General features: G+C 32.5%; 1 protein-coding gene across 1 annotated transcript; it reads left to right on the top strand.

The window, feature by feature from the left end:
* The first annotated feature begins 699 nt into the window (after positions 1-699).
* On the top strand, positions 700-109580 carry LOC134699083 (inositol 1,4,5-trisphosphate receptor type 1-like). Its single transcript, XM_063560770.1, has 70 exons — positions 700-1089; positions 35601-35680; positions 44225-44334; positions 45656-45729; positions 46733-46866; positions 48843-48929; positions 49403-49480; positions 50919-50999; positions 51897-51994; positions 52996-53083; positions 53939-54026; positions 55538-55645; positions 56037-56182; positions 56807-56885; positions 57299-57378; positions 58450-58575; positions 59177-59227; positions 59983-60063; positions 60340-60525; positions 61301-61423; positions 63114-63218; positions 63593-63700; positions 64863-64934; positions 65568-65700; positions 67387-67493; positions 68609-68725; positions 69067-69202; positions 69469-69568; positions 70222-70276; positions 70748-70854; positions 71353-71452; positions 71832-71939; positions 72272-72408; positions 73761-73828; positions 74184-74239; positions 74916-75077; positions 75886-76124; positions 76590-76677; positions 79132-79319; positions 79665-79778; positions 80105-80189; positions 80735-80821; positions 82919-83023; positions 83978-84049; positions 85169-85298; positions 85683-85821; positions 86273-86431; positions 88023-88179; positions 89338-89435; positions 89772-89868; positions 90205-90255; positions 90651-90785; positions 91401-91529; positions 91813-91962; positions 92314-92415; positions 92935-93018; positions 93471-93656; positions 94203-94305; positions 94953-95071; positions 98568-98737; positions 98969-99109; positions 99827-99988; positions 101471-101576; positions 102203-102326; positions 102568-102743; positions 104816-104971; positions 105687-105764; positions 106179-106298; positions 107128-107265; positions 107865-109580. The coding sequence occupies exons 1-70, from the start codon at positions 1059-1061 to the stop codon at positions 108177-108179; spliced, it is 8103 nt and encodes a 2700-aa protein (XP_063416840.1). The 5' UTR covers positions 700-1058; the 3' UTR covers positions 108180-109580.
* The last annotated feature ends 434 nt before the right edge of the window (positions 109581-110014 follow it).

Below are 110014 nucleotides of genomic sequence, written 5' to 3'. Positions count from 1 at the left end.
AATGTTTGGTTTATCAACCCATTTAACAAATCTTTTTAAATACTTTCGTTCAACGACGGTTTAATTCGGGTACACGGGGACTCAACTTGATCTATTTAGATGAATTTATCATTGTAAATTCGTGGTTGCGATCTATTGATGGGTAAAATAAACACGTTTATTGCATTTGAGCAAACAAGAAGCTACACCAACGTTTAAAAAGATAAATATCTTCGAATTAATTGTTTTGGACCTCATATATGATATGATTAATTGATTGGTGTTTGCTTAATGACAGATGACAGCTACTTTACACTTGAATTGTAAATTGTAAAAAAAGGCGAACAGAAGAACTGCGTCGTAGGCAAACGGAGTGTACATAAACCCCAATCAATTGAAGGAAATAAACAAGTATGAATCTTTATGAAATTATGGTTTTGATATCCAACAGTCTTATCATTTTGATCAATTGCTAATAAAAAATCAATTATAAATCAAGATAACTTTTAGAATCTAGTATTGCAGCTGATAAAATTTGCAAAAGACTCGACAGACAATATGTAGTTGGTAATAGTTTTATTCTATTGTATAATATGTATACTCCAATAATATTAGTACAACCTAAAATGCCTATCCCTGGCATTGAGTCAGGAGTTAATTGGATAACAACAATTAAGGTAAATGATGGTAATTCGAGATAATACAAATTATATATTCATCTATTTGTAACCTGAAGTTCTAAATTATTTGTTAATCAGCTAAATTGAAAACACAATGCATACAAGTTCTATTGCATGCAATTGGGATTAGAGAACTAATGGAAGCTATTTACATTCTACAACAAAGATCGATCTTAGTGTCATGCTGTTTGTAAATTTCTATACTTTATAGGTTTTATTTGACAAATATAGAGCATGTTTATAGACAATTCGTTGTTAACATGTTTTCTTCTAAATGAATGAGCAAAATTTGACAATGGAGCGCACATAGTACTACACACCATTAAACTGTCAATACATTAATTGGATTTAAGTAAATAATTTCTTCTGTGAGTGGTAAGACAAAGGAAACCAAAGAAAATGGGATTACTTATGAGGAAAAGAAAAAAAGGTAAATGCTGTTTATTAAATATAGAGAAAGTAAAGTACAAGTGAAAGGCTGTTGCAATGTAGTAGTATATATATGATGATTTTATATTGAAAAGGACATCAGGGAATTCTGTACACGGTGTTTTTTTCATGTTCATTTCTACCTTGTGATTGTTTTTGTTGTGTTTTCGTTTGTGTAAGGACGGATCGAAATTCCTTCTTGGGAGAATGATAATGCGAATTGTTCACTTTGGAATCCAACTGTTGGTCTCCTCAGTATTGTGACGCAGTTTTAGCCTTCTCATAAATGACGTATTGACCAATCGAAAAGTCAATTACAGTGACCAATTCTTATTTCATAAAATTGAGAAAGGAAATGGTGAATATGTCAAAGCGACAACCACCCGACCATAGAGCAAACAACAGCCGAAGGCAACCAATGGGTCTTCAATGTAGCGAGAATTCCCGCACCCGTAGGTGTCCTTCAGCTGGCCCCTAAAATATGCATAATAGTACAGTGATAATGGACGTCATACTAAACTCCGAATTATACACAAGGAACTTAAATTTAAAATCATACAAGACAATCAAAGGCCGCATTACAGAATACCAGTATTATTTCTAAGCATACATGAATGCAAGAGGTCGCTCTATTCTACGGCACTGGAGATATATTTGTACGTCTAATATGATGCAAAAACCTAAAAGAGATAAATTAATATATATAATATTAAACTAGTGTATTTCAAACCTAATCCAACGTGAAGAAATGTGGCCTTTGGTATACAAGTCCGAAGATCATTATCTGAAGTACAAATTTCAATCTAAAGTAGGGGACATGAAAGGCTGGGAAAATGCATTGTCAAAATTTTGGAACTACATCTAGGTTGAAACCGGCTGCATGTCTTTTTCCATCTTTGGTGAGTTTTGACTATCAGAAGCGGATCTTTTGTCACATGAACGCATCGTAACACTTCACATTTCTTCAAACATGACATGGTAATAAAATTCTTTATAATAACGCATGTCAATAAATACGTACATGTATCATTGCAGTCTTGGAGCCATTGAAATCGTTAAATAGACGTTTTTTTTCACGAATGGTTATCACTTCAACGGTTTTGATTTTGCATGTTTATCTTTTACACTATTGATACAATTGAGTCTAGTTGAATGACTTGAATAACACTGTCTTGTTTAATTTGAAACAAATTGTATCATGACCTAAATAAACAATGAATACCTCATTCTCACTTCACACATTTTGTCTCCCAGTTATTTCGTTGCATGTCCACTTAATTTTTAATCAGTCACCATTTTTTTCGTAAAGTAGTATACGAACATTTTTTTTTTTACTTTTAAGGTGTAAAAAATGTAGAGTAACAGTATGAAGTATTTATCTCATATAATGAAACCAGTAATTCTTAAATGAACGAATTTTGATAAAAAAAAAAAAAAATTCATGTACTTGTCGGCATCGAAGTTAACATTTATATGATTACATGACAAGTAAACCTTTTTTCAGATAAGAATAACTCCAAAGTCAACTAAACTTGAATAACTTAACTCCTTGGTCGATCAGTGTGATCAAATTAGCGTCTGGAATATTTGGGTTTATCGAAGCGCAATTTGAAGCGTAAAAAAACATCACTATAGAAGATCATATTTCTCAACCGATATTACTCATGCACAACAAGGAATTGTATATTTAAATATACAATAAATACTTCTATCATATTTCTAGATATAAAACAAAAATAAATTAACATTCTTTTTTCTAATTATATATGTGGACTTTTGTCTCATGCTGATATAATTTAGCCAAAATCATTATATTTCACAAATGTTGCTTCTACGAAACATAATCCATCTTGGTTCTTTCCAAGCCCTACTATTAAGATTCCCTAACATAAAAGGGAAAACATTCCAACACAATGTTCAGGTAAAAGACAACTTGATCCGTAGACAATCGGTCGTTTGTGGAGACAACTCTGACATTCTTTTGAGACATTCAGAACCGTCCGGCAACTCTTGTTTGCATTATCATTTGATAGTATTACGGAATAAATTGATTCATTTATTGGTGATCGTTAACGCAGCATTTCCACAAAAGGCTATACCTATCTGTACCTAGTGTCTTTTTGTTGTTGAGATGTACAAGTACTGGACCACATCAAATTGTATTTTTGTCCATCTGATGAGTTAAGCCTTTTTCAACTGATTTTTAAAGTTCGTTCTAATGTTGTACTGTTACACCACTGTGTCAGGTTAGGTGAGGGTTGGGATCCCGCTGATATGTTTAAACCCGACACACTATGTATGTAAGTACCTATACCAAGTCAGTAGCCTGTAATTCAGTGGTTGTCGTTTGTTTATGTGTTACATATTTGTTTTTCGTTTGTTTTTACATAAATCAGGCCGCTAGTTTTCTCGTATCAATTGTTTTACATTGTCACTTCGGAGCCTTTTATAGCTTTATAGCTGACTATGCGGTATGGGCTTTGCTCATTGTTGATGACCATACTGTGACCTATAGTTGTTAAATTCTGTGCCATTTTTGTCTATTGTGTAGAGTTGTCTCATTGTCAATCATACCACATCTTTTCTTTTTTTTTTAAATATACTGAGACCATGAAACAAATTGAAGACAATTGTACCTTTGTTAACTACTGCACCGTCAATAGAAAAAAAAACTCGGTCCGTAAGGCCTTTTACAATTGCCAAAAAAAACCGTATATCTTAAACTATAAAAGTCCCCACATTTGTAATTTGTTTCTAAACTCATAATACCCTTCCTATAACCTTCGGACAGTGGTGTTACAGTAAAACAGAAGAATACAATTTAAAATCAGTTGAAAAGGGCTTGAGTTCGTCGATCGACAGCAAAAGACATGAAGAATCTGAGTATACTCGCAGTTACTGAAAGCTAAATCAAAGCACTTTTCATATATATCATGTATTCCCAAATTAAAACAAGCATACGCTAGTTGTCGTGCTAACCATACAACTTACTCATAATTCAAAGTATCTGAAAACAGAAAGTAGCACTAGGTGTTAAATACAAATGTTCAGACGACACAATTTGACCGTGTTCTCGACAAAGGGTCAAATGATAAATATGAAGCAACATACATTGTTTGGTTGAAAGCATATATTCGTGTCCGGGTATACAATTTAATTGTACAATATACTAGTATCGGATAGTTTTAGCACAGATAAGTTTTCATATGAGCAACTACTCACATTGTAAATTAATATGTGAATTTCGGAGCGTATTTTATACAGATGGATAGACTGTATTTATTGTAATATTATACATGTACATAAAGTTCAAATTAATTTTCATATCTTCAAAACATATGCTTTTTATTTGCTTTGTGTGGCCATTTTTTTTACCGATTTATTACCTGTAAGTGCAAAAAGGTTTCACTGGAATTTTACTCTTTGGTCGTTCTACAATCGAGTAATTGTATGGTTTTGCATGATTTCAAATTGTATTTTTCAAGCGTTTCTCAAACGCAATCTTTAATTGATTGTAATTTGAAATCAATTCACTCCTGACCATTATGTTTCCTGGCGCAGTGATACAATAAATGTTGTTTGTGTCCCCATCAGTAGTTACGTTGATAACTGAAAACAATTGATCAGAATCAGTACAAGAATGTTCTATTAACATGACATTACTATTGATCCCTGCACCAACATGTTATGAAATTATTTAGATCAATTAGTACATGAGAATTTTCAGTGAGGGATTAGGTTTAGTTTAAACACATTTCATTTGCTAAAACCAAAACGGATCACGCAGACACACGAAAGCAAAACATACTTATAAAGTATGAAGTATCATGTATAACAATACAAATTGTATGTGAGCATGTAACTATGATCATGTATAAATTATATACTGAAACACCATAAATTTTACTAAACTATACAGAAAAATGAAATGGGGACGAAGAAGGAAAGCCATAGATTAGGATGATGATCATGTGTTTCATACAGTTTATTGGCCTCAACCCCTATGGAATTTATCCACCCTCTATTGATTCGTAGGGGTCCACCCTCTATTGATTCGTAGGAGGTAAGTGGTTAACCGTGTAACGAATTTATTGCACGCTGGACCTTTTATGCTGCATTTTGTTGAAAAATGGTCTAAATTCCTTCTTGGGAGAATGTTAACGCGAATTGATCATTCCGGAATCAAACTGTTGGTCTCCTCTGTCTTGTGAAGCAGTTTTAGCCTTCTCGTAAATGACGTATTGACCAATCGAAAAGTCCATTACAGTGACCTATTCTGATTTCATGCATTAATGAATACCAGTACTATTTCTAGGAATACATGATTGTAAGAGGTCTATGGAGCTGGGGTATATTTGTACGTCTAATATGATGTATATGAACATCAGTAAAAGAGATAAATGAATATATTTAATAGATATATATTTCAAAAATGACTCAATGTGAAAAAATGTGGGCTTTAGTATAAAAGTCCGTGAGACGAACATTATCTGAAATACGAAATTAAATCTGAACTAGGGGACTTGAAAGGCTTGAAAATGTATCGTTAAAATTTTGGGATGAGTTTGAAACTGCATGTCTTTTAAGTGTCTTTGTTGAGTTTGGTCTATCAGCAGTGGATCTTTTGTCACATGAACGCATCGTAACACTTCACGTTTCTAATTAAATTAACTTTTTTTTTCAAATTGTTTTTGATTCAACAATTTCTTTTGGTGCATATTTATCTTTCATACTATTGAGTCAATTAAGTCAAGCTGAATAACACTGTATTGTTTAATTTAAAACAAATTGTATCATTTCCTGAATCAATAAATACCTCATTCCCACTTCACAGATTTTGTCTCCAATTTATTTAGTTGCATGTCCAATTAATTTTAAATCAGTGTTTTTCTATAAAATAGTTTTACGATGCGTTTCTTTTTTTTTTTTAAACTTTAACCCTAAAATAATGTAGAGTAGCAGTATGCAGAATTCTTTTAAAATAATGAAATAAGTAAGAAATGAACGATTTTTGAGAGAGAGAAAACGAAAAATTAATGTACTTGTCAGCATTGAAGTTAACATTTAATTACATTTAACGGTTTCTTAGTAGATTCAAAATTCAATAGCTATTACCTTTATTTCATGTACTTAATTTCCGTAGCGAGAAATGAGTGATAAATATTATTTTAAAATTGAAAATGGAAATATGGAATATATCAAAGTGTCAAAAACCCGATTAAAGAGCAAATAACATCCGAAAGCCACCAATGGGTCTTCAACGCAGCGAATACGGATGAACATGAATAAGAATTTTTTTGCAGTTCCTTTTCACGTTGATAATAATTTGTGGAATGCAACACACATGGCACATTGAAATTATATGAAATTTGATGACACAAACTAACAATTCTTCGGCAATCGACCATGACCATTGAGTCTAAGATTATAAATAAAGACTGGAGGTTTCTCTATAATTGGGAATTATGAATGAAATAGGACTTACGATACAATATTTATTTCGGCCACAGTATCTGCCTTTTAACGCTTTGACGCTTTGTTTATTTGGTCACTGTAAGCTATGATTTATTTGTCTTCTTAAACAATGCCAACACTATAGTTTTGTAGTATTACAATGATGTTTATTCGACGATGTATTTACTGATTGTATACGTACAGACTATGTAAATTCTGATAGTTCTTAATCAGCTGGAATACTTTTTTTTAATGCATATTCAAATTATTGTCATTTATTTTATAAATCTATTATAATAGTGCTTTATGTGACCGGGCTGAAGTACGTCCATTATTCATAGTTCATTATTCATTATTCAATAATGAATAATGAAATAGTTCATTATTCTCTATTCAATATTGAAAAATGAATAATGAATAATGAAATGGTTTATGTTTCATTATTCAAATTGAAGCGGTGAATAGTGAAAAAAATATAAAAAAAATTTGACCGTGACACTATAGCTATATTTTGATTCGCAATGACCATAAGAGGGTTTACGGACGAACAAAATGCCACAATATGCATAAAAATGAGGAAATAAAAAAGAAGATGTGGTATTATTGTCAATGAGACAAACATCCAAAAAAGACCAAAATGACACAGACATCAACAACTATAGCTCACCGTACAGCCTACAACAATGAGCAAAGCCCATACCGCATAGTCAGCTATAAAAGGCCCCAATAAGACAATGTAAAACAATTTAAACAAGACAACTAACGGCCTTATTTATTTTAAAAAATGAACGAAAAACAAATATGTAACACATAGACAAACGACAACCGCTAAATTACAGACTCCTGACTTGGGACAGACACATACATAAATAATTCGATGGGGTTAAAAATGTTAGCCAATTTTGAATAATGAAATGGATATTTTGAATAATGGAATGGACTGCTGCGACCCTTTAGCCCCTTATTATAGATAAACTTTATACCTAATTCGAAAGCTTATAACGAGAGGAACAAAATGTATATAGTCAACATGTTCCGCAACGCATATTAGAGGACTGAAATGTGGAAATACGCGTGAAAATTAAGAAATAGCCAATTTTGAATAATGAAATGGATATTTTGAATAATGGAATGGACTGCCGCGAACTTTTAGCCCCTCATTAAAGATTAACTTTATACCTCATTCGAAAGCTTATAACAAGAGGAACAAAATGTATCTAATCAACATGTTCTGCAACGCATATTACAGGACTTGAATGTCGAAAAACGCGTGAAAATTAAGAAATAGCCAATTTTGAATAATGAAATGGATATTTTGAATAATGGAATGGACTGCCGCGACCTTTTAGCCCCTAATTATAGATAAACTTTATACCTCATTCGAAAGCTTATAACAAGAGGAACAAAATGTATATAGTCAACATGTTCCGCAACGCATATTGCAGGACTTAAATGTCGAAATACGCGTGAAAATTAAGAAATAGCCAATTTTGAATAATGAAATGGATATTTTGAATAATGAAATGGACTGCTGCGACCCTTTCATTCCTAATTATAGACAAACCTTATACCTCATTCGAAAGTTTAATACGAGAGGAACAAAATATATAGAGTCAACATGTTCCGCAACGCATATTAGAGGACTTAAATGTCGAAATACGCGTAAAAATTACGAAATAGCTAATTTTGAATAATGAAATAGATATTTTGAATAATGGAATGGACTGCTGCGACCCTTTAGCCCCTGATTATAGATAAACTTTATACCTAATTCGAAAGCTCATAACGAGAGGAACAAAATGTATATAGTCAACATGTTCCGCTACGCATATTACAGGACTAAAATGTCGAAATACGCGAGAAAGTTAAGAAATAGCCAATTTTGAATAATGAAATGGATATTTTGAATAATGGAATGGACTGCTGCGACCCTATAACCCCTAATTATAGACAAATCTTATTCCTCATTCGAAAGCTTATTACGAGATAAACAAAATGTCTATAGTCAACATGTTCCGCAACGCATATTAGGGGACTTAAATGTCGAAATACGCGTAAAAATTACGAAATAGCCAATTTTGAATAATGAAATGGATATTTTGAATAATGAAATGGACTGCTGCGACCCTATAACCCCTAATTATAGACAAACCTTATTCCTTATTCGAAAGCTTATTACGAGATAAAAAAATGTATATAGTCAACATGTTCCGCAACGCATATTACAGGACTTAAATGTCGAAATACGCGTAAAAATTACGAAATAGCCAATTTTGAATAATGAAATGGATAATTTAAATAATGAAATGGACTGCTGCGACCCTTTAACCCCTAATTATAGACAAACCTTCTACCTCACTCGAAAGCTTATTACGAGAGGAACAAAATGTATATAGTCAACATGTTCCACTACGCATATTAGAGGACTTAAATGTCGAAATACGCGTAAATATTACGAAATAGCCAATTTTGAATAATGAAATGGATATTTTGAATAATGGAATGGACTGCTGCGACCCTATAACCCCTAATTATAAACAAACCTTATACCTTATTCGAAAGCTTATTACGAGAGGAACAAAATGTATATAGTCAACATGTTCCGCAACGCATATTAGAGGACTTAAATGTAGAAATACGCGTGAAAGTTAAGAAATAGCCAATTTTGAATAATGAAATGGAAATTTTGAATAATGGAATGGACTGCTGCGACCCTTTAGCCCCTTATTATAGATACACCTTATAACTCATTCGAAAGCTTATAACGAGAGGAACAAAATGTTTATAGTCAACATGTTCCGCAACGCATATTAGAGGACTTAAATGTCGAAATACGCGTTAAAATTAAGAAATAGCCAATTTTGAATAATGAAATGGAAATTTTGAATAATGGAATGGACTGTTGCGACCCTTTAGCCCCTAATTATAGATAAACTTTATACCTCATTCGAAAGCTTATAACAAGAGGAACAAAATGTATATAGTCAACATGTTCCACAACGCATATTAGAGGACTTAAATGTCGAAATACGCATTAAAGTTAAGAAATAGCCAATTTTGAATAATGAAATGGATATTTTGAATAATGAAATGGACTGCTGCGACCTTTTAGCCCCTAATTAAAGATACACTTTATACCTCATTCGAAAGCTTATAACAAGAGGAACAAAATGTCTATAGTCAACATGTTCCGCAATGCATATTAGAGGACTTAAATGTCGAAATACGCGTAAAGGTTAAGAAATAGCCAATTTTGAATAATGAAATGGATATTTTGAATAATGGAATGGACTGCTGCGACCCTTAAGCCCCTGATTATAGATAAAATTTATACCTAATTCGAAAGCTTATAACGAGAGGATTAAAATGTATATAGTCAACATATTCCGCAACGCATATTAGAGGACTTAAATGTCGAAATACGCGTGAAAGTTAAGAAATAGCCAATTTTGAATAATGAAATGGATATTTTGAATAATGGAATGGACTGCTGCGACCCTTTAGCCCCTAATTATAGATACACTTTATACCTCATTCGAAAGCTTATAACAAGAGGAACAAAATGTATATAGTCAACATGTTCCGCAACGCATATTAGAGGACTTAAATGTCGAAATACGCGTTAAAATTAAGAAATAGCCAATTTTGAATAATGAAATGGAAATTTTGAATAATGGAATGGACTGCTGCGACCTTTTAGCCCCTAATTATAGATAAACTTTATACCTCATTCGAAAGCTTATAACAAGAGGAACAAAATGTATATAGTCAACATGTTCCACAACGCATATTAGAGGACTTAAATGTCGAAATACGCGTGAAAGTTAAGAAATAGCCAATTTTGAATAATGAAATGGATATTTTGAATAATGGAATGGACTGCTGCGACCCTATAACCCCTAATTATAGACAAATCTTATTCCTCATTCGAAAGCTTATTACGAGATAAACAAAATGTCTATAGTCAACATGTTCCACAACGCATATTAGAGGACTTAAATGTCGAAATACGCGTTAAAATTAAGAAATAGCCAATTTTGAATAATGAAATGGAAATTTTGAATAATGGAATGGACTGCTGCGACCTTTTAGCCCCTAATTATAGATAAACTTTATACCTCATTCGAAAGCTTATAACAAGAGGAACAAAATGTATATAGTCAACATGTTCCACAACGCATATTAGAGGACTTAAATGTCGAAATACGCATTAAAGTTAAGAAATAGCCAATTTTGAATAATGAAATGGATATTTTGAATAATGAAATGGACTGCTGCGACCTTTTAGCCCCTAATTAAAGATACACTTTATACCTCATTCGAAAGCTTATAACAAGAGGAACAAAATGTATATAGTCAACATGTTCCGCAATGCATATTAGAGGACTTAAATGTCGAAATACGCGTAAAGGTTAAGAAATAGCCAATTTTGAATAATGAAATGGATATTTTGAATAATGGAATGGACTGCTGCGACCCTTAAGCCCCTGATTATAGATAAAATTTTTACCTAATTCGAAAGCTTATAACGAGAGGATTAAAATGTATATAGTCAACATATTCCGCAACGCATATTAGAGGACTTAAATGTCGAAATACGCGTGAAAGTTAAGAAATAGCCAATTTTGAATAATGAAATGGATATTTTGAATAATGGAATGGACTGCTGCGACCCTTTAGCCCCTAATTATAGATACACTTTATACCTCATTCGAAAGCTTATAACAAGAGGAACAAAATGTATATAGTCAACATGTTCCGCAACGCATATTAGAGGACTTAAATGTCGAAATACGCGTTAAAATTAAGAAATAGCCAATTTTGAATAATGAAATGGATATTTTGAATAATGGAATGGACTGCCGCGACCTTTTAGCCCCTAATTATAGATAAACCTTATACCTAATTCGAAAGCTTATAATGACCGTAACAACATGTATATAGTCAACATGTTCCGCCACGCATATTAGAGGACTTAAATGTCGAAATACGCGTGAAAGTTAAGAAATAGCCAATTTTGAATAATAAAATGGATATTTTGAATAATGGAATGGACTGCTGCGACCCTTTAGCCCCTAATTATAGATACACTTTATACCTCATTCGAAAGCTTATAACAAGAGGAACAAAATGTATATAGTCAACATGTTCCGCAACGCATATTAGAGGACTTAAATGTCGAAATACGCGTGAAAGTTAAGAAATAGCCAATTTTGAATAATGAAATGGATATTTTGAATAATGGAATGGACTGTTGCGACCCTTTAGCCCCTAATTATAGATAAACTTTATACCTCATTCGAAAGCTTATAACGAGAGGAACAAAATTTTCATAGTCAACAAGTTCCGCAACGCATATTAGAGAAGTAATGAACGACCTAAATATCGAAATACGCTTGAACATTAAGAAATAGCTTATTTTGAATAATGGAATAGACAGCTGCGACCTTTTAGCCCCTATTCATAGATAAACCTTATACCTGATTCGAAAGTTTATTACGAGAGGAACACAATGTTTATAGTCAACCTGTTCTGCAACGCATATTAGAGGACTTCAATGTCAAAATACGCGTGGAAATTAAGAAACAGCCAATTTTGATTAATGAAATGGATATTTTGAATAATGGTATGGACTGCTGTGACCCTTTAGCCTCTAATTATAGATAGACTTCGTAGCTCATTCGAAAGCATATTTCGAGAGGAACAAAATGTTTATAGTCATCAAGTTCCGCAACGCATATTAGAGAAGTAACGAACGACCTAAATATCGAAAAACGCTTGAACATTAAGAAATAGCTTATTTTGATTAATGGAATGGACTACTACAGCCCTTCAGTCCCTAACAAAGGCAAATTTTATTCACCAAATTAAAGCGTTTTGATAGAGGAATAACTTGAGTATAAATGATATGTACCGCAATGACCATTAGAGGGGTTACGGAGGACCTAAATGCCAAAATATGCATGAAAATAAAAAAATAGCCAATTTTGAATAATGAAATGCATATTTTGAATTACAGAACACTTGTCCTACAGAATGGACAATTGTGAGCCGTTGACCCCAGGCCCTTATTACCTTATACCTCAATTGAAGGCTTATTAAGAGATGAACAGTAGCATGATTATGAGAGTTCTGCCACACACCCATTTTTATGTTGGAGTCGAGGGAAACGTTTTCTTTGTGGATGAAATAAACACACACACACAAAAATAGAAATTCACAGATATAATAAACACAATGGACTTTAAGATTGCAAATATGTCTGGTCAGAGATAGTATACGGCACAAGAGGTAGAAATTCTGAAAAAAAACTGGCCGCTGTAAAGGCCAATCGAGAACAGCGCTGCAATGATGAGGAAATTATCAAATTGCGAACAGTAGGGCAGGACTCAACCTTGATTGTCAAAGACATTAAATACTTCGACACGAAGTAAAGGCCTGCAAAATAATAACCTTGTGCTGGAAAGCGGAAACTATTCGCACATGGGGATATGAGAGATTAAATAAGCAACTGACTACCGTCTTGGCAAATAGAGAACCGATGGAGCTGTGCAAATTGTGAGCTATGGGATGAAAAATCATGACGCACCGCGTACGTTTCTCGACTTTCTTATTTTTTATAAGGATTGTAGGATCGAGAGTGTTCGAATATATATGTTTTGTAGGCCCGAAAACTGGGTCTAAAAACAGTAAATTGGGAATGGTGGTTTTGGGGTGACCTAAATTGATTTTTTTGTTATGATGAATACATTGATCCAATTGAACATGGAGTTAGTAGTTGAAAACGTCAAATATAGCCAAAATGAACCACCTTCGAGGGTAATCCCGGTTGAGAAAATATCAGTTGGTTGAGAGTTGATAGAAACGAAGACAAATCTTAAAATTCATCGTCGTCCCAAACCCTACACGAGGAGGTTGTCACCCAGGCAAAACAACTTTGGTCGAAAGGGGTTAGCAGGCTGATCGACTGCTAAAGAAGGTACAGGAACAGATTTTAGAAGATAGGAAAGCCATTGCGGATACAATTGAGGTACATTCGCCGAGAAAAAACGTTTAAAGATTTATTTACTACCTGGAATATGACCCCGCGTATTGGCATGGACGTGCATACCACCCTTAGGGTCTCTCTGATGTCACGGATGTAAGTTAAAGGCGATTGGGCGTTTTAAGAGGCAAAACAATGTAATCATGCACTGTATGTACCTTTGTAAATATTAATCCAACAGGTAATGCGGATGATGAGAACGGGGGATACTTTCACTCGGGAAACTAGATTTTCACCTCGGCCACGGACTTTGTTGAAACCCTTGAGGAGATGGATAAAAAGATCGTAGGAGGCCGATTGGACATATGACAAAACTAGGGAAATGGTGAATACTTCCTCGGTCCAGCGGGGGTGTATCCCTTCTCGAAAGTATCTTTCTGTTTCGGAAATTCGCGGTGTTTGAATGGGAGAGAAAGGTTCCAATACAAATTGTTTTTCATGCTCTTTATGACTTACGACAACAGGGGCCATCTTGATAGCGGTGTTTGTTGGTATTGTACTGGCGAACAAGATCGTCCAGGACATCGATATAGGTGCGTGTAGAGTTGGCTGAAAAGTTTCGAACGTTTGACAATACTCGAATTGTCTTCGTTCCCGCTGGAGTAGATATCGATACCTTGCTTTTGAAGCAGCTGATTTACGTGTTTGTTGTAAAATTTTTGCCTTTGTCTGTCGATAGCTTCTTGGGCACACCGCTTGGAATGCATTCCGCAATGTCACCCTTCTTTTTCTTGAGTGGTATAATCCAGCCATATTTGGAAAATACATCGATAATGCTCAGGATAAATTCATTTCCCTTGTCCCTGGAAAAGTCACTCATATCAAAAGGTCAGGTCTCATCCACACCACCCACCGCTACACAGCGTTTATGAAACTAGCGTCGAACTGGTTTGCGAACCCCTCAGCTAGCTCATCGGTCCAGCGAACATTTTTTTTTAACACCCAGAACGAATCCAACTTTGGTACTGATGATGGGTCCGACGATGCTGCAGTCCAAGTGTTAAGCGAGGCTACATTGTAGCATAGCTTCGTGAACGATGGAGTTGTGTGCGGATGAATCATTGTACTGGGCATAACAAAGATCGTGGTGATATGCTGCCTCGTCAACTTGATTAATGGGTTTTGACCAAGCCTTCAGGGCGTCGTTGGGAAGTTGTCGCTTTCTAAGTTAAGTCCCTGGCCTGGTGAAGTTGTGTCCGGGTAGATGCATTTCCATGGGTAATCGGTTGATTAGATTGTTCATGAACCATGGACCGGTTGTAGAAACAAACTTAGACATCTTGGCATCGCACACCTTGTAGTTGCCAACCTTTCACCGTCGCCCGTTGCTGGTCATTACCTCGCTGGTGTTACCTGTGTCCATCTTCCTACGACTTTCACACAGAAAATCATCGCTATTTTATTTTAACAAATGAACATTAAGGACATTTCATAGAGTGCTAACGCCCACACGAGGAGTAATCGATAAAACGGTCGATCATTGGGACTGTGGTAAGACGACGCAGCTAAACAACCTATTCCTGTGCGATGGATGGCTCCGATTACACCCAATTGTTCGTCTTCGGATAATCCATTCACCAACCTATCTACCAGCTGTTGGAGCAAGCGCTGGAATAAAGCTTCCCCAAAGAAGATATCCGAGACCTCCTACAGTGCAGGGCAAGTCACCCTTCTCGTTGATCGATGTGGTCAACACCTTACTACCACCACGACACCCGAGTATCGACACTTTTTTCTTCGAGCAAGGAAGTGATGTACTAGACCCCCGAGTACTTGATCACAGCCGCAAGAACCTCATGGTGAACCTCATGGTGTTCTACGATGTTGAGAAAACAGAACACGTGTGAAGACAATGACGACTGTTTCTACCTGTGCCAGAACTACTTCACACTGCCCATCCAGTCGATCCCGGAGAATGCCTACTTCTCCTGCATCTCCCAGCAGAACGCTGAGAAAATCGACCACATCCGACGCAATCACTGCAACGATCTCACCAAGAAACAGTTTGACATTCTGTGTAAGCATTGCTGGTCCAAGGCAAATGGAAAATATCGATGTAAACTAAATGAGTGCTATGCGGTATAAGATAAAGAATGGATCAGCTTGAATATTTCTTTAGGTATAAAGAATATCTGGACACAGTTCGAATGGCCCTGCAAATACAATTTTGAGTGGATTCCAGTCGATATGAGGAGCATATGTTGAAAATGCGGTTGCGTGATTCTTCACCCGATCTAAAGGTGATTTCAACGCAAGGACTCCCACCATTATGGTAAGGTGGAGCAATATTCCTAATCCCAATGCCCTGCCAAGACGATTTGAGGCCATTAGTTCACATACCCATGACACGTGAATCTATCGAAGAAAAGGGATCCGTATCAGCTGTGTAATACCTTCATGTGCAACTCATAAATTAGGGCGTTCACACAAACGCTTAGGGTCGTGCAACAGCATTCGATCTATTAGATAAATGACGTAAGTTGCAAGACACCAAACGGAAGATTCAAGCCAGTTATATGCAGCATCGTCTCGACAAGTATGAACTTAGCTGGGACCTTTAAAAGGTGATCACGCCTGTGGTTGAGGCTCAGCGAGAGGCAGCTTCACAGATCATCGAAAATATGGCAGACCTTCCTGCAACAGTGCCAGCCAGCCATCCCTTCACCACCGCCATAGTTTGCCGACCCACTACTCATTACACGACATACAGACACCGTCCTCTGAGCTCGAGCACAGCAGCATTTGCAGCTCAGTATGCCGACGTTGGTATCTTCATCGGAAGCTCACTAGTTACTTTTGACGGCGATAATGTTTTTATGGACAGAGTGAAGTAAAAAGGAACCCTTGGCTTCTGGGAAGTCATGGTAAAATAGAAACCATAATCGTTCGAGCTCGACGACCCTGACGACTACGCAGAGAGCCTTAAAAGTTCCGATACTATGTATAAAGGAAATTCCATCCTTGCAAGAACCCCGAAGGCGAATAAGAAGTACATGTGGAAGGGAATCGTGTCCCACATCTACCAGAAGTATTAGTTTGGCATTGAGCTGCAAACCATGCTTTTTTTCCACTTCAAGCAACTTCTCGATCGCTTGGAACTGTGTGCTGCAGCTTACCGAGCAGGAAATAATGGTGTGCGCAACGAAATTGTATCGATTTTCCATGCTATGAAAAAAGGTAGACATATCATGAAGAATATATGGCGCTTCATCATAGCATCCTATAAGTAAAGGTTGCAAATCAAGAAAGGTTACGCCTGAAAGTACGCATACGGTGGTAGAGGTCTGTTTGAAACAATTGCCACTTTGGCTGCACACATGTTTACTTCATCTGCCACCAAAACCACAGGAAGTAAGGCCGTGAGTGCAAACACCAATGCAGCATTTAAAGATGTTGCAGAAGGGGCCCCAAAGCCGTCGACTACGTGGTTGATAAAGTTACCCGCCCCCGAAACCGCAGAATGTCCACTCAACAGTCCAGTGTTCAACGCAGCAAACCGCAGCAAACCGCAGCAAACCAAGTTGAACAACCTGATCTCCGGTTCTGGCATTGGTACCATCCACGACTTCGTGCAGCGCTTTAAATAAATACATAATGTCCAACATCCTTATTACCACCGAAGGGTTGGTCTTCGACGAAAGTCTCCAAGAATATCAGGTTCACGAATACGAACCTCAAGCTGGTGCCAACCTGAATAATCCAGTTGAGATCCGAATCAACATCGAAACCCAAGACTTGTTCCTCCATCCCGCTGAAAATTATCTCTTGGTAGAGGGGTGACTGTACAATAACGACGGTAGTGCATCTGCTTATGCAGATCTAGTGCCTCTCATTCTTAATGGGATCATGTATCTCTTTAAGACCATCAGTTACAATAAATGCAAGCTCTCAAGCTAGCTGATCGAACATCCCAGTCGTTGCCATCATCATGCTGGGAATGTTGATTTGTCCCAACAATTTCTCCAAATTCCAAGGATTCAACTAGCTGTGGTACAAAGAACCATCTACCGAAGCCGAGGCCGAAAACATAGGGTTTGCAGCAGGACATGGGTATATTATCAACAAGCCCGCAAACAAAGGATCGTTTTCATTCACCATACATCCGAGACACATTTTCGGCTTTGCAGACGATAACAACAAGATTGTGCATGGATCAAGCACGAATTGTCACTCGTACGCGACTCGGACGACAATGCTATCCTGCTACTGCCGTCAACGACGTGGCGAAAATCAACCTGTGGACGTGGCGAAAATCAACCTGAGTCAGATCTCTTGGTTTGTTCTCATGTCCTTCCTTCCTTCCGATGAAAACAAAACTGCGGTTGTACAAGACCATCCAGAGAAAGAGTAAGATCGATTGTGGTTTCCGAATACGACAGTGTGATTCTACAAGTGTTACCCCAAACTTACAGTTCCACTGGAGTTTGTCTGCCAAGAGCGGTCGGGAAAAACCGAGATACATCATCGTAGTACGATCAGACTCAAAATGCAATCGTGTTCGACCACTGCCAGTTGCGAACTATCTACGTCACTCTCATCGCAGAACGCTACCCGGCGCTAGACTTCAATGCGAGTTTCATCCTCAGAGCAACGATGACTCTCGCCAAACTCTATCAACGTTGTCAATAGCATCAGCACGTCTTGGGATTCAAAGGGCAGATTTACACGTTCGGTTTGATCACAAACGGCTATACAAGACGGGGAGCCCATTGTAAATATCATCAGAATCAACAGCATTCTTGGGAATAGTTATATTAGTGCGGCGGCTACACATATATTTGAGACGATTTGTAAACATCCTGCTACAAGCATGGCATTTGGCATAGACCTTCCTCAACTATTACTCTTTCATTTCAGAAACAGAGACATCTGCAAAAAATGTCTCACTTCCGGTAAAATCAAGGTTATCATACTTAAATCCGCCCTTTATCGAAGGCTAATATGTGAAAAGGTATTATTATCATGCTACTAACATAATATTAGGTACCAATCTTTGTTATCTACTACCTTTGGCTATATGATAGAGATTAATTATCTTCAAAAACCCTACTTCTGGTATAGTCCAACATGGCGCACATACTACTAGAATAAGCTTATTTTTAGGGAGGGTAAATAAAATGTGTTTTAATGTATTGCTACTATCATTACATTGTGCAGCAAACCTTTCTTTTGTGTCTCTCGTGGATACAATGTATAAGACATATCTCTTTAAAAACATTACTTCCGGTAATATCCAAAATTGCGGACATAGAAATATCTATTTTCTATTTCAACATTCTACTTTTTTCAAAATAAAAAGAAAACGCTCTTGTTGTGGGTTTTGTTGCTTGTCATTAAACTTTGTTTTCTAGTTTTCCACTAAATTATTCTGATCTAAATTTTTAAATAACACTTCCGGTAAAAAAAAACATATGGCGTAGATTTAAGAAATGAGTCCCCAAACCACATCTTTGATTTAAAGTTTTAGATAGATTGATTAAAACTTAAATTACTATAACACTAAAAAAAAATCAAATTACTACTTTTTGGCTAAAAAAACCATATTCATTCATTGTCACCACCACATGAAAACAAAGCAGTGCAGGGGAGACCCGATTTTTCACATTAACAACGACCGCGATATCCTCTGTATTTGTATCAGTATATAAAATTGAGAATTGAAATGGAGAATGTGTCAAAGAGACAACAAACCGACCGAAAAAACAACAGCAGAAGGTCACCAACAAGTCTCCAATGTAGCGAGAAATTCCCGCACCCGGAGGCGTCCTTCAGCTGGCCCCTAAACTAGTACTAGTTCAGTGATCATTAACGCCATACTCATTTCCAAATTGTACACAAGAAACTAAAATTGAAATAATACAAGCCTAACAAAGGCCAGAGGCTCCTGCCTTGGGACAAGCGCAAAAAGGCGGCTGGGTTAAATATGTTTGTGAGATCCCAACCCTCCACCTATACCTCGAGCTAATGTAGAGTAAACGCATAACAATACGCACATTTAAATTCAGTTCAAGAGAAATTCGAGTCTGATATCAGAAGATGTAACCAAAGAAAATGAACAAAATGACAATAATACATAAATAACAACAGACTACTAGCAGTTAACTGACATGCCAGCTCCAGACTTCAATTAAACTGACTGAAAGATTATGATTTCATAGTATGAACATCAGGCACAATCCTTCCCGTTAGGGTTTTAGTATCATACCATCATAACATAAATGAGAAGAACATAACCCGTGTCATGCCAACAACTGTTTTTTGATAAATGTGTTTAGTTCCGATGCAAAGACCCTATAAGTGAATCAATATTAACGCCAAAATATGCAATCTTTAATGACCTGACAACAGTATCGTAACTATATCCCTTCTTCATAAGTCTATTCAAGGGTTTTGTTTGTTTTGAGGTGAATACTGACACCTTTGTGCTTTATAAAGAATACTTCCATAAAAAATGAATACATTGTCGATACCAATTCTGGATTTAATATAACGGTGTGAGAGAGCCCGCAGATATATTGACGAGCATTAAGAGCAGATTTGACGCTCTCTACACTTGATGCAAACACTTAGTCTACAGTGTTGTGTAGCTGATTCGACGCGATCACTGTCTTTTCAAAGAGTGAGTTTGAGTATTGTGGTGTTTTGCTTAGTGGAATGTCAAAACACTTAGAGTGATTCTAACTTATAGCTCAACATGCAGACTTTTTATACGTTCAGGTATTTCACATCCATTTTTTTATGGAAATATTCTTTATAAAGCACAAAGGTGTCAGTATTCACCTCAGAAACTTACAAAACCTTTAAATAGACTGATTAAGAAGGGATATAATTACGATACTGTTGTCAAGTCATTAAAGATTGCATATTTTGGCGTTAACATTTAGTCACTGATAAGGTCTTTGCGTCGGAACTAAAGACATTTATTCTAAAAACAGTTGTTGGCATGACACGGGTTTAATTGAAGTCTGGAGCTGGCATGTCAGTTTACTGCTAGTAGTCTGTTGTTATTTATGTAGTATTGTCATTTTGTTTATTTTCTTTGGTTACATCTTCTGACATCAGACTCGGACTTCTCTTGAACTGAATTTTAATGTGCGTATTGTTATGCGTTTATTTTTCTACATTGGTTAGAGGTATAGGGGGAGGGTTGAGATCTCACAAACATGTTTAACCCCGCCGCATTTTTGCGCCTGTCCCAAGTCAGGAGCCTCTGGCCTTTGTTAGTCTTGTATTATTTTTATATTAGTTTCTTGTGTACAATTTGGAAATTAGTATTGCGTTCATTATCACTGAACTAGTATATATTTGTTTAGGGGCCAGCTGAAGGACGCCTCCGGGTGCGGGAATTGCTCGCTACATTGAAGACCTGTTGGTGACCTTCTGCTGTTGTTTTTTATTTTGTCGGGTTGTTGTCTCTTTGACACATTCCCCATTTCCATTCTCAATTTTATTGTTTTCCACAATATTTGTTGCGTGGTAATCTTCGAACTTCTTGGCAGTTATGTTTCTCTTAGGACGTGCTTTTGTATAAATTCGTCTGGTTCAATAACGGGAATCAGCCCCTGAGACCACTTTGTACATAAACATCAACTTCTAACTTGTTCGTCTTGCAATTGTAAAGAGGTCTTGTAGTTCCAGTTTGGCAATCATATTGGAGACACAACCGTCCTCTCTTGACTTGTAATAGATGGTGATGAATCTTGCCGCTTGCCGTTGTATCCTTTCTAGCTTATTTGTGTTTGTTACCGTGTATTGGTCCCATACTATGGCTCCATATTCCATCGTTGATCTGACGAGCGAAATGTTTAATTTGTTGGTGGTCCATTTGAGGTCTTCCGAAATATTTAGGACTAGGAACGGGTCATGCTTGACTTGTTGAAGTATGTGTCCACTTAAACTGTAGATTGTATTGCTTTTGTTTCTGATGCTTAGGATGTAGAATCTTTTGCATTGAACCGCATTCCCCAGTACATCCACAATGTACAAGCTTCTGCCAAAATGATGAGGCATTAGAAAGAGTTATTAATAAGTGATCATATTTGTCCCTTCGCCATCCATTAGCGCCTGAACTGGGTAGCATAATAGCCAATTCCAAGCTCGTCCCCTCTAAACACCTGCCTTAGTATATTGCACGTTTTACATGCTGGAAAAGTCTAGACCAAGTTGAGGGAATACCCTCAAATAGTCTTCCCTATTGCGTAAATAGTTAGTTTCTTGAATCGTTAATCATGTTTGTGTGATCTTACAGTTAAACCTCGATGATTTATACTGATCAATCATCATTCTTTACCTTAGATTCACATCTTCAAATTGCCATCAATGTAGCCCACATTTTTTTCCTTTTCAAGCAATCAGAAAACTATATCACAACCGGTAAATACATGGATCACAATAAGTGTTTGTAATCACTCATTGCCAGGTGCATTTGAAAGGTAATTGATATACTAGTATATTTATAAAAAACCTTTTGCCCTCCAAACCACAACCCATAGTTCGTCTACCCCTGTCACAGAATAGCGAAACAGTAATGACAGCATCATCAGTAACGACTATTCGAATCATGACTCGTGCAAGTTCGTGTTTCATCACATTAGACACATGCAACATGATTCAATCGCAGCCTCTTAATGTGAGCATGGTTATTAACTTGAAATACATCACGAGGTAGATAAGATATAATATCAGGAGCATTTTTATAAGAAGCAAGAGCTACATTTAGGGAAAGGGGAATACACAGACGAACCTAGAGTCCAAACAAAATCCTCAAAATTGGCAAAGTGTTCTGAAAGATGACGACAATAAGTAAGAACTTTTAAGTTTTCATTCGCAACAGATTGCTCAAACTATTTTGAGGAAAAGGTAGTTGTAGCAACACTTACTCATGATGTTTTGTGTTATCCACAACATGATAATGTTTCAAGCATAGCACCATGTTCACACGAAGAGGCTGCCACTTGAATCAAGATGCATGTGTCTGATGCAGTGAAACACAGACTTCAACTGAGTAATGGCTCGAACAGTCGATACTGATGTTGCTGTCATGGATGTCTCGCTATTCAGTGAAATAGGGGCAGACGAACTTTGGCTTGAATTTGGAAGTGAGAAAGCCAAAAATTTAGTGACCAGCTAAAAAAACATTTTCTTTACATTGGGAAAAAAAAATATTAAAATGAAATACAATATTTCTATGTCCATATTGGATATATCCGGAAGTATGGTTTTAAAGAAATATGTCTTATACATTGTATCCATGACAAGCAGCAAAGAAAGGTTCCTGCTCAATATATTGAAAGTAGCAATAGTTTAAAATACATTTCAAATACCCTCCCTAAAAGTAAGCTTATTTTAGTACAATGTCCACCATGTCGGCTTTTACGGGAAGTAGGGTTTTTGAAGACGTCTAATCTATAGCATATATCTAAAGGAGTACATAACAAAGGTTTGTACCAAATTCCATGATAGTAGCATGTTCATAACGTCTATTCACATACTAGCCTTCGGTATTGGGCTAATTAAAGAATGGTGTCCGCCATTTTGAATTTTACCGGAAATGAGACATTTTTTTCAAATGCCTCACTATCTGAAATAAAAGGGAAATAGTTTAGGAAGGTCTGTGCCAAACTTCATGTTTGTAGCAGGATGTGCCCAATTTTTCACACAAAGCCGCCATACTATATCAACCATATAAGTTATGTAAATGGTATTACAGCAGTCTTCCATCTACAGCTTTTTCCCCGCAGACGGTCCTGGTATAAGAATCATTCAAAAACCCAAAAAACTAGTATACTTACCAGTGATCTTGCAAACCAGCAATCGCATGCAAACATATCTCAACGACTAAGACGGTAGGCAAATCAATCGAGAGGTATGAATAAATGACTTATCACGAATCAGAATTAAGAAACCGAATGGGTCCATCAATGCCCATGCAACGTCAATCTTCAAAGACCCAAATGTTGCTAAACACCTATCCGACCTCCATGAAAAATATGTTGTTGTCCCCGCAGACAAAGCCCCAAATATCATCGTTTTTGTCTGTAAAAGTCATTACATTAAATGCTTGATAAACGAATTAGGTATACACTATTCACTTGGAAACCCAACATATACCCTCACGACACTTTTCAAAGAGGAAATCCTGGATAAGCATAGGTCTGTTCTTTGTTCCTTTAGTATTTCAACCAAAGATGAAGAACTGGATCTTCCATCACTGTATTGGATACCTAAACTACATAAGTGTCCTTACAAACAACGGTATATTGCTGGGTCTTCCATGTGCTCCGCGAAACCCCTTTCTAAATTATTAACATCTATTTTATCAGCAGTCAAATACGGGCTTCAAAGTTATTGTGAACCTGCCTATTCTAGATGTGGCGTGAATCAGATGTCGATACTTTAAATTCCAAAGATCTTTTAGAGTACATACAATCTAACCCTCTTTCATCTTGTAACAGTATTAAAACATTTGACCTTTCTACTCTTTACACAAGTATTCCACATGCCAAACTAAAAGACAAATGAAAAGAGTTGGTATTACTTTGCTTCATAAAAAAAGAATGGCCAACGTAGATACAAGTATCTTGTCTTAGGGAGGGATAATTCCTACTTTGTAAAGAATCACTCTGATTCAAACAAAAAATTCTCCGAAACCGATATTACCAAGATGCTTGATTTTTTGATTGACAACATATTTGTTACGTTCGGAGGACGAGTTTTTCAACAGACTGTCGGCATCCCAATGGAAACAAACTGTGCCCCTTTACTTGCTGACTTGTTTCTTTATTATTATGAGGCTGACTTCATGCAGGAACTTCTTAGGAAGAAAGATAAGAAGTTAGCAATATCCTTTAACTGTACTTTCCTCTATATAGATGACGTTCTTTCACTTAACAATTCAAAATTTGGTGACTATGTGGAACGCATCTATCCCATCGAATTGGAGATAAAGGATACTACAGATACAGTTGAGTCGGCTTCATATCTTGACTTACATCTGGAGGGTCGGTTGAAGACAAAACTTTACGACAAAAGAGATGATTTTAGCTTTCCAATTGTGAAGTTTCCATTTCTAAGTAGCAACATTCCAGCAGCACCTGCATACGGGGTATATATCTCCCAAAAATTGATACGATATTCCTGTGCTTGCATTTCCTATCATGATTTTCTTGATAGAGGGTTACTGCTTACAAGGAAGCTATTAAACCAAGAGTTCCAAATAGTGAAGTTGAAATCATCCCTTCGAAAATTTACGGACGCCATCACGAGTTGGTTGACCGTTATGGAATAACCGTTTCACAAATGATATCGGATATGTTCCTTACGTCATAACTACAATCCCCTTCCATTTCATGAATTTGACCTACCGAATTAGACTATTTACCGGATTTGTTATCACATAAGCAACACGACGGGTGCCGCATGTGGAGCACGATCTACTTACCCTTCCGGAGCACCTGAGATTACCCCTAGTTTTTGGTGGGGTTCGTGTTGTTAATTCTTTATTTTTCTATGTTGTGTCATGTGTACTATTGTTTTTCTGTTTGTCTTTTTCATTTTTAGCCATGGCGTTGTCAGTTTGTTCTAGATGTATGAGTTTGACTGTCCCTTTGGTATTTTCGTCCCTCTTTTCTTCTACAACGGACTGTCAAGTCTGCATTCGTTTGTCCCATGCAAAGCTGGCTCACCTCTCTAAAGGTTCAAAAGATTACCAAGCCTCTCCCCAAAAGGTACTGGTGGAATGAATCGGAAGCTGAGTATCACCCAAATGAAGGTAAACGCAACAAGTAGGTGGATATCTACCCATGCTGGCAGAGCTGGGAATAAGGGCACTCCCCATGATAGCAAAAGACCATTCTACCAGCCTTGGGTGTTGGAGCCTTGAGCGGTTTGGGTGGTGAAGCCGTCAAGAAGGCCTTAAGGTCTGGATTGTACATGTAGCGTGGTGGATGCGTTTTCGCAGTGAAACCAAGTGTCAACGGTCTCTACCTCAAATCCTCAAACGCCCGGATTACCTATGGGATTGGACTTTACTTGAAGTGTGGTCAGCAATTCCACGACGGAGCTGGTCTGATCTTATATTTGGATGCTAACAGCCTCTTCAAAAACATTCCCCTCCTCGGTATGCTCCTATAAAATAGATGAACGATTTAGATTCTGGGTACCGGCGACTATAGTCGAATGTGTGTAGAATCAACTCGATACAAAAATTGAAGGTATCAAACTACATTTAACGCCTATGTACGTCTGGACAAAGCTGTATCTGTAACACTGTGTGCTTGTTCTGTGGGTAGTTTGGTGATAACCAGCAGTAACCTGGGTTCAGCTTTGACCGGCACAGGTGTTAAAGCCACCCTTCCTCTGGGATTTCTATCTTGCTTGGATGCTATCACCGTAATGGATCTCACACTATTTTCTAGGCATGTAACCAAAAAGAAAAAGAAACACCACGATACTTTGCGATTGGCCCAGTCCAAAAAGTCCTTGGTTGAACAATGTGTCAGATCGGCTTTAGCTGATGATGACCAGATCGATGATGAAGAGTTTGACTCAAAAACTACTACGACCTTAAAGATCAGATGCAGCAACCCATGTCAAGTTTCAGCGAGGATCTGTGAAAATGCTTCTTTTAGGTTTTTCCTACCCAATTCAATGGTTTGAACCCCATTTTCAGACCTAAACAACATATTCTCACACTTCCAATCATACCATTTTATTAAAAATATAAAAGTCGTGGTAGTCATACCCTGTGCGCCTGTTGTTAGCTCACCTGAGTGAGTTTTTCTCACCATTTCGCGTCCGTCGTCCGTCGTCCGTCGTCGTCGTCGTTAACTTTTAACATTTTGAACTTCTTCAGGAGAACCACTTAATGGAATAAAACAAAACATGGCATGAATGTTCCTTGTGAGGTTTTGACCAAGTGTTGTTACTTTGTAGCCGATTCATCATCCAAGATAGCCGCCAGCGGGGGACTTAGTTTAACATAGGACCCTATGGGAAATGCATACAAATTACTTCTTTTAGAGAACCACTGAATGGAATGAAACCTAACATGGCATGAATGTTCCTTATGAGGTGATGACCAAGTGTTGTTACTTTGTAGCCGATCCATTATCCAAGATGGCCACCAGTGGGGGACTCTGTTTAACATAGGACCCTACGGGAAATGCATACACATTTTTTCAAAATAGACTGTTTCTTATTTTTCACGCGTATTTTGACATTTACGTCCCCAATAACCCCTCTAATCGTCATTGCAGAACATATCGTTTATACTCAGTCTATTTCTCTATAAATAAGCTTTTATTTGGTGTATCAATTTTGCCTTTATTAGGGACTGTACGGTTGTAGAAGTCAATCCTATTATTCAACATAAGCTATTTCTTATTGTTCAAGCGTATTTCGATATTTAGGTCGTTCGTTACTTCTCTTATATGCGTTGCGGAACTTGTTGACTATATACATTTTGTTTCTCTCGTTATAAGCTTTCCAATGAGGTATAAAATTTATATATAATTAGGGGCTAAAAGGTTGCAGCAGTCCATTCCATTATTCAAAATATCCATTTCATTATTCAAAATTGGCTATTTCTTAACTTTCACGCGTATTTCGACATTTAAGTCCTCTAATATGCGTTGCGGAATATGTTGACTATAAACATTTTAATCCTCTCGTTATAAGCTTTCGAATTAGGTATAAGTTTTATCTATAATCAGGGGCTTAAGGGTCGCAGCAGTCCATTCCATTATTCAAAATATCCATTTCATTATTCAAAATTGGCTATTTCTTAACCTTTACGCGTATTTCGACATTTAAGTCCTCTAATATGCGTTGCGGAACATGTTGACTATATACATTTTGTTCCTCTTGTTATAAGCTTTCGAATGAGGTATAAAGTGTATCTTTAATTAGGGGCTAAAGGGTCGCAGCAGTCCATTCCATTATTCAAAATATCCATTTCATTATTCAAAATTGGCTATTTCTTAACCTTTACGCGTATTTCGACATTTAAGTCCTCTAATATGCATTGCGGAACATGTTGACTATATACATTTTGTTCCTCTTGCTATAAGCTTTCGAATGAGGTATAAAGTTTATCTATAATTAGGGGATAAAAGGTCGCAGTAGTCCAATTCATTATTCAAAATTTCCATTTCATTATTCAAAATTGGCTATTTCTTAATTTTAACGCGTATTTCGATATTTAAGTCCTCTAATATACGTTGCGGAACATGTTGACTATATACATTTTGTTCCTCTTGTTATAAGCTTTCGAATGAGGTATAAAGTGTATCTTTAATTAGGGGCTAAAGGGTCGCAGCAGTCCATTCCATTATTCAAAATATCCATTTCATTATTCAAAATTGGCTATTTCTTAACTTTCACGCGTATTTCGACATTTTAGTCCTCTAATATGCGTTGCGGAACATGGTGACTATATACATTTTGTTCCTTTCGTTATAAGCTTTCGAATGAGGTATAAGCTTTATCTTTAATTAGGGGTTAAAGGGTCGCAGCAGTCCATTCCATTATTCAAAATTTCCATTTCATTATTCAAAATTGGCTATTTCTTAATTTTAACGCGTATTTCGACATTTAAGTCCTCTAATATGCGTTGCGGAACATGTTGGCTATAAACATTTTGTTCCTCTCGTTATAAGCTTTCGAATGAGGTATAAAGTGTATCTATAATTAGGGGCTAAAGGGTCGCAGCAGTCCATTCCATTATTCAAAATTTCCATTTCATTATTCAAAATTGGCTATTTCTTAACTTTCACGCGTATTTCGACATTTAAGTCCTCTAATATGCGTTGCGGAATATGTTGACTATAAACATTTTAATCCTCTCGTTATAAGCTTTCGAATTAGGTATAAGTTTTATCTATAATCAGGGGCTTAAGGGTCGCAGCAGTCCATTCCATTATTCAAAATATCCATTTCATTATTCAAAATTGGCTATTTCTTAACCTTTACGCGTATTTCGACATTTAAGTCCTCTAATATGCATTGTGGAACATGTTGACTATATACATTTTGTTCCTCTTGTTATAAGCTTTCGAATGAGGTATAAAGTTTATCTATAATTAGGGGCTAAAAGGTCGCAGCAGTCCATTCCATTATTCAAAATATCCATTTCATTATTCAAAATTGGCTATTTCTTAACCTTTACGCGTATTTCGACATTTAAGTCCTCTAATATGCATTGCGGAACATGTTGACTATATACATTTTGTTCCTCTTGCTATAAGCTTTCGAATGAGGTATAAAGTTTATCTATAATTAGGGGATAAAAGGTCGCAGTAGTCCAATTCATTATTCAAAATTTCCATTTCATTATTCAAAATTGGCTATTTCTTAATTTTAACGCGTATTTCGATATTTAAGTCCTCTAATATACGTTGATGAACATGTTGACTATATACATTTTGTTCCTCTTGTTATAAGCTTTCGAATGAGGTATAAAGTGTATCTTTAATTAGGGGCTAAAGGGTCGCAGCAGTCCATTCCATTATTCAAAATATCCATTTCATTATTCAAAATTGGCTATTTCTTAACTTTCACGCGTATTTCGACATTTTAGTCCTCTAATATGCGTTGCGGAACATGGTGACTATATACATTTTGTTCCTTTCGTTATAAGCTTTCGAATGAGGTATAAGCTTTATCTTTAATTAGGGGTTAAAGGGTCGCAGCAGTCCATTCCATTATTCAAAATTTCCATTTCATTATTCAAAATTGGCTATTTCTTAATTTTAACGCGTATTTCGACATTTAAGTCCTCTAATATGCGTTGCGGAACATGTTGGCTATAAACATTTTGTTCCTCTCGTTATAAGCTTTCGAATGAGGTATAAAGTGTATCTATAATTAGGGGCTAAAGGGTCGCAGCAGTCCATTCCATTATTCAAAATTTCCATTTCATTATTCAAAATTGGCTATTTCTTAACTTTCACGCGTATTTCGACATTTAAGTCCTCTAATATGCGTTGCGGAACATGTTGACTATATACATTTTGTTCCTCTTGTTATAAGCTTTCGAATGAGGTATAAAGTTTATCTATAATTAGGGACTGAATGGTCGCAGCAGTCCATTCCATTATTCAAAATTTCCATTTCATTATTCAAAATTGGCTATTTCTTAATTTTAACGCGTATTTCGACATTTAAGTCCTCTAATATGCGTTGCGGAACATGTTGGCTATAAACATTTTGTTCCTCTCGTTATAAGCTTTCGAATGAGGTATAAAGTTTATCTATAATTAGGGGCTAAAAGGTCGCAGCAGTCCATTCCATTATTCAAAATTTCCATTTTATTATTCAAAATTGGCTATTTCTTAATTTTAACGCGTATTTCGACATTTAAGTCCTCTAATATGCGTTGCGGAACATGTTGGCTATATACATTTTGTTCCTCTCGTTATAAGCTTTCGAATGAGGTATAAAGTGTATCTATAATTAGGGGCTAAAGTGTCGCAGCAGTCCATTCCATTATTCAAAATATCCATTTCATTATTCAAAATTGGCTATTTCTTAACTTTCACGCGTATTTCGACATTTAAGTCCTCTAATATGCGTTGCGGAATATGTTGACTATAAACATTTTAATCCTCTCGTTATAAGCTTTCGAATTAGGTATAAGTTTTATCTATAATCAGGGGCTTAAGGGTCGCAGCAGTCCATTCCATTATTCAAAATATCCATTTCATTATTCAAAATTGGCTATTTCTTAACCTTTACGCGTATTTCGACATTTAAGTCCTCTAATATGCATTGTGGAACATGTTGACTATATACATTTTGTTCCTCTTGTTATAAGCTTTCGAATGAGGTATAAAGTTTATCTATAATTAGGGGCTAAAAGGTCGCAGCAGTCCATTTCATTATTCAAAATTTCCATTTCATTATTCAAAATTGGCTATTTCTTAATTTTAACGCGTATTTCGACATTTAAGTCCTCTAATATACGTTGCGGAACATGTTGACTATATACATTTTGTTCCTCTTGTTATAAGCTTTCGAATGAGGTATAAAGTGTATCTTTAATTAGGGGCTAAAAGGTCGCAGCAGTCCATTCCATTATTCAAAATATCCATTTCATTATTCAAAATTGGCTTTTTCTTAACTTTCACGCGTATTTCGACATTTAAGTCCTCTAATATGCGTTGCGGAACATGGTGACTATATACATTTTGTTCCTTTCGTTATAAGCTTTCGAATGAGGTATAAGCTTTATCTATAATTAGGGGTTAAAGAGTCGCAGCAGTCCATTCCATTATTCAAAATATCCATTTCATTATTCAAAATTGGCTATTTCTTAATTTTAACGCGTATTTCGACATTTAAGTCCTCTAATATGCGTTGCGGAACATGTTGGCTATAAACATTTTGTTCCTCTCGTTATAACCTTTCGAATGAGGTATAAAGTGTATCTATAATTAGGGGCTAAAGGGTCGCAGCAGTCCATTCCATTATTCAAAATATCCATTTCATTATTCAAAATTGGCTATTTCTTAACTTTCACGCGTATTTCGACATTTAAGTCCTCTAATATGCGTTGCGGAACATGTTGACTATATACATTTTGTTCCTCTTGTTATAAGCTTTCGAATGAGGTATAAAGTTTATCTATAATTAGGGGCTAATAGGTCGCAGCAGTCCATTTCATTATTCAAAATTTCCATTTCATTATTCAAAATTGGCTATTTCTTAATTTTAACGCGTATTTCGACATTTAAGTCCTCTAATATGCGTTGCGGAACATGTTGACTATATACATTTTGTTCCTCTTGTTATAAGCTTTCGAATGAGGTATAAAGTTTATCTATAATTAGGGGCTAATAGGTCGCAGCAGTCCATTTCATTATTCAAAATTTCCATTTCATTATTCAAAATTGGCTATTTCTTAATTTTAACGCGTATTTCGACATTTAAGTCCTCTAATATGCGTTGCGGAACATGTTGACTATATACATTTTGTTCCTCTTGTTATAAGCTTTCGAATGAGGTATAAAGTGTATCTTTAATTAGGGGCTAAAGGGTCGCAGCAGTCCATTCCATTATTCAAAATATCCATTTCATTATTCAAAATTGGCTATTTCTTAATTTTAACGCGTATTTCGACATTTTAGTCCTCTAATATGCGTTGCGGAACATTTTGACTATATACATTTTGTTCCTTTCGTTATAAGCTTTCGAATGAGGTATAAGCTTTATCTATAATTAGGGGTTAAAGGGTCGCAGCAGTCCATTCCATTATTCAAAATATCCATTTCATTATTCAAAATTGGCTAACATGTTTAACCCCGTTGAATTATTTATGTATGTGTCTGTCCCAATTCAGGAGTCTGTAATTTAGTGGTTGTCATTTGTGTATGTGTTACATATTAGTTTTTCGTTCATTTTGTAAAATAGATAAGGCCGTTAGTTGTTTACATTGTCTTATTGGGGCCTTTTATACCTGACTATATGCTCATTGTTGTAGGCTGTATGGTGAGCTATAGTTGTTGATGTCTGTGTCATTTTGGTCTTTTGTGGATGTTTTTCTCATTGACAATAATACCACATCTTCTTTTTTTTATATTTCCTCATTTTTATGCATATTGTTGCATTTAGGTCGTCCGTAAACCCACTTATGGTCATTGCAAATCAAAATGTAGCTATAGTGTCACGGTTAAATTTTTTTATATTTTTTTCACTATTCACCGGTTCAATTTGAATAATGAAACATAAACCATTTCATTATTCATTATTCATTTTTCAATATTGAATAGTGAATAATGAACTATTTCATTATTCATTATTGAATAATGAATAATGAACTATGAATAATGGACGTACTTCAGCCCGGTCTTTATGTGAGACCATGCAGATTTTACTTCTTAAAATTGACCGCTCAAGTCGGTTAAGAAGTAACAAATGTCAGCAATATGCATGATATTTAAATGAGTCAAACAAACAAATAAAGCACACAAAAATGAAGAAAAAATAACAAATGCCAAAGATGCAACAAATAGAACAGTAAAAATATAATTACAGAACAATAATTAATGGCGTGTGTCTAGTAATCAGCTTCACATGTCCAGCACGAATACTTTGTTACATTTGTTTTCATAAGAAATTAGCGTTCTCGTTGTTTTGCACAATTATTTGGGATGTCGTTGTATGTAACGTCCCTAGTGAAACAAAACCTGTACAATACATTATTCCTCTATGACATTTTGTTTTTTATGTAATGCCTTAGCATTGTTACATAACACTTGATACCAAAGGAAATAAGCAACACTTGTGATGATCTAAAGGGATTTGTTTTAACGCGTTTAGTTGTGTTATTAATTAAGGAGTTATATTCTGAATTATAGTAAGTATGGAATATTTGCATGATTGTGAATTCCGCTATACTTCGTAAAACAAAGTATGTTTTCAGTAAAGTATAATATAATTATTTGATCGATGTTTGTAATCCGCGGTTATACAGTATTAACGTAAGGATTGATTTATATCGGAGAATATATTTTGAATTAGAAAATTTAAATTACACTACATATTCCGTTAGCGTTTTTTAAAACTTGACCAAACTTAACTCTAATAATTCAAGCCATTACCGTCTCCACGACTGGATAATTCGGGTAAGACCAAGCTAGATATAAAAACCCCGCACAATAACGATAATTTGGCTATATAAACTTGGCTACAACCGGACCTCACATAATACAGTAAAAACCCTACCATGATGTAAATTAATTTTCTTAGCAACTCTTTTAGTGTAGATTTAGGTACATATGTACTTCACTCTATCGAAAGACAATTAAATATTACTCTTTGATGCTCTATATGTCCAAATTGCCTGACTTTCATCTGAGGTAACCCACATTTTAGAACTTATGTTTTATAGTATTCGCGTCCTAAGAGTGCATTTAATATTTACCACTGAACATTTAAAAGAAAGAAACAATCAAACCCCCGAAGACGTCTAATGCTATATACAGTGATGTTTTCTCTTTTCTTCTCCAGTAGGTATACATGTTGTTGACATGGCCGGAGAAACACATCTATAATAAACTAACACAGGTATCTTAAGTAAAAACATCTATGTGTAACCCTTTCTAAATATAACCGTAATTGTCAGTGCTGCTGTGGCGCAAAGGGTCGACTAGGGTATAGAAATATTGTCAACATTACAAAAAACCCATGCTTAATCTATACAGGATGTATAGCTATATATACGTGGTCACGTCTGGTGATATTGAGAACTTTAGATACTATACAACGGTAGAAAGCAACGCTCTCTACGCGTTGATGGAACCTTACAACAGCCATTTAGGGATCCGTAGCTGGTATGTTATAAGGACAAATGTCTGCCCTCTTCACGACTACCCTAACTATCTCGTGACAGTCGAAATTATGACATGTTATCCCAGTAGATCCCCATTACAGAATCTCCTATATAGATTTGATTTTGTTTTTAATTTATGGTCCTTATATACATGAAATATTTCTTACTGGACGTTAATTAGTCAATTATTACATATGAAAACTCTATGTTTATCAAAATACAACTGCTATTTAATCAATTAATGAGCCCAATTTTATAGAGAAGCTCCTATATAGATTGCATTTGTTGTTGTTTCCTCTAGTCTTTAATACGTATATGAAATATTTCTCACTGAACGTTAGCAATAAGTCGAATATTAGATATGATACCTCTATGAACCTTCAAAATACAAATGCTATTTAATCACCCAATGAGCCTAATTTGATAGATAATTGGCCGTACAGGTCGATCGATCGTTATATATGAACCACTATATCTGACGCCAAAAGAAACAAACCTGGAATATGATTCTGTCAGACAATCAGAAAGACAAACAAACTCATCATTCATATATACTTTATCTGCCGTAAGTACAAACGTAACATAGATCGATTGAAGACGTTTTAGTGGTGTAACTCTTTCAGATAAAAACAAGGCTAATTGTTTTATTAGATGATAAATCATTAGTTTGGAATTATACCTGTTGGGTAAAACTCAATGCACTTTTTATTATGTCAGTTATGACTTTTTGTTTTAGCAGCAATCATTTTAGTCGAGAATGAAAAATGGTTGGAAGTCTAATGAGCTTGTAATAATTGTGCACTCTTAACTTTGATATAAGAATACACAGACATGCTAGTTGTTATTTGTTTAATTCTGTTGCTGTTGGTATAATTTTTAAAAAGTTAATGCATTTGCTGTTTCATAATTGCATTTTTCTTACTGGTTGTATCATGTATCATGGACACATACTGTTCTGTACAAGCCTTTAAAATATAACAATATAAACCAATGGACTCTACGAAAGCGAACCTCTCATCCGGCAATCACCAAATGTAATACGTATAATATTCTAATATTATAATGATTTTTATCATAGTTTTGATACAAAGTCAATTTTGACATTATGCATTTTTGAAAAATGCAAAAAAATATACTTGAATTACTTTTCGAAATATTTCAATTTGAAATTTGCATATTTCATTTCAAAACACAAAATTTAATTTTAAATATACTTTTAGAAAAAATAACACAAGTTACAAACGGAAAAAGTTAGTTACAACCGGTGTTTTGGCAGGTATTCCGAAATTTTTCTTAAACCAAGTGTTACTGGATAGATAATTTGTGAAGTCCTAGAAGTATCGATAATAAAAGCTGAAGACAATGTTCTTGCTTATACAAATGCATATAGAATAAAATTCTAGCGCACGTTTTTTTCTTGGAATTCCGATATAACCTTCTTGAAGACAGAAGTAGTACATATTTAATTGCATCGTTCTTTCTCAGTTAGGGTTGAATTAGAGAAATGATCAACACACTTTATTATTATAAGCATCAACTGAAAAGATTATCTAAGTACAGTTTTGTTTTACCTTCGGGGTTATCATTCTCCTTCCATTCGTAAATATAAAATCTGTTAGGTGAGAGATAAGTACAATACATGAATGGATATCAAAACAACTTTAATGTATTTTTCTTTTTTCAGTGGAAAAACCTGTTACAATTAAAAGGGGTGGATTCAACGGCAATGTTGAACAAGCGTTTAAAAATATAACGAAAGAAATGGTAAGTATTCATTTTTCATTTTTCCAACACAATATTTTTAAAATAAAGCTCGAGACTTCTATTTTAATTACCATAAATCGTCAATTATAATTTACAGTTGAACAGCTTTCTCCCCCACATAACTCATATCTTTCAAAGCCACGACGCCATACCGAGTGCAATCCGTGGGATAGAAACTGACCCAAGTATCTCTGTCTGAGCATGGAAGTAAAATTTAAATTTAAATAATACTTCCATGGTCTGAGGATGTCCGTTTGGTTGTGCAGATGAACAGATGCATGCACATCACAACTAGTAGGCATAGAAATATTAAATCTGATGCCTCGTGTCATGCTTTTTGCACTTACACGAACCCTTGCAACAGCGCGTTGATGGCCTGTTGCAAACCATTTCGACGCTATTCAACATATCAATCCCGTTATGTAGCCCGTTATAACATCGATTTCACCATACAGTGTGAGTCACCTTACGGTATGGGTTTTGATCTTGTCTACGACTTACCGCATCTCGTTCTCGATAAAGTATTTATCATATTGATTGATTTTTTTTTTTAACGCCACTTTCAGAATTATTGCTATGTATATCATGGCAGTCCGTTTTTATCTGATGAAGATGCCGGCTTATATTTATATCAACTGAGTTAGGGTTGTGAAATTACATGCATTGATGTCATTGATATTGTTATGACTATCAATCATAAGAATAAATTAAAATTGATGGTGTTTAATGCGTTACCATTCATTATAAAAAGGGATGAAAAGTTTATATGGTTATAAAATATTATGTATTATGAAATATATTTTAATCTTTCCTGATGCACATCGTACATTAACAGTGAACCTGGGAATTAGTAAGGGGAGACAATTCTGTTCTATTACATGAAAAGTCACATTCGTGAAACGAGTTCAATTACTGCACACGTAATTGTTGTGCCGCTTATTGAAATTGGAATAAAAGAAAAGCATTTGCATCTTGTATCCGCAACTCCTCCTTAAAACGCTGACAATTTTCATGAAGTTTTCTTCACATAATGCCAGTTTACATCAATCATTTTTATTTTAAATCAGAATGGTATCATGTATAATTCATTGATATTACAACTTTATATAAAGGCGGCAGCGGAGAGGGTTCTATAAACCCTTGCATTTAGAACTTCTACACATGAATATATATTCTATGTTATATTCAAATTAAATTAAAATTGAAACAATATTGTGAAAAGTGGATTTTGATTAAAAACCATTTTCATTTTCTAGAAAGCAACCATCTAAGCTAAAAAACCATTTTGAAAGTTGTTTTGTATTTAAACTGAAAAATGACAACACATTTGTTCTGGATAACAGACGTTATGAAACTTCTCCGTCGATAAAATTGAAACCGGTTAGATTTGCAGCTTTTAATAGATATTTTAACAATTCTAAATTATTAGACCATGCCATATAATCATGAATTAATAGAATATAATTATAAAAGATAATAATGTAAAAGATAAAAGAAAAAATAAACGACCCACTTATCTAAAATTTTGATTATTATAGTTAATTTTAAAATTAGTAAGTTATTTCACGCTGCCTTTGATGTCTAGATGTAAAAATAATACCAAGTTAATTGTATATGTAAAAGTGCAGCAAATTATGTTGTTTTTATGTAATGTTGTGATTATTTTACCTGATTATTTTTATGTGATAGAGTAATGCAAGGGGGTCTGGATTGGTAACTTTTTCTGTTACACGTTAAAAAACATTTAGGGCATAGTTTGCCCGTTTCACACATTAGAAGTACCTGTTCTGTATACTTTCAAACTCCCTGTACCCAGTATGCTTATATATTCTATTTAAAAGTTTGCTTAATTTTTAGTACATGCCAGAATTATATGATATAATAGTTCACTTTATTCTGACGGAAGTCAAAAGACTTATGAATAATTGAAATTGCAGAACTAACCACGGAAAGCAACGAGAAAGGATTAAAAGTTTTATTCTTCGCGCAAAAGTAAGAAAATGTCTGACTTTAAAAAAAAAATGAATATAAATACGTATGTTTAATTCTAAGTTTTAGAGTACTAATGAATTGCAAGGGATAATGTTTGAAAAAATCTAAAATTCGAAATTATAAGAAATCAGCATAGTCTTAACTATTTTTCAGGAAGTCCGATTTATTCTTGGAATAAGTCGATAGAATGCATTGATATTGACTCATAATAAACCTGTTTAAACCGAGAAAACAAAGATTAAAATATAGATAATTGACTTTTTCTCAATTAAAAGATTATTGGCATCGTAAGTAGCTCTTTGGCTTTACTATGCACTAATAATGGTGTGCCAGAATAAGCATGGGTTTTTATAGAGACGTTTCTATAAAGACGGTTAGAATAGTGCAAACAAGTTGAACACATAGCCTACCTAATTATTTTAAAAACTCTAAGAATAGTAACATTATAAAAAGCTTTGATTGGATAAATGTATATATTACATTTGTGTAATACCCTATTTTGGATAAAATAACGTAAGCATGAACTAATACATGTTTGAACATGAGTCATTTGACAAAGAATAAATATATCATGTTTACAATATTGCAATGAATTTTTGATAAAAAAAAACCAAACAAGTAAGGGAATTTGAACATCAAACATTTGAGATAATATACTTAATAATAATAATATATATAAGATTTAGAGCAATTTTACGCTGGATCATAACATCAAACTAGAAATACTATTAGTGTTGCACATAGTTGTATACATACATTTGGATAATAACGTTTGTGAAATTGAGCAACGTGTGACATCCATACAACAATGTTTAACTCTTAGTGTGATGTAATACGTCTGATAGCTTTAGACTTCCGCAATCATTTGGAATGTTCTTTGTAATCAGATTTTTCAAATATATATATATAGGCGAGGGAAGAACCAAAAATTTGCGAAAGCAAATTTACAGATCTAACATTGTTGGGTTGATGTTTAGACGAGTTGTATATATATATATTGTTGGGTTGAACCCAACAATGTTAGATCTGTAAATTTGCTTTCGCAAATTTTTGGTTCTTCCCAGGCCGGGATTCGAACCCATGCTACTGTGATATCGTGACACCAAATCGCCTGCACTGCAGCCGTCCCGGTAGACCACACGACCACCTGGGCTCTAAAAAAAAAGGGCTTTCGCTGGCCATGTGTTACCTTTCCACGTCAGTTTTAATCTAGCGGCGTACTACAGTACATGATATATAAGGCATGAAGATGTTATTGTTACAGATCAGCTAAATTATCTATAGTAAAGGATCCTACAAATTAATGTAAGATACAGTCACAGAAAATAATTATATTCAAAATAATTATATTCAAAATATATATATATATATATATACAACTCGTCTAAACATCAACCCAACAATGTTAGATCTGTAAATTTGCTTTCGCAAATTTTTGGTTCTTCCCTGGCCAGGATTCGAACCCATGCTACTGTGATATCGTGACACCAAATCGCCTGCACTGCAGCCGTCCCGCTAGACCACACGACCACTTGGGATCTAAAAAAAAAGAGCTTGCGCTGGCCATATGTTACCTTTCCACGTCAGTTTTAATCTAATCTGTCATTAGGGAATTGTGATCACATATCGACGGAACAGGCAGGACCAGGCTAATTTCCTTCCTAAGTAGAGTAGAAGCTAAAATTTCCGCCTTGGAATATAATGTCGGAGACGTCAGCCAGAATTAAAAACTTTTTTGTATTAGTTTAGAGTTACAAAAGCTTATTATACATTTGATATTTGTTTATAGATATATACATGTTATATAATACACGTGAATCAGGTGCTGATGTGGTAATTACATCGATTCACTTTCGTGAACCCTTGGTATCATTGACTAACAAAATAGTATTTTTTGGGCCCTTTATACTTTGCTGTCGGTGTGAGCTAAGGTTCCGTGTTTAAGGCCGTACCTTGAATTATATGGGTTTTACTTCTATAAATTGTTACTTGGATGGAGAGTTGTCTCATTGGCACTCATACTTAATAAACAATTAATAGTTAATAATTCAATGTTGGATGTAACGCGTCTTCTGATTGGCTGACGTTATTTTGTTATAATGTAGAAAGACTAGGAGGCACATGGAAAGACTGGTGAACAAAAAGACAGACTAGTTGACCTATAGACAGACTGATAAACATTGTTGACAGATTTGTGTAAATGAAAATGAACAACAAATTTGTATATGCATAAATCTAATTTTAACACAGTTCTGTTTAATTTAAAGACTTGCATAAACATAAAGTGAAATCTATACTATGGCGGGAAAGATTGACATGGGGGGAAACTACTATATGCATACGTATTTTTAAATTTCCGCGGAGGAAGAATGACAATGATCCAAAATTTTCCCAGGGGAAACATTGGCTCATGCCAGTCTTTCTCCCGGGGGAAAAACTGGCATGGAGGAAGAATGGCTATATTCACCGGCGGTCCCTTTTATAGTGAAATTGATGTCATAAAGCGTCGATAGGGGTCTTTTAACAATCGAAAATATTTCTTCGTCACTGAAGAAATAAACATAAACTGCACTACTTGTTTGGGCGATGGTTGTGCTCCATATTATTTCCGACCATGTGCAAGTAAAAATAATAAAAAAAATTATTAAAAATTTTGTCTATCATTTCATTTCTGTGTAACTTCGACATGGTAAGATGCATTAACAAAGTACGTGCATTCAAACCGATTTTCTGAAAATACGAGATATTAGAAATGTGTTTGGTCATCTTTGCCCTAAATCGCACCTCGTCGTTTGGAAAACATGTTTCAAAATGCGAAAATCATTCTTTAATTATTATATACGAAATGTTCGTTTATTGGCCCTACTGAAAACCGTATTTCAACAAAATGTGGTGATGTCTCTTCGATTATGTCGTTTTACTAAATCAACACTGTCAGAAAATAGAATTATAATTGGTATGAATGAGTTCAAACAGATTTTTACAATTAATTACGCTGTCTTTTGATGATCCATGCGAGTGTTCCCTGCATATTTCATAGCAAAAGCTTAGGGCATAGATGTATTATACCGACTATGTAACTACAATGCTTAAGAGAAAATACTATGATTTATGATGCGGAGTCTTAGTTTTGACACCAAATATCAACTTATGTATGCACTATTGAGAAAATTGTTAGATTTTGTGACGTAAATGTGTAATTACCATTATGTACATAAACTGGGCCAATGTTTAATAAAACGAACAAAAAATAAAAAAAAATAATTAACAATTAGTCCATATCTAAATTATGGTTAATGAGGAAAAATCACGGAACCTGAATAATTGTCTGATTTGTTATTAGTGTATCCTGAAATAACATCCAAAGGAACATGTTCACAAAATAGCAACAACATTACTCTTGTGAATTCTACATGAAAACATGTTTGAGATTACTGAAGATAAAACAGGGAATTATGTTTATTTAATACCCACTAAGGATACACTAGCAATGGTAAATAATGATAAAATGCTTGAAATTGAATTAGATTTAAGCTTTTATGATATTTATGATATTGGGTATGGATGATAGGAAGGGTTGTATCAATTCTAATATTTTGTTCTGGTCAGCTTTATAGACAAAACTATACCTAATCTAAGGTAAGGAATTTGCAAGTCATATATTATTTTTTAAACTATTTAAAACGCACTAAAAATGTAGTCTTCGAAATATTATGAAAACAATTTTAATGAAAAGCAAAGAATAAAGCTATGTTCGTTTAACCGGAAAAAAGTGCAAAACGGTATGTGCACATTTGAATTTAACTAATAGATGATCATGCATGTAGATATATTAATTAAATAGACATTATATTTTAATCAGAATATTTTTTGCAAGTCATAGTTTTAGTATCATATAAGACTGAGTGGTATTTGCTTAACAGATACATAACGAGATGGTATTTGGATATAAGCTTTACATCACTTTTGGTACTTCTCGAGACTAGTGTTTTCTGCAATTATATCTCTTGAAAACCATGTCTGTTTAATTACGACGACCATCAATAACGATTTATTTAACATTTGATTTAATCCCATTATATTTTCGCAATTAATACGAAAGCAAAATAAGCGCATTTGACACAGACCACAAATGATCAGAGGTTTCCATGAGAGGCAAATAAGGCATAACTGTTTTGTCAAAAACTGCTACTGAGACGTATACGAAGAGATATCTCTGCATGTACATAAACTCGGGATGTGGTGATATTTGAATAGTTTAAAAATAAACAAAATCTTATTAAAGACTGACTGAGATTTATTTTCGTTCAAATAGATGTACAGGATTTTTGTTAAAGACGTTTTATTCTATATATTATGTCTCTGTAATGTTGGCCACTCGATATATATTTTTTCAATAAACATATAAAGCAATCGATTTTAACATTTTGTAGTATTTTTGGGTAGAATAAAATCCTATATTCATTAGCTTACTAGTCATTTTACCTTAGAAAAGCAAGTTGAGCAATTTGCAATAAAACTTTGATTAATAAAAAAGAAAAAAGAAAAGCAAGGTGATATATTAACAGGTGAGGCAACAACGATAGATCTTTCAAAATCCCGCTGACGAAAAATGCATTTGGATAATGTAGCTAATATTTACGCATGTTTGATAACTTCGTATGCTTCTATTCAGGTTAACATGTATGGTCGAGCGATCATAAGCGAGTGCATTACGTCTGTCTTCTCACTTGAGTAGCAAATCTATACTTAATAGAGTAATAAAAAAGTGTTTGGCCACATTTCACAATCCATGAAATGTTTTTATTGGACCCAGATAAAAGACAAACCGTCGTACAATATAACAAGATACATGTATGTGGTTTACATATAATCATCCAGATTGCTCGATTTTCTGTGTCATCAAATGTTACGTATCTGTGGTAAAGTTTTGAAGTTGTTTCTGTTTTGTTACTCTGCCAGCCCTATCTATTCACTGCTGATGACTAGTCTGATTTTACTAAACCAGTAGCATAAACATAGCCTTCAATCCCGCCGCCTACGGAAGAATAAAGAAAAAAGGTTTTAAAAGAAGGTTAATGACTGTGTGTCATGGTTATAAAAGTCACTACATACGGAAAAGCTGTCGGCTAATTAACTTTATATTGCACTCGTTCTATTTGAGCAGTTAAAATGCGTTGACTGTATATTTCTATTTCATGAATATTTAAATAGCAGTTGCCGAAACTATATTTAATAATTCATATGACCTCTTCAACCTGTTCTTGTTTCCAATGTATACAACGAAGCGTGGAACGACGACATATTTCACTTGTTAATATTTTTTGTATAAAACATATAAATCATTATATTTTATGCCAATTGTTGACATTTTAGTTCATACCCAAACTTATTCGTTCAACAAAGGTTGTGAAAGTACATTTTTCATGTGTTGTATATATTTTCCGCCTGATACCCGGTATGAGGCCTTTTTCGGAAAGCGGATTTCTTTTACCAATATCTAAATTAAATGAATAACATTTACACATTAAACAAAAATTGAACAGTTATTTTCTAGATTGCAGTACAAAGACAATAAAAGTGCATTGACCTGACATATCAACGCTATAAGGATTCGGCCCAATACAGGGGAAGGCTCGGCAGAGCCTCGCATTTCGCCGTTTATAAGTCTCATTCTTATATCGTTGATATGTCAAACCAATGCACTATTATTATCTATTTAGGAGACGAGAAGACCATAATGCAGTAGCAGCAGTACATTTATAGAGATTTGATACACACAATGATTTTCTTTTAAAAGAAAGTCGATATACATTGTACATGTGACATATAATAGTAAATTCGGCGATACAATAAAACATATTTTGTGTGTGTGTTCTGGGGGGGGGGGGGGGGGGTAATTGGACTTATAGGATCCTATGACTTTTAAGTATAAACTCGCAATTGGACTTATAGGATCCTATGACTTTTAAGTATAAACTCGCAACCCTCAAATTACCTTTTTTTTTAATATAGTTGAATATTTTATAATTCATTCTGTTTGGAATCGAACATCAATGACGAACACTTCTCAATATGGTTTATCGATTTTTAATTTAGAATCATGAAATTTGAACTACACAGCTTTTCTATATAGCTTATGAATTGGAAATGGGGAATATGTCACAGAAACAACAACCCGACCAAAGAGAAGATAACAACCGAAGGTCTTAGACGCAGCGAGAAAATCCCGCACCTTGAGATGGGCTTCAGATGACCCAGAAATAAAAATATTTACTAGTTCAGTGAAAATGGACGTCATACTGAACTGCAAAATATATACTACATATGACTCAATGATTGTTAAGGGAAATATTACAGCAAATGCATGCCTGTTATTATTTTTATATCAGATAGTTTATGCTTACTGATACTGGATGATCGGTTCAGTTCTTGGGTATATTTAGATATGTAATTTGTTTGTTTTATTTGTAGCTACCTACCTCAATGGATGTTCATGGTATGGGGAAGTACCTCTGTATTGGGGACTTTATTTGTTTGTTTTTCTTGTAGCTACCTACCTCAATGGATGTTCATGGTATGGGAAAGTACCTCTGTATTGGGGACTTTATTTGTCTGTACTGTGAGGAAACCGAAGGATATGTTTACAGTATACAATCCAGGTAGAACATAGATATAGGAAGATGTGGTGTGAGTGCCAATGCGACAACTCTCCATCCAAATAACAATTTTAAAAAAAGTAAACCATTATCTAGGTCAATGTACGGCCTACAACACGGAGCATTGGCTCACCCCGAACAACAAGCTATAAAGGGCCCCAACATTACTAGTATAAAACCATTCAAACGGGAAAACCAACGGTCTAATCTATATATATAAAGAAAAAACGAGAAACGAGAAACACGTACAAATTACATAAACAAATGACAACTACTGTACATCAGATTCCTGACTTAGGACAGGCAGCGGGATTAAACGTTTTTTAATGGATCCAATCCAAACCTTTTCCCTTTTTCTGAAACAGTAGCATAACATCACAACATATGAAAACACACGGTAAAATATCAATTGACAGGCTTAACTCAATCAAAAACGTAAATTAATACACTATGAACGAATAAATTTGATCTGCGATATCTGAATACAAATGCACAGTTGATAAAATATTAGGGACACACATTCAATGCCAAAGAGAAAACAAACAGGTTCAAATAAAGCCTTGGCAAGACACCACTGCGAAATATTCAACCCTTCGAAAATATTCACGTTAGAAAAAAACGGTTTTAAAAAATCCAGGTAAATCTTGAAGTTTATACAAATGTAGTAAGACGTAGTGAGTGAAAATTAGAATATTCAAAATAATCAAAGCTGGTAAATGGACAAGATCCATATAAATATAGCATTATAAACAGTATCAACAGGTCGAGTTAACAAGAAAATACGATTTGAGAGTACTCGCAGTTACTGACAGCTAGTCAAAAGCCAAAACAATTAATGCATCATAGACCAAAATCAACGAAAACACATACCAGGGATTTAGTATGTTAACGTCATGAACAGTCAGAGAAGACAAAAATAAATGTATCAACAGGTAGAAGGATAGTGAGGAGCGACTTCTATAGAGATAAACATTAACGTGTCTGTGTCTCTATACATCCCGCCTCAAAGAAGATACAATTTGTATATTTAACAGTGATATGATATTTTATATGGATGAACTGTGTATGAAGTAACATGGTAATGGGTAAAATGGGAGAAAAGAATATGACAACAAAATGTTTACTAGAGTGTAAGATAAGAGGTGATAAACTATAAAGTAACTAGAATGCAACATGAAAAAGCATAAGATGTTTCAAGCATGTAGATGAACGTAAATGCTTTCTAGCTTCCAGTTTTGAATATGCAGCTAAGCATCATTGTTACTTTTGATATATCAAATACATGATTTTGATTATTTTATCTTTTCCATGTACATTACTATAGCTGTATGAACAATGGACTGAATGTGTACACTAATCAGGACAGAAATCGACCTAGAAATGTCCCCAATCCACAAGGTAGTTAACTTTAATCATATGCGACCGAATATAGTAAAAATAACTCTAGCATCGTAAAGGGACAAAGCAGACAACCCACACAACAAATCATTGACATAATCGGTTTTTTTTTATTGTCAAAGTTGTGTGATAAATAGTACTTGATAGCGACAAGCATCCCATTAAGTTAGTGATGTAAAAAAAAAAAAAAAGTTTATGAAGTGTAACGGTTACAATAAAAGATGGAAAAATTGTCTTGATTTCGTATCTCAAATAATTCTTTTTGCATATTCAAGTCCTAATGTTGTTATAAATACCGTCTTACCAAAGAAAATGTGACGGAAGCCGAGCAATACGAATCATTATAAACAAAAGACATTTCGAGGTCCACATACATGTACTAGTACCATCTTTAGTAAAATAAGTGTTTATACAATATGCCAATGTCTAAAACTCCAAATGGTGGAGACATTATTTTCAAATTAAAAGTAGGCTATGATCTTTAGCAAAATAGACAAGTGTTTATACAATATACCAATGACTAAAACTCCAAATGATGGAGACATTATTTTCAAATTAAATAGAGGCTAAACAAGGTCCGCTATCAAAATCAAAGTCCTTTAGTTTCCTGAGTTAGTACATTGGCATGGTTATGCGACGGAGTTTTCATCTAATCTTCTGTTTTATCTCAGATCATTTCTTTGTAACAATTGACCAGTGGAATACCATAAAATGGCAAAAAGCAAGTTGACATTTCAATGAAATAGTACATTTTGTATTTTAGATACGAATGAAAGGTATTTTTGTAAAACACTAAAAGTTATTTTCGCAGTAGTATGTTGTTTTGGGTACGAAAATATTGAAAATCGACGAAAACAAATTGTACTATGACAAGTCTTGTTTAAAGTGACGAATTGGTTCAAAAATGTAAATTCACAAAAGTAGAATATTGATAAAAAACAAAGTATGGTAATATCGACAGTAAAGAAAAGATAAATTATTAATCATAGATTTTATTTTGCAGTTATTGTCTTTCAAATAACGATTCAAAACAGATACAAACTGAACAAGAAACTTAGGAAGGTAGAGTTTACTGACATTGACACATCAGAAGTACACGAGTCTTCTATCTCAAAGGCAGGAAGTAAGAAAATAAAAGTAAGTGAGATTAAACTACTATAGAAACGGTGATGATTTTGTATGATTCGTCTCATTCTGTGAATATTGTACTAGTAATTTGAGACGACATACATTCTTGTATGTAGCAGCGAGTACTCTGGTTTAACTAGTCTGATCTTCTGCTGTTGTCTGTTCCATGGTCGGGTTGTTGTTTGACACCTTCTCTATTTGCTTTCTCAAGTTGATTAATTCGCCTGTTTTATACAAATTTTGGAGGGGTTAGTCCACTCAGCGGAAAACAAGACAACAAAAAGAAAGATTAAATATGCCATACATTGTTATTCAGCACCTGTACGTAAAAAGGGTAAACTAAGTGTTGTCGTGTGTTACATTTGTATACCCCGTCATGAAGACTTAAGGAAAGCAATAAAGTTCATCTGTGAACATCATGAACTAGACCAAAGACGATCGTGAAAACAAACTGCAAAAATATTCTAATCACAAATTGTCCAAATTCAAGTAGATATTTTAAATAGATCTGATGAATGAAGCATTGATCTGAATTACCCATGTATATATTGTGGTAATTTTATTATTCAATTTTTACAATTTTATTCTGAATAATAAGCATTTATATGTTAACATATTGGTTTTGGTGTTAATTTTTTTTATCAATGAATAAAATATGCTTTTATTGACTTTTGATTGATATACATGCTTATTTAAGTGTAGATGTGGAAAGTCGATATTTAGTACCAGTAATAAAGATATATAAGACATTTCTCAACAAACACATTTTATTTGTGAAATGAAATATTTAGATAGTAACAGTTAGACACTCATTAAAACTGATATTTTGTTAGCCTCGTGATACCAACTAGCTTATCACTCAACCCTTATACAAATTATTTAACGCCAATTTGTAATGTATCTTACCTAAGTGTTTTCAAAGGAGGAGGTCACTTTGCACCTCTGTATTTGGCTCCATTTTATAATTACTAATTACGTTTGTCCTACTTCATGTGTTATATGTGTATTCAGTTTCAAAGTTATATATCACTTGGTGGTATCTCCAATGCTCGTCTAAACGGTGTTCAAAGATCTTAACGTTCTTTGTAATCAGTACTATGTCTTGTTTGTTATTCCACACTTCCACTACTTCTCATGTTGTAAATGTAGGAATTTACAATCGTGTCTTCGTACAATAGATCTCTGGGGTTGGATTACTTTTTTTGTTGCTCTACATTTCACGTTTTCAATTGTTTCGATATCTCGGATATACATTTCTTGTTCTTGTGGTTTCGAGGTATATAATTATTTTAGTGATTTGTTGATTTTTGTTTTGTTTTGAAAGGTTTTATTACTAGATTCTTCAACAAAAGAAATATTCTAATAAATGTATCACCGTTATAGACTTCCACAGTTAAAACACTAGCTGTAAATTCAGCCAATACTTCTTGGTATCTGTACTTCCCAACAAAGTTTTGAACATCCTTTTTACATGCAGTTCTGATACGCCACTTCTAGGTTTCCACTTGCAAATTGTTTTTCGCAGACTCTGCGATAGACTTCGCCCGATTATTTTCTTTTTAAGAAATTGATGCTTTTGATTTATTTCACGCTTTAGTGTACCATAAAAGCTTTCGTTATCTCTGAAATTTCTATATATTACGCATGCTCTTATATTTTGTCCTTATTGATAGTTTACATCAGCTCTAAGAGGTGGTTTGGATTACTACTTTATGATATGTTTCTTATGTATATTTTAATTCATAGCATCAGACAATTTGTTCATGAACGTGCTTACCATATTATCTGTATCTTTAACAACTAGTTTGTTTTTCCAAGTTAACATTCATATTGACCTTTAGCTTGTCATTATTAGCCTTGAAATAGTTAAACTTAATACTTTTCGAGTTTGTCCGATACAACTTCATTTAACATGATACTTACACCTCTTACAGCACATATATGTATTTGCCTCTTTTTGAATAAACTTTGTATGTGTTTTATAGGCGTCAGCGGAAGCGGAAAACAAAGACAATGAAGCCGAACAGAAGCGACAGTTTGGGAAAAAAGTTCGTTATGGGGAGATAATTCAGGTACTTGTATAAGTGTAAAGCATTCTTCTTGACCAATTACTAAAACAAAAGTGCCCACGACAACATCGACATATGACAAGTAAATAATAAAATATTTAAATACAGTTTTAATGAATATCTGACACAGGTAGAAGAAATTGTAATCATCTTCGAAAGATAATATCTCAAACAAGTTTTATAAACTATAGAGATGAAGGGTGTATGGCGATCAGACCAACCACACAAACACCAACCAACACGCCAACGTGACAGTCAGCGGTCAACAAACAAATTTGAAAACAAAAAGTAATTGTCTATAAATTGTATCAAGATCTATATCACCCTAGAATAGACAAGTTGAGATCAAAATGAGGTAAACCGTAAAAAAATACATAAAGGACAGAAACATTACTATGAATGTATATGCACATAAGTATGCGTAAACAATGCTCAGTTTGTTATATTGGAATAACGTATTAGTGTTTGTATTTCAGCTTCGCCATGTTTTCTCAGGGAAGTATATTCACTCCAGTACAACACAAACTAGCCAGAAAGATAGAAATAATATGAGGGTATGAACATTAATACAAGTAGTCCGTATTCATTTCGATTCAATCCAATGTTCTATTTATACCCATACAGAAAACATGTGTAACATCTGGACAAATTACAAAGCAAACTCAATTAATGACATAATAGTCAGGAACTTGTTAAAACTGTACCGTACTGTCTGGAGATAACATGTAATAGTCAGGAACATTTAAAAAAGTATACTATCCTGATATAAACCATCTGATAACTTATATGTCTATATGAATGTAGACAGTTCCTCGATCAATATAGATAAGTTACGTAACAACTAGCAGTGACAGTATGACAGCATCGTGTGCAGTTTAAGAACAGATGGTTATGCTATATAATATTTCGGAATGCTTTTCTTTCTCGGTTTATTAATATAATAATACAAACTAACATTTGTTTCAAGCATATTAGGACTGATATTCATCACCAACACATTTCTTATGTAAACGAAAACATGTCTGATCTTAGATTGTACACTAGTTTTTTTTGTACCAATTAAAAGATTGCTTGTTCTAAGTTCGCACTAGTTTTAAGTTTGTCCTCTGGATGCCGAAATAAAAGTAAAACTAAACAAAGACTTGAGAATTGCCATTCCATGATGTTCGCATCACCACCCCATTTATTGACAAAATCAGTCCATTCTGTAAACTGCTCCAATAAACATTCATATTGGATATAAAAATAATTGTGTTTACAAAGATATGATAAACCATATCATAACGATACGCAATTAGAAATTATCTATTGAACAAATTATAAATCTTTTTTTCCCTTGAAGGTAAATTGATCAATCAATAAAGGTAACCTTCGGGATTTTAAAGTAATCAACTGTTACTTCCTTATGAGAATTGATTTCGTGATTGTCGTACCATTTTATATGACAAACCCTTATGTATGAAAATGGCTACAGACTGAGAGATTGTTTGTCGTGATTACATTTATCTACGAATCGATGTAAATAATACAAATCAAATGTGCTAGTACATTTATGGCCGCCACCACGAGTTCGTTAACCGTTATGCCATATCCGTTTCACATAATATAATACCAAAAATGTTCAAATATCGTAACAACAATTCCGTTCAATTTCCCCTTAATGTGACATCAATTAACAATGATTAACTGGTTTGTACTAATATGAGTAATAGGACGGGTGCTGCATCTGGAACAGACCGACTTACCCTCCAAGAGCACATAAAGTCATCCACAGTTATTGGTAGGGGTTTGTGATGTTCAGAATTTTGTTTTCTATGTTTTGTTTTATGTACTATTTTTGGTCTGTTTGTCTTTGTCTGGCCATGGTGTTGCCAGTTTCTTATCTCAGTTTTCTTATTTGTGTTTGAATGTGCCTTTGGTATATCTCTTCTCCATATGAACTTTGCACTGAGTAAAATAATATGACCAGAAGTATATAAACTACCATTTTAGATTTCACTACTTGAATGTAATGACAAAAATGCACAGTTTAAGATACTACCTCGTTACAAAGTGAAATCAGAAGGAGAATTCGTAAGTATTCTAACCAATCTTATTTTCTTCAAAACAAATGTCTATTTAATGTTATCTGTGTGCTACATGTGTCTTCCCTTATCTTGTGTAACAAAAAGAAACTACTCATGATTTTATAATTAAAGAATTTTTAATGTAAAATGCGATCTTCATGAATAAGTTCAATGGCATTTTCACTGTCTATACACATAAATGTCACCATGGCTTTCACACAATTTATTGCACGTTATACACATCAAAATCATTTGTATCTTAAAGTAATATGAAGAAAGTTAAGTGCACGAAAGCGCATAAGCAAATTCTGTGGAGAATAAACTGAAAACATCGCAACGTCTGGTGAAAGCATGGGTACTACGTAACGAATTAGCAATAATGTTACCGAAAAGCATACAAGGAATAAAATTTTCAATGAGGCATAAAGGCAACAGTAGTGTTCCGATGTTCAAAAGTCATATATTGATTGTAAGAAAAAAAATCCAGGTTACAAACCAAAACCGAGGGAAAATATCAACTATAAGAGGAAAACAAAGGAACATCGAGAACACTGAAGTGAAACAAAAACAAACTCCAACGAACATAGAAACGAACTCTTTGATAACAAATGCCTTATGCCTTACTTGACAGATAAAGGCAACAGTAGTTAACCGATTTTCAAAACTCACAAATCGAAAGAAAAAAACAAATCAGGGTCACAAACCAAAACCGAGGGAAACGCATTAAATATAAGAGGAGAATGACGACACAACATTAAAATGTAACACACAAAGAAACGAACTAAGCATTATACAAAATCCGATGAGAATAACAAATATAACATCACAGATAGAGGTTATACTATTGTATAAATTATGAAGGCTGATACAGATACTTGTTTGAATAGTTGTTTCCCATTTACAGGTACAGTTGTATGATCAGGTCATGCTTGAGAGTATCAAATCTCCTGGACATTTCCTTCATAGTAGTGAACCTTACCAAATAGACCATTTTACAAATGCGTAAGTCTTAGTGAACCTTACCAAATAGACCATTTTACAAATGCGTAAGTGAACTTTAACAAATAGACCATTTTACAAATGCGTAAGTCTTAGTGAACCTTACCAAATAGACCATTTTACAAATGCGTAAGTGAACTTTACCAAATAGACCATTTTACAAATGCGTAAGTCTTAGTGAACCTTACCGTATATATCATTTTACAAATGCTTAAGTGAACCTTACCAAATAGATTTTACAAATGCGTAAGTTAACCTTACAGAATAGATCATTTTGCAAATGCGTAAGTGATAAAAAGAGGGGTAAAAATCTCAGAGGGACAGTTAAACTCATAGATCGAAAAATAAACCGACAACGTCATGGCTAAAAAGTGAACAGACAACTGACAAATAATAGTAAGTAGAACACTAAAGACTGGGCGACGCCAAACTTACAAAATAGACGTTTTACGAATGCGTAAGTCTACACATCCAGCGACGGTAGGTTGATTCCTTACATTTTTACTAGTTTATCACAGTAAATGAAAAGAAGAAACTTACACCATACGGCCATTAAAGAAACATACTAAACAAACTTCTTAACAAAAAAGTAAGCAAACACATAGACAGAGAAAGAAACTAAGAAAATTATATTAATTAGTACAGCTATCATCTAATCTTTAGTACTATAAACATTGGTTGGTTTCCATCAACCATTTTTTGCATGCGAATCATGGTAATGTAGAAAACGACCCAACAATATCTTATAACCATATGTTTTGATTTCGTACAAATAAATCACTGTATTGCAGAAATACTCGATGTTTTGAATATGCTAATCGCTAGAGGCAATTTGATATTGGCACTTTGCTATGATTGTCAATTCTGTATTGGCATAGATGGATGTCAACATTTTCATAATGCCAATGTCAATAACAACGAAACATAAATACATGATCAATTACAGAGTTGATTGATAAGTTCAAGCACCAAACAACTGCCTTTTTTTCTATCTTGATTTATAGATCTGAACTGAACTTAGGAGTGGAACGTTCAAGTTTTACATTGGTCGGCAGCTTCCGGGATTATCCAGATCAGTTCCAGTTTTTGAGGGTAAAGTATTTTGTGGTCGTACTGGTTATATATATGCTATGGTGTTGTAGTCACCAGAGGCGCTGTCGTCGTCCATCTTCAAACACTTTGTTCCCATTTACTGTAGTTTAAGTTGACCAATCCGTATGAAGTATTCAAAATGGTTTTAGCTAAAATAAAGACTGTATTACTAGAAGGGATTGTGGCATTTCCCGTTTCTGAAAATAGACTAAAAAAGTATTAACATAGAATGTATACCAGATTACCAGCATTTTTCAACGTCAGACTAAACTTAAACGTTCTTTTATGAATTTCGCATAAATATTTAATGCTTATTAGAAGCTATGGTCCCAACTCCCTTGGTGATAATGGATGTTGGAGAAATGTGGTTATTTTTCTATGTTCCTTTTGGTCATCCAGCTCTTAACGTTGCCACTTATTTATAAATCCCTGGATACAAAATATTTAGGATTGAGAATTGCTGATAAAGATTAATATAGAAAAGCGCGTCGGACACAAGACTTTATCCTTTTAGCTAATTATGTTACACATTTGTAACCTTCTTGATTCCAATGAAATGAGGAATCAAGATTAATTATATTTCCGACTTTTATGCATTAATAAAGAAAATAAGTATTGAGACTACATTTCAAACTTATTGAGCACTATTCCCACTAGAACCAAAAAGAAAAATAAGAAAAGATTTAAAACTCGTTGCTAATTCACAAAAATATTCGCAACATACTATATATCATAATCACTTACTCAAATGCTTAAATGTTTACATATGTTGAACTTATTATCTAAAGGGGAAATCTTCGTTGACAATTTCGGTCAATACAACACATAAATGAATAAATAATTGTATTTATGCAGGGTGGATCTGTTATACGATTGTTCCATAAAGAATTAGAAGCCTATGTGATAGCTCAAGGATTGTTCGGCCAAGAAGTGACAGAAAATGGTAAAACATATCATAGAAATGAATAAAAAATAAAAAATTAAAGCTTAATCACAATAAAAGATAGTCGATGTTTTTGGGTTAACTTTATAAAAATAGATATTATGACATTTGTCACAGAAAACGCTGTTTTGTTTTAAGGAAGATTGATGATATTGCTTTGCAAACGCCACACGTTAACAAGCCGTTCTTATGGAAAATATCTTCAAAAGTAACAAATGCTAGTTAAAATTGACTCGAAGGAAAGTCATTGAATATATCACAATACCATATTGTGGGATATTGTAACTATATTTAAACATTTGTAGCACCACAATAGCTTAGTGCCACACATGCCAAAATCACTTGAGAAATCGTATTTTAAACTTGCAATACTATTAGTATAACATTATTATTTCTGATGTCACTGTTGGAATGTCTTCTAAAACTATCAGTACATTACATATGTACATACTTACTTCTACAATATAACATATATTCCGATTTTTATAGTGTCTTCTAAAGGTAAGTTATGTTAATACTAAATATGACGTTTTGATAATCAGATTCGATATGCATTGTTTTTTTTCTAATTGCCATCACATAAACCTAGAGTCATGTAATATATATACTCAAGAACGAATGCAAGTTTTTCGAGAATAATTTGTAATAACTTGTAGATCTTGTACATGGTTATGTGCTATTGGTATTTTTAAATATAACGTGTGATTCAGTAAGCATTTTGAAACAAAACAAATTTACAAGGATGGGTATACCGTTACAGAGGTATTATGTTGTTGAGTATATATAAAGTTTAACACCTACAATTGATTATATATAAAAATGTGATGTTAACTTAATTTAACCATAAATCTGTCATAAAACCTAAATGTACTAACACACATGCTATTATAGTCAGATTCTCATTACTAACACGTCCGTCCGAGAGCACACACACCAAATCATTTTGTGCACTGAATGTTTTTCCTCACATCTTTGCAGTCATATAAACATTTTAAATCAAATGAACAAATGAACAAATAACAAAAAAATCTATTTACAATATATCTTTGAATTTAAGTTCGATAGAATGAACTATTTTGCCTGACGGATTTCTATATGAAAAACATCAACGGTAAAATGTCATGAGATTGCTTTTCATTTATATAATTTTTCAAACAGATGGTAAAACATGATTGAAAAACTGTCCACTCTCATCATTGAGCACTAATCTCCATACTCATCATGTGTCTTGAATGTCAACGTTAAATACAAAATGATTACACCAGTAACATTTAAATCGTCTTTCACTTGAAGAATTTTGTATGTTGAAATGCTTTGCATAAAGGGTACATGTAGTAATCTTACATTTGACAATAAATGTTAGTATGGTGTATCTGTTTTACAACAATAATTGTTGCATGCGATTTAACTGTGAAAATTATAACAATAAGAGATGAATTAATATCGTTGGATTATATAGAAATTTTAATAAGTTCATTTTCAGTATTATATGTTTCGAGTATTTGTTGTAGTTCATTTCCGTATTCGTGCCTTTGATCCTTATAATCCGAAGACGATATCCCCTACATCCTCTGGTATCACGTACTGGCAGATAGAAGCGGAGTCCAGTATTCTCAATGGTATAGTTTACAATGTAAAAAATCAAACAGACCAATTGTCTACCCTATACATTTAACTGTTTTGTTTGAGAAATATTACATATTATTCTCTGCTGTTATAACACCTTTATTCTTTTGTTTCAAGATTGGGATATTTTTATGTTAGCAGTTAAAGACATAACATTGATAAAAGAACATTTTAAAGTTATAATAATTGGACATATTTCTATTGTATGTGAATGTACCCTTGCCAAACAAAATTCAATTACGGAGAGATACATTTATACGCAAGATAATTTGTTTTGATAAATTGACAAGAAATATATTCGAAAGAAAACAACATGCTATCATTTCAATTCGTTAGAAATTAAGATGTTGCAGAAAAAAATGCTTCTTATATCTGAATTTGTAGGTGATGTGATAAAATGGGAACAACAAATCCGACTTCGTCATATGACAAACAGGAAATATTTATCCCTCGATAACAACTTAGATGTGTGTTTAGTAGACGATAACGGTGATCCTAGAACAGTATTCAGATTTCACTCTGTAATCAAGGTACCTACAATTTGGCATGGTCACCAGATATGACATAAACATCGATATAGTTCCAGAGTGTTATCAGTTTGATGAACAAGCTGAATAGTATATACCTCCTGCTGTCGAGGGTTTGGTAAAATAACAATAATTTGGGTGTATTAGAAAAACGAACATGTCTATACCATGGTTTTTAATTCATTCAGAATGTCAGTTCTTCTTCATAAGTCTAATTACTTGGTAAAAACGTCAAAACCGTTTGTCTTCGCTTGGGTATTCATTTATCAGCCAGATAAATCTGCTTTCGGTGTAAATATTGAAAAATTCTTTTACCCGTTTAATATGAAACTAAGTATTCATAAAAGTTTATTGAAAGGTACCCATTAAGGTGACTAAAGAAATATCAGACGTCAAAGTCTCCAGAACAATGCATTATAAAGAAGATTTTAAAGAAGTATATAGGGCAAGTGTCAAACAAACAATTTAACAAAGAAAGGCCCAAAAACTTAAACAATACCAAACTTCAGAAAAATTGAAGTAATAATGAATACTCTTCTGAAGGTACTGCTTTTTATAAAGTCTCAATTTTGAAAAAACTAGAGGTGATTTACTCAACACTTTTTAAAGTTTTTTTTTAATTTGTAGGAACAGGATGAAATAAAGTTTGAAAGTTATACAAGAATAGAACATATGTTGACCGGATGTTGGTTACATGCTTTGAAAGGTATGAAATGGAGAATAATGTCAAATGAATACATCACATGACATATTCTCAATGTAATTCATAGTCAGTAATATGACAGTTGATGTCCATTGTTTTTTAATTTTACTTTTCATTAAATTCCAAATTGAATTTTTGAAATATTTTTCTTTTATTTTTAATTGAATTTTCCGTTTTCTCTAGTTAAAAGTCGCACTTAATTTTGGACAGAACACCCACTGTTGCAGACGAAAATGAATACCAATAACATCATCAAATGAGTTTTTCAATTTTATATTGCCATTTACGTTAATTTGAATTCTTTCAAATAGTAATTTCAATGAATACAAAAAGGACACTTTGAATTTAAAATTTGACTACAATACAAAAAACTATAATGATAAAAAATAAATTTTAGTAAAACGTTTTCATTTTAGATCAACCATTTGATAGAAAGACTTTTATGGAGAAGTATGGGGTTCAAAATATGGACACAGAAACAACAAAGCTACGACATGTAATACATTTTAATTTATAAGCTGCTATACAATAACATGCATTTCTCACTACATTGAAGATCGCTTTGTTGCCTTCGGCTGTTATCTGCTCTATGGTCGGGTTGTTGTCGCTTTGACACATTCTCTATTTCCATTCTCAATTTTTATTCTGTATCTGTTGTGTTTATAGAGATATTCTGCATTCATCTTTATAAAGAACGATCAATAATTAAGTTTTGGACGTATTAAAACATGATGAAACAATCTGTCAATGAATTGTCTAAAAGAATAGTGAAACTGATCAACATCGCGAAATATTTATCAGGATTGAAAAACAATTTCAGATACATTTGAATTCAATTTGAAATTTTCGAAATTTGATTTTTAAGTTTATTTCCTGTAAATTGTGTTCAATACCATTTCAATTACAAAGTATCCCACAAGTTCAATTTATTTCAATTGCATTGCATTCACATTTGAATTAGTTATCACTGTTGTGAAGTTCGTATCAGTTTGCGAAAAAAACACCAAATCCTGGATATAAACTAAAACTAAGGGAAATAGTTATCAAAAGTACCAGGAACATAATTTAGTACGCCAGTCACACCAAATATAAGAGGAGAACTACTACACAACAGGTACACACTACTAAAATGTAACACACAGAAAAAACAAACTATAATATAACAATGGCCATTTTCCTAACTTGGTTCAGGATTTTTTGCTTATCGTGGGTTGAACCAGGTTTTTTGACTAGCCAAACCTCCCGCTTTTATTGCAATGTTAAATATAACATTTAATTGACAACATTACACGACAAGACTACAATACACATACATAGGAGAACATATACGAAAGAGAAACAAACAATTAATAGCTATCAAAGGTACCAGGTTTATAAGTGAATACGTGACGTCACATTTGCATTTTCTAAAAATTACCTAAAAGTTGGATAGAATTAGGATAGTATTCAGGATAAGGTTTGTAATACTAATATAACATTTTTAAATTACAATGAAAATTGCAATACTGATTTATATAATATTGTGTTAGTAATTAGAAAATATTAAATGAAATATGTTTATTTGTAGATACTGGCTTCAAATGAAAGCATGTATGCCGATGCATACACATTACAATGTGTTCCACAAAATGATGTGCAGAATTTCAACTACATTGCGGGAATAGTGCCGTTTCTAACCAACTTAATCAAAGATGTAAGCATTGTACAAACGTTTTTCAAAGCAACGAAATACTCTGCCTTGAATATGTGTTTTTCAAAATTACTCTGAATTGAAAATTTGTAGGTAGATAAAGAATAATAGTTATCAAAGGTACCAGGATTATAATTTTAATAATCCAGACGCGCGTTTCGTCTACACAAGACTCATCAGTGACGCTATAAGATATGCTTTGCACATCATCAAACTTTTGTTGTCTAAGTTATGTGTAGATAATATTAGTTACATAGTGGCTAGTGACCTGATACAATAGATATATGAGGTCATTAAATTCTATATGGGTGAGTGCGATTCGAATGTCAATATCTCATTGTTTTTATAAACATTTAGATTGTTTTCAATTTGACGGTTTTATCATCGATCTGCCTGCAGTTCACTTAGAAATTATTTCCTTTCAATAAACATAAATATATATGAAATATATAAGCAAATAAGATGAATCAATTGTTCAAATTAAATACAATGGTTATGTGATATTAACATAATATGTTGATCACGAACGTTTTGGACTGTATATGAAATAGCATAAATATGTACTATCAGTATCAGTTCTTTTAGTTTTTTAATGTCATTTTAGTTGAACGATGTACCAGCTCTGTCAGCTAGAAGAACATATGCTATAGTAACGGTATGTTTTATGAATAAAAAATAGCAAATTGAGTATCAATAAAAGTACAAGAGAAATAATTTATCAAATATATGAATAATTCTTGGATGAAGTGGCGGTAAAAAATAAATATAATCACTTTCATATGAATACGCTTAAAAAATGATTTGCGGTGTAGAAAAACGTAGCTCATGCGAACAAATATGCAATATGTTTATTATAAACGTTTTTTTTTACCAAAAGTTCCAAATGGTGAAGTTGAAATAATCCATTCGTAAATCTTACGGACGCCATCACGAGTTGGTTGACCGTTACAGAAAAATCCGTTTCACAGATGATATCAGATATGTTCCTTATGTCGTAACTACAATCTCGTTCCCTTTCCACGAATGTGACCTACCGAACCGACTATTAACGAGAATTATAATAATGTGAGCAACACGACGGGTGCCACATGTGGAGTATGATCTGCTTTCCCGTCCAGAGCACCTGAGATCCACCCCAGTTTTTGGTTAGGTTCGTTTAACTTAAGTTTTAGTTTTCTTTGTTTTGTATTGTGTACTTTTGATTTTCTGTTTGTCTTCTTTAAAACATAGCATTGTCAGATTCTTCTTTATCTATGATATTAAATATCCCTCTATTATCTTTTGGTCCTCTTTTATAGAAGAGTACTTATTGTATAGATTTGTTATACCACATGCACACTTATTTATATATTTGTCTAATAATAAGTACTCCCATATGAAACTAACTGTATACATTTTTGCTATTTTTAGGCACTAAAGGATGTAAAAACGTTCTTAGGAGACAAAGGACTACCAGTGAAACGGAAACAAAAACTACTCAGGAATTTGAAGGTAATCCATAGTTTTTATTCAACAATGCTTTCTTTAATCAGATGCGCATTTCATTTACAAAATCAAAAATGAAAATAAATAATAATCAACCTTGTTCAAAATCAAAAAAGATAAATATTTAAAATTATTCTGGTAAAAGATAACCTTTAAGAAAAACTCGTCGTTATTATTCATATACACTTTCTGAAAGTTCAAATACTGATGATTTTCTTTTTTTTCAAATTGTGCACTCATACCACATATTCGTATATCTATAAACTGATTTTCAATTGATAGGTTATAGATCTATTGGTAGACCTAGTAAAATGTCCATTGAGAACAGGAGAAGAACAGTTATATCGTATCAGGATATATAAAGAGGCATATGATGTTCTCCATGCGTACATGCTGGGGAGAAGTGGAAAGAATGCTTTATACATGGCAAAATACATTGACTTCTTTCAGACACAGTTTACACAAAAGGTACATTTTGCACAATCTGCAAAACTTTTACCAACAAAATCATTTGCATTTTCACTATGATTAACAGTATTAAAGTCATATGAAATGAGTGAGTGGTGAAATAAATATTTGTCCAATTCTTTTACAAATTCTTGTATATATCATAAACTTAATCCTCTGTGCACGATTGTCTAATTTTTTACGCAAACATAACGTATTATTGTCAATTTGTTTTCTCTCTGTCTGTTATGATTTAACAAATATGGCTGCTCATTAAATGCCGTGTTTTGAAGCCGAAGTTTATCGATTGTCACCTTATAGTAAACAAATAACAAAAAGCATGGGTATTGAGAACGTGTTCAACATATACAATTAGAGATTTTTTAATTTGAGGTTTCTTATGACTTTAAAATATGTCCTATTAATAACAAAGATGTGCAATTAAAAAAAAAGTGCCGTAATAATTTATTTAATCATCCTGTCAAAAGTATTCTACATTTACTCTTTCCAAGTCTACATTAAATTACATAAACTGCATCATTGGTACAAAGTGTAACAGAGACATATAAGTTATGGAGCAATCTAGGAAATACATAAACAATCATAATGAACTGTAAGCTATATTTTTAAAGAAGATCGTTGAAGAGAACACATTTAAATATTTCACTATTTGATTTATCAAAATATTTATAAAAAAATTAAATGGTGTCAAAATGGAATTTTTTGAATTTTAGCTGATGAGGTTATTTATAGAATAAAAAAAAATCAATATTCAAATTTTGACTATGTCTTGAAGGGTGGTATAGGAATAAACGTTGCACAGATGATTGTTGAACTGATGAGAGATAAGAGGAAGCTAGTTGACAGAATAACCACCGCACACATAGACAGATTCATTCACCTTCTTGGTGAAACTAAGGTATGTCATGGTACATTTTGTAACACATAGCTGTTGTGTCACATACTACAATAAAATATGACTATTCGTATGAAAGAATGTATATTGACATGTTTGATGTTGCCCTGGTACTAGGGCATATTTATTCTAATTGTAAAAAAGTCAACAGTACTTTACCGCTGTTCGAAACTCATAAATCGATAGAAAAAATTAAATCCAGGTTACAAACAAAAACTGAGGGAAATGCTTCAAATATGAATACAAATGACACAACAGAAACAACATATTAAAATGGAACACACACATAAACGATCTATAACATAACAATGGTCAATTTCCTGACTCAGAACAGGATATTTTTTAAAGAATAAAAAGGTGTGTTGAACGTGGTTTGGTTGCATGCTAAACCTCCCGCTTCTATGGCAATGTTAATTACAACATTAAAACGACAACACAACATGACGGGACCCCAATACAAATAAATAGGAGAACATATTGGACAGAGAAACACACGAATAATAGCTAAATAAAGGCACCAGGTTACAATTTCAATACGCCAGAAGTTCGTCTCGTCCACACAAGACTAACCAGTGACACTAAGTTGAAAGAAGTAAAAAAGCCAAAAACAAGTTAAACAGCCCTGAACACCAAAAGTTTAAAAAAGTTGTGCCAAATATTCTAGGGTTCTCCGCCTGGGACAAGTACATTCTTATTATTTAGAAGAATTTATACTTTTGCAAACAGTAAATTTTATAAAAAAATGACTATATAACACAATTCAGCACAAAATAAAAAAAAAATACAAACCCGAGCTAGCCAAAGCCTTAATGCACAAAGTGACGTCACATTTGAATTTGTAAAAAAGCTCACAAAGTGACGTCACATTAGAAATTCTAAAAAAGCACACAAAGTGACGTCACATTTGAAATTCTAGAAAAGCACACAAAGTGACGTAACATTTGGATGACTAAAAATATTTCTCAAAAGTAAGATCGAATAAGGACTGATTTAAGACTAGATTCGTAATACTGATATTACATTTGATAACAATGAAAATTACAATACCTAACTGCGGTAGAAACCAGTTAACTTATTTTATTTTAAAGTTATGTCGGTGTATCTTGTGAATAAATAAAAAAAAAATCGTAAAAATTTCGTTCAACTTAACTAAAATCCAGTTAATGAAGGGAGTCGTTGATTTTCTTTAACATAACACACGAATACAACAGAAAAGGCGTTAAGACATTTGACAAAATCCGATGAGAATTACAAATATAACATCAAAACTAAATACATGAATTTGGGATAGAAAAGTACCGTGACACATCTTATAGCAATGTGAATTTACACTCAGCAAAACAGTCACGTTCCGTAATTAAAAGATTAGACGACGTAATGACAAACCACAATCTAACACGTGGTAAAAATATCCTTAGTTAGTTTGGACAAAGACTCATCGTATGGATCAACCAATTCGTGATAGTGTCAGTAAAATTTTCGGAGTGTCATTTTTTATATGTCCTCCTCATAACTTTGTTTCTGCGTGACAATTTCACAGATATAGTTTTTGAAAGTCCTGTGGTTAACATATGCAAGTCACAAGGAAGCCAGATACAATACAGATTAAGTTGACGTATATTCTGATCATTGAATACGATGTCAAACTACTAAGAGTGAACATTAGGATAATTGTTATTGTTCTATTTTCCAGAATTCAATATTTCTGAACCTTCTACAAGTGCTTTGTGTTTGTGATGGAGTATCGATACCAACTAACCAGACATATATTACAGAACAATGGCTACGACAAGATATGGTAACAATAACTTACAATTATATTTATATAGAAATGTATAAATCATCCTTCACTACAAATAGGTTCACAATTACACAGCTATATCAAACAGGAAAATGATTCTATGCTGTGAAAAATATATCACACTTAGTGAACGAATGATGTTTTGAGATAGCACATCTTTTTTCATGATTTATTCATCCTCCGATATATGGTTTGTATTTGTCCCTGTGATGGTATTTAGATTGCATTATATAATATTCACTTAAAATACAGACCAAACGTTGTAATTTTTGCAGGGTATTTTCTTTATTTATAAGTAATCAACTACTCAATATAACTATAATGAATTAAGAAATGAAGTTTTATTGATGCTCAATTTATTAATTTTCCAGGGATACAAGTTTCATGCTGCTAGAGGTCAGAATCTGAACAGAGAACCCAATGTCATGTTCCTGTCATCTGATGATAAAGAGTCTTGGGTTCCAATGCATCAGTTAGATGTAAGGCCATTGTCTGGTGTAAACATGAAAACATGAATAATTGGTTCAAAACATATTTGCTTATTAAGAAGTGAAAAATTGCAGAACAAAATTTAATCTTCATCAACATGTGGATGAATTGAATGAAATAGTATCATCAATATAAAGTGTCAATTGCGAGACTCAATTATTTATCTAATTTAGTTTATCTATTTTACATTTCTATCTTTTTCTTCTTTTTTCGTTTAACCAACTACTAAGGTTTTATTACAGTTAGATGCACTTGACAACTTTGATAAGGTATGGTTGGACATTTAAAAAGCTTGGTTCCTCTTTTGTTCGCTAATTTTTAAAACAGGTTGTTTTTATGTTATCATACGTTTACATATACGTTTCGTTTGTTATTAGATTTTAGCTTTTGTGGCAATTTATTTTCCTGATATACTTGCTTCATTTAAGTTTTTATAATAACAATTATTAGCGTATATCATCGTATATTTATCTAAATGTTTACATGTATTACTTAAAGGTGTGGTTGGAGATTTGCTTTTAAGTACCAGTTATTTATCCTAGGTTTATGCGTATCCAATGTAATATATTAATTTTTAATATTTATTGCCCCACTTCTAGTTGCCAAAAACATTAATACATTTTAACACTCAGTCAACATATCAGAATCGGGAATCGGACTCCAACAGTTGAATTATATGTTCGACCTATTTTAGAACTAGTATTTAAATATCAAAGACTACAAATTTCTAAATAGACATTTTGCCACCACATTATATCGGTCGAACCATTCGCAAATTAAAACTGAATGTCGATTTCAGTCTTTCTTGTTTATAACTCTGTTTGATCAGTGTCTGCGTACTGCGTACATCTCTGTTGAGATTGTCTGTATAGTGTGCTCACGTATGCCAGTAACGTATTAACTTAGACATGTGAACGCTATACGAAGGAGCAGTTCGGAATGCTATTGCTGATAGATGGGAAGTTACAAATTGGAAACGTAAACTTGTGTTACTTGTATCTAATTGGAGAAATTTGGACTAATAAAATAGTTGATAGTAAATAGTTTTAATCTAAGGCAGAATAATACTGTTTAAACTGAATAATGAACGAAATCGATGACATCTTTAACGTGTATGAGCTTTATGTTTAGAGTTTATCGATTATTTTGTAGCCCTGTGAAGCTGGTGATAGTCCATACAGATTTTTACTGAATCAGTTAGACTTGTTGAAGTCTCTTTGCTTCGTAAGTAATACATCCTGCTTTTTTTCAACAAAATTTAAAAAAGAAAAATCTGGATGAAATTGAGAAATTTTTTCGAGGTGTAAACGTGAAAATGTAGATGACAAAATGCCATCATGATACAATTATATCTATATGAAATAAATTTTATCGAAAGCAACGTTACTGCACGAATTACGCATTTCTTGATTTTAATCTTTTATTAGTTAATATATTTGCAATAAAAAAAACAGTTGAAAATGGCAAATAAGTAAAATGATTGATTTATTTTCCTTATATTTTTGCAATTTATCACGAAAACGTTTTGTCGAAGGGATAGGTTGATGGAAATTGATGTCACAAATGTTTGTTATCTTCGTAAAACTGTGCAATTCTATCAACACGAAATTAACATACTAACAGAAGATCTAATTTTATTATAAAAACAATGAAAAACAGTTAAATATATTGATAAGAATCCCATGGGTTTTAATTCCAATTATCATTTGAGGCGTCCACACAGATTGAGAAAATGAAAACTAACAATGCATGCATTTAACACAAATTTCAAAAACGGTCTCAACTAAATGCCCATGAACCATACAAAAGATCAGACATGTTTTAAAATCAATCAAATCTTTTTGTGTTAATTTGAAGGGTCGGAATGATTTTGCAGTCCATACTATCACAAGAGAAAAACCTATATTGCAATGGGAGGATGCTTATCTGTGCTTAACATCAACACAGTTAAGTGATCAACTGAGAGCCAAGTATTGTGAAGTCATCATAGGTAAATATTTGCGCTATCTTCCATATTCATTGTATGGAAAATGTTCTAGGTCATCTACATATTAGGACAAATGTTTTGGTCGTAAAGCTGTATACCTGTTAAGGTCTTCAGTATGAAGAAAAAAGATTCGAGCTATTCAGATAGCGTTACTTGCATTTACCGATGGTATCATTAACTAAATAGGCAATGCTTCGCACAAATCTATTTATTGGTCATATATTTGAGAATCTAAGGTTCTAATTCCCTCATGCAAATTTTACCTACATGAATTCAAATATAATTATATAGCTTTTGATCATATAGTTCTCTAGTTTTTTGATAGGTGTGGTCATGCTCATAAATTAACTGTTTATAAATCTTTAAATATTTTGGAATACTAAGGATGTTCTAACCAAGTAATAGATTATCCTAGCTGTATTTGACAAAAACTTACGGAATATTTGGTCCTAAAGGCTCTACAATTTACTATTATTGCCCTGCGCAACTATTTGATATTTTATACTCACTGATGAGTCTTTTGAAAATAAAAAAAACGCCAATCTGACGTACAAAAGTTTAATCTGGTGTCAATGACATTTTCACTGAATCGAATCCATTGCTAATGGAGGTTTCTATCCTATGGTATCACCAGCCAAGTAGTCAGCATTTAATTGTTGCGATAACTTTTCATTGATATGGTCTTAATAAAAAAAACTGATAATAAAATAGAGAATTTATCGAAATAGTTAGGATTTTGTCACAAAGGAGAATATTCTCTTGGTTGTATTTGACCAAATTTGTCGGATTTGTAGTTTTTCGATGTTCTTCAATTTTGTCTTTCTTTTTATTTTCATTTGAGCGTGTTTGATGAATTTCTTTGTTTGAGAGTTTTAGATAAAGGTAGTTTAGAAAATGGTTAATAAATCAATAGTTATCTTTTTATTGATCTGAACTGTAAAACTTTAATCGATTTCGTTTCTGTTACTTACACTCTTTTTCAATTTTCCTAATTCAAAAGAGAAATAACAGTTTAAAACATTTGATAAATGCTTCTTTTTCATTTTTAATAGAAAACTGGAATATAAAATTGCTAATAAGTCACGAAAACATTTATTCAACCAAAAATAGATATCTACATAAAAAGGACACCGATGTTAAAACACTACACATATGTTATTACTATAATCGTTTAGAGTATAAACTGAACACAGTTGTAGTTTCAGTTCAACAGTCCATATGCCAAATGACATCGAAGTACTCGTTTTTGTGGCCTGCCTTCTTTTGGTGTTTGATAATTTCATTTGAATCTTCTGCCATTTATGTTCTAAATATGTGCTCCTGATATACAGATGACACCATTTTCACTGATAACAGTTCCCAAACATGAAACTGTAATACATGGACCACATTTCTGTGCCTGTCCGAAGTCAGGATTCTGTGGCCTTTGTGCGTCGTTTATGTTTTTTTAATTTTAGCTCATTTATATGTTTCGGAGTTTGGTGTACATTTTAAGGGGATTATAGGGCCCGCCTCCGGATGCGCCATTTTCCTGCTGTGTTGCTTCCATTTTTTGCCAATTGGTCGTTTTGTTTTCTCTATTGCAATATCTAATAACACTTAAAACAGCGTACATGTATATGCAATAAAATATCAAGTTTGTTTTTATAAGATCTAGTGTTATCATACTTTCACTTAAATGCATTTCAGCTGCTTTTGTCGAAGTTGGAAGCAACTATTCAGTACTTGATCAGCCAGAATTATGCTTTGTTTATGAATTTGTTGGAACAAAAGACGGAGACAGAGAATCAACACAGGTTAAAACTACTTATCATTCTTGCATCGAAATGTATAAACTAACTATCATTCTTGCATCGAAATGTATAACCTTTCATTAACACACAGTAAAGACTAATGATTTAGTCATATATATCGTAATGAGCATAACGTTTTAGGGACTTCATGTTTCAACAGTGTATAGTATTTATAATGTTAAAATTGTCGTGTGAAAAACTATAGATATTAAAAAAACATCATAGATTGGTTTTTTTTCATTCGTGACAATTACAAAATTCGTTCATTGATTGGTTTATGGTTACAAAACTATGTTTTAATCCATTTAAGGAAATTGGTTGCCGTGACTGCATTTGTACATTTAATGTTAATCCAGCATTTTTAATTGTAAAAATGCTGAAATTTAACACCTCTGTGAATATTTAATTCAATATGATTTTAGGACGAACCAAGTCATTTCAGTGTCGAGCCATGTCAGGTTTGATGCTTTTCCTAAAATCCTTTGTTTATTACATGCATGTTTCTCATTTTAGAAGGTCATACGGTTGCATATAATTTTATTTAAACTTTGGTGGATAGGTGTCTTAGTGGCAATCATACCGAATCTCCTTGTTTTTATAATACCAAAATTCATTTTATCATAGCACGCAATGACTTATATATGTAAAGAGTTTTAATATTACATGTAAAAGTATTTTATGATAGTATTTCTGTTGAACATAACATGTTGTCAAACATTTTACTGACTCAATAGATTTTTACCATTTTAAAAAATATTTTTAATAATGTAATATGTAAATAAAAATACAAGATAAATTTCATATTTAACTAGTATGACTGATTTAACTTAAAATGCATTAGTCAACATTGTTATTTCAAGATGTAACAAGTAAGTTATTTTGCTACTTATGATAATATGAAATGTAATCAGTGTTTAAAAACGATAAGTAAAATGAAAATTCTTATTCAAATGTGTGTTCATACTCGTATTGGTGTTTTGGATCAATAGTCAAAAACCTGCATTATTGAAGGCCAAACGGTGACCTACAGCTGTTAATTTCTGTGTCATTTGACTTTTGTGACGAGTTGTATAATTGGCAACACACCACATCTTCTTTTTTATATTATATCATTTCAGGGTGTTCGGGATTTAGCAACACTGTTCCCTGTCTTACGAGATTTTATAGTGGACTTTATGGAAAGAAACAGTCAAATGATAGCATCGGAAGTTGGTATGAACCAACTAACTGAACAGGTAAACAGGGTTATCCTTCCTCATATGACCACATCGTTCTCACTGTGATAGTTCAATTTAGAAAAACACGATTATACTGTTTTAGAACAAGATGAATATAATTTCATATTTCAATTTCGACCTAGCAATAATAGATAGAAATATTTAAAAATATAGCTTGAACTTCAATCGGATCATCACTGCAGTAAACGTTATATTTGGAGCTTTAAGTTTTTGGTGTTATTTGCCTTTCTTCTTTTTTGAGCTTCATCATTGGTGATCCCATCTGGTTTTGACTGGCGGCTACTATCTCCTGCTTTACGCATGCTCCTTTAAAAACACATTCTCTATCTTTTCTTTAGCTTTTGTGTTTACTGAAACACTTGGTCCGCTTTGGATACTTTGGAGATCTTACAGAGATTAACAAAATCATCAAACCATTGATTGCTGTACTTGACGGGTCAACAGACGTACCAGTTCGTAAAGATAAACGGAAAGGTAAAATTGTTTTGATAGAAATGTGTTTCAAAATAAGATATGATAACAACAAAAATACTTTGATTTGTGACTTTCAATCAAGTATGAATAAACCAGATATACTAGTAAAGTGGTTGTTCCTTTATTCGTTAAATTGCTGCTTTATGATTTCATCATATTTATTCAAAGACACACAAAAGAAATAGTATTAACATCGAATGATAAATATTTAGCTAAAGCAATTTTATGTTTTACAACTTGAAAGGTCTTTAATCATTTTATTTCAGGCTATTCCAGAGATTCTCAAAAACTCGTTAATCAGTATAAGTCCGGTGGACGATATGATCCTAACGCTCAAACTGAAGCTGTTGTCAACGCAAAATACCAGTATGTTTGCCTAGCTATTATATTATGCATGTGTTTTTATTTGTATGAGTATTTTGTCAAAATTGCATATGATTTGTTATGTTTTTAAATATCAAGTCGGTTAAGAGCTCTACAGACCTTATGTTTACCTTGTTGAATTGTACATAATTATCATGCCCATCTCTAAATATAATATACTCACTTACTTACTAAGTCATTATATTTTTTGCAATGTGTCATGCTGAGATAAGACTATTATGACATATTTTAACTACATTTAATATAGATTTGTTTGTTTCGATACTTGAAAATAAAATTTATCACACATATGTTCCTCTCTATTCCTGTTGCTGAACTAACAAAATATACTTTATCTACTTTTGGCTAATTAAAACTTAGATGAATGAACTTCGTGAACGCCTTGTACGTAAGATAGATAATATGCCTCCAATGTATTAACAAATCAGATGAAAGTTTTGTAAACAGTATGCAACTGTTCACATCTAATATTTAGTAAACCAAGTTTAAATTTTTCTTGTACGCCTTGTACGTAAGGTAGATAATATGCCTCCAATGTATAAACAAATCAGATAAAAGTTTGGTAAACAGTATACAACTGTTCACATCTAATATATGGTAAACCAAGTTGTTAATCTCGCACATCTTTTTTACAGGGGTCTACAGGTTCTAGATTTTCTTCTAACATTCCAAAGAAATCTCCGCTTAAAGGTATACATAATTGATGTAATACAAAGGTTGCTAGTATGATTTGCTAAATGTGAAAAGACAAAACACATAAAGAACTAGCAAAATACATAATAGAAATCAGTGAATGTAAATTACTGCTATAAAGGTCATTCTAGAAGATGAGTCAACTACACACGTTTACATTATCCAGCTGTTGCAGATGACCTAGTAGGTTCTGTAATGCCTTTTATTTCATTTTTATAAGCTCTTCGCAAATACCACTCTCCTCATGTACATACAAATTGAAAAGTTTAGAAAATTAATTTTACTTTTTTTATTTTGGATGAAAATATATAATTTATTTACTGCCAAAACAAAAACGATAACAAACCTGATAACCATTGACAACAGAGAACAGCGTCAATATATAGACAACTATAGACAACTATAGACAACACAAAATGTGTACAATATGAAAATATCCAACATTTATCGACCATTTATTCTTTGCAGACAATGGTTGAAAAGTTCAAGATGATTGAATTTGAACAAAAACGCAAGATATCATTGAGAATGACAGCACTTATGTATGAAAAGTATAATCCAAGGGACACAAAAAAGTATGTAAATTATATGTAGCATAATTTATTTTGTTTCACGTGTTAGTATTTATGATATCATAATATCTGTTTTGTGTCATTTGTAGACAAATATAATTTTTTTTCATGAACAGTTAGACGGAAAATAAGACATGGACATTCAAACTCTATTATTAATAAAAATTAAAAACTCCATCAACAAAACATATACAAAAAACGACGAAAAGACAAACAGCCTTCTAAACGCAAAATAAAAATATTGAGAATGATCAATAGGACGTAACAAAACCCGGGGTTGATATCTGATGCGTCGGTGATGATCCTTTTCGAATTAATCATTTTAAAAAGGTTCCTAAAGGGAGACAAATAATAGAAAGTAAGCATTGAACAAATTCACTGACCGTACAGTGTCATGCTAATTGTCATTTCATAACCAGTTAGGACGTTCGCCTTTTCATTACATCTACGTTCCATAAAAATTTCTTAAACGATGGCTTTGAAAATTTGTTTTTCTTTCAGAAAAGCGTTGAGACAACAGCAGAAAATATTAAATGAATTACGAGAGATGTTTCATGCATCTGATATATTTGATAAGGATCATTATACAAAGATTTTGATGGTGAGGTTTTATTTATCTATTTTATTGTACACATTTCAAAGAAAGGTTATCTCATGCTGTTGAAATGACAGCTCTTTGTGAATTTTCTATGTTTATTATTAGTTTTCTATGTTTGAATATGAATATGTTTTAATGCGAGACTGATTGAATCCTTTCCGTTTAAATATATAAAATAGTTAAACTAACAAACATTAATTGATGAAATTGACATTATTTCAATGTTGAGCGAAAACAAATGGTTCAACATTAAGTTCTATTGAAAAAAATATCCTTGTATTTATTTGTGCGTGGCATCCAATTGCCCATCCCGTTACGTTAGAAATGAATCGTTTTATATTTTTGACTATTGTTACTTTTCATAAATGTTTTATGTTTGCAGGATATTGCAGAATATAAATATGATAAAATGGTTTCCAAATCTCTTGACATTTTGAACAAGGCATATTCGTCCCAAAGCGACATGTTCAAACTGGCAGAGAAGGCACAGGTACAAATATATTTCGTATTAAAACATTATAAATCAATCCATATTTGTTCATGTATTAAATCCTTGTCTAAATCGAGGTACAACTATAAGGGAAACATGTTTTGAATTAGAAGGTTAGCCTGGTTCCTTAAAACATTATTTCAAGTCTTTCTTTTATTTGATTGAATGCATGTGATATTCCAACCTCGATTATGATTTTCGTTTCTTTGAGCATGTAAAGCATGAAGGCTAATGTAACCTAAATAATGTGTATTTAATAAATATTTGGGCATATAATTGCTACTACTACCATTGTGTTACAAGTCAGATATAAGGTTTATTTTTTTAAATAGTTGCTGATGACATCAGAATCAATTAAAGTTCACATTGATGTACAAAGAGAGTTACCCGTCCTCCAAAGATTTGTCCGACTAAAAGCCAATGATTACCAAGTTAAAGTTATGGGAGATATTCTTGACGAATTCATCAGGTAACATTTTATCTCAAAATATGATACATGTGTAGCAGTATCATTTTTTGTCATTTTTTTCTCTTCTTTCTTTTCCTGATTTGTAAAATTTATACTTGCAGTTGATAGTCGAAATTTACCTTAATTGCTATTAAAAGTGGTATTTGCAACCAGTTTGACATTAAACTAGTATATGAAACTTCATTTTATTCCAACATTTTCAAAAAAGAAATATAACTCATTTTTTTCAACATCAGTACGAATTTGGATAACGTCATAGAACTATTAAAAGTGGAGATATTTTTCGTTTATTTACATTTATATATGAGTCAAATATTCATCTATCCTACATCAGGGGTCATTTCGAGCGGCCAGTCTTAATAAATAGCACCAAATACATTTGATCGAAATGGCGCAATGCATTGTTTATTAATTTGAAATAAAACTTTTGTAATAAATGTTAAAGTACTACTATAGAACATGACTGTACCAAGTCATGAATATAACAATTGTTATCCATTAGTTTGGTGTTTGATCTTTTGATTTTTTCCATTTGATAAGAATTAACTTTCCGTTTTGAATTTTCTTCGCAGTTCATTTGTTTTTGTAATTTTATTTAGAGTGGGGTGCCCATTTTCGCCGGGGACACAATTTCGCCGTTTTTTTTTATTTTGAGGTGTAAAAACTTAAAGGGAGGGCTGAAATGAAAGACATATACCAGTAAATGATATTATATAACAAATATGATTATTGTTTAAAACTGAGACAAAATTGCGGCACATACTGAAAAGGACGGCAAAATGAACAACGATTTTCGGCCAATTTCATGAAGAAAATACACGAATTCAAAGAAGTATTTCTTAGTAATTCTTTGTCTGAATGCCCTAAATTTCAGTTCTTTTAACACCTTTGAAATATCAGCTATTCATCTATAATGAAATTGATTTGATCAATGTTGTTTAAAGCTGCGTTTTTTTGGTTTTAAATAGATATGGAAAAACGGCGAATATGTGTCCCCCATTGACAAAAAATCAGGAAATTTCATACACTCTTTAATCTAACTTTTCAGATGATTATATTCAAACAAACACGTTTCAAGCTTAAGAATATTTTGCGTTTGAAGTTATCTTCATATAGAAATATCAGTATACTTCAAAAACATTTAGACCTGAACATAAACTGTAGAAAACATGAAAAGATGTGGCGAAAATGAGCACCCCACTCTATTATTTTAAGTCAATATTGCGGCATTGTCTGCTCGTATAATTAACAAGAACACAGTTGTATATATGAAGGAAACATTATATTTTTACATATATATAATATATCTTTGAGATCGAATCAAATTCAGAGATATTTGTTTAATTTTGCAGGTTGTGTACTTTACAGAAAGGATGCGATGAACCTCATTTTGTAAATCAGAAAATTTTGCTCAGTCATGGCAAGTGTTCCCATACTAGTATTCAGTTCTATTTGACATGAACGACATGATAACTTCAATGTTTTTGATGAAATGCAAGAAAATTAAATCATTTAAACAAAAAATGAAGGAAAACAGCGTGACACGTAATAATAACATAAATGACGAACGCACAGTTTTATACATGTTATATGTGGCCTTAACATATTGAAAGAACATACATTGATGTTAAGGTCAAGTCTGAGAAAAAATAATTTGCAACTACATTTGATATGAAAATTGACAATTAACACCAATTTCTTTTGTATAAAAGCAGTCTTTCTTTGTATTAAACGACACTAATAAAATATGTGACGTATGCTTAAACTGTTTGTAGGCGTTTTGGATACTATAAGGGAGATATTGAGACAAGAAATCGATCCACAATTGGAGGTATGCTCAATTTATATAAGGCCATAATTGTTCAAGTAAAACTATATCAATTTATTTTGTGTCATGCATTTGTATTTTAAAACAAATTTTATCTTTACTGCTGTAGATTTCGTTGTAGTAATGCTGGTCGCTTTTTGTCGCAAATTGTTCAAATCGTTTTGTCTCTTTCAGTAGTAAGGTAATATGATGTTCTTTATCATGCTGTAGACTGTCAAGAGAAAATATTATTTACAAGAGTATACAAACAATGTCAAACAAACTATAAAGTGTAATGTTTTGGTAAATAGTTAGAAATACACGCTTATTACATTTGGAAGTGCTGTGTTTATGCCACACCTACGATAATAGAGGGGCATTATGTTTTCTGGTCTGTGGCTCCGTTCGTACGTCCGTTTGTTCGTCCCGCTTCAGGTTAACATTTTTGGTCAAGGTAGTTTTTGATGAAGCTGAAGTCCAATCAACTTGAAACTTAGTACACTTGTTGCTTATGATATGATCTTTCTACTTTTAATGCCAAATAAGACTTTTGACCCAAATTTCACGGTCCACTGAACATAGAAAACGAAAGTGGGAGTTTCAGGTTAAAGTTTTTGGTCAAAAACAAATAAATGCACTTGCATGATATTTCTTATAACATATCATATATTATTAACTAATAATACTTTATTCGTTGTAGGAACATTACCATAGAATGAAATCTATATTTTCCAAATCACTGAAGCTTGTTCAGGTTTTATCAAAAGACAACAAGGAAGTCCAGGAGAGTCTATTCTACCATCTTGATACTTTACTTGAAGTCAGCATAGTGCCTTCAGATTTAGCTTTGGCAATAAAAGAAGTATGTACATTCAAATTTAAGATTTACATACAACACCATATTGCGCCTTTAAATGAAGCTTTGTGTTATAAGTGGTATAAGATAACAAATAATATCAAATCAATAGCACAGACAAAACACTCATAATATAAGCATAATGATTTAATATTTTGAATTGAAAGTAAAACTGAATAAAGACTAACCTTGCTTATCATCTACTTCAAATGCATTGACTGTTGTTTGGCATGCAAAGGCTATAACATCTATCATTTTAGAGAGATTTAGAAAAGAAAAGCATTCGATTAAACATGAACATGCATAAACGTAAAATCACAGAAAAAAAAATCTGAGGAAAATTCAAATTGAAAAATCAAAAGGCAAAATCAAAAGCTCAAACACATACAACGAATGGATAACAGCTGTCATATTCCTGGCTTGGTTTTAGTTTGTTACCCCGATTTTGTTTTTTGTCCATGGATTTATGAGTTTTGAACAGCGTAATACTACTGTTGCCTTTATTTGGTACATTAAGTAAATTGTGGATTAAATCTTGTTTTATTACTAGTTTTATAATCTAAAAGAAGTGATTTTTTGTGCATTTAAATATAATGACATCATATGTTAGAATGCTGGATTTTGATTGGTTGGAAGTCAGTATATTTTTCGCATTTTTAACAGTTTTCCTCATTACAAACGAAGTTGACTGTTTTCACCACTGCCGATGCTTGTTCATTATGGGTGTGATCACAAATAACTCATGTAATATAGATGCAACATAATTACATTCCAAACAAATCACTATTTCTCGTGTTTGCTTGTATTCTTTCAGCTTTTTGTTGCCAATCAAACAACGTGCCTTAAAATATCAGAAAGTCAAATCAAAAAGCTTGTTTTACTGACATGTGAACACACAAGTGATGCACCAGAGTTCGCTGATTTATTATACACGTTAGTAAAGGTTGAAGGACTTGATTTGAATATCAAACGAAACCAATCATTAGTGATGAAATATATTATGCAGAACTACCAAACAGCCGCCTACATTCTGGAAAAACCACAAAATGAAAGGTGAGTACTGGAGAAGTTACGGTTATTCAAAATCAATATAAGTGGACGCCAAGAAGATATCAACGAGACTTGATACAATAAAACAGAAAACAGAAAAAAGAAATGTGAACCAACTTTTCAAAACAACACCGTTAATTTCATAACTTATTTGATAGCGAGAAATACAAGCAGCCCAATGACTTCTTGTGGTTTCAATTAAAAGAAAAACGTAAATACATGTACAAATACAATGCATGTTCCTAAACAACACAACCGTTAGACATCGAAACCCTGGCAACTACCTAGACCTTATATATATTTGCGGTTCAACATTTTAACAGTTTTTTTTGAGATGCGTAAAAACGCAAAATGTTTAATAAATTTCAAAACATTATTTAAATATATTACAATAAATTTATTGAAATAAATCGTATTTAACATTCAAATTAATACATTAAATGTCTGATCGTTATTTATTTTTAACAGGGAGCAGATACTCACCAATACACATTCTGAGAAAGGACACCTTGCCTATTATGTGAGATTTGTAGATTTGCTTGCTGTCTGTGCTCAGGTAAAAATATGATTGAATCAATGTTTGTAGTACATGTAGAAATATGAAATACAACGAAAGGGTATCATTTGTGACGTATGCAAACTAAATCGGTTTTGTCTGATGGTTAACCTACAATTGTTTCTTTCCATTTTATTTTTACTCCTGTGGATAGTTGTGTCATTGTCAATCATCATGCATATGTCATTTACTTTTTCATACAGGAACACACCAAAAACTAAAACATCAGCAAAACCGTGGCAAGTAAAACCTCAAATAATTATCCGATTAAACAAAGAAAGGCGACAAACAAAACATGATCTTATTACCGAAAAATGTAGTTTCCCTTATGTTTGACGCACATGTTAAGAACGAAAACATGTTTTAGTCCATACGTAACATTCTTATTCATTTTGCAAATACAAAAATGATATCAAACAGTCTATCATTTAAATCAAAGGAAATAAATAAAAGAGACACGATTCAATCTTCTACACGTCACCTTTACTTTTATTCAACAATTATATTTGTCTCTACAAAAAATTTCAGACAGTACTCTCAGTAATATTGTTAATCGAAGTCAGAAAAACTTTATTTGATCACATGCACGACTTAATTTAAAAATTTATTTCATTTATTGAATGTATACTGTTCTAACTAGAAAAAGAATGTAAGTAAAACAAATAGTTAATCAAGGTATAGGGTTTACCATCACCGTCAGTTTTATTTCCGTTGCATATTGTTTTGGTTCAGATCCTGCTATACCTATAGATTCAATCGTTCCCATTTTGCAAAAGATTTTAATTGGCTTGAATTCAATTATTTAGACTGGTATATATTTAAATTCGTATTGTTTTAAACTACCCATTTAAATGTATTAAGAATGTTGTTGGTTATTACATTACATTTCATATTGTTTAATCGTATGTTTCTAGTACGCTAAGTTCTTCTTTGAGCTGAGATTTAGATTTCTGCTTTATTATTCAGCGTTAAATATTTTCCAAACCATCAAATATATTGTCCAAATCTACCTTTATAATTTTAAAACTGTGAAAAAGATGTGTGAGGATTTTTTGCCCTGTTTTACAAAATTGACATTATTGGATTTACCCATTCTAAAATTATTTTTTTTTTTCGTTTTAATGATTTAATGAACAATTTCCAAGCTTTTTTAATTGCTTTTCTAGAGGACATATCTAAATTTCTGCTTATTATTTTTAGGTAATTCCGAATAATACCAATTGTTTTCTTTTATAAAACAGATTGTAACGTGATTGAAGTTTAAAGAATACTTTAGTATAATTTCGATTGGAATTACTAACATAAACCCTTTATTGTAAAGTTCAAAAGTATTTTCTGCTTAAAAACATTTTGTGGTTTGGTTTGTATGTTAACATCTGTTAGCCTGTGGGGACGATTTTGGTATAGGTAATTTTATTATAATCGATTCCAAAATCCAGATTCCTTTATCTTTAAGAATATTATTTATAAAGTTGTCGATTTATTTTTTTAGTCCCTAAGATCTTTAGTTGTAAGAATTCCACTTATACTGAAGACAATAGGTGTTCTGTTATATTAGTTATTTTCAAATAATTGTTGGTTTAGGATGCCGTTTCTTTTTGTTGGACTTTGTATACTAGTACTTGAAAATAAGCTAGTTTTTAGTAATCTTCGTTCTTTTGAGATTTTCCACATGAATTTAAAAAAAAAAGACACTTAGCCAATTGATTGTGTATCAAAATTATATATATTACATTACAAATCGGAAAACTTGGAAAATTATTGTGACTATTGCATCCTCTACATAGCCATTTGTAGATAGTCTCATGTCACTGTGTATACAAAAAACGTCTTGAAATGTTCTGACCGAAAGATGGTTTCTCCAAAATTTGTTAGTGTTACTATAGGTTAATTCTGCATTCATTTTCCCATGCAATCCTTTTTTGATTACAAATATTTAAGAATTGCATGCTTCTATTTGTAAATTTATTGCGGTGTAAAAGCGTTGACCGAAGTACATTTTGTTCATTCTAAAAATGTGTGCACGGTTAATGCTTTTACAACCCTATGAAGTTACAAAAAAGCCTTCAATACTTATTATTAAAATTGAGAATGGAAATGTGGAATGTATCAGAGAGACAACAACCCGACCATAGAAAAAACAACAGCAGAAGGTCACCAACAGGTTTTCAATGTATTGAGAAATTCCCGCACCCGGAGGCGTTATTACATGTTTTAAACTAGGATCATGTAACACGATTTTTATCAAGTTTTTATTTAATTCATCTGAGCCCTTTATTTTGGGACCTCGTGTCATCATGCACAATAAATGTTATTGTGTCATGCAATTGCTCAAGGAATAACATGTGATGTGCAGTTAGCCAATCAAAATAACGTTTTGTAATGAAACATTCATCCAATGTAATTATATAGATATGCAAAAGAGTAATAATGTTTTGTTCTATTTATTTCTAGGGAGAAAACAAGTTTATAGAGTCACTATGCCAAACTATGTTACCTATTGAAGAACTACTATGGGTTGTGAATCATGGTTCAATAGACAATATTATCAAAACTCCATTTGTAAAGTTTATGCACGAAGTTTACTTACAATTTGTTGGAGACATTATAGAAAGTGGAGCAGCTGATTTGCAACACAATAAGTTAGTAATTTTAACATAAGATGATATGCTGTATTTCTGTATTAAATGATATTTATTTTTATAAGCCTCGTTACATTTTATAACATTTTATTTTTCAACTTTATATCTTGGATTATTATATATTGCAAAGTAGTCGTTTAAATATCTTTCTTTATAATCTTTGTTTAAACAATATTTTATTTTTCAAAAGAGTTTAAAGTACAATTATGCAATAGAAATATAGGAATTCGAAAACAAGAAACACCTACATAGATCTGTCTATAAATAAAACCTATTTTGATTTTATTTATTTGTCCAATTTAGATCATATTATTCCTAAAGTGGAGTTTGTTGAATATTTTGTAGAGACATGTGGGAATTCCTGGACGAACTGACACGATCAATGGGGAGAGCTGTAGCTGGACTAGATATCCATAAAAACTCAATAGGCGCATTCCTAAAGACTAAACCGGATAGAAGGTACAAACTCAACTCCAACAAGATGCAGCTGTGTTATTTTTATGAGGATATATAATAAAATAATTCCTCACAAAAAAGAAAGTTTTTATAATAATCATCTTTTCAAATTCTACAAATTGAAAGTGTATAACAACTTCTACTCAATAAAGGTATCTAAGTTAAGATAACATGTGTTTAACAATGCCAATATTATCTTGTTTCTATATTTAAAGTATATGTTTGATAGAATAACTGCTGTGTACATTTATTTAGTTTTTTAAGCAAAGAAAACAGAAAAAAGAACAATTGAAAATCTGTAAGACTTAACTTTTTTTATCAATTTTCAGCTTAATGTTGAATGAAACATCAGCTGTGAATACTTTAAAAAACAGTGTGTACTTCTCATTGGAAGCCGTTTTACCCTTTCTGAAGGTAAATTGTTCCTATTACAGAGTGTTCCTTTTAGACAATCAAAACAAACACATTTATAGTCGATTTTCGTTAATATTTACCTCAAATGGTTATCACCCTGTAATATCTGAGATTGTGATATTATATCTAATATATTTCTAATATCGAATGTAGCAAGGTGTTTTTACCCCAATTCTAATTGGCACTGACTGACAGTTATCCAGCTTGAACGTCGTTGGTTTATTCGCGTGCTTTTGCTTCCCGAACATTACCAAGTTTAAGCTGGAATTTTTATACAACAAACAAACAAGCATCGGCAAGCTATACTCATATATAAATATATTCATAGTCGGTTCAGTAACAAAACAATTTTGACTTTACGATTTGGTGTAGTAGGACGAGGTTAACATAATGGCCAGTCTTATCGCATTGTGCTTAATAAATTATTATTATTTACTCTAACATCTATGTCAACCCATCAAAGTTATAAGACTAATACGTTAATACTATATATTTCCATTTTATAAATTGATATGTGATATTCAATAATTTGACTAATATTTCAGACATATTTCACACGAGTTTACACTCCAGAGAAAGAAATTTATCCTGACGAAATAGAAACTGCTAATGGAATCGCCCTCGCCGTAGCAGTAAGTCATATTTAATTTAATTTGCTTGCATTTAATTGTACTTGAACATTTTTTTCAGATTTGGTTTTCTTCCTATAATTATAACAGTTATAATGTTGAAACGTTGCTTTCCAAAGCAGGGCAAAAAAAGCTATTGACTGAAACTATGTATCGTAAGTTATTGTCGTTTGGTAAATTCAGCACTGCTTAAATATTTGGCACGGAGAAAATCCGAAAGGATCTTTCGGAACCATGGTACCACATCTCCGATCTTAAAGTTTCACATGAACTCGTTGGTTCAGATCAAACTGGCCGTTTGAGAGTAGAATGCATTTACTTGGGAAAAAGATATCAATATACATGGAGTAACTGATTTCCAAAGGAAATAAAATGTGTTCAGTTTGGTAACATGTGTATCAAAATCTGTTTTATAAAAAAAGGGAAATAAATGATGGAGTACAATATCTATTCGGGATCTGCACTAAAGATAAATCTTTCTGTAAAATTATGCTGTCGAACAAATTCATCAAGTTTACCAGTCTTATAATTTTGTTCTTCCTTCATCTTTCGCATACAAATGAATTAATATATACACTCGAATCAAATCAGTTGGAGGACAAAGCTTTATAAGCAGGTAAAGATCATTAAAAATCACAAGTTCGGGCCAAATATTTGAGAACATTGCCTTTTTTCAAGATTTTAAAGAATGGCTTTCTATTTTCTGGTCAATAACGTTGTTTTATCTATATATTCTTATGAACTCTCGAATCGTACTTCTTTCTTAATTTGACCAGTTGATGCTGTTTCTAATGCTTTTTTTGTAAGTTTATGTTAATATGAATATTGTCTATATACCAGCGTTGATTATTTACTACAAATTTTCACTTCTTCGGTTATGAACATTAAAATTATTTCATTTCTCCTTAAACATTGTTAATACTGTTATTGCACCTGTACAGGGAGTTGTATCTGGCACTAATTGTATAGTTTAATTTTTGATATTCACCCCATATGTATCAAGTGCTAGATAAGTTTTATTGGTATTAAAGAAATTTCTTGGTATTCCTACATGAAAGCTTTTATACACACAGAGGAATAAATATACGTAATGACAAAATTATTTTTATGTACATGTATCTGTGTAGGATATGACGCAGCTTTTTTTTTAAAAGAGATGATTTTCTTTAATTTGTTTAATATTTAACAGTGGTATCTTACTTTTCTTCGTTTAAACCTGTTTATTTCCATTTGATCTTAATTATTTATACCTTATAAATTTTGTTAACTATGCATTGGCATTCAGGTATCGAAGATCAAATTTATTCGTTCATTGTGTGCTAATTTGCGTTTTTCGATTGAGTTAAGCCTTCCGATTGATATTTTATAGTGTGTATTTCTATGTGTGAGGTTATACTATTGTTCCAGAAAAGGGAGAGGTTTGGTACCATTAAAACGTTTAATCCCGCTGCCGGAGACTGATGTACAGTAGTTGTCGTCTGTTTATGTCGTTCATACGTGTTTTTCGTTTCTCGTTTCTCGTTTTTATATAGATTACACCGTTGGTTTTCCCGTTTGAATGGTTTTACATTAGTAATATTAGAGGCCCTTTATTGCTTGCTGCTAGGTGTGAGCCACGGCTCCGTGTTGAGGGCCGTACCTTGACCTATAACGGTGTACTTGTATAAATTGTTTTTTGGATTGAGAGTTGTCTCATTGGCACTAATACCACATCTTCCCATATCTATTATAGTTATATTTTTAAGTTAAAGAGCAAAATGAAAAGCTTATAGTGAACTGATTAATACAAATAATGATGATCTTATGGAGAAAAAAACAATTACTTTAAGCTTTCAACCGGATATGCAATACTCGTACTTACTGCAATACAATAATTGATAAAGCACCTGTTTTTAAAGGATGACATCTTAGATTTTAATGATTCTTCACATCCTGAGTTGTAATATTTGTTCATACTAGTTGGAAAATACTTTTTCTGAAAGATGTTTCTTCGACTGTTCATGAGCAATATTCACAAGCTTTATTAAGCAGTGCTCCTATACAACTGACACCATAATGATATATAAGGAAAATTCATAGAAGATTGCAAATACATTTTAGGGATTATGCGAAGCTGTAGGACCATTTTTATCGGACCCAATTCATATGAAGACTGCAGTAACAACATTGACGGTTCTTATTCCACTGTCAACAGAACCTAAATCTGTACGTATACATTTCAATACTCTTAAGTATCGAAAATAAAAATACATAACGACTTACATGATATGATAATAATGATAGGTTTGCTCTAACGAATCTCAACAATTAACATATTGTATTATCAAAACACTTTATGACAATACGATCATATACTATTTGAAGTAAAATTGCCAAGTTCATTCAAATCTCAAGGTTAGGTTACAATTGTTTACTTATACTTAGTTATCAAAGGCAACAAGATTATTATTTAGTACGCCAGACGCGCGTTTCGTCTACATAAGACTCATCAGTGACGCTTATATCAAAATATTTATAAAGGCAAACAAGTACAAAGTTGAAGATCATCGAGGATCTAAAATTCCCAAAAGTTGTAACAAATACGTCTTAGGTAATCTATGCCTGGGATAAAAAAATCCTTAGGGTTTCGAAAAATTTTCAAAGTTTTGTATACAGGAATTTTATATTAATTACCACATTATTGATATTCACCGAAGTGTTGACTACTGAGCTGGTGATACCCTAAGGGACGAAACGTCCACTAGCAGTGGCATCGACCCAGCGTAGTTAATAGTTATCAAAGGTACAAGGATTATAATTTAGTACGCTAGACTCGCGTTTCGCCTACATAAGACTCACCAGTGACGCTCATATCAAAATATTTATAAAGCCAAACAAGTTCAAGTATAAAATATCAGTTCTCGTGGGGTTGTTGACTATATAGTTTTTCTTATTACATTGAGTCATATGACACAAAATAGATACTGAGACTGAATGAGCAATGACAACAAAATAGGATGAAGATGACGCTAGACAATAAATCACTGCAGATATAATTTTTTTTCATCTGATGAACTAAACTCACATTCTCATTAGAACTTGCTTGCTTTTAAAATGATGTACTATATAAGTAATAGAAATGTTTAAAGTTAATAACATTTATTTATATATTTTTTACAGTTGTTTGATAAAATTCTAGACAAAGTTGCTGTAAATCTTAACGTAACGGATACCAGAAGTGATATTAAAAAGGTAAGCTAGCTGCTATTAAGATTTGTATCATGATTACAATATCAGATTTAGTCTTTATTAAAAAAGGATTAACCAAAGAAGAAATACATTACCTTAGCTTTATACCTTAGCTGTATTTGGCTATACCTTTCGGACATTTGCGTCCTGAATGCTTATCAACTTTGAACTTATTCATTTAAGTGGAGCGTTACTGGTTAAAAAAAAGAAGACTAAACGCGCTTTTTACATACAAAATTCCACACCTGTTACTAATGACGAGATAATTGATATATATATGCATTTCTCGCTTTACCCAGGCATCTTCTTCTATATGTTTATATCCGTTTTCAAAATATCATCTCGAGTGTATCAGGGAAAAAATGCTAGGACAAAATTGGTCGTTATCCTATATAACAGTAGTGTGAATGATCTTTTTAGGATTTGTGTGTTTTTCATTTCTTTTTTGTTACAACTGTGTTAAAGGTGCTATAGGTGTCCACATTATAAAAAATTTATTCATACTTTGCCAAAACGTTGTATTTATTGATAAATGTTTACATATATAATAAAAATGATAGGTCACCGTGCATTTGTTCAAGCTACAGGTTGTGACAAAACACATTGTGTGTGGATTATATTGGAAAAAACCCTCATTAAGTTATTAGAAGCTAAACTAAATGATAGAATTGTAAAATAAAATAAAAGAACATAGCTTTTAGAAAATGCTTTCAGAATATCAAAAGAAAAGATAGGGTCACAGTGCGTTTTTTCCTCCTAAAATTCAAAACAGCAAAATTCCAAATATATTTCTTCAGAAAATGCACTATTTCAGAATTACCTCCCCATTTAAAATGCCAATTTAAAAACATTTCAAACTCAAGCAAATTTAATCAACAATTGTAAAATATTAATATGAATAAGTTATAACCTTACAAATTTGTCCTTTCCAATGCAAATTCATATTAATTATCTGCATTCCTGCTTCAAATTTGCTAACTTGTTCGAAAATTTGCACCTTAGATTCTCTGTTTTTACAATCTAAGATGGCGAAAGATTACCATACCACCTAAATCTTTATAACTCTGCCTTTTCTTCATTTTAAAATCATGCAACTACTTAGGTAATATTTTTATTGTACAGGGGAATATGGTTTACTATACAACTGAGCTTCAGTTGAACGCCAAATTCTATACATTTGCCAAAAATTGTAATATAATCAACAAAGGACAGAATACAGTAAAGCAGCAAACAGGCTACAAGTCTAAAAGAGGTACTATATAAGCATCTACTTTCTTATGGCGTTTATGTAAGACAAATTTGCAGTTGGTTTAACAAAAAACGATTCAAATAAGCGTATTCTGTACTATGATATATATGGAAAAGATAATGGTTTGTTTCAAAGTATCTGCAAATTTGTAACAAGTGTCGTTTATAACATTTTCAGGCTGATTGGATGGTATTGCCTACATTTATGATGTGATATTCCATTTGCTTTTTTTATTTCATAAATCTATAATTCCGTCCTACAACAAATTTAAAATGTGCAAAAATAGCAGATAATAGTGAAGCTGATTGATAATTCTTCAAAATGGTTTTCTCAGTTTATTTGACAAATCATTTCAGTATGCATATTGAAAATAAAAAATGTTTTCAGAATATACTGAACTTGGATTAAGCAACGAAATGCCACTCGGAGAAGAATTTCAGAGTTTAGTGAAATGTTTTATCAACAGCAGAGAAAAGAAACCCGCTAAAAAGTATGCAATGGTTGGAAAGCTTCTTCAGCAGTTAGAGTACGTAAGACTATTCATAAGGATAACTTTATTCGGAGTAGTGTATTCCTTAACTTCCTTAACTTCCTTGGCTAGTATTATATGTTTTCAGTAAGTACAGACGTAACAAATAGGTATGATAAAAGACGAAACAACAATTCGCACAAAACACAAAACCCAACACAGAACACGAACGACTTAGCAACACATAATAAAGTCAAGGTCACGAGGATGAGTTTTCAGGTGAAGAGCGGTTTGACAGTTCTCAAAATTGTAAACAAAATAGATAAAGCAATAACATTTCCAACTTTATCGAACACTGTGATATGTATAACAGAACAGCCGTAATATTAGTTTTCTTAAGAGATTTTTTTAATACTTATTCTATTATCTACTTTTGATTAATTAACTTTTTCACAATGTTCCAAAAATTATTACCAAGAGACAATCAGTATGGAGATTTTTCTTTTAGAATATCAGCGGACCTCTTCAAAAACTCGGCTGGTTCAGCTGCAGAATTTGATGATTTGGATATAAAATGTTTACAAATTTTGCGTGCCTGCATTCATAACGAAGAGAGAAAGTTACCAGAAGATATGGATTCTAGGGCTGGAGAATCTTCTGTTAAAAGGTTTGATACACTAGAAATGGCAGGTGAAAGATTATTATAGATATGAATTAATTGATTTCTTGAATTGAAGATTTGATGTGGTCAAGGAAAATTTTTCACCTAAGACCGTATTTGTATTAAGGGGTCTCGCGGGTCTAAATCATTTTATTTTCCTAATATAAGATTTCACTATATTTTTTTTATAAAGGAACTTTATCATATCTTTAATAGAAAAATGAAATAAAAAATAGGGTCACCGTTAATTTAAGCTCACACTCTGCCTCCGAAAGAACCATACATTTGTGTTAATGTCCTTTTTTTCTATTGAACTAATAGGAGAAATAGAGAAAATATCGAAATACAAAAAGAACTAAATAACAGAAATCGCTAAAATTTTACAAATATTTAGTTAATGAACAGCTTATTTGAAAATAATAATAAAAACGATAGGTCACCGATGATTTAAAAAAGATAATTCAATTTTAAAGCCAAAAATGGCATATTTGCACCAAAGGCAGATAATTTGGAGCTTTTCAATGATACAAACATTTTAAAAGTCATCTGGGACCAAACCGAATCGATTTTTATGGGTGAATTTTGTACCATGTCATAAAAGTTATATCAAATAGTGTAATAGTATAATTTAAAATGAAAAAAAAACAAATGTTAAATTTTTGGCAGTAATTTCTGTACCCGCGAGACTTCCTAAGTATTTGCATGCCTCCCGTCAACCTTGAAAGATTTATGCTTATTCCTACAATTTTGATGACGTCAAATTCCCCTTCATAGATTGCAAACAATGCGGAAGTTTCGTTAGCGTAATTTTACTTTAATTTGCCTCAACCAAACGTTAGGAAACGGATACACAATGCACATTACCACAAAATACAGATGACGTCACCCTATAAGAGTCTAGTTATGTTTCTTTATAACGTTATGTTCAGGTAGGGCATTATATGTGTCCAATAAACAGTTTCCTTTCATTTTGAATTATATAACTGCAGGTTTAAACAAAAATTACCTTTTGTTGTATAAAAATGATATTAAGATTACACTTTATTTGTTTACCAAACCAATATTTAGTGAAAATATTGCTCATGTGAAAAATATATATTGGTACCAAATCACTTCTTGTAGTAAGATATAGCAAAAACGAAGCTATCGAGGTCAAATTTAAAAAGATAATAACAAATCGTTTGTTAAACTTTCATTCTGATATAGATTTCTTAGGCTATAATTACTCATATCGTTATGATATATCGGTTTTTATTGCTCTTCACATTTTATTTGATTTCGCCTTCCAATTGCCTTGATACGAATTCAACAATGAGTAGTATCTAGTATCACACTATCATCCATGCCAATGATTGTAGTATTTAACCGTTCCTCTTTTTAAACAGTACTTGTGTACATATAATGATCAGGATCTCCTACATTATAATTCGGGAAATGAAATAAAAACAAATACCATTCTTGTGCTTAAACCGAAATGAGTTTCATCTTTTTCATTCATACATAAACCGGTGGCTACTGAAGTATATCAATTGCAATTGCAAAATAAATAATTTTTGTTATTTCATGTTTTGGTATACAAGATCTTATTTTTTTCTAGGCAACTTGAACATGTCAAAGATGTACAGAACGCTGTCAATAATCATGACTTTGTGAGGAAAGTATTACCACATATAGCACGCAGAAATGACGCACTTGTAAGAGAGGTCCTTGCTATGATATCAGGAATGTTATTTAATGCAAACAGACATGTACAGGTAACGCCATCTCCTTTGACAAAACAAATCACCGTTTACAGTATTAATACAGAGTTATTCGACTGCTCGTGTGAGTTATGTGTTACATATAAGAAAACAAACACTAAACACTAAATAAATTACCTACGATTTGAATGCAAATTATATTTTTTGATATAAAACCATGTGTGTAATGTGAATTATATTTATTACCGGGTTTGCACTTGTACTAGCAACACAACTCTTTCGAAGCACCCCCAGTTTTAGGAGGGGTTCTTGTTGCTCAGTCTCTAAGGATTTGACGCTGAAAACTGTTGTTTAGCTGTTAGTTTTTTCTTTTTTATTTTAATACATAGCGTAGTCAATGAATGTTCGACTTAGAAGTTGTTTTGTCCCTGTTGCATTTTGCTCTTCGATTTTTACCTCAAGGCATCACCGTTTTAACTTCAACAATTAGTAAAATCCCCAAAACGCATAACAAGGTATAAAAGGCTCCGATATGGTAAATGTAACCGATTCAATGAAAACACTGACGGTCTGATTCACGTACAAAACAAATCCACACAAAAAATAAAACAAGTATATACTGTTTACAGTAACAAATAACAACTACAGAATTTTTAATTTACAGTTCGGTGTGTTTGCATTTATTTCTTCTGAAAATAAGCGCATTCGATTGGTTATATTAAGTGTTAAATATCCATTGATTCGATTCTAAAAATTTATATGTAATTTATTTTTTATATCTTCATGCTAAAATAATTATTGGTTAAAGTCAGATTTATGTAATGTTCATTCATGTGTATATTTATGTATATATTGGAGAAGACGTTTCTAAGTTGGAAAACTTGTGTCTAATCCATTTGTCTCTTTTTGGAACAATAAAATATGTTTAAACTATCTACAGAATTACAGACTCCTGAATATGTATGCTTTGTGTAATTGCGATATTGACAAGTGTATAGACACTTTTGTATGCTGTTGAAGACAATGTGTTGTCATTTCCTTCGGTTATTGGGTTGCTGTCCCGTTGACTTTTAATCCCGCGTCTCCTTTTCCGACTTATCTTTCCAATAATCTCATTAACAAAGAATATTTATTACTTAGCTTTAATTTGGTTGAAAAACACGTTTTATATTTGTATATGCTTTTAGGTTTTTTTTGTATATTATATTTCAGAAATGCATGCTGGAATATTTCCTTTCCACAAGAGAAGAGTTGTTTTTCATGGCTCTTAGAGAACGTATGGTGATCGCTTCAAACTCCATTAAAGAAAAGTAAGTTAAAATTATTTATAAAAATAAATTCAGAAGACAACTGACATCACCAAAAACATAAAACAAAAAATGTAATCAAGTATAACATACAATTCAGAATATACAAGGACTCTGAATTAAATCATATTTAAATAAAAGTTTGTTGTTTTTATTTTCATTTTTTTTATTTCTTTAATTTTTTACATATTCTTATTCTATTTTTAAGTATTCTGAATATTGTTATTTGCAAAAGTCGGGTAAATGTTAAATTAATCTTATTGGTAATGCTATGAGGAATTTACGTTTTGTCATCATAAATAAAGATGTAAAATTATCCATTTGTTTGTTTATCCTTAGACGATCACTTCTTGCTCAACATCAAGCTAAAGTCTCTCAGGCAAAGCATTCGGATGATCAGGAATGTACTTCACCAGTTGCAATGAACATTTTACAGGTATGTATTGGGAAAATCAGGGAAAAAGAATAATATGATTTATTTAATTAAATATAGTATACTACTTTATGTAACATCATGACATTTTACAAAAACTGAATAAAGTCAAACAAACACTTCATGTCATATGTATGTAAGTGTTATGTGATTAATTATCTATTTTTTTTTAAATTTCTAATGGCTAGAAATCACATTTTCATAAAAGTGCAGGTAGTAAATAATTTGAATTTTTAAAAGATTGTGATTTTTTTTAATTATTAAAAAATGTTCATTTTAATGATAAATTAAACAAAAAGTTATGCAGATATTTATATTACATTCAATTGTGAATTGTAGACAATTCAGACATATGATATACAGCTAAAGACAGAAAGGCTTCATGGATGGGTAAGTCATTTCTTTTGTAACTTCCAACAGTACAAAAGGCAAAGGGCATTGTTGTCATTTGCAAGGAAAACATTAAGAAACAATGTTAAGGAGTAAAATATATGAAGCTTTTAAGTCCTTCAGTCTTGAATCACAGAGAATATTTTGTCATTATAAGATATTTTAATATGGAGCTTTTTAATAGATTAAATTTACATTAATAAGCAAACACATTTTTTATCTTTCATAAGAGAGATTTCCATTCTTGTTGATATACTTGTGCAAAATTATATAATGGTCGCTCTTATATATGATTAAAAACACACAAATACGAAGCAAATAAATACAATATAATACTAGTATATCATATTATTGTTTCTTTAGACAAATCCCTGATATTTGAATTAATTTTGTAGACCTTAGTGGGGCACGCTTCACCACCTCCAACAAGGAAGAAAAAAGGGTTGTTTGGAGGAAAGGATAAGCTATTGAATGGGGATTTGTATCAAAATGGTAAAACGGATTTGGCTGTGTTTACCCTGCCATTAGAGGTAATAGAATGATAACGTTTGTAAAATTTTAATAGTGTTTTGTTAAAAAGATATATAGGAATAATAATCGTTATAAATGAACATATCGTTAGCTCATTACATATACATTTATAGATTATCGGTGATCATCTCAACGAGATTGATTTTCTCGCTTGAGCCGGGACGGCGAAAGCGAGAAACGCAATCGAGTTGAGATTAACAGTGATAATCTTTTTATCGCTATTTTACCTATGACGACGCTGTCAATTTCGTGTCAATTTCTTGTCAATTTCGTTAGTAACGCCACGTGCATGCTTAGTTACTGGCGATAATTTTTCCATCTCAGGCGAGTAGCATGATATGAAAATTATCACAAAAAAAGATCAAAGGAAAAATGCACAAAATAGCGATAAATTTAAATATTGTATGAATTTTTTAAACTTCGTGAAAAGTCTTCAAATATTGAAATTATCGACCATCAGACGATCTGGAAGTGATATTAAAATGAAATATAAAATGAATAAATAGAGGATTTTTTTCTTCTAATTGATGGACTGCCAGTCGAGTTCGTTCTAAAACACTTGAAAACCTTATGTCGTGAATGTTGTAAGACTATACTATTCATTTTCACTAAAGGAAGCTGACGAAGGTGAAGAAGAAAAAAGCACTCTATCTGATATGATGCAGTACAACGATGATGGTTATATAGAACTTGTTCTTGAACTGTTAGCAAGGATATGCGATGGACAAAATGCTGACTTACAGGTACACATATAGATCTAAATAACATTAATAAATTTCTTGCGTCCGAAGCGCTAAAGGTCAATCTTGATGTATTGTAAGCATATACACTTATATCTCAATATATAAATGCAAGTTGTGTGTAAATTGGTAAAAACGTTAAACGATATATAAACAAAACGAACCTTAAAGAAAAAGCCAAACTTGCCTGGGGAAATTATAATCTAGGTTTCTCTAAACCCTTCTTAATTTATCAACAGAGAAATTATTTTTATTACTATAGTTTGTACGTGAAACTTTTTTTCAGAATTATCTCAGAGAGCAACCAGACAATGTAAAGTCATTCAACATTGTAGCTGAGACAACGCAGTTTTTAAATGTAGTTTATTCCGCCATTACTAAGAGAACCATTGGGCTGGCTGTTGGAGTTTTCTCAAGTTTAAATGAATTTTGTGCGGTAAGTATTTCTTTTTTTCTTCCACAGAAGCATCCAATATTTTCAAGTCGTTTACTCTCAATCAATGGTTGTCGTTAGTTGATGTTGATGATGAGTGTTTCTCATTTCTCGTTTTTTTATAGATTAGACCGTTAGCTTAAATGGGTTAACACAAGTAGTTTGGGATCTTTTTTAAAATAGCTTGCTGTTGCGGTTGAATGCCGTGATTTGACCTAGAATGGCTTACTTTTACAAATTGTGACTTGGATGAAGAGTTATCTCATTGACAGACATACCATATCTTTGTATATCCTTTTACTATCAATGTTGATTAACCTATACATATCTATTAACTTACTCGTTATGTTACAGGGAAACCAGGAAAACAGGGTTGTTCTGTACGGAAATAAAATTGTGGATTACATAAATTTCATCCTTCGTTCTGGTGACGTTGGCGATTGTCCCGCTGAAAAGGTAAATATGACAATTTGGCATATAATTTTTTTATGTAATTTTTTAAGAACTTATAACTCAAATTGACAGAGAAAGAATAGTAATTACGATTTTGCTATATTGCTAAAGAATAAAGTGGCAATTGGTTTTTGGATCGACTTTGTGATACAAAAGACTGTTGAAGCCTCTTTAAAGATATACATGTAAATACATTTGAAAAGTTATGCATGTTGTCACCATATGCAATGTACGATTTAGTTGTGAAGGAACTTTTAAAAAAACTTTTGAAGACTTGATACTGATGGTTCCTCTGTATATCCATAATGAACAAAGAACAAAAAATATCACTGTCCATCCCTCCCAATTTCACATTTAAACCCCTAAAGCTGAAGCGAGAGAGAGGACAACCCAGATATCTTAAATTGTTGATTTTTATGATTATTCCAACAATCGCAAAAGAATAACGTTTCTCTTAGAGAAATACAAGTATTATTTATCAGCTGCATGTTGTACACTAATTCTAAACAAATCTTTTTTAAGATACTCGAGTTGCGACAGATAATAGGAGCAGTTGTGTTGTCAATGATTGAAGAAAATGGTCCAGAGAAGACTGAAGTAGCAACGGTATGTTTGAACATTTGTTTAAATTATCTTGAATTTATATGACGGCAAATGTATTCTCTAATGTACATGAGTTTTGTTGTGTACATTATTGTTTGTCTTTTTGTTGGTTTTTCATTTTTTTCATAATAACGTCAGTTAGATTCGACGCTGACTATCCTGTAGTATCATCTGTCTGTCTTCCGAAAAATGAACTAATACGGTGTTTTAATATAGTTTGTAAGAAATATATATTTACTATACCATTTGAAAAATAACTCTTCGAAAGTCACTTAAGAAAGGCAACAAAGAAAAAAAACCGGGTTAAAAACTAAAACTGAGGCATCAAATATAAGAGGAGAACAATGACACAACAGAAACACTAAGATTGACTATAACGAACATACATTATAATTGCGTGTGCTATTAAATGTTTACTTATATATTGATTGATCTTCAAAGCGATTCTTTTGTAGGAAGTTAAAGATACCATTGATAAACAAGCCTTACTACAGTGCATGACAAACTGTTATAAGATGAGTCAGTCAGACCAGATCAATTTAGAAGATATTGTAAAGACAGAAAACGTGGAAGCGGATAGTGTACTTGGTTCAGTAAAAAATCTTGCATCTGTTGGTGGAGGCCTTTTGAGCCGGATAATGGTAAATAAATAAATATTTCCAAACACGTGTTCATAATTTAAAGAAGACACAAATTTAAAACTCGATCAAGATATCTGGGATTATAATCTCATAATTTAGAACGCCAGGCGCCCGTTTCGTCTTTATAATTTTATAAATCTTAGAGGTAGAGCTCGAATCATAATATTTAGAACACAAAATCAAATTACAAAGTTATCTTTAAAACCAAGGCATTGCACATGTATGTTAGCAGTCAAACTGATACATAAATATTGTAGTAAATGGTGATAAGATTTGTAAGCTTGCTGTTAAAGAGGTCATTGTTCAGCAAACGTTTTCCTGTCGAATTTATTGGAAGACTTGGTTTGTTTTATTTAAAGAATTCTTAGTCGGAACACCTTGCAATTGATGATCATTGATATCACTCAAATGTCATTTATGTAATTATTATGGTCGTGCAAAACATTTATAATGACATTATTGCAATGATAAGTGAAGTAGTAGTTTGTAAGTTGATGACCAAAATAAGTTATTTCATATAATTCAAATGTAATTGTATTGATGTAGGGAAACACAAATAATCAAGAGCGAGAAAGTGTTACAGAAACCGGATATCTGTTTTACCTTATATGGGCAAGAATGTTGGATATAGATCCAAATCTGCACAAAAGTAAGTATATTATTCCATGAGAGGCGACAAATTAATGGTACTACCAAAATATATAAGAACAGCACATTCGAAATGCAAAAGTATTTTTGAACTATCCACTTATTTCTATCTGCACATAATAAGTGCTGCTTTTAATAAAGATATTTGATGGAAACAGAAACTAGTTATTTTTCTTTCATAAATAAATTAAATCTAAAAGGGCGTATCCAAAGTTCATATGAACAGCTACGAATTTTTCAGAACAGTTCACGATGGACGGTTGATAATGCTTTTAATTCATATTCAAGAATAACTTTTTTTCAAATATAATAGATGAAAGTAAGTAGCGAATTTTTTAATATTATGACTTTAAAATCATTAAAAACTATGAACATGATTCTTAATATCGTCTTTTAATCACTAAAGTGTATATATTCGATGTAAAACAGTCACCCATTTTTTTAAAATAAATAAGACCGTTAGCTTTCTCGTATGAATTGTTTTACATTGGTCTCTTTCGGCCTTTAACAGCTCACTATGCGCTATGGTCTTTTCTCATTGTTGATGGCTGAAGGGTGACATATAGTTGATAATTTCTGTGTCATTTTATCTCTTGTGGAGAGTTGTTTCAGTGGCAATTATACCATATTTTTATGCCTATTTTTCAGAAGTAAAAATGAGTCCTACGCACCAGAAAGCAATTGATTTTTATAAGAAGAGCTGTTTCTCCATTGAAATCGTCAAGGAAGATGTTTTACAAAAGGTCAACTTTAGAGTGGAAAACAAAGTGAGTTATCTGGAATAGAAAAAGAAATACTGTTCAATTACGTTTGTTCCTTTACATCCATTTTTTTACTGTCCATGATTTTGCCTGCCCTTTCTAGACTTAGTAATATAGATTTTCTATTATGCATTATATTTTTTTTTTGCGTTAGTATGGTGCTTTTAAGTTGTAGTTGTATATCTTCCTGAAATCGAACAATATTTATTTAGCTGCAATCACATTAGACATTATTATATATGAATGGTTTTTACGTTTTTGGCTTGATATTGTTTCCTATGTCTTTAGTTTCCTTCCTTGGTTGTAATATGGCATTATGTTTTTCGATCAGTGTGTCCGTTTGTTGGTCCATCCATCCATTCGTCCCGCTTCATGTTAGAGTTTTTAATCAAGGTTGTTTTTGATGAAGTGGATGTCCAATCAAATTGAAACTTAGTACACATGTTCACATGCCATCGTTCCAATTTAAGTGTAAATTTGTTTAACACCAATTTAACAGTACACTGAACAGAAAATATGATAATGCGAACGGAGAATACTAGAATATCTCTTTCGTCTCTTTCTCATCTTTTTTGTCTGAATAAATTTTCATTTTCAATTATGTTCACCCAATTTAGTTTCAAGTTAATAGTAACATCATTAATGTTTTGATTGTATCGACTTTTATGCTGTACGAAAATTATAGATTAAAGTCCACTGAATGTACGTTTATAAAATCATGTAATAAGTTTTAATATTTACGTTTGATTACGTTGTTTTTAGTTGGTATAACTTGGTACTATAAAGCTTAAATACAATAAGATGATATTTGACATATTTTTTTTTCGTGAAATTTGTGAATGGTATAAAAAGTATCTGTTTGATACAAAAAAACATTTGAACTTATCTTGTCACCTTATAATTTCCTAATCTATTTAGGAGACTTAAACATCGGTAAACTAAAGTTGTCTAATACAACAGATATTATATACTCAGATGTCGGATTTACTTTCCATCGTCGTGCAGACATTTATCAAAAAGGACCACTCTTCTGAAAAAAAGAATTGACTAATTGATTACTGGTAGTTTACTACTGATACTAGAAGGACTGCTTCAGACCTTGATCTTTTCCTCAATATTGACGTAGATGGACGACTTCACACAAAAATCTATGATAAACGGGACGATTTCAACTTCTCAATTATCAATTTCCCATTTCTCAGCAGTAACATACCCTCTGCCCCTTCGTATGGTGTTTACATATCACAATTGATACGTTATTCACGTGCTTGTTCACACTATACGGACTTCATATACAGGAGTGTGCTCCTTACGCAGAAACTGCTCCAAAAAAGTTATGAGGAGGACAGATTAAAATTGACACTCCGTAAGTTTTATGGACACCATCACGAATTGGTGGATCCATGTGAGGTTTCTTTAACCAAACTAGCTAAAGACATTTTTACCACATGGTAGATTGTGTTTTGTCATTATGTCGTCTAATCTTTTAATTACCAAACGTGACTTATTCCCGATTGTGACTGTTTTGCTGAATGTGAATTCGCATTACTATAAGACGTGTTTCTGTACTTGTTTATCCCAAATTCATGTATTTAGTTTACATGTTTAATGTTATATTTGTAATTCTCATCAGATTTTGTCAAATGTGTTGACGTCTTCTTATTATATATTTAGGTGTGACGGATAGAAAAATTAATCACCTCCTCTTTATTAATTATATTAAATTTTGTACGATTATTTACGTTTGAAGTTGGATTCATAACAAACTGGACATATATATATTACAGTTAATTGATATTAATAAGTATTGCACTATGCATTTTGTTTAAATGAATTATCAGTATTTAGTTCTAAATCAATCCTAATTCTATTTCATTTTTGAATGATAGTTTTTCATATGTGACGTCATGCTGTTTCTAAATTTCATAAATTCAAATGTGGCATAACGTTTCTGCCTTTTCGCCATCGTATGTGACGTTTTTTTTTTTTTAATTACGTTGACGCCTGGACTGATTCGGATGTGTGTCTATTTTGTGATAAACTCCGGTTTAGTTTTCTGTAATTAGTTAATACTTCAGTTTCATTATGTATATCTCTTTCATATTCATTTGTTAAAATTTACTGTTTGCAATAGCATTAAGTGTTCTATATAATAAGGATGTTCTTATCCCGTGCATAAAAACAATGCCGTATTTGTCAAAACCTTTTCAACTTTTGATCTTCAGTGCTGTACAACTTTGTACCTTTTTCACGTTCGATCTTTTATATCTAGGCGTTATGTATTCAGGTTAAGTTTTCTGTAATTAGTTAATACTTCAGTTTCTTTGTGTATATCTCTTGCATATTCATTTGATAAAATTTACTGTTTGCAATAGCATGAATTGTTCTATATAATAAGAATGTTCTTATCCCGGGCATAAAAACAATGCCGTATTTGGTGAAACCTTTTCAACTTTTGATCTTCAGTGCTGTACAACTTTGTACTTTTTTCTCTTTCGATCTTTTATATCTGGGCGTCACTGGTGAGTCTTGTGTGGACAAGGCGCGTTTTTGGCGTATTGAATTTTAAACCTGATGCTTTTTGTTATCTATTAATCATGTTTTTCTTTGTCTTATACGTTCTCCTATTTATTTGTATTGTAGTCCTGTAATATTATGTTGTCATTTCAATGTTATATTTAACTTTGCCATTAAAGTGCGAGGTTTGGCATGCCATAAAACCAGGTTCAACCCACCACTTTTATTCCCCTTTAAAAGTGTCCTGTACCAAGTCAGGAAGATGCTCATTATTATATTATTGTTCGTTTCTCTGTGTGTTGCATTTTAACGTTGAGTCGTTTGTGTTTTCTCTTATTTTTAAGATATTGAGATAAGACGTCGCACGGTACTTGTCTATCCCAAATTCATGTATTTGGTTTTCATGTTATATTTGTTATTCTCGTGGTGTTTTGTCTGATGCTTGGTCCGTTTCTGTGTGTGTTGCGTTTCGGTGTTGTGTCGTTGCTCTCTTATATTTAATGCGTTTCGCTCGGTTTTGGTTTGTTACCCCGATTTTGTTTTTTGTCCATGGATTTATGAGTTTTGAACAGCGGTATACTACTGTTGCCTTTATTTACAGTATTACAGTATATACCTCTTGAACGATACAAAGCCATGATATAATAAGAACCGAACTTATTTTAACATATATGACATACTGCAAAACTAAAAAAATCATCGGATTGCAGCACGCGAGAAAACGGTTTTATAAGCTGAATCTTAACAACTGTACATAATACCCTACGTTAACATAATCACCAAGTTGTTAGTCGTAAGTTGATAGTGCTCTCAAAATATTCACATTGTTGTCTTTCGTGAACTCATTTGTCTTCATTGTTGTTGTCATCACTTTATGTTCTTCTTATATATATGGTTATGATTGATTCTTGTTATATTTTAACCTCCCAGTTTCTCTTTAGTTTGCATCTATAGTCTGCAAGGTTAATCTAATTTGTTTTTACAGAGTCTGCTTCGAGATGAAGTAAAAGAAAATCTTAAATGGAATATTGACAGAACTTCTCCTAGCAACAAAATTCGGGATTTGATGGGATGGACATCTGACATATTAAAAGATATAAGTTATCAACGAAAAATATTACAGAAACCAATTTCAAAGATGTTTACAAAATTGTGGTAAGGTTTTGTATGTTGTACATACCATGCATTGTACAGTGAAATACAACGTTTTATTACTTGTACATGAAATATAGTAATGATAAGATTTTTTTTTCTAATTTTCGAAATGGTTGTTAAATTGTTCATTTAGACAGACTTGAACGTGATTTTGTTTTATACTTAGGCTATGGTTACAAAAATTGAACGAATTACTTACTACTAACTTTTCTTTTTCTTAAATTCATTTAGGTTAATATGGAACTTTGGTGCCTTTTTCCTGAGTGTTGCAATCAACATGCTTATGCTGTATTCATGGAATGCAAAAGCTTCATTAGAAGATTACCAAAAGATTAGTGGTAATCAGACAATAGACTGGGATAGAATAGCAGAGTAAGTGTTCCATTACACATATCTAGTATCATATATAAATTTAAGTTGGAATATATTATAAAACCACAGCAATGTTTGTGACACTTGCCACAATATTTTAAAATGTATATATCAAGACAGTTGTTTTTTAACTCTTGTACACGAAGCAGATAATCTAAAATCGAAATAACAGCATTCGAAATGTGGTTCAAATCATATAATTTCCGTTTGAACAGAATTTCCGTTTGAACAGAATTTCTTAAACGTAGTCAGCGTTTCTGAAGATCGGTGTTGTAGTACTAGTATAACATCCGTATTTGAAACAATTTCATGAAACTCTGACAAACGAATATTAATATGTATAAAAGAATGCAGTTCTCATTTTTATATCTATTTATACAAGGGTGGCATTAAATTGTAATTAAATTCCTACATCCATTATGCTTGACATGAGGTTAAATTGACGAAATCCCTATCGCATGTATTGTGAAAAGCTACCATTTTCTAGTAATCATTGTTTAACTTAGACGTACACAATTGAGCTTACGCCGTCACGTTGGTATCTTACTTTAAATGGTTTTGTATTTAAATGAAAAGAAAAATTACAAAGACAACACTAAACAGTAACTTTAACAGTCTTTCATAAAATTCCCTGAAAGAAAATCCATTGAAAAAATAATTGTTTTATTTGGGGAGATTCTAATATAAACTTAATTTGTTTGTGTTTTTTATTTGTAGTCCAGATCCAATAATAAAAGGGTTGGATAGGCAGCTGTATGATGTGATAATGTATGCTTTTATGGGAACTCATAATTTCTTTTCTTTGATGGTGCTAATTAGTTATGTGCTGCTCAATCATCCAAGATTTCCCTCGCTAGCAGACATCTCAGCGCCATTTAAGTATGTTAATGTATCAACCTAACTTACAGAGGGAATAATAACCCGATACACTTTACGCAGGAAAATAGAAAAATATATTTAACTGTAAGGCTTTAGCGGATAGTATTTTGCTCTTCTTCTACTTAAATTTATTTTTTTATTTGATATCTTCTATACAAACATGTGGAGCAGGATCTGCTTACCCTTCCGGAGCACCTGAGATCACCCCTAGTTTTTGGTGGGGTTCGTGTTGTTTATTCTTTAGTTTTCTATGTTGTGTCATGTGTACTATTGTTTTTCTGTTTGTCTTTTTCATTTTTAGCCATGGCGTTGTCAGTTTGTTTTAGATTTACGAGTTTGACTGTCCCTTTGGTGTCTTTTGTCCCTCTTTTACAATTTTTGCAAGTGCATGTCAATCAAATACTGCAATATAAATATGTATTGCCCATATAATAAGACTTTCATTAAATAAGTAAGATGACAATAGTTTTTTTTTGTAAAAAACACCCACCCTTCTTAACAACCCAACATTTCACCGATGTACATAAATAGGTACCAGTATTATAATTAGGTACACCAGACGCACGTTTCGTCTACATAAGACTCATTAGTGACGCTCATATCAAATTATTTATAAAGTCAAACAAGTTGGAGAGCATTGAGGATCCAAAATTCCAAAGAGTTGTGGTAAATACGGCTAAAGTAATATATGCCTGGGATAAGAAAACCCTAAATTAATGGGAAAAAAATTCTATGATCATATGTGTTAAATTGTTTTTGCTCTGTCTTCGAAGATTACACAGGCAATGAAATAAAAAAAAAGTAGTTGTCCTGTCAAATTAGCTAACTAAAATGTATTCAAATGGTGTGTTAAATGTAGCAGACAATGTCGGAAAAGAAATAAATTGTTTTACAAATCTGGTACGTCCGAGGCACTGAGATATATATTTAAAGTAATTTCATGGACACGAGACGTGTATGCTAGAACATTAGCTTGATGAAATGACACTCATTACAGATTTGAGGGTGGACAAATGTTTTCTTACATTTTAACATATTTTGAATGTACGTGCATGAAGTTTCATTATATTCAGTATTACAGTACTAAATAAAGGCCACAGCATGATAACGCTGTTCAAAAGTTATACACCGATAAACAGAAAACAAATCCGAGTTACTAGCTAAAACAGAGGGATTAATAACCCGATACACTTTACGCAGAAAAATAGAAAAATATATTTAACTGTATGTCTTTATCGGATAGCATTTTGCTCTTCTTCTACTTATATAATAACATTATTTTTTTTATTTAATATCTTCTATACAAATATAATCACGACATTCTGTTTTACGTTATATTAGTATTCCTACAACTTGAAGCAAATTGTGTATACATTGTAAAAGTGCAGCCCTTGAATATGTTCTAACCACATAGTAGTATCTTTGATACTTAGAAATCTTGTTTAATGGAATGAATATGCTTTACTTCCCTCTTATATGTAGGTGCTTCTCTCGTAAAGAGGAAAACACTGAGGAAGGAACACATAGAGATTCAGGTGGATCTCGCTTGGACGCAAAAGTGCTGAGTTTTACAACATTTTATTTTCTTGTAAGCAATATTTTCCATAAAGTAGTTTTATTAATTGGTCAAATCAATTGTTATTTTGTTATCAGTGTTTGCTAATAAGTGAAAAAAACTCACAAACACACCCGTAGACTGAACAAAACTTGTAAATTATTGATATCCAGTTTTACAAAAATACAGAACGTACGTAAATACCCAGAACGACAGCACACTGTCGATCAAACAAAGTAGATTCTTCGAAGCCGAACTATATATTGAGATTTGGGAAAAGAGCAAAATATAAACTGATTCGCAAAACGGGGACCGTCAGGTGTAGATTTTGTTTTCCGTTTGAGACAGTTATTTACACATCTATAAAATACATACAAGAATTAATATATTTACAAGTTATATACATTTTATTCAGAAAAGATTGATTCATCTGACAGTGATTATTGAAAAGAACTAACTCACAAAATAGTCTATCTTTATTACATTATTCAGCAGCTGTTTATTTATGTGTTCTTTTTTCCTCAACATCAATGCATTTAGTTTACTTGGATTTTAATTCATTCTTTTTTTTGTGTTATAATTTCTTAAAGGTATTTTATCTAATACTCTAGGTAGTATTTATCCTAGAAAAATAAGGATTTTTTTTTGTTGTTTTTCAGTTGTTCCTGACATTATCAGTGTTAGGAACAGTGTACCATGGATATTTTTTTGCATTCCATTTATTGAACATTGTGGTCAACAACCAACTTCTGAGTGGCGTCATCAAATCTGTTACCCAAAATGGTATGAAGATGTTTCACAATTTTTCTCTGTTTCAGTTAATATGCTATTTGTATGTTTCTTTTAAAAATTGGACGTTTACAACATAATTGATACCCGTTTTCTGCACCAGATGTGCATTTCGACAATCAATGTCTCTAAAGTATTTGTAGTTTCATTATCCAGTTATATTACTTAAATTGAAATTCAATGATATTTGAATTAAATTGTGAAAATACATATAAAACTTATGTTATTTTTACAGGATGGTCCTTGCTGTGGGTAGCTATCCTTGGACTAATTGTGATATACATATATGCACTGATTGGATTTTCCCTATTGAGATCTTTTTTTGATCCAACAAATTATTTATATTGTCATACGCTATGGCAATGTACTATTACAGTTGTGAGATATGGTCTCATAGGTGACATGTTCGATGTAAGTACTATTTCTATTACAATTGTGAGATATGGTCTCATATGTGATATGTTCGATGTAAGTATTTTAACTATATTAGATGTGTGATATGGTCTCATATGTGACATTTTGAAGGTATTATTACTATTACAGTTGTGAGGTATGGTCTCATAGGTGACATGTTCGATGTAAGTATAAGTACTATTACAGTTGTAAGATATGGTCTCATAGGTGACATATTCGATGTAAGTATTAATACTACTACTGTTGTAAGATATGGTCTCATAGGTGACATGTTCGATGTAAGTAATGATACTGTTACAGTTGTGAGATATGGTCTCATAGGTGACATGTTTAAAGTAAGTAATGATACTGTTACATTTGTGAGATATGGTCTCGTAGGTGACATATTCGATGTAAGTAATGATAGTGTTAAAGTTGCGAGATATGGTCTCATAGGTGACATATTCGATGTAAGTAATGATACTGTTACAGTTGTGAGATATGGTCTCATAGGTGACATGTTTGAAGTAAGAAATGATACTGTTACATTTGTGAGATATGGTCTTATAGGTGACATGTTCGATGTTAGTATTAATACTTTTATAGTTGTGAGATATAGGTCTCATAGGTGACATATTCGATGTTAGTATTATTACTATTACAGTTGTGAGATATGTTCTCATAGGTGACATATTCGATGTAAGTATTAATACTTTTACAGTTGTGAGATATGATCTCATAGTGACATGTTCGATTTGAGTAATGATACTATTGCAGTTGTTAGTTATTGTCTCATAGGTGACATGTTTGGCGTAAGTATTATCATATGGTGTTCTCCTTCTCAAAACAATTAGAAACAACAATAATTAATCGAGGTTCAAATATTATTACTGAATTAAAGACATGCACATGATGGTCATCATTTCTATAAAATTACAAGAACTGCATTACTGCAATCATAACAATCACTGTATAAATGACACCAAATTGGCCCCCTTTGACATCATTTTGGGAAATGGCTATGCAATAAGAAATATAAATCCTAACTGGATGTAGATACACTGGCAAAAACATGACTTTAACACAAAAACACTGAAGAAAAAGAAAAAAAAACAAGACAGAAAACTAAAATGGGGACAACACGATTGAAGATACTGGGTGTATAAACAAACGCTCCGGAAGGGTACACAGCTGCTGCTCTACTAGATACAGCCGTTACATTAGTTCCTCAAAGGTAAACCATCGCGAGTTAGATGACAAAAATAGAACATTAAAAACAGAATCCGTGAATATATCTTTTTATCAAATTTGACCTATCAAATGTATATGTGCAACAAGGCATCTGGAGCACAAGAAATCACCCTCCAATTTTGACAGGGTTCTTATTTCCCAGTCTTGACTTTTCAGTAATGTTTTTTTTTATTTGGCGTTTTTTCGGTTTTTGCTCTGGCATTGTCATATTAATACAGATAAACCAATAAAGGCATCTCTGTTAAAAATAATAAATCGATTGAGAGAAAACAAATCCTGGTTACAAATTAAAACTACGGGAAACACAACTATAAGAGAAAACAACGAAATAAAAGAACACAGATGTGCAAAAAAATATACCAACGCAACAACAGAAACAAACTATAACATAACAACTGCCATATTCCTGACTTGGTACTTGACATTTTAAGAAAAATTGTTGATTGAACATTGGTTATCCGGCTAGCCAAACATCCGCGCTTTATGTCAATGATAAATATACCGCTAAAATCAACTATACAAGACGGGAATACAAACTTTTTAACAACTTTCAATTGTCAACTTCAAATAATTCAGGAGAAACAAACCTTCTGCCTCATTGTATGACGTTTCCCTATCCTTTTAAACGTCTTTTAGTTTTAATTCTTAAAATTCTCGCACTAGAGTATAAACATTCGATACATATAGATTCTACCACTGCATCGATTGTAATACGATATTTATACAACGGGTGCGGAAAGGGATAGAATGACGAAGAATTAGAGAAAATTTATATCTAGCATGCAAAACATGTTTAAAATGCATACTTTTATGTAAATTTTGTTTATATTTGTTTTCAGACTGTATCACAGTCGGATGACCGTCATGGAGAATTTGCTCACTTTTGGCCACTCGTTCTGTATCACGTGTCTTTCTTCATATTTATCACAACAATTGGTCTAAATATAATATTTGGTATAATTGTGGATACCTTTTCTGAACTTCGGGATTTGAAGGTAAAAATAATAAATAATTGTTTGTTTGGAAATTACTACATGACAGTAACACAATTTTTTTTTATTGTTTTATATTTTATTACTCAAACAATAATCCATACACAAACTTTTCCAAATGAAAAATTTCAAAATTAGTTGTGTTTGAATAAATATACATAAAGCAATACACAGATGAATATTTCCGATTCCCCCCCTAGTTGTTCATCAATTTTATTTAAATTGAAGCAATTTTTCAAACGTGATATTATAATTGTCTTACTGATCTTGTACACAATAACACTCAAACATTGATGTCAACTTAGTAATAATTGATGGAGATATACAAATGGCTACTACCCTGAAAGATAGCCTTGCAATAAGCATTTTGTGTTTCGAATTAAGTTTATCAAGCACTGATTATTATTAAATTATCGTCAGATTTATGGAGAACTATAAGTCAAGGAAGTCTGTGTTTAAGTAATTTATATTTTTATATCTATAAAGATTCAAAGTCGAAATTTTAAATATAGATAGATACGACTTTTAGTTAGAATTAACTTCGCTGATTTCATATAAAATTTTCATTTAATACAAAATTTATTTTAAATTGTAAGTACTTTTTACAAGTATTACTTAAGAGCAAAACACTCTATTTTAACCTTTTGACCGTCTAGTTTCTAATTTAAAAATTCAGATAACGGTATTCAACGTAGATTACTACTTTATTTCTTTTCAGTGGCGTGCTGAGTCAGATATGAGGGAGTGTTGTTTCATATGCAGTAGAAACAGTTATGATTTTGAACATACTGGAAAGGTAAACACAAACAAAATCATTACACATTTATTCATAGCAGAAAAGGGGTTATTTGAATGTATTCAAATGCTTCCTGTTTACTAACAATACGATCAGATATTTCAAGTTGACATTCCTTTTCTTTTATTAACCTCTGAATCTGTATCCCTGTACATTGATGAAATGCAAGTGAGACGTTTGGATAGCTTTCAGGTAGGTTTAACCAACCATTTTTTACATAAGAAAATGCCTAAACCAAGTCAGTGATACTTATAATAGTTGTTGTCCATTTCGTCTATTAGTTTGATGTGTTTGATCTTTTGGTTTCGTCATTTGCACATGGACTTTCCGTTTGATTCGTTAAATTTATTATTTAAATTTGTTCTGTAAGATCACCATATAAAATAGCAAATAAAGGTTTATTTTTCTTTTTAGGGATTCCAGTACCATGTAGGACACGAACATAGTATGTGGGCATACATTTTATTCTTTATACATCTAGACAATGTTAAACCATCGGACTATACTGCGCTTGAACTTTTTGTGGCTGCACTGGTAATTATATGAACAATTTAACAAAAAATTAAACTATAAGTGAATCTGTGTCATCAACAAATTAGCTTGGGATACTCCTTTGTATTCGTACAATAACAACTATTTAAATGTATGCAGTGGAAGTATGTACTGTAAATGCGGAAATTAAGCATTGTTCCAAAAACAAATGCCCCGTTAATGCCGCCTGTGAGCGTCTTACTGTGACGTTATTTTAAATGCTAGTAACTTTTGGTTCTGAGTTCTTATCAGAGCATCATTATTGACGCAATATTCACTATTTGTTTATTAGAACCCTTTAACGTTTTTTTTCTTTTCAGATATTTTTCGGATTTGCTTAATTTTGAAGTATTTCCTATACCAAGCATAGATGAACTCAGTCGTATTTGGCACAATTTTTAGGAATTTCGGATCATCAACTTTATACTTGTTTGGCTTTCTATCTATTTTGATCTGAGCGTCACTTATGAGTCTTATGTAGACGAAACGCGCGTCTGACTTATTAAATTATAAGCCTGGTACCTTTGATAAATATTAACGTGAACTAAAACGGTTTATATATCTTATCGGTGCATTTTATAGCTGACTTTTCTGTATGTGCTCTGTTCATTGTTGAAGACTCTACGGTGACCTATAGTTGTTAATATCTGAGTCATGTTGGTCTTTTGTGGACAGTTGTCTCATTGGCAATCATACCACATCTTCTTTTTTTATAAAATAAATAAAACTGTTACACAAACTCAATATCAATATTATTATACTATATGAAGATATTTCTAAAATGATGTGTGCTACTCATTTATATACCTTGTTTGCATTTATTTTTTCGCAGTGGAAAAAGGAAAATTTCGATTTCTTTCCAATGAACAGAGCTTTGTGTTTAGCTAGTGCTGATGATGATGCAAATGATGCTAAACTTGAAGAAGTGCTATCTAAAGTGGCTATGATTCATAGAAAGCAAATGGAAGAGGTATTTAGAAGAATGAATCCACTATTCCTAATAATTAACAGATTGTTTTCCTATTTAATTTGTCAGCACTTCTAATAATAATAAAAAGAAAGCATCTTGCTAAAACAAGATATTACCGGTACATTTGAACTCATAAGTCTAAAATAACTGACAACGCCATTTGTTGAAAAAGAACACAAAATTAACATACAGCAGTACACGAAACAGAACATAGACATTAAAATAGTGAGCAACACGAATCCGACTAAAAATTGATATCAGGTGCTAAATAATTCAACCTATAATTTACATTACATGATAACTAATATATATTTTGAAGTACATACTGATACTATGTTTGTTATACTCGAGACCATTTAAACGATTTCGCAAGAAGAACATTTAAAAATATGATGCTGGATTACTAAGCCATTATGAGCAAATAATTTTTTTATTGGTGGGCTATTTACTTGTTTGCATGTGTCTTGATGAAACATTAATATACCATGATGATATAGACCTTCAATCTTTATGTTCACAAACATTCATTGCATTTTATATTTTAACAAGTACTCTGTCTTGATCTTTTAAAAAAGTGATTTGATTTTTTTATTTATTAGGATATTGAAAAGAAACGTCGTAAAGAAAAGCTCCGACAGAAACGTTGGCATGAGAGACACAGGGCATATGTTTTTGATCCATCACAAGCTGAAGGTCAAGGAACTCCTCCTTTGTCTAAACGGAAACCATCAGGAAAAACTGACCATGAAACATTCACATTAAAGTCTGAAGATGAGTCTAGTATTTTAAGAACAGAAGACGATGATAGACATTCGGGTTTTTCGGATGTTGATTCGATAGGAAGCTACGACGAGACACCAAGACGAGCGACGCGAGCAAAGTCAGCGACACCTGAAGAATCTACTAAACTTTAACATCCATATTACGCAAATAAAAATAAAAACGTCTTCAAAAGAGGACGTCGTAAAGAAAGACTATAGAATTATCTCCTGAAACATTAAAGATCATATTTCAAAGGGACACACTTTCTATGTGTATATTATAAAATTAACATTTGGCTTAAAAGATTAAATGCAGTTGAATGTAAAAACATATAATTTTTTTGCAACTTGTATTCTTTCCATGGTACACTGCAACACATTAAGTACCAGATAAGGAAAACTTTTACCATTGTATAAGAGTTAATGTTCCAGACAACTAGTACAACTTACTACCACAGATTGTCAAACATGGCAGCAACAGCAGAGTACTTTATTCGAGTAAAATTATTGTCGCTAAACATATTCTTTTTCATTTAAATATTCATTGATAACAGCCGCTGTTCTACTGCAGAAAAACTTTGATCAAAGAACGATTAGGCAAGCACCTACTGATATTTTATTAACAGTAGAGATGATATCAATGATATGTTCAAGGTTTTCTTGAGTCGAGAAAACAGCAATGCTTAATATAGCTTCGCTACGAAGGTAGAAGTTTAAAGAGTGGCCATTCAATTGTTACATCGTCTATTACTTGTAAAAACGATTGAACCATTATGGTTTTATGTTTGTATGATTGTGGTAAAAATATGTTTTCTGTACAAAACTATGTTTTAACTTTACACAGTCAAAAAAGCACGTTTGTCAAAAAGTGTTTCAGTGTTTGGCTTTAGTATTATCATTGCACACATTTTGTATAGAAATTCGGATTTATATGTTACGATAAAACTGCAAATATTTTCTTTTTATTTAGGTTGCCTGCAACAGATTTTCATCTGGTACTGTCTGTTGTCCGGTTATGTTTAATGAAAACATCAACTGGTTTTTTTATATGCTTTTACTCTTTTTATATCTATATTTATTGACTTTGTTTTAATCCATAACAATTTGTTTATTATTCATTTGTAGTTCATAAAATTTTAATTCTGCATTGGATTACACCTCCTACAAATGTAAGCTTATCATTTGTGGCTATTCCATTGTCATGTAGTTGATATTTTACAATGACATATGTTTAAAGTGAAGACAGGAACTCAGTGAAGTGTACTGTACGTTGCTGTTTCTATTGGCAACTGCCTACGTGTATATGTCAGTGCTTTTGTTGTTAAGAAAGTTGATATACATTAGCAGAATAATTCAGCTGTAAGTAGATGAGCAGTGGTCCTAAATTTTTCTCGTATACTTTTATATTTTATAATTTGAGACAAATTGATTTTATAGCATTCATATAATTATGTGATATAATATAAACGCATATATTGTTCAAACAATTTTTATTTGTAATATGTATTGGAACAAATCAATGCATCTATACATAGCTGTGTATATACATGTATCTGACTGAACACATTTTATATATAATCATCAATACTTTGTATCCAACATTACTAATAAACATGTTAACATCACCACTAATCATAATATATAACTGAAATTGTATTACTTTGATTAAAATATTCACCAATAATATACGATTGTATAAAATAATGATTTCTTTTTTATATATGACATAGACATTGTATGTTATCTTCTCATTGAAGACTGTATGTACATTAAAATTTCTTTTCTGAAAAAAGTTTATTAAAAAAACATGTGTTCGTCAATTGACCTTACGGTTACTTGGATAAAACAAAATACATATATCTGCAGATGTCCATCTGATTTGTTGTACGTTTGTTTATAATGATGACTTCGTGTACCAGAAAAAGGTTGCGGTTTTGTCCTAGTTTACAGACTTATTAAATTACAGTTTTCTGACTCTTGACCTTTAG

This window comes from Mytilus trossulus, unplaced genomic scaffold (assembly GCF_036588685.1).
Source record: "Mytilus trossulus isolate FHL-02 unplaced genomic scaffold, PNRI_Mtr1.1.1.hap1 h1tg000024l__unscaffolded, whole genome shotgun sequence".
Lineage (NCBI taxonomy): Eukaryota > Metazoa > Mollusca > Bivalvia > Mytilida > Mytilidae > Mytilus > Mytilus trossulus.
Note: the sequence above shows the minus strand (reverse complement) of the source record. Positions and strands in the feature narration are given on the sequence as shown.

Coding starts and splice junctions, on each gene's coding strand:
- LOC134699083 (XM_063560770.1), top strand. CDS start 1,059: ATGGGATTACTTATGAGGAAAAGAAAAAAAG. Junction 65,701..67,386: donor GTATTGTGAAGTCATCATAG/GTAAATATTTGC, acceptor AATGCATTTCAG/CTGCTTTTGTCGAAGTTGGA. Junction 106,299..107,127: donor AACTTTTTGTGGCTGCACTG/GTAATTATATGA, acceptor ATTTTTTCGCAG/TGGAAAAAGGAAAATTTCGA.